At 41.1% G+C, this 144,179-nt stretch overlaps 6 protein-coding genes across 8 annotated transcripts in view; 2 read left to right on the top strand and 4 right to left on the bottom strand.

Annotated features, from left to right (window-relative positions):
• Positions 1–423: 423 nt before the first annotated feature.
• Positions 424–10,747, bottom strand: zgc:171844 (uncharacterized protein LOC100151763 homolog). The gene is made up of 6 exons (XM_038694378.1): positions 9,644–10,747; positions 6,323–6,443; positions 4,069–4,142; positions 2,948–3,062; positions 2,067–2,137; positions 424–1,352 (listed from the first exon to the last, which is right to left on the bottom strand). Exons 1-6 carry the CDS (start codon positions 9,720–9,722, stop codon positions 1,234–1,236), a joined length of 579 nt encoding a protein of 192 aa, XP_038550306.1. The 5' UTR covers positions 9,723–10,747; the 3' UTR covers positions 424–1,233.
• A 165-nt stretch (positions 10,748–10,912) lies between these two features.
• mfsd6l (major facilitator superfamily domain containing 6-like) lies at positions 10,913–14,972 on the bottom strand. The gene is made up of 2 exons (XM_038694375.1): positions 14,821–14,972; positions 10,913–13,881 (listed from the first exon to the last, which is right to left on the bottom strand). The coding sequence occupies exon 2, from the start codon at positions 13,843–13,845 to the stop codon at positions 12,034–12,036; it is 1,812 nt and encodes a 603-aa protein (XP_038550303.1). The 5' UTR covers positions 13,846–13,881; positions 14,821–14,972; the 3' UTR covers positions 10,913–12,033.
• Positions 14,973–15,263: 291 nt separating this feature from the next.
• On the bottom strand, positions 15,264–23,780 carry pik3r6b (phosphoinositide-3-kinase, regulatory subunit 6b). The gene is made up of 19 exons (XM_038694381.1): positions 23,625–23,780; positions 23,392–23,484; positions 23,018–23,130; positions 22,768–22,836; positions 22,477–22,612; positions 22,293–22,362; positions 21,973–22,156; positions 21,208–21,355; positions 21,019–21,114; positions 20,568–20,925; positions 20,389–20,479; positions 20,181–20,300; positions 19,742–19,852; positions 17,604–17,709; positions 17,342–17,415; positions 17,152–17,242; positions 17,022–17,074; positions 16,772–16,872; positions 15,264–16,676 (listed from the first exon to the last, which is right to left on the bottom strand). The coding sequence occupies exons 1-19, from the start codon at positions 23,638–23,640 to the stop codon at positions 16,532–16,534; spliced, it is 2,175 nt and encodes a 724-aa protein (XP_038550309.1). The 5' UTR covers positions 23,641–23,780; the 3' UTR covers positions 15,264–16,531.
• Positions 23,781–23,929: 149 nt separating this feature from the next.
• LOC119883648 (phosphoinositide 3-kinase regulatory subunit 5-like) lies at positions 23,930–35,000 on the bottom strand. Of its 2 annotated transcripts, XM_038694380.1 has the most exons (18): positions 34,828–35,000; positions 31,846–31,960; positions 31,176–31,276; positions 31,003–31,071; positions 30,725–30,863; positions 30,199–30,268; positions 29,895–30,072; positions 29,636–29,801; positions 29,397–29,465; positions 28,436–29,298; positions 27,769–27,894; positions 26,342–26,473; positions 26,121–26,214; positions 25,933–26,009; positions 25,731–25,824; positions 25,536–25,618; positions 25,294–25,412; positions 23,930–24,813 (listed from the first exon to the last, which is right to left on the bottom strand). In XM_038694380.1, exons 2-18 carry the CDS (start codon positions 31,952–31,954, stop codon positions 24,666–24,668), a joined length of 2,637 nt encoding a protein of 878 aa, XP_038550308.1. In that variant the 5' UTR covers positions 31,955–31,960; positions 34,828–35,000; the 3' UTR covers positions 23,930–24,665. The 2 variants fall into 2 exon arrangements, with proteins under 2 accessions (XP_038550308.1, XP_038550307.1); XM_038694379.1 differs by lacking the exon at positions 34,828–35,000 and having other exon boundaries at positions 31,846–32,331.
• A 2,093-nt stretch (positions 35,001–37,093) lies between these two features.
• ntn1b (netrin 1b) lies at positions 37,094–80,315 on the top strand. The gene is made up of 7 exons (XM_038694382.1): positions 37,094–37,353; positions 37,521–38,565; positions 62,195–62,383; positions 67,476–67,625; positions 69,601–69,654; positions 71,940–72,014; positions 77,762–80,315. The coding sequence occupies exons 2-7, from the start codon at positions 37,551–37,553 to the stop codon at positions 78,079–78,081; spliced, it is 1,803 nt and encodes a 600-aa protein (XP_038550310.1). The 5' UTR covers positions 37,094–37,353; positions 37,521–37,550; the 3' UTR covers positions 78,082–80,315.
• A 28,695-nt stretch (positions 80,316–109,010) lies between these two features.
• usp43b (ubiquitin specific peptidase 43b) overlaps positions 109,011–144,179 on the top strand; it is a 71,765-nt gene continuing 36,596 nt past the window's right edge. For both annotated transcript variants that reach the window (XM_038694384.1, XM_038694383.1), the window contains exons 1-4: positions 109,011–109,958; positions 115,932–116,072; positions 132,828–132,931; positions 142,375–142,467. In XM_038694384.1, the coding sequence (XP_038550312.1) occupies positions 109,332–109,958; positions 115,932–116,072; positions 132,828–132,931; positions 142,375–142,467 (965 nt within the window). In that variant the 5' untranslated portion in view covers positions 109,011–109,331. The remainder of the gene's footprint in view (positions 109,959–115,931; positions 116,073–132,827; positions 132,932–142,374; positions 142,468–144,179) is intronic.

Raw genomic sequence — 144,179 nt, forward strand, 5'->3', positions numbered from 1 at the left:
ACTATCACTAAATGATCACAGAATTTCCTCAGCTTATTAAGGATCAAATCAGAAGGCTGCCCCCAACTATCAACCCAGTCCAGCAAAACCATGTGGAGGTGTTAGATGGCCAAAGCCACAACACAGCCACAGCAGAGAGGACAACAGGTCAAGCAAAGAGTGTCAGATCTACCTAACTAAAAGTGACAGTAAACAGTTTAAAATGCAATATCCAAGTGTACAATGATGCATAGCCAGAAACGGGTTTTAAAATGTGTTAAAACGACAAATAAACCTTACAAATATTCAAAAAATTAAAAAAAATTATTTAATCTTATATTTATTATTACAGCAACAACAATTGACTAATTTGGCTAATAAGGCTCCTAATACCTACTAAGGGTAAAAATAAAAAATGCTAAGCACACTGAAAAAGGAAGAGCATTAAAAGTATTTATTATAGCAGCATAGTCACACAGGAACTGATTATAGACCCATTATTTTAAAACACATACTGTAAGGTATATTACATTACTGTAAGACTAATTACATCCAGTTTAGACAAAGACTTTGGTTTAAGTAGTGGACTGATAAACTGAGTAGCAATGAAACATATATTTATGCAGAAGGAAAGCCCTCTGCATACATCAGGATCCCAATGACCTACAGAACGTACAAGTTTTACATTTTACTCAAAACATTGTCACCTTACTTAATATACTGCATCGCTCTTCTGCTGTACAGCCAAAGTTAACTGGCCAAACAATGAATTGAATGATGAAAAAAGATTAATCAATACCAAAAGTAATCACTAGCTGCAGTCCTAACAATGTTATTATTATACGGCTACATTACTAAAGGAACTGGCAAAGGGAGATCAGCAAGTGTAGTTTGTTGCCTCAGGGACAGAATCTCACAGTGTCTAATACATCACGATGAATAGTCAGAGCAGCCATCATAATATCTAATTACCTTAATTGGACATAACCATTAGTATATCTATAAGCCACTCAGGCCCCCACCGAAAGACATATAAACACAATAACTAATCACATAATATATTAAAATACACATCTCTTACATCATGTGAGCATTTGAAGATTAATGAAGAAAATCTTTCTCAATAGGGCAGACATATACACATGAAAGCATGAAAGCTCACATGTGCATACACGCACACGCACACACACACACACACACACACACACACACACGTAGAGGCAGGTAGAATTCTGTGCTTTGGTCTGCACAGTGTTACATGATGGTGCAGGTGAAGCCGCAGCAGTCTTTCAGAAGCGTAAGTCCAGTTTTAGGGAGAAATGGTGCTGACGTCTGCTGGGATTTGGATGCCACCGATTGATCTTGCAAAGCACCTGATTGAAAAGGAGATGTGAAAGTGAACTCTTATTCACAACAGCATGTTCATGTGAAACCGATCGTTAGCTAGTGGGCTGTAGTAGCCAGCAGAGCAATATCAGTTTTAAATATTGCAGGGAGTAATAGGACAAGAAGGAGCAGCCATAGCAAACTGTTAGATGAAGAGCTGCAGGCTCCTCAGCAAAGCAACCAACTCTTTTTTACTGTACCCTGCTGTACAGTGCTGTGGGCTCTATGAAACCGGATCCTTTAAAATATTTTCTCACTGACTTCTTTATTAAAAAAAGAAATTGGTTTGTTTGGCTTCACTGTAAACAGATTCACCAGCTGTTGTCATAAAAGCTGCTCAGAGTGTCTCACTTGATGTTACCACCAGGAACTACAGGTGTCATCAAATCAACCAGAGAGACATAATGGATTATGATTTAAAAACATGATGCGTTCTAACTGATGCGCTCATCCATAGAGACTTAGGCCAGCCAGTGATTAAAGCTTGCAGCAGACCGGTTCAGCTCCTTGTTTGGATCAGACATCTTTGGTTGAGCCATACATCTGGTGCAAAGATAACAACTAAACTACCGACCTTCATCCTCTTGCTCACAAGTGTCATGAGAGGAGAGAAATGGTGACTGCAGGCTACTAATATTCAACCCACGATTCTTCAGCATTTTTTAATTGGAAGCTTGCACATGATGGATGGTTAGACTCACCTTTTGCAGCCAATGTCTTGGAAAATTTGGACTGTAAGAAGGCTGCCATTTCTCTGTCTTCCTCTCTTTCCCTGTGGAGGAGAATATTACCTTGTTTTTTATTTGTCATGTATGTGGTTCTAAGATTTTGCACATCTTGTTAAATGTCACTGGACTGCATTTGAGAGAAACCAAGGTTACAGGGTGGACTGACAAATCCTTAGGAGAGGATTTTAATCTCTTGTGCGTGGCTTGACTTCACTGCTGCATCGCCACACAATCCTGTCCTCAATCCATTTTCACACGTCCGTTGAATAATAAAGCAAGATGGCCTCTCACAACCCTGCAATCAAAATGTCGCTTAAAGATATTCTGTCAACTGCCTTCTTGTCAGTGGTGACAGCTAATTTAACACACAAACAAATAAACTGAGTGATCATGAACTTATTATTCAGTGTAAATATACAATATCCAAATATACAAGACAAGGGTTTATGAGAGGAGAGCTATGAAGATCAGAGAATAGCTTTTAAAAACTGGATCAAATCAAATAAGTAAATGTCAGTTTTTTTAGCAATAGGTATTGCATAAGGCACTTTCCTCAGTGGAAACATCACAAGGCAAAGTCAGATGGCAGATGTATTGAACTAAAGTGGTTTGGGAAAATCTTTAGACTGATCAATGTGCTGAAAGCTAATTATAAGGTTGAATCTTGAAAAAGTTAAATCACCATAATCTGAAAATTCAGACCTTTAGAACTGCACACATTTAATGAAACCTCTTTGCTCCCTGAAACCTATTGTCTTGTAAACAGACAGCACTGTAATATCTGCTGTGTCTGTGTGTGAGAAGAACACCACTAAGCCAAAGTCCTTTTCAATCACCGGATGTAATAACCTCACCTCAGCCTTTCAAACTCCACATCATCCACGAGGAAGTCTCTGGTCTCTACCAGCTTGTTGATCTGCTGCAGCAGCTCTTCTTCCCTCTCCCTGTCCTCCTTGGACTTGTCCTTGTCTGTTAAACAGTCACATGTCAAGCCTTACATAAAATACAACCGTCACTGAATGTTGTATATGGAAATATATATTAATTGCTGTGAATTGTTTTGGCAGTATATGCTGCTGCATTATGTTTCAGATGGCTTTATTAAAGACTTTATTTCAATTTGTTTATTGTTGTGTATATAGCCAGTAATTGTAACACTGAGTAACTGCATACAGAATAGAACAAGACTACGAGTCTACAACCGGGCTAACTGCTCTGTGAGGCTTCAGTTAGGCGCAGCTAAATGCAAACGTCAGCATGCTACAATGCCCGGTGTTTAGTAGCTATAATGTTTACCGAGTTCACAATCATGGTTTAGCAGGTCAGCATTGTCATGGTCGAGTGTCATAGGCTCACATTTCTTTTTTCTTTTGGAAGGTTGGTGAGATATCACTCAGAGATGAAGTGTGTTCTGTGGTCATTCGTATTTGGTCATAAACCACAGTTTCGAACAAATAAAAGATTTCAACTGATGCCGAGCAGAAAGTCTGGGGTCGCACAAGTTACTACAATTCTTATACTAAATACTTCTCGACTGTACTTCAGCTACTTATCTGTTTACCTGCCACAGCAACCTTCTTCTATATTAGATCTGTCATCTAAACTCAGTGAACAAAGGAATGTGAGTATCTGAATATTTACAGACAGAAACATTTAAAATTCAAGTGCAATATGGGAAAGCCTCGAGAGACACAGTGTTATTTGAAATCTTTATGTGTTTGGGTTGAAAACAGGCTAGGCCTTTTGACGTGAAAAGCTTTCTTTTACAAAGTCATGGTTTTCAATTAAAACCAGCTTATTCTGAAGATGTGTTGAGTCCAATGTTATGGCAGGTAAGTAAAAACACATTGCTACAGTTGGTTGAAGTCTTTTCAATGATTATACAGCAAATGTGGCCCATCCCAAGCAAAATGTCTGCATGTTAAATAAAATATGATACACCGCACAGTTAGACAGTGACGACTTTTTCATTCACCTGGAATTGACACAAGTTTGTGCAGCTCCGTCTTCAGCCTTGTGATTTCTTTGCAGAGCTGTATGTCATCCATCCTGAGAGGAAAAAAAACTGTGAATTGATATTTTGCAGGAATCAGCTGATGCCTGGGTAATAAAGTATAGTTAAACTATAGTTCCCCAAATCCATTTATGTAAAGAATACGTTGACTAAAAGAACTATTTTTCTCTCAAGGGTCTTTACAAACAGAGATTGGATTTTATATGATGGCAACACAGCAATATCCTTACTTTATCTGTGTAAAATAGTATGAGCTTATCAAGGAGAACAACACTGGACTCAGATTTTGGGCTCAGATGATAGTGAGGTCCGTGAGTTTATTAGCTGAAATTACACTGCCACGCTGCCCTCTCTGACTGAATCACACCTGACAGTATCATATCTCATTTCACCGTCTGACTCTGAGGCGCATTTCAAAACATCAGGGCCCACTGTTTCTGTGTGTGTGTGTATGTGTGTGTGTGTGCTGCTATTACAGTGATGGCAAAAAGAGGAAATTTTGAGCTGTTGTTTTAATAAAATAGGTTTCACTTTTGTGTACTTCAGCAGCATATATTTCAGAATGACTCATAATGCTGCCACTCTGGAGTATTTATTTAAAATGTGTTTGCATGAGAGTAGTCTTGTTGATGGCGCAGTCAGCCTAAATGATGGTGCTGCATTAACTGCCTACAGCAGGATTTCAGTAGTAAAACAAATCTAAGGGTCTACAGCCATGCTAGCTGCTCTGTAAGGCTGTACTTATTAGCATGATAACACTAAACATGACCATGCTAACATACCAATGTTTGGCAAGTATAATTTAGTTTTGTGTGTTAGCATGATAGCATTTGTTAATTGGCAGTTATTAAATGTTACTGTGTGTACCAAATTTCATGGCAATGCAACCCATAGTTCTTGAAGCATTTCTGTCTGGACTGAAGTGGTGGACCGACGGACAGACCCCAGAACACGTAAATATGACTCAAAATATTAAATACTAAATACCAATAGGAAAACACATTTGGCATTTAGGAAAATATTAATATATTCACTTTCCTGAGAGTTAGCAGCCAGTCTTAGCATATCTCTCTTATAAATGTCTGGTAAATATAGGGCTACAGCTGGCCAGTTAGCTTAGCTTAGCACAAACACTGGAAACCAGGGGAAGTAGCTAGCCTAGTTCCCTCCAAAGGTAACAAAATCCAACTATCAGCACATCTACAGCTCACTAATTAACTAAATTCCTTGTTTAATTAATGTGAACTGCCAGGCAACTTCCTTTTAAGTTAAAAAGACAAAGCCCAAAATGTTATCCTTTAATAAGCCAACCAGTTACAGATTTACAAAAGGAGGAATGTAAAAGTAATTTGTTTTCACATTATGCTGTTTTGTTCTCCCCGCAATGGCTGAGCTTCAGTTGCTGTCTGTTTTGCAGTTGATATAATTCAACACATGCATGCCTGTGGAGACAAGATGTAAAAACAATCTAGGATTGTGCACCACTTTTTACCCTCTGGATGTGGCTGAACGTGGTTGGAAGTGAAAACATGACGTGAAACTGATACGTGTCATTATGAACCACAGCACTTATCAGACAAGTCATTTTGAAGGCTAGCAGGGCGAAACAATACCCAGAGCAAAAGTCCTTATTCTCTGTTTCTCTGATTGATCACATGGCCACATTATGCATTGCTGGAAAGGAAGGTCTTGGTAGAAAACTGGTGAAATAATTCAAAGCAAGGATGAGAGGGAAAGGAGGAAAGGGCATCTATCGAGATATGATTAAAAAAAAACTAGGCCTGTGTGTGTGTGTGTATGTGCTGGTAGTCTGCGAAGACCTTACATAGCACTGCTGTTTTCTTTTCACACTTTTTGCCATCATGCACATGGCTGCTCCCAGTGTTGTTGGCTGACAGCCATGGTGCATCATCTCTCATTCCTGAGGGGCTGTTAAAAGTATCTTGGTGGATTCAGAATCATATCCCTGTGCAGCAGAGCTTCACTGTATGTGTGGGTGCAGAGGTCCAAACAGTGGAACATCCCATGATAGACGAGAGGTCCTCTTGGGTCTAATGTCTTCACTGTGTGTCGGCATCCAATCCTTTTAAACAAACCAAAATGTTGTCTGTAGAAATGACATGTATGTTCTGTCTTTGTGTCTGTGTTTGAGAAGTATTTAAATGTACTATGTATTGTATGTATTTAAAAGTCCTATTAAAGAAACAGATCTTACATGTATCTCAGCTCTGATTCTCTCCGTACCAGGATGTCTCTTATCCGCTCAATTTTGCACAGCTCTCCTTCAATGTCCTCAACTGTAATTGTGGAGTCAGCCATGGAAATGACATCCTCTGCTGAAAGACAGACAAGACCAAAACATGTTTATTTGTGTCTGATAATCGGAAGTTTCATTTACAGATTTTTCAGATTCAAAGACTTTAAATGTCCGACCGCCACCATCAAACAAACGACAAAAGCATCAAAATGATGTACCTTCTGTAAAGTTAAAATTTGACCAACTTTATTGTGAAAAGTTGAAAGAAATACTTGGTAAGCAGCATCCAAGGAAAACATCCAGATGATTTCAGATAAAACTGAGGCTGGCAACTTGTCCTATAATGTTACATTACTGTGGCTGTTTTACAAGAACCATCACTTTAACAGTGATATCAGCATGTTTTTCTGTTTCCTGTAATACTTCAAAGTAAATTTATCATAATGTTGTAATTTCTGTTGACTTTTCGATTTATGCTTTGGATTATTATTATCCTCAGAAGGGCTAAGATCTTTCTTAAAGTGTGAACAACCTTCACAAATAATTGGTGATGTCATTTGAGAAGTTACCGGGCAGAAAACATGGGCTGTGTCTATAATAAACTGTGTTATAGCAGACATTTTGATATTTAACTGCAGAAAAGGACATGTGTAACTTAACAATAGCAGTCTATTTAAGTGATCCAGTTGCAGGCTCTTGTACTGTGCCTGTTAGTATTATTTACTGGTACACTTAAATGAACCAAGCTTACACCTAGGTTTTTGCTGTAAATGTCTGCTGTGAAAAAGGTTAATTGTTTTTCAGTTCTACCAGTAGAGTCCACACGGGTTCTATGTACTTACTGGTCAGAGACTAGTGAACTGCACTTATTGATCATACAGACAGAAAACCCACAGTAGTATACAGTGATTTATTTTAAGTGGTATTATGATTTAAAGCAATACTTTACAATATGCTTATTTGCTTTCATGATGAGAAAAGTAAAGGGAACAAAAAGATTCTAAAGCTCACTAATTAAGTCATTTTATCTTGTTTGTTTGTTACCTTTGGACAAAGCCAGGCTAGTTTTTCCTTCCCGTATCTAGTCTTTATGCAAAGCTAAGCTAAACAGATTTTGGCTGCAGCTTTGTATTTAACATACAGACAAGAGAGTGGAATAAGTCTTCTCATATAACCCCTCAGCAAGAAAGAAATCCTATATCTGTATTTACCAAATTACTTCACCCATCACTTAAAAAGTGATGGGTGAAGTTTTGAAACTTGATTTAAAGCTGATTTAAACTTGATTCTGTAGTGATACTGTCCATCATTTCATTGCACCATAGGTGCAAAATTGCTTAATTTAAGTAATTAATTGCACTCATTTTGTCCAATTAGTCACCTGTCTTGGTTATCAAGGCTCTCAAGAGACTCTTGTGACACATAAAGGGACAACGAAATTGTATAATTGAACAATTTCAATTTCGAGGCAAACACAAAAAGCACATGAAATATACTCTAATCATTAAAACTGTCCTGGATCAAATTCACCATGCTGCTGATCTTATCAGAGCTCTGTGGATCCACCAGCATCCCCCCACCCCCCCACCCCCTGCCAGGAGCGATGAGTCATCTAGCAGAGCTTGGATTGGCTTTTAATTACCTGACCTTGTGTGAAAAGACATTACAATAATCATAATCACTGGAGATATCAGGGCTGCACAAACACACAATCTCCCCAAACCCACACCTGTATCTCGTGATTCTACAACTTTATACATCTGCATGTGTATTATTACATACCACATGTACACTCATACACATGAAATATGAGCGGCTAATTTGGTGTTTTAGTGTTGAAACAGCCTGCATGTGTTCTTTTCCAAGCCCTCTGACTGGCTCCAGGAATTTAGTCAACATTGTTCTTGGCTTTTAATTTCACACTGTCACTTTTCATTTTCCTTGTTATACAGCAGGTTTGTGTGGAAATACAGTTTGTATTATTTACTGGCTGTGTGTTTTACTTCTCAAGTCCTGCATGCCATTTCAGTAGATCATCTTTAAGGCACTGTTAAAGTCAACCATGTGCTGTATAATACATACATACATAATTCAATAATAAATGTGTGCCTGTATGTGTTATTGTAATAAATGGTTGCACATGTGATATTACAGAGAATGTGTTTATATAATGGGAATAACAGATAACCAAGAGCTGAGCCCTGAGGAACGCCAAAAATAAAATCTCTTAAGTTAAAGTAATCAATTTAAAGATAAAAGGTGCCTCCAGGTGACAGTTTCCTAGGATTTTTTCAGGAAAGAACTATGTAATTTGGTATTAATTATAGCTAAATGTATTAATTATTAATTTATTAATTATTAATTATAGAACATCTTTATTACTGGAATCTTTATTCTTCATATACGTTTTATGCTTGCCCCTGGAAACATTTTACACTTCTGCATGTTCAGCTGACCTGCTGTGTGCTGACAGTAAGATTCTCTAGATCTCTCCATTCACCGAAATTATAACTGAAATCATTAGCTGATTAAACGATTTGTGGTGTAAAAAAAAAAAAAAAGTGTAAGCTACTTTTCTTTGTGGCAGTAAAGTGAATATCTGTATATGTTGGACTATTGGTTGGACAAAACAAGCAATTTGATGGCATCAGTGTGAGGGAATTGTCACTATTTTTTGCCATTTTTTTGACTAAACATTTAATTCAATAATGAAAATAACATTTGATTGCAGTCCAAATTGGTTTAAACTACAATCACTGTGTGCATTTATATATAATAAAAAAAAATACATTTCAGGAAACATCTGTGAAACTGACATTAATGATTAATTCTTTATATTGTTAGAATTGTATTTTTGGCAGTGTGGAAAAAGGCTCAAACCTAGACCCTACATGTAGGGAAGGTTTAGGACAAATACACTGCTTTTAAATGAATAATTAAGTTCCCAGAAAACATATTTGTACTGTTAAATAAATTAAATATGTTTTCCTGCAGAAAAATCTTCCCCACCTCAACATAATTAGGCTACTGGGGGTTCACAAGCCTAAATCCCACCCCGACACATTGGCCCCCGACCTGTCTGCAGCCCTGCTGACAGATAACTTCAGCATGCTCACTGTGAATGTCTGCAGGGACCTGTGGCTCTCTGCTGAAAGTATAGGTGCATTGTGACACATCCCCTTCTCTCGCTGATTACTCCATACTGTACCAAAAGCCAAGCATGCATCCAGCTCAGTTTAAAGACAAAAACGTGTGCAGTGGACGCTTCTCAAAACTCACTTGATTTTTCTGTCTCTCCGTCCACCTGCGTCTTTTCCAAAGAGCCGTACTGTTTAGAGGATTTTCTCTCTTTTTCCATATTCTTCAAAAAAAAAAAAAACACTCCTTTTTTCAGACACGTTAAAAAAATATTTGTGCAGCCTGGAAATGAATACTAAAAGCTATCGACCAAGACCGTGCAGCACTGACGCGACGCGTGAGCGAATATAACGGGAGGAGAGCTGCCGACAGATGCTGAACCGAGTCCCACAGAGGCGGATCTGAGCACCGAGGAGCTGAGGCAGCTCATGTCCGCTGTGAGGCGCCACCTGCTGACAGACCCGCACTATGACACACAGCAGCAGCCCGGTGATGACTAGCCTACAGTACCTGGAAAATTTAATTTAAACAGTGGTGGAAGTGGTAGTCATATTCTTTACTATTCAAAAAGTAGCAAAACTACACTGTTTAAATACTCTAACTACAAGTAAAAGTCCTGCACAGGAGTAAAAGTATTATCAGCAACATTTCAAAAGTACTCACTGTGTAGTAAAATGGTCCCTGTCGCACTAATTTTAAATACTTTATATAGGCCTACTGTTGGGTTTAATCTATAGTTTCATGTGACAACCAACGCATCTCTAAAAAGTATCAGAAACAGCCCTGTTTTCAGCTTTGTGGCGATGCATTTTTCAGCTAACCAGATGTTTTTAAAGATAGTTAATTTAGTTTAAGAAGTAAGAAGGTTTTCTAAACCCATATACTATCCTTCTGGTTATCAGAGACATTCAAATTCAAAATCAACAAATATGGAGTTACGTGGTTCTCACTGGACAGGAAGGGGATGGAAGACTGTAATCTGAAAAGTAATGAGCAGCTAAAGCTGTCAGATAAATGTACAATACAAAGAGATAATAATGAGATTCAAAGCAGAAAACTGCATGTGAAAGTCAAGCGTAGACATCCTTCCTATACGCAATTTAATTAACAACATAAAAGACCAAAGGATTAAAATCAAACAGACATCTGCCTTTATAATGGTCTGCTGCGCTGTAACCACTACAACAGCACCATCCACAGGAGAATCGAGCTGTCATGAATTTTCCATCCCGCCTGACTGATTTCAGTTGTAAGCGACTGGGGACGACTTGATTTCATGCCGCCAGATGTTCCGGTAGTGCAGCCTATGTCTATCAGCAAAGTGTGTTTAAAGCAAAGAGACTCGTGTCTGGAGGAATTTCTCTGGAATCACATGATTCGGATCTAAAGCAAACATTTAATTCTGGCTGCTGATTTGACTTCATATGAATATTTATTTATTGCAAACACTCAAGAGGAGCTCATGCTGGAGTCACACATCAGCTGCTCCTGCTATACAGGGGGGCTGATTCTTTTAGCAGGATTAGTTTAGTCTTCACATTACTCAGGTCTGCAACAGGTTGAAGACTTGCACATCAACATAGACATATAAACTTTGATGACACCAAAACCTTTGGGACAAAATAAATCACATAAAAGAGCACTTATCTCAGTATTAATTTGACCTCACTGGATACAATTACAGCATTTGTTATCCACGTATAGCATTTCTAACTTCATACATCTTCAGACATTTGTTGAAAGGGAACGCACTGACTGAAGGGCAGACTTATTTGCCAAAAGGTCAAAATGGGCCATTTGACATGAGGTACAGGGTGGGCAAACACTTTGCAACACAGATTAAACAAACACATCTGCTCATGCGTGCATAACACGCTAATCTTACATTGCTAAAACAAAGTCTGCAGTGGCTTTAGCGCTAGATAAACAGACTGGGTTTGGTGAAACAAGTCCAGTTCAGCCTCACCTTGTGCACACGTCTTGTGTTTACACAGAGAGAGGCTTCAGTTAGAGGCGTCACTGTTTCTATTGTCATGACACCTGCGCTGCTGAGCTTCCCTTGTGTTAGTGAGTCCTTCTTCTGCCCACCCATAATCCTGCAGCCTTGTTTGCTCTATGCAAATGTTCATTTGTAAAGGCTCAGGTGGCCCAGAGATGAATCCCACCAGTACAGCAGACGCTTGCAGACTAATTAAACGGCAAGACAGATGGGATGCCGCAACACTGAATTCTGGAAAATGTTATGAGCAGTAATGAGAGTAAAAACTCAACAATTGCATAATTTCAATTGAACCTGTCAGTGTAGGAAATCAATTATCCTGTTTTGGCCTATGCTGCTTGATGATAAAGAGTGACATGAGCGTAACTGAGAGTGCAAATCTGTTGGGGACTGATAATACTTATTTCCATACTGATGGAAATAAGATGAGAAATTATTCTAATATGTTCTATGATTTTGGGAATGTAAATCCCTTCTATCTGCTGCACTATGTTTAGTGTTTTGTACGCTCACAATGTGGAGTTCAGTAGTTTCAGTGGTTTATTCTCTGTCCATAGTTGTTATTACTTCTGTCGTTTTCCAGTGCCTTATCCAGCCAGTCTCTCTCCTGTTCAGACTCAGAGTCACTGGCTTCACTTGCATCAGCCGCCAAAAGGCGAGAATAGTTAATCCTGCGCTGGCGAGGGGCTTTCCACTGGAGCAGAGGCAGACACACACACCACGACATCACACACACTGCCACCCCTCTGAACAGCCACGTCAGCCCAAACCTCTGCGCCACAAACCCTCCAGCAAAGCTCCCCAACCCGCTTCCCAGGTGTAGGGAGAGTGCACTGTAGATCCTCCACACACTCCTCTCAGCCCCCGGCGTGGCGACATCCTCACACTGGACCTTCACGGCCCACCAGAGGGCTCCACTGCTGAAACAGCTCAACAACTGAGCAGGCAGTGCAGCCCATGGTCCCCAGAGGAAGGAATAATGGAAGCACTGCAACCCGAGACTCGCAGCCCCCACAGCGAGAACCTTTCCTGGGCTGAGGAGCTTGGACACTTGGCCGGCCAGCAGAGGGAAGGCGGCCTGGGAGAGCAGGCCGAGGGCTAGAGACAGCCCCATGTGCAGCTCGCTGCTCCCGTGATCCTGCATCTGCCACAGGAGGAAGTTATCCACGGCCGAGCTGGCTACCCCGACCAGCAGGGTGGTGACTGCACAGAGCAGAGCGCGGGGGGAGCCACGCACCAGCTGCGCAGCTTTCAGGAGCCCGTTGGCCCGGTCTCGCTTCTTATTCAGGTAGAGAGGGAGGTAGGTAGCCACAGGCAGGGCCAGAGTAGCCACACCAGCATAGCAGTAGAAATGCACTGCGCTCCTAGGGGTCTGATCGGCTATGAGACATCTTATCTGACTGACCAGCAACCCCGCTCCTCCAACACCGCACGCTGCTCCGAGTAAACCCCACACCTTGATGCTGCTGTAGCGGTCCGCAGCATCCGCAAAGTCTAGATATTCATACAGGCCGTCGTCTGCCGTCCACTCCAGCGGGGCTGACACAGACTCCCACACTGACACAGTGATGAGTATCAAAAAGAAAAGCTGGTGATGAGTGTCCATCACCTTCAGGCTGCCCAGAAAGCCAAAATGGCCATCCTTCTCCTCTGTCTTTTCTCCTTCTCCTCCTGACCCTGATTGGAACATGGATCTCTTATTCCTTACCGGAGTTGCCACAGGGCTGGTGGTCTGGTGCAGGACGGTTCCACTGCTCAGTTCTGCAAGACTGTCGTTGACCACCACTGATACGTTCTCTTGTGACAGCGGAGGATGATGATCATCATCATGCTGATAAAGTGAAGGTTTGCTGGTCACAACAGGAGCAGATTTATTATCACTGACACCAGACTGAGAAACAAGAGCTGTGTTGATTATAGGGCGAGTACTAGTCGATGATGTGGTCAGTCCAACGCTGCTCATGAGCAGGTTACCACCTAGACTTTGGGTTGGACTGCTGCTCACATCAGACATGTTGCAGGTGGCGGTCTGTGGGCGCACATCTGCAGGTGGGATGATCAGCAGAACCAGAGCGACCGCTACCGAACACACAAGAGAGCTGTTTATCACCACTCGCCTCTTGTTGTAGTGTTTGGAGAGCAGGCTCGTCACGGGGCTCCAGACCAGCGCTATGAGGTGCTTAGTTCCCATGACGAAGCCTGTCATCACAGGGGTCAGACCCAGCTGTCTGAAGTACAGTGTGAGGAAGGGGAGCAGGCAGGCTCCGGCACAGGAGCACAGGAAGTTAAAGGTGCCGGCGAGAGCCAGGGCTCGCTTGACGTCAATCTGCTTGTTCCTCTTCATGACAGCGCAGCTCACGGTCTCTGTCACACAGAGCACCTGGTTGGATTCAAACAGACAGAGAGACGATAAGTTTCCCTGATAAAAGAAAAAGGATTGCCAACTCATCACTCTCCATTTTGAGTGACCGTAAAGGCTGGTGTTTCTCCACTCTTTTATTCAGGTTTCTCCCTTTGATATGTCCCCCATCTTTATATATAAATATGAATAAGATTTACAGTCAGCAGATCTCGAACCAGGTAGGTGTAAGGTAATGCTCTCCACCACCAGCACCATAAAACCAAATTATATAATATAAACATTCATCTTCAAATGTATTTAGTGACGTCTTTAATATCATGTGTCTAACTATGTTTGTTTTCTGTGGTACTCAGGTCTCTCTTGCAAAGGAGATCTTGATCTCAATTACATTACGTGATTACATAAAGGTTAGGGAATATCTTGTCTTGTTCCACAGACTTGGCAAGGAGCACTGAAGCCGTTCTGGAGGCTCATGGTGTGGTCATCTGTGTATATACAGTATATATACACACATACAATGCAGTTATTGTGGTAAAATAAATGCACATATGTCAGTGTGTGTCATGCTTCCTGTCCACTGAATTGTGTTTTGTTTGACTTGTCACCTTTATCATTCAAGTGTTTAAAAAAGTAGAATATACGCTCATGTACTTCCTTGTAAATCTCGTATGGATACGGCGTTATATAAACTTATTTGCGCAGATGATATTGGCCGAATGGCGCAGACAAATAGGCAGGCTATACAAATATCTTAACTTTAAAACGATCATCATAAGTAATAAAACCATCGTATTGTTCTGTAACAACCAGGAGCAGCAACCAGGAACAAGATGACCAGTCACACCTGTCAGGCTGAAAACACCCACCTGTCACTGCAGGATATCAGGACGTGGAGTACAAGTCCACGTCACGTCAAGTTAGTAAGATGAGAAAAAAAACACAAATTAAAACATTTACCTTTTGACATTTGCTGGCACAAAGTTCTTTAAACTTTTCTACCGCTCATTTCCCGCCTCGAAATCCTGCATTCCATCCACGATTTGGTTACTTTTGCGTTTGGAGCGGAGAACACCTGCAGCCGTCTGGCAGGTGGACCCACTCAACTGTATCTAGGTTTTACACCTGGGGAGCGATTCACACAACTACAGCGCCCTCTAACGGTGCGGATGCCTCTGTGCGTGCTGGTGCAGATCGTCGCAGTAAGAAAACCCACCCAATGAAACAGAATGAAAAATTATTTTTAAAAGTTCAGCTTCTCTCGCTTGATATGAATCGCATTATATTTTGTAAACTGAGCACAAGTCAATAATAATAAACACATGCGGTGCGCTGAAAAGAAAAGCGTCGTCCATGTCAACTTTCCTTGTTCTGATAAAAGTCTTTCACACAGGACAAACACATTCAGTTGAAGGTTAGTTTATTTTCAACACACATCATGAATTCATGTCACGTGGTTTTCATCCTTATATCTGCCCCCTCATTTCAGACATTTGTCACAATAATTAATTTAACAACTCAGCAGATTAATTTTCCTATGAGCAGCAGTACAAGAAACATTGATACAATAAAGGTGACATTATACAGGCTTAAGCATGATGCATGGCTTATGATGACTTATCTTTTGACTGCCCTTTATCTGAAAACTACCTAGTAACTATAGCTGTTAAATAAATGTAGTGGAGTGGAATTGAGTATTTCCCTTTGAATTTTGAATTGTAGTAAAGCAGAAGTATTAAGCAGCATAAAATGGAAACACTTAAGTATAAGTAACTCTACTACTTAAAAACAGCACATGAGTTAATATACTTAGTAGTAGTAAATACAACATAGTAAAAGTGGTATTTTACACTGGTAGTTAGATGCAAACATCCACATTGCAAACTGCATCAAATCATCATGCAGTGGATTAGTGTCACTGATGCAGCATGTGTTTTGTTCTTGTATTATACATAGTTAACACAATAAAAAGTATCTTAAGGGCTTAACATTACAACCACAAATTCATTTTAGAATTCAATAAAAAATGTTGGAAAACACTTTATTTTCAACCCCCTTCTTTAGCATTATAAGCAGTATATACACATTTAATACATATATTAATTATTATAACACATTAAAATGTATTTGTAAACACACCTGGGGACATTTGAAGAGTTTTAATTATTATAACTGTGTTTTACTATATTGTCATTCATTATCATTTTATACAAACATTCACTTAGGGGTGAACAGGATGAGTTAAAGTTGTTGACAAATACATTATAAACACTAACAGTATCTCACAAAAGTGAGTAAACCCCTCACTTTTTTGTAAGTAATTGATTACAACTTTTCATGTGACAACACTAAAGAAATGACACTTTGCTACAATCTAAAGTAATGAGTGTACAGCTTGTACGTATAATAGTGTAAATTCACTGTCCCCTCAAAATAACACATCACCCAGCCATTAACGTCTAAACTGCTGGAAACAAAAGTGAGGACACCCCTAAGTGAAAATGTCCAAATTGGGCCCAAATAGCCATTTACAATTATATTGTAGTGTGTGTAAATTATTTATTAAATGTTTATATGAGGTGCTTACAAATGCTTAATGAACAATGACACCAAATTTGTGATTGGCATTATTGTGTTATATGCACACATGAACTAGACAGCTCATGTCCCTTCAGAGGGTCACACCACTGAAGGTGTTGATTGGCAGTGACAGGTCTTTGTCCAGATATCTGCTCAACGGCAGCCCTCCCTCGCTGCTGACATCAAACCAGGACTGGATGCTGCATCCTGGGTCCAAGCATGGAGAAATTTCTACCCTGTAAAGGAATGACAGCACACCGTGTCACACTTTAAATTTGCTCGAGGTGAAAGAGAACATGTGAAATTGAAATGTTGCAGTGTCATTAATGACCTTCGGACATCAGTGTATGTCCTGCGAATGTCCTTGTCCAGGCACACTGAGAGTGTTCGCTGCTCTATCGTTCTGAAACTAATGTTTTGTGTTTGGATCTCCTATAATCAAAAAAGAAAAGGTTTAGAAAGCTTAACGAGGTCCAGCTACAGGACTATTACTACTGTATTATTTCAAATAATAATAGCGATTATGATGAAACATGATCAAATTTGCCTATATTCCCAAGTCGAAATAAAAAGCTTCTTACTGTGTTGAATACTGGGTTTAAACTGTTGAACCTGACAGTGAGGTAATTCTCACCTAGAAAAAGTGACAAGGATTACTCCAAATTTTTTCACCTCTGTCAACTAAACATAAATACAAATCAAAAGGCAAACCTGATGTTACTGCTGCTGGCTCAGATGTAATCACCACACCACATGTCATGGGTGCCTCTCCCTTTACAACTTCTCGTTTGCTTAGAGAGATCTGTTGAGGATGTAAAAGTTAGCCCAAATTCTGCAGTTGATGCTAATACTGAATAGAAAGTCTTACAATATTAATTAGGGCGATTAATAACGAGTGTACCTTTGTGTAACTGACTGAGATGACTGCCCCAAAGACTTCCACTGCTGAAGTCCTTCTGCGTGAAGAGGGCTTCCCTGTCAAAGACAACACCTTCACTTTATGTAGCAATAGGCTAATGTTAGCCCAGTTGTAGCAGTACCCATTCACTCTCTCTCTCACACGTGCACACACACGCACACCCACACACGCACGCACACACACGCACGCACGCACACACACACACACATACATGCACGCACACACACACAGAAAGAAAACATACTTAAGCTGCTTTCTTTTAGGTGTCTAAAATCGGGGATGTCTGCCTCTAGATGGGACACGAACACCTCTTTCACCACAGCTCTCCCATCACAGCTGGAGCAGGTCATCTAAACACATGCTGCATTTAGTTAAATCAAGAAGTACATATGCAGCATCGATATATATATATATTATTGACACTTTTGTTTTGAAACAGTTGGCAGGACTCTACTCTGCAATACACTGCATTTCAATCAGTAACGGAAAAGGTGTCTTTACTCAAAGGGGCTATATATGGTTTTTTCAATTAAAAGAATTACTTTTTTATTGCCTGTGTGTGATGGGGTTGTAATCTCACATAAAAATGATCCAATTGCTGTTTTTTTTTTACCTCTGGCCAGTGTTCCTATTCCTATGTGAAGATTCGGGATTGGATTTTCCAGGGAATCCATTGGTTGTGAGTGCATGCTCGAGCCTCTCGTCTGTTAAATCTATACCATACACACAACAACATCAAGTCCACTAAAACCATAAAATGACCGGCTCCCAGCAAAACACAGACTCCAACACAAACTCCACATAAGGATGAACCAACAACAAAGTTTTATGTGCTGGAGCCCTTCAGGCCAAATGAGAATCAGATCAACTTTGGGTGAAAACACAGTCAACATCAGAAAGCCTTGAATCACTGAGAGACCTCCGCTTTGTTTTGGAACCGACAAAACCGACACACAGTTGGTTTAAACCCATTCAATTTAGATTTATTGACAATACTCAGGTATTCACAGCTTCTCCATCTCTCAATCGCTGCGCAGCGCAGAACAACAACAAAGTGGAAGATGCATTCACTTCAGTAACCTTACTTACTGCTGTTTAACTGTTATAAAGTGTGGCAACAATCTCATTATAATATTCAGTCTAGCTCACTAACATTTACAGTAGCTGTGCTAACATTGCTGAGCCTCCGGTGAAAGATATACAAAAAGTTATTGAAAAGCAGCTGGCGAGCTAACACCGATGCATCACGTCAGCTAAATGCGGTCAATGTAACATTATCATGTTACAAGCATCGCTTTGTTCAACTTCAAGCTGATAAAAATACTACTGTAACGTTGCAGTGGGAGTTTACATGAGTTTCCAGCATGTGGAGTGTGGAGCTGTCTCCCGGTGTTTTGGTCTGGTTTGTGTGTGACCGATTTTGCTCACTCATGAGTTTGAGCACGTGGATGAGCAATGCTGTGCCATTCATCATAAACACTTACATGTAACACTTTTATTTAGTTAATGTTACACTGGCTTGAGAGTATGGGGGGTTGTTGACTTACAGTAGTTTATAAGCTGTCATTGATTGCATTGCACATTACATGGCTATGCTCTGTAAGTGAAAAACAGATTACAGTTACAGAATACCTTATAGCTAAGCAGCTTTATCAGCAGCCTGGTTTGAACGCAGCAGGTGATACAACATTCATTATACGTCTCCCACGTAAGTCTCCCACGAGAGACTTGAGACTTGACTTGGACTCTTGCTCAAACACTTGTGAGCATCTCTGACACCAGGTAGCAAAAAACTGCACCGCTAGTGGCCGCTGAAAACTATATATAGCCCCTTTAAAGCTGCATCAATTTATTTTGTTTGGCCACTAGGAGGTAGCAGAACAATCTTAAAAAGTAGTTTATGCGTTTGTCACCTTATAAAGGTCTTGTAAAGTCTTGTGTTATTGAGCAACATTAGCATTCAGTTGAAGTCATGCTTCTGTTCTAGTACAAAATATACTCTCCTTTTAACTCTGTTTTTGGTCTCCACCAAATAAAAATATAAGGATGTACAACTGTATTCACCAACTCGTCTGCCATTTGGCACAGGTCAGGTGGTGTATAGAGAATTTATCTGAGTAGAAAACAACTGTCTGATGCGACTTGAAACAAGGTTGAGTAGTGAACAGGTGTTTAAGGACATTTAATCATTTGTTATTATTAAGAATAATTGATTTGTGCCACTTTAACTAAAAGTAGCACCACAATATAGAAACACTCCATAAAGTCTTTAACAAAATGCACTGCTACTGCTGTGATAATGTGGCGTTTCTGCTGCCCTTAGTCTTCAACATTTGCATGCGTAACACATTTTAATATCTACACATGACAGCTGCACTGTACCTTAACCGAGTAGAGCGGCAGGTTAACTGGCTGTGTCCCACAGCGAAGGTAGTAACACAGGGTGTCCAGTAGGAAGAGGTTTTGCATGGATGGCTGTCTGTGATGAGAGTGCTGTGGTAGACATTACAGAAGGAAGAAGGTACCATATGAACACCCATTCTGCTGCTCTTGTGTTTTAAGCTAAGCTAATGGCGTGGCACTATGGATGGCAATATCTGTCGCTCAGTTGGCCTCAGCTTGTTTGTGTCTATTGTTAATTAGTCAGTGTTAGCAACCTAAAATGCTAAATGAAAATAGTAAACATGGCAAACATCATAACTGCCAAACATCAGCATGTTAGCATTGTCGCTGTGAGCATTTAGTGTGCTATTTAGCATTGCCGAAATGCAGCCTCACAGAGGTCCCAGCATGGGTGTAGATTGTTTAAATCTATGGTTACCGGTTCAGCCAGTTTGGGGATTGCAGCCCCCAGACCGTTGACTGTGCTGTTGTACCATGGATCCACTCTTCCCAAATAGGATGCAAGAGACAGTCTGCCATCATTCTGACATGGGCTATCCTATGAGGAATAAGGTGTTGCAGGGTCATATAGAGTCTTCGAGGTGTATACGAGTCAGTGTAGCTTTGGGTGACTCACTGAAACTCACAGGTGAACGGAGCATGGGCAACACATCAGTGACTGGGATGTAGTAGAACTGTAGGTTCAGTTTCTTGGTCATAATAAGACGTTTTGACTCTCTGTAGAGAATTACATGAAAAACATTAATGGAAAGCTGAATATAATCTTAAGTGGGCACATACACACAATGGAAATGCAGCTGCTCACCGAATAGAGTGATAAGCATTGGTAAGTATTCCCAGCACACGATCGTCCCCCATTACTGCTATCCGTGCTGTGTGACGCCTCTTGTCTTCTTCAACGGCAGGAGACTTTCTGGAAAATTCTTCTGTCCTCTTGCTCACTAGTCTCCGTCTATGTCCTGACTTTGTTGACTTTAAGGCATTTCTCCGACTGACTGCCAATGCAGAATTTCTGACTAGTTGCCTGTCTTTGTCATCAAAGCCACACTCCTTTTGATCTCTCTCAATCCCACTGTCCTCAGACCGAACTGAATCTCTTTTGTCCTCTTCATCAACACTGGAGTCTGGGTAGCATCGCCGGGCAAAGTTTATCAGCAGATTACCTTTGAGGAAAGATACAGTTAGTGTACATCTTTACTGCAGCGACTGGACATCTTATGAACAGATATATAAAATAGTTTTTCTGACTGACTCACTTAGATCCTCTTTGTCTTTCCACAAGAGGAAGTTGATCTTTGGAAAGGGCAATGCAGTGCCACGCACAGAAGGACCATCATCTACCCTGGTTATTTCTGAGAAAAAAGCGGAAAGATAACACATTAATCCTGTCTAAATGTCCTTATCTCTGTTCTTACTAATCTGTGCTACAACAGCAGAAAACACACCTTCTTTAGAGGCAGTCAAGATGTCTCTGTATATATGTTGTAGTTTGTTCAAATAGTTTGCACGACCATCTGTACCATGCTTTATACTCTGCTCCACAAGAAGAACCACTTCCTGGAAATATTTCTCTACCACTTGGTGCCCTAAAGCCTGAAATACAGAAAAGACACATGATCTACTTTTTAAAAAACTACAAGGGGAGATACTGAAGCTAAATATATTATTTATGTATTTATGTGAGAAGTGATGCGTCATTCATTAGCAAGTACAACAGTCTAAAGCCATGCAAGCAGCTCTGTGAGACTGTAGACTTTGAGCTTAATTCTAACACTAGCACGGCAGTGTGCCCCAAAACAAGTTTGCTAACCTGCTAATGTTCAGCAGACATAATGTTTACCAGGTTGACTATCTTAGTTAAGCGTGTTAGCATGCTAACATTTGCTGAAAAGTACTCTACAGCTGAAGCTGATGGGAATGTCAAAACTATTTCAATTACTTTATGTAATAATGTAAATATATATATATTAACCAGACAAAACATCAGAGGTCTCTGTCCAGAAGAGCGCAGTCCTAGGAACAGCTAAGATACCCCCTTCAAGGGGTGAGAGGGGAATTTTTGTATATATATATACGTAAAAACTTTGTGTTTTGGTCTGGACCAAAGTGTGGGACTGACCAACCGACAAACAGACATTGTTATCCGCATCCCTCTATGGCAATAAATGTCTTTGTCACTTCTTCTGAAACATCTTCACAAATGTGCCTACCTCCAGAGCCTGAGCCAGTCTGGAGCTTTGGGAGGTCGTCCCCAACCCTGTCTGCAGCATATGTAGCACCACATTTTTCTTCACAGTTGAAGCGTTCCTGAGCGTGCTGGACACCTCCAAGTGTGCTCTTACTTTTGCTTCCAGCGGAGCAGAGAACACAGCTGGGTCAGCAAGTACAAACACCCTTGAGGAAATCAACAATCAGGGAAGGAGGGGATTATGGCTGTAATAAAATAGTTTATTCATTGTTTTGCAGGATTCTGTACTCTGCATCATTTTAATACAAGCTGACAGTCATTCAAAGGACAAAGCCTACTTACTCTTCCTGTATGGTAAAATGCTCATTCTTCAAGTTCTGCTCTGCAATGATTCTCCTCTGATATAAGGAACCTGAGGAGGGGGACGGTTATTTGTGTGTTTATTTTAGAGTATCACACTGTAGCCTACTGTATTGTGTGTAGCTAAGTTCAACTTTCTGAAAATGTGTGCTCTTATGCAAAATACCTGGTGTGGCCATTTCCATCTTGATGCTCCTCAGAGTGCTTAGGGCCACAGAAGAGTAAGGCGACGGTAATATCAGCAGTTTCATCAGACTCTCATTCACCTTCTGGTAAAGGCTGGTAGGAATCATGACATCAGACTGTAAAGATAAATACAAAAATAGCAAAACAATGACAAAGTAAATACTAAATGCGTATTCAATAGAATGTTGATCTTCAGTGATAAGCTTTTTGTCTTTTTATCTATTTTCTATCTATTTACAACTATGGAGAACTCAACACAGGTGTGTCTTACCTGGATGATCACATAGTATAGTGTGTGCAGCACTGGGATGATGTGCATGTAGGACCGTGTTTTATGAATCTGTTGTGAAACAAAAAGTTACATTAAAATTTGCTTTTTAATTAGCTTGTGCAAATATCCATTGTCAACCCAAAAAAAGCATGCTGCTTTGAAAAACTCTTTCAAGCTCCCAAGCTTTTGGAAATCTACATGAAATTTGAAACTGGACTTTGAAATCTGAAAGTAGAGTTGAAGAGCAAACCGTGTCAGTCGTGTTTAGCTTCTTGTCCAACTCTTCAACCAGCACTCTGATCAATGAAACGCTGCAGGATGGATCACCCTCCAACTTCTTCTGAAGACTCCATCTAAGCATTCCTGAAATGAAATCATGATGATAATACAGAGAGATAACCTTTTTACAATGTGCTAAACTAAATTATACTTTTTTTTGTTTTATTCTCTAGACTCTTAAAGGAGCTGCTTGGCATGTTATGAAATGTAGCCTGATATTTACTGTAAAGACGTGAGAGTGGAATTGATTTTTTCTAAATAAAGATGACATGCTTTTAACAATTAACTATATTATTGTTTTCATTTAGAACATATTTGCCCTGATATTCCTTCAGTTGTAGATACCTTTCTGCGAAGCACTTCTGCTGTTCATCTCTTTGAGTAGAGCATTGACGGTGTTGTACAAGCTGGACTCCACAGCTGAGAGAGCCACATCAGCTAAAAATGAAGATCACACTTGCAATTGTTGTGACAACCTCAGTCAAGTCTGCATGCTACCACTCCAAGCTTTAACCAGCAAAACAAGTTTGTGTATTACAGAAATCTCTAACAGCCTAAGAGGAAATGAAAACACTTACCTGTAGGATCACACATTGTTTCTGCTCTTCACAATCAAACAAATGAGACACAACCTTTCTGTAAATAAAACTAAGTTAGACTGTCTGCACTAATCCAGGCTTTTACATTGTAGTTTCTGCCCCCACAACAATCAGAGAAGAAATGTGTTTCCTCTTGAGCTTTCTCCACTGCTGCTACCTTCCAGTGATGTGACAATGACACATTGCATTTCTTGTCTGAGTGAAACAAGTCTCAGCAATTTATACAAGGAAGTTCAGCAAAGGCGGTCACTGTCTTTATAGTGAGAACAAAGACTAAACAGGGCTCTCTTAAGTATGATTTTATTGCAATTGGATGACAAAGAGTAACAAAATGAAATGTATATTTTGAAAAACATGTTTTCAGCACTGTCACTTCAAAATAAATAGCTTATTTTATTACACATTTCTAAAAGGGGGTTTATTCATCATGTACCAACAGAAAGTACACAAAAGTAATCAAGTAATCAGTTTTATGCTACTGACAGCAGATATTTAACATAACAGACGAGTATCAAAGCCCTGCTGAGATGGGGAGACCCTGTAAAATCCTCCAACATCAATAAATGCACATCTTTTGCAGATTTCAGCAAAAGTTCACTGGTAAAACTCATTTTCTCCTAAATGTATTCAAGAGCTCACCGACAAGTTTTAATCTTTTTTAAAACCTTCCTAAAGCTTTATCTTTCAGCCAGAAAAACATAATCCTTTGAACAACAACCATGTGACACACCTTGACATCAGCTACAGGACAAACCTGAAATAAATGTGGGTCAATAAATTCCTATCTTATTATTTCTACGCAACCTTAGTGCACTTGGGAGAAGTTTGCCCTCAGGGAATTCTGTCAGATAGCCTTTCTGCTAGAGCATTACTACTTGGTTAAGTTTCAGCACCAAGACTACTAGGTTAGGTTTAGGAAAATAGAAAGGCAGAAAGCCTTTCTGCCAGAAAGGAATGAATGCAAACTTCTCCTGCTTACAACTTTTTAAAGTTATATATCACCTCAGTGGACTCAGTATGTTAGAGATATGAGGCAGAGAAAGAGGTGATGGGAAGGCAGAGCAGAGAGCAGTAGGACGGGTGCAGAGGCCGGACTTGGCCGGGCAACGGCTTGTAGGACCTCCAGTCTGAACTACTTCCCGGTTTACAGCACAGAGACACCTCACACCTGCAGAAACAGAAGATACAGCATCACTGTGTTTGACATTAGGAGAAACGCAGTGGTGGAAAGTTAATTTACTCAAACATAACTTTATGTTACTTTATACTTCTACACCACTACATTACAGAAGGAAGTTTTGTAATTTTTACTCCCTACTTATCTTAACAGCTGTTGTTAATATTTACTTATATAATATTAGAAGTTTACATAAAAACATATGAAAAAGGCATGGAGTCAAATTATGCAGTATTTCACAAGAAAAGCAAAACAAATTTGTTTAGCTGCATTTAGTTTTTTATTCTTTCCTCTCCGAATAATCATCTCACAACCCTTTAGATTTATATAGTTTTGACCCTATGATTGGGCCTAACCCCTAGTATGGGAACACCTGGACTAAACCATCCAACTCAAGTACATTTTGCTTATACATCATTACTTTTACTTGAATTTAATGACACGATAGTCAGTCATGACACTCTGCTGTACCTGGTGACACTTTGGATGAATTTCTTCTCATCCTGATCCAGACACACAGCAAATGTTGTCCCTTCTTCACCACTGTTCACCTGCACCTTGTCCACCTTCATCTCTGATATGGAGATGTGCTGCCAGAGGGCATGTGGAAGGAGAAGAAGAGTGAGGAGGGGGAGCGGTGTGCGTTCAATGGGATGGTGTGCATGAGCTTATGTTTAGTGTTTTTTATTTAACATGTAAAACTGCCCCTTTACCTGGTTGTAGCCCTTTTTAGACTTGGAGCATTGTCTCTTCAGGACCTCTGTCATTGTCAGCTTCAGACTTTCCATTCTTGAATCTGGACAGACAGGATTTGATTTGTTCAGACATCACACTGCAGACAAAAAAGACATCTATACTGGCACATGATAAAAAAAGACTGGGACTATCACTGTATGACTGTCACACACCTAGCTGCTCAGGGTTTCTGCAGTCTTTGTGAAGATTTATCGATGTGCAAACCATCTCGGTCTGGGTCCACTGACTCCTCCCACTGATAGCTACCTGTAATGTAGCCACAGGAAGAGATGTAAAAATATCTCAGGCTGTGATCTGTAATATGCATGGTATTTTTGTGTAGCAGGAAATCTGTGGTCAAAGCAGGAACAATACCTTGTTGTAGGCAACACTTAGTGTTAAAGGGACAGCTTCCCGTTCTTCATCAATTCCAAACCTTTTGCTGGCAGCACCTAAAAAAAGACAGCACACATAAGAATGTGTGTGTGTGTGTGTTTGTCTGTATGCTGTTGGTGCTGTTGATGCTGTGGCTGTCTGGGTGCGTCTGTCAGAGTGTGACTCACCCATGGCCTTAACGGCTCTGGTTCCAGCAGTGTGCCCGAGCTCCAGAGAGTGAATAAACACTTCCCTTCTTCTGTCTCCTCCAGCCAGGGTCAGCTGTGTGGAGGAAGGAACTCATACTCATTTTACACAGGTATTTATTGAAGTGAGAGATAGTGTGCGTGTGTGTGTGTGTGTGTGTGTGTGTGTGAGTGTGAGTGTGTGTGTGTGGTGATCCTCTCACCTCAGCCTGGTAGAGCTGCACCAGAACAGGCTGGTCTGCATGTCTACAGTAATAAAGCACCAAGTCTGCCAGCAGGGGAAGACTCTCCATGCTGCCACTGCTGACTGACACGTGGCCTTCCTTACTGGCCGTCTGGTTCATAGAAAACACACATAGGAATTTCAACATAGACAACATAGATCGTGATGAGGGCGTATTGTGTGTGCACAGCTCTTACCAAATCCACACCTGGTATGAGCTATGTGGTGTACAGAACCAGCATTTAATCTCTGAAAACATCAACCTTGTGTGGGACAAAGGCTTTTTCATAATCACTTTTAAGCGTCTTTAGTGTAATAGAATCACATGGTTGCCTGCCTCTTGTCTACAGTGGTATAATGTCAAGGATCTCCTTGTGTCATTAGTGTATTTTTAAAAAAAGTATTTTGAATTAGTAATTATTGTTTGTAAATAACTCAAAAGAAAAAAAAATTATACTTAGAGGGACTGTTTGACAATTGACCGTTGCAACGCCCCTCTTAGTTAAGTCCGACAAACTGTTGGACCTGTCGATTTATCACGGCGCTGCCAGTGTCTATAACTACACTCCCTGGAGTAATATTGTCAAATTTTGGAAAATATTACAAAAAGCGACCTCAGAAAGGAGACAAAGAGGTTTACATTATACATTTGAAGCTTGTATTCAGGCTTTCAAACTGATGTGAAACAAATAAAGACAGAAGCTAAGCCTAAGAGCCTATAGATCACAGAGTAAAAGTGAACCACAATGTCACCGGACTACAGAGACAAATGACAATGATATTAAGGATTAACAGTGTTCCTGTAAAGCTGGGTAGGCCTCTATTCACTATTACAACCATTAAAAAGCAATGTAACGTTAGCCTAAATTCAGTAGAAAGTTAAGTTAGCTAACTAACACGCTAACTAAGAAAGGTTTTTGAAAGAGAATAAATCGTACTTCTCCTTTCAACCTCTCTGGGTAGTAAATGTAATTATTACAAGTGACCCAGGAACAGTGGTTGACCATATCTTGGAAAAATACAGCAAAAAAAAGGTATAAAATGACTCCTTTTGCATTAGAGTCAATGGAGCGCAGCCATGAAAATGCCTATACTGCTCTGTGATTGGCCAGCTGTACATTCAGGGTGTGGGTTAGCAAGTACAGAAGGGTGCTGATTCTTATATATTTAATTTTATTAAAAAGACAAAATTTTATTTTATTAAAAAGAGTTGATATTGTCAGAATGAGTGCAGTCCCTAAGAAGACATTTAGGTCTGTGAAGTGAGCAGGTTTCTGTCATTACATTAATGCTGAATTTAGAAAGTCATCCTGTTACCTTTTGTTGTCTCTGACAGTGAACTAGGTGCCAAAAGACACTGTAACATAAGCTACTTTCTTGACTTAATGTTGCCAGTATGAAAGGTACCTGACAGAGGACATCAGAGGACAGGCTGAGCAGACTGAGGACATTCCGCTCGTACCAGGGGTCAATCATGCCCAACATCTGGGCTATATCAGTTGTACTGTCCTCCAATACACTGCCATTAGACTCCTGTCAGAGTCAAAGAATAACTGTGTTAATGCCTCAATCAAACACATACAGAAATTACATTTCATGTTTCCTTTTAGCAGGTCTATGAAAACAATATTACAGTGGCATGTACTACTTTCTAAAAAGGCACCATAATGGCTTTATTAAGAGGTAATGAAACATTCATTAAAGCTTAATATATAAGCTAGCAGCCTAACTTTTAGATTGCCAGGTTGTGAAGAATCTCTCTGGTTGTTGTTTATGCTCCTTAGTTCATCATTTCATTCAGATCATTTGACCTCTGACCCATTCATTAACAACTTATTAAATACTTATCATCATATTATCTTGTTAATTTATTACAAATGGCATAACCTTTGTTGTTTTGTGAGAATAATTATTTTTAATAACCTAATATCTATATTGATGGCTTACCCTGTATTTGCAACTTTATTAACGACTTATCAGCCAGACGTATTTTTCTCTTCTGGCAACCCATAAAAGGTGCTTTATTATAAAGTGTTACAGTACTGAATCAGCTGACACGTGACAGTGTTCTCACCACAGACGCAGCACCTTTACTTGAACTTCCTATATGCCCTTCGATCGGTGTGTATCCACCTCCTGGGCTTCCTAGAGTTCTCCTTTTGGTGGGAACAAAGTAAAACTGCAGTTTGCACATCTTGGTGAGTCGGGGGAATTTACTCTCTTTCTGCTGCAGGTCGCTGTACGCCCTGGCCAGCCTGCCAGCCTCTTTGTCACCTCCAAACACCACCACTTTGACCAGGGTAGGCACCTCCACCACATCGCCGTCGTCACAGCTCAAGATTGGCCTCCTGCGGATGCACACATGCTTCTGGGGGGAAAGAGGATCCAGTGCAGATGGGGACGCATGCAGAGGGTGAACTTGTCTGGACAGGGACCTGGAGTGTTTGAGCTGGGACCCAGTTCTTTGAAAGTCTTTGGTATAATCCCCATGGTAGCCCATGCTCTGGGCACGGCGGCACATGCTCGGGCTGCGGGAAGCCTTGAAAAGCATAGAGAAGCGCTCTACGCCTAAGATGGATCTGGACTTCTTTTTGGGTTTCTTTCTAAGCTTAGGTTGGCTATCTTGTCCTTCCTCCGTGTCCTCGTGTGCTGTGTCCTCACTGAAGTCACTTTCCACACCTGACGAGCCAGACAGCGTGGAGGCCACAGACCAGCTGGAGGAGAGAGAGTAGCTGGAAAACGCGGAGTCCCTTGAGGAAGCGGATGCGGTGGAGATGCAGTGGTGTTGAGACTCATGGTCCACTTTGTTCCCCTCCACTTCGTCTTCTTCATCAACACTGGTGTCATTATTTTCATACTCATCCATTTCTGTTTTAAGGAAACAGTCTGCAGGTGAGTCCAGGTTGGAGTCGCTTGCGAGAATGTCATTCAGAAAATCTGCATGAATGTAAAGAAGAAGACATCTGAGAACAGGTAAAGGTAGAACTCTACTAAATAAAGCAGGCATTTGGAGAGTTGTTAAAACTGAACAATACCAAAGTTGTCGTTTTCCCAGGAGCATGTGTGACATTTGGGGAAGGGCAGCATGAAAGTCTCAACAGCCCCTAATGAGAGGAGGTAATGATCAGATTGGGGAAGTACTACTATCGAGAACAATCTTGAAAAGCAGGTTAAACAATTAAACACCAACAGGAAACAACTGCTTTTCCTCATTACAACAATCTATCTTTCTCTGTAACGCTTCTTTTTTTACCGCTTCTTTTTTTACCGGTACCTGGGCAGCCATAAGCAGGAGTAGGAACAACCAGGCTTTCTCTGAGTCTCTCCATGCTGTGTTGCAGACCTTGTCTGGCTGTGATGAGATCTGCCGCAGAGGCTGCTTTCTCCATGCTGTCAGTCATTGCCTTTAGGAGGTGCTCCAGCTCCTCGGGCCCCTTTGTCTGGAGGAACATTAGGAAGTTTGTTTTTCCGGAAGACACTAGGAAAGAAAATACAAGAGGAATTGTGCATCTAAAAACACAGTGGTCAGTCACCTGCAGGGCAGCATGGAGTGCCTGCAGGTCATGTCTGGTGCCCAGAGAAGCCTGAAATCCGTGCAGGATGAGGACGGTGGTGGCGTCTCTGTTGGCGTGCTGGGCGCGACTCAGCTGCTTGGACACAGACTGGACCTCTGGAGGGACGTCCTCATCTGCGCTCACTAACAACACCATTCTAACAAAATAAAGACAAACGTATAAAAGTAGAGCAGTTTTTGAGGTGCCATGACAACGTTTCAGATGTATGGAAACAGCTCGCTTTAATACCATTTTTCTAGGATTAGAGTTTGAATGAACTCACATGGTTTTGGAGCAGTGAATCTCAGGAGAAATACCTTGCTCTGTCCTCACCAGTCTCTGAAAAGAAATACCTAAAACAAAACCAGGCAGACATTTAAGTATCTCTGAGCAGGTAAACACTACCCCCAAATGGTCACACTGATACATGAAGAAAGTCTCAACCTTTTATTTAAACGTACCCCACAGTCCTGTGATTGGATGTTATTTAACACTATTAAATATATAAAATTATATTGTTACAATTGTTTTTCACATACAATTGAACCATCTCTCTGTCAATGTTTAGGTTGGTTTGGTTTGCATTCGTAGTAGAGGTGGGAGTAGCCATTTGTTTTCAACTTGATCTATTTTAACCATTCATTAAATTTACCTAACTGTTTAGACTTAAGTAAGTGGATATGTATTTTTAATCAAATCAACATTTGTTTGCTTCTTTTTTTAAATTAGTTGAGCTACTCTAAAATCTGAAGAGAAGTAACCCTATTTCAGGCATATTTCATTGCAGTGCATAAGAGGTTCAGTGCTACCTGGTGCTCTGAGCTCCTGCTGGATGACTTCCAGCAGGCGTTTACTGGCAGAGCAGCAAGGCTCAGGCCAGGCCAGGAAACTATGGAACAACAGGTAGGCCTCCTGCAGCAGGCCAGAGTCTGGGGCCAGATGAGGAGCCTGCAAGAGGCAGAGAAGAAACAACCGACCAGGTTAAATAATAGAAATATTTTAATGCGCAATAAATACCCCAAACTTCTCCCTAAAAATGAAACTGGAAGTCTTGCTCCTCTTCTGATCATAAATGACACCCACTCACTTTTATGAGGGTTGAGGAGAACAGGAGAGTGAGGGGCACCACCAGTTCATACTGACACTTCTGTAGCACCTGTAAAAAAAACAAAAGAAAAAAGCCCAATCCTGAAATGAAACACGCTGTCATTCATAATATTACACTGAACAGTTTGGAAATAAGGCTTTTCAGCTCTTGACCTCATTTGTTTTCCTCAGTACTTTCTGTAGAAGGATGAGGAAGTTGTGGGGATCTCTCTTCACAAGTTCCTCCAAACACCAGCGGTTTATGCACAGCCCAGCTGGTCAAACAGACAGAAACGCAAAACCTGAACAAAACACTTATTTCTCCTTTTAGGTTTCATTCTAACGTACTATTTCCAAGATACACATGTCAACAACTAACATTCAAGCCAAAGGGCAGCAAACTGATATCGCCACTTTCAAAAGGTCTGAATGAGGTTATTTCAGTATTTCAAAACTGAAATTGCATCAACGAGCATGCTACTCCCCCATGCTGTCTGTTACTCATCACTGCCCTGTGCGTCACCGCTTTCAATTCCCATTTGTCTCTATGAGACGGACAAGATGTTCCCAGTAGGTTAGCTGGGTGTGTTTCGATGATTTAACAGGTTCAAAATCTAGTTAACGTCTTTGTCATTCAATTAATATTTCAGTGAAGTTCAACAGCAGCATGTAAGGACTTACAATACAATACAACATATATTTTAACCTATCATCTGTACTTTTTCTCATGAATCCAGGTTCACTCCAGAAATACAGGACCCAAGTTATATTATCTGAGTTCATGTTTTCATCGTTGTTTTTGTATTGTGTTAGCGTTAAAGACAGGCATGGAAATGGCTCTTACCGTTCCAGAGTTGTTTGTCAGGCGTATCAAGACCGAGGTCACAAAGGCAACGCTCTAGGACATGCTGGATACGATCCTCTGTGCACGAGCTCTGCTCCATCTTTTGCATGCTCTTCTGCAGAGGCATCACAACGTCCACAGAGTAAAACAGCAGACAAACCAACAGGAAGTCCAAAAATATCAACAAGAATCACACCCTATTATTGTGTTCCGGTAAACCAATATATTATGTCTCTTCAGTAGTCAAACTTCCTGTTATTGCACTTTATAATCATTATTGTTCTCTTCCAGAAACAAAAAAAAACATAGTCTAGATTAAAAGGTCCACTCGCACAGACAAATATGCAAGCACAAGTGTCCACAGCAAAGACACCAGGGCAGAAAATACAGCCTGCCACTTCCTATTTAAACCAGTGAGTCTGAGTGGGCCGGGGATGAGGAGATGAGCTGGTCGAAAACAGCACCCACAACTTCTACATTTTCATTGTTAAAATCAGCTGCTTACACCAGATTACATATGACTCAAAAGTGGGATGGAAATGAATCTTACAGAAGGACTACTTCCTATTCCATCCTTATGAGTCATATTACCATACAAGGATGAGTAAGAAAGTGTTTTATACTACAGATAAAATAATCACTCAACTACAATATGCTGAAGCAACAAAACCCCACTGAGTACAACAGTTAGGAACAAAAACCTGTGGTTAGGGTGCACATGCATTTGACCACCACACAGTGAAAATTTTGCTAACACATAAAACATTTCACTGGGGGTAATTACGTAAGTAGGCGGATTTTTTCAAGGCAGGGCTTGTTTCAGTGACTATTGTGATTCATTTTAAACAAAGAAATCAAATTAGACAGTCAAGAGACATCCCTCATGATGAGAAGAAACATTTTCCCTGGAAGTATATTTGGTCTCCAGGATGTGGGTGTGTATACGGAAGCTGTAATTGTGCCCAGCTGTGGCAGATGTGTCACTGTGCCCAGTGTTGAATAATATGCTGTGACACGACTGGAAAACTGGGGTCACCTGAGCCCATCAAAACAGGAAAAGGCCTACCAGGAAGCATGCAATGTAAATAAAAATAAATTCTTTGACTGCTTTTTTAAGAGGGGTCAGGGGGAGAAATTGCAATATACAATCACTGAAGAGTGTACTGTACAGAAATGGAGCAGTGGCTGGGACATTTCCCCGCAGCCCCTTCATCAACACCACGAGCCATGTACCAAATGTACAGTATGGATTTTAAACTGGACGTTTTTTGACACTGTTGACTGTATAAAGTGGATACTGTCACATTATGTGTTTCAAACATTTGAACTGTCAGTGTTTAGGTTGGTTTGGTCGAGTTTGCATTTGTTACTATCTAGCTGGCAGAAGCTAGTTGTTTCAACCATGTCTCCATTAACATTTATTCGAATTGTCTATTTCAACCATTAATCTGTACATCTGAGCTATAGTTAACTATTTCAACTGTTCAATTCCAAGTACTTGTAAATATTTCAACCATATCCATTTCTTTTAGCTTATTCACTATTTATCCATTAGCTTTCAACTGTTAGCTACTCCATTACTTTTAGTTAACTATTTATTGGTTAGCTATGAATCTGAATCATTACTGTTATCTAGTTCACCATTGATTAAATACTTTTAGCTAACTAAATCAACTGTTTAGCTAGCTAGCTATAGCAATTTCAACCATTTCATTATTTACTTTAAACTTCTCTGGTCACTTGCTAACTCATTTCCACTTGCTCTCTATCGCAACAGGTGGGTGTTTGACACAGGATGTGGATATTTTTAATTAAACCATTAGTGTTGTGGTACTTGAGAGTCTTGGTCTCGAGACCGGTCTTAAGACCACTTTTTGATGGTCTTGGTCTCGTCTCGGACTTGACTGCATTTGTACTCAGTCTTGTCTCGGTCTTGGACATTGAGGACTCAGGATTTTATTTCAACACCAGTCGGGACCATAACTTTGGGAATATCAATAAATTGCTTTTGCATTGTCTGATTTATTTGTTAACATCCTGACTTTGATTGGATGTAAAAACGTATTGCTTTAAATGCAACCAATAACCCTAATTAAAAATTGTATGTGGGTGTTTTAATGGGAATGTGGATCTTTCAAATCAATTTGAGAAGTACCTATGATCTCGTTCCACATTTTATTGTGTGTCATGTAATGTGGGGAACTGGTCTTGGTCTCAACTCGATGATATCCAGACAAGATAGCTGAACAGAAAAATTTGTTAAAATTCCTGCAAGCCCAGAAAGACTACATGCACATATTAAACCATGCAGACAAGCAAATCTGATGTGCAGTAGGGCAACACAGGCAGCTCTGTGCTCTGCTGTTGCCGGCATATCTAGCTTCTGCAAGCAAACCTATCAATTGTCCACTGAGGAAGCAGGTGCTAACCCATTGTATGCTGTCAGGCTATATTGTCCAGCCCCGCCATGCAAACGTGATTGCAACAATGCAAAAATTATGATCTCTGCTGGGGCTTTGAAAACATTCAGATTATCTAAATGCATTCATTGCTTTAATTGCACATTTTAAAGTGGAGGGAGGATGGAAAGAGAGGGGGATAAGAGGTGACACTGCTACTTGTACTGCTGTCCCCTAGACTACAAAGACACAACGCAAAAATATTCTAATGAGACTCTTTTTAGCAGCTCAATAATCTAATAAATACTACTAAAACTTTTGATGCTGTGTATTTCTGAATGCACTGAGCTTTCTGCAACTTTTAAAAGAAGGGGAACAGGAAATCTGCAGAGCTTGAATAACATTTAACAGTTAGATCTGATGGAAGTTGTGCAACAGCAGTTTGTTCCTACTAGAGAGAGAATATATGAAATAGCCTCTGGCCAACCTGAGACAGGCATTGGACATACGATAAACATACACACAACTAATATGTTGAAACATAAAAAGAGATTAAAAGTGAAGTGAGAGGCAAAGCTCTTACCTTTATGTGCAGTTATCAGTGTCCTAGATCATCCCAGATAAACCACAGCTGAGACAAACCAGTGGAGGGAAACAATGCAGAGACCACATCCTTCTGTGTTGGGGCTTTTTAAAAACAGACCCTTAACTCAGTCAGAAGAGCATGCGCTGCAAAACAGGAACCGAATGAGTCTTAATGCTGAAGTGGTTTACATAAGACAATCTGTTAACTGCTGTAGGAGGAGTCTTTCACATGACTCATTTAACAAGAGCTGTTTAGAACATTATTCCTTATCTCGATTTAATGGTACAGACTGTTAGATTCTATTTATCAAATGTTTGTATTGCCATGGATATGTTGCACAACATAGGGTATTAAAAAACAAGGTTTCCCAGTCCTTTGCAGCCAGAAAATCAATAAAAGCCAAAGTTGAACTATTGTTTTACTCATTATTTTAAGCTTAAATGATGAGTATAATTGAATTTTAAGTTTTATTACACATTTATCATCACTCATACTGCACTGCTCACAGTACTTTAACGTGCATGTTATTTGCACTGTTCATATTTTTGCACAGACTGAACCCCTACTCTGTACATATAACCAACACCGTGTACGTGGTTATATTCTGCATACATACCAAATGCATAGATATTTTTCATACTCTGCATCTAGCTATCTATCTATCACTGGCACACAAAACAGCAGGTATACTGTAGGAAAATAAACTGCTAATTTGCACACAACAGTTTATTCTTGGCAACAGTTTGTGTACAAAAATAATCTAATCTCAAAGGTCCGCTTACTAGTTTATCTGAAATGCATATCACAGTCTTCTCTGGGTAAGTCCGTTTGCTGATGAAAGGCCTAAATGCTGTTGAAAATCCCCAAAACTATTCCTCAATCGCTTTGGCTCACTCGTTGAATGACAATTGAACTTTGTCAAAATATAATACTATTTATATGAACATTGGATCAGTTGTTCACATGACTATAGTAATGCACTGAGTAAGTCTCGCCAATCAAAATAGTTGGCATTTAATTGCTAGTGAATCATATTTCTCTCAAATGCAATTATACACACGTTCATTGTGTAAGTTTCCTACATGCTAAATAGAGCAACCAGGAATCACAATAACCTGTCACTCATAAATTCTATACATAATAGTTATATGATACTGTTGTAAAAGTTGTCAGATGGATAGACTTAGGAAGTGGGGAACACTTCAGTTTCCTCACAATTTCGAGCAACCAAACGGAACTGCTGTCCAATTTACTGTAAAGTATGGTGTGTGCCATGACCGACATCAATACTGTTCAGCTGCCTCAAAGTTAGCAGTTGGACAATATTATATATAGCGGGTAACTGTCTTGGTCTAAGCAATGATAAAGGAACCTTTTGTTTTGATGACAAATATTTATTCCTTGATGATTTTATTTACATTTGAAACATGAGTTAATTCTTTTGATTGAGTAATCACCTTTTGCAGGTCACATGGAGTTGTGTTCTGAATGTACCACCTGGTGGGAGGATTGTACTTAGAGTTTTGACAATTGTTGACAAGTTTGTTTCAGTAAATGTGCTAAAATGATTAAGAAAAACTGCAAGTGGACTTTTGAACATATTTTGTCACACAAAATGCTAATTGATGTTTTCAGATTGAATTATTTAGATAATTTGAAGAAGCTCTGCTGCTTGCTGAACTGTTTGTGATGTATATGCAGTTCAGATAAAAGGTGTAGGATGTGTTTCACCAATCAATGACTACTTAGTTATAGGCCTAGTTAGTTACCAAAAATACTGATAACAGTGGAGAAACATGTGGCAGACATGAACATAACTTCCTACATATAAGACACATGACACCTCCTGTCAAGGACGGCAATTACGATCAGACACAAAATGTTTGTTTTTTTAAATACCTGTTCTGCCTTTTAAATGAAAGTTCACATGAAGGTTTGAGACCAGTTTTATGTTATAAAAAAATGACCAAACGGCTACTTCTCCCGGGAGACACAAACTGTGAAATGAAAAAGTAAAAGTCGCCTTTAAACGCCTTTTTTAATTACTTAAGTTGATTTAACTATGCTTAACATTGTATTTGCACTGTCTTTGTTCAGATGGATAGTTGGACTGAAGAGGCGTATTTTCTAACGTGTAGTGTCAATAATCTACCGGAAGATGTCGCCGCTCCCTCTCCCTCCGCAGAGACACTCAAGAGGCTCCGACTCCTCTCTGAATGAGTGGACCCCCTTTTTTCTATTATAACAGAGAGGGAATGGGACAGACAGAGATAGAGGTGGGCAGAGGTGTTGCTGAGTGGACAGACAGAAGCAGAGGGAGACTAGGAGCCAGCTGGGCTTTTGCCATTATCTTATTTTTATTTAGGGATTTCAAAGACTGGAGGACAGGGCTGAAGTACTATAGCAGTAGTTTTTCGTGCGTAAACGGGATAGGTTGTTCTCAAATTCTTAAGAGTTCCGCTATACTTTCAGACTGAGTTGTTTATTTGGAGGTAGTGTCCTGGGTGGAGTTTTCTTTGCCTCGTAAGAATATTTAATACACATTTAGTATGTTACATGCTTCGCTCCATGCTGTCCACATTTCTATCTGAGCATCATTTAATGTAATTGTTTTATGTCTTGATTTTGTCTCAATCACACTTCACTGCTGTGTTATTAATTCTGATGATTCTGCCTCCCTTACGTTTCAGCGCAAGAGTCCCTGCGGTGCACGGATTACAATGCAAAGGGTTTTGGAGGTTTGGGTCACCTTGGTGACACTTTCTGCCCTGGCCAAGGGGGTCTTTGGAGGATACGGGCTGAGCATGTTTGCTGCACAGTCTTCTCCTCCGGACCCGTGCTATGATGAGAACGGGAACCCTCGGAGATGCATCCCCGACTTCGTCAACTCCGCTTTTGGCAAGGACGTGCGCGTGTCCAGCACCTGTGGCAACCCCGCAGCCAGGTACTGTGTGGTGGCCGAGAAAGGAGAGGAGAGGACGAGGGACTGTCACACGTGCGACGCCGGGGACCCCAAGAAGTCCCATCCACCTACGTATTTAACAGACCTCAACAACCCTCACAACCTCACCTGCTGGCAGTCTGAAAACTACGTGCAGTATCCGCAGAACGTCACCCTCACTCTGTCGCTTGGAAAAAAGTTTGAGGTCACCTACGTGAGCCTGCAGTTCTGCTCACCTAGACCTGAGTCGATGGCGATCTACAAGTCCATGGACTATGGCAAGTCATGGGTGCCGTTTCAGTATTATTCTACCCAGTGCAAGAAAATGTACAACAGGCAGAACAAGGCAGCAATTACCAAGCAGAACGAGCAAGAAGCCATCTGCACGGACTCCCACACAGACATGCACCCTTTGACAGGTGGACTCATCGCCTTCAGCACCCTGGACGGCAGACCGTCGGCGCACGACTTCGACAACTCCCCGGTGCTGCAGGACTGGGTGACGGCCACCGACATCAAGGTGATCTTTAGCCGGCTTCACACTTTCGGGGACGAGAACGAGGACGACTCGGAGTTGGCCCGCGACTCCTACTTTTACGCCGTGTCGGACCTGCAGGTCGGAGGACGGTGCAAGTGCAACGGGCACGCTTCAAAATGCGTCAAGGACAGAGAAGGGAATCTGGTTTGCGAGTGCAAACACAACACGGCGGGACCTGAGTGCGACAGGTGCAAACCTTTCCACTATGACCGACCGTGGCAGCGCGCCACGGCCAGAGAAGCCAACGAGTGTGTCGGTAAGTCTCTCTCTCTCTTTGTCCTTCACTGTGGAATTATATTAGCCGAAGTTTGTTTTGTTTTGTTTTATTATATTATTCGATTCATGTAAAATGTGCCGTGACATCCAAGTAATTTATACAATCATGGTGTCCTGCAGTTATCCACAAAACTTATGCACCAACCTGATGTTTATTCGTTGATGGGAATTTTATATACACTTTTTTTCTTACTGATGTTACATATCCTACAGTAAGAATAATACAGACACAACTCGCTTGAAAAGGCAATGTTCTTGATTTTTTTCTAAATAAATGTTCGCTATAGTGGCACAGATTAATAGGCAGTGATCATACCTTAAATTAGGGTGTAATTAATTTGATTGTGGATAAATAAATCCTAGTTGAGGAAAAGAGATTGAGAAGAAGGCCTCGAGTTGAAATCCCACGTCCTAAACGTTAAAAGAACCATCCTGGTTATTAAAATCAAGAGATGTTTAGTTAAACTAAACATTTAAACTTAGTTAAATTTATTTACCTATTCGAAAATCAATCGGTCTCCTTTCTGGTCAAGGAAATCAAAGAAAACTACTGCTGACACAAATACATTCATTTACATAAAATCCATTCCCTAAATGTAAAAACATTCAATACAGGCCTAAAATAAATTGCAAATAGTTTAAATAAATTGTTGTATTCAGCAATTACATTTTATGAGAGAAATTGAAAGCATGTAAAAATCGGACTGACCCTTTTAAAGAAACTTTATTTAAAGAAATGTATGCCTATCAGACTTACAATAGATATTGTTAGTGCCATATTCCCTGTACGTCGAGATAAATCAAAACCATTTAAGTGTTGTTCCCCAAGTTTCAGAAGCTTTCAGTTCAGTAACAAATGACCTCTGATTATTATCAGCATTCAGAAGAAAAGAAAGGACAGGAAGTGATTTCAGCAAGCAAAGGGCCCCTGTCCCAACGCGTAATGCCGTTTTGACCTGTGTTTCCGACTGTAACATTGCAGCTGCAGAGATAGATTGCATGGGCGTGTTGTGTTTCTATAAGCAGGTGCTATTACAGATTGGATGGGCGATTAAGGCGGGTTTATTGACATTTTTGGCACGTAGAGTATAAACTACCACTTTAGAGCCAGAAAACTATTCAGAGAGGAGGACAAAGCGCGAGGTAATTTGAAGCCAGATCTGTGTTTTTATACTAGCAGCACCCAGCGAGTGTATTTGCTGTGATGCTTATTTTCAACAGCGCCCGGGGGATTATATCAACAGCTCAAGCCCCTGAGCTACAGCGAAACAAACCTGGAGAAGCAACAACTTCCGACAGTGCCACGGTCTGCTCAAGCAAACGGAACAAGTGAACAAGTTGTTCCCCTTGGCCTCCGCCTTTTGCCCCTGCAAAGCCAGCATCTCAGTGTATTTTACTAAAACAAAAGGTTGTCACTTGTGGCATCCATCTCGCTGTCAGTGGGAGGCCCCCTTTCACCATCTCGCTTTTTGTGTGAGCGGTGTCATCAGATAAAACCGCAGAAAAGCCAGACTGAGCATGTCTTCCAAAGAGGAAATAATAAGGGTGGCCTGACACCTATAAGCATGAAAGAAGAAGACCCAGGGGAGGGGTTGTTTCAATTGAGCAGTGGGTCCATATGGTCTGGCAGTGGGCATGCAGAGTTGTTGGTGCTAATGATCTGTCTGGGTTTCTCCTCCCTGCTGTAGGACATTCAGATACTGAGAGAAGAGTGAGAAAGGGAGGTGTAATGGGGGTGTAGTTGGTTAGGCAGTGCGGCAGGCATCAAGAAAGTAAGACAAAGTCAATTTCCCATGACTTTGCATACAGGGTTGCCATCATTTTGGCAGCAGCAGCTTTCACATTCCTATCAGCTGGAGTTACATGACTTACAGAAATGTCCAAAAAAGCAGGGCCGGGGCCAGAAGGGGGTCCAGGGGTGGCATGGTCCTCACCATGGAATATGATTGGCCATCCACCAGAGTCAGAAGGCGATAGGTAGTTGGTTTGTTAGTATAATGCAGTGTTTCACAGACACTGATTTGTTTGTTGCCATAATATCGACGCCGACCGCCACATATTGAATTCCATTTTTTTTTACTATTTAAAATGGGCAAAATCGTATTTAATTGTAGAGCTCCTCCTCTTGCTTGCTCCCTCTCTCTCTCACAAATACATTGACAATATACCTTCAGTGAGCAGCACCTCATCTTCATGTACAATCTGAATCAAAACTTGATCATGCACTGGAGGAAAGATTGTTGCCGGCTTTTCCCGGCAGGGAAGATTCTGAATCAATCCGGTGTTGAATGGTTGATATCATGAACACCGCTGCACAAATTTGTCCGAAACCAATGCATTCAAGTTAACACTGATAAGTTAGTCTCTCTGTGCTCTTAACACGACGCTTTTGATCTTGGAGACCCACCTTTAAATAAGTTACAACAAGCATGTAAGGAGCTTAGCTAATAAGGATAGCTATGTTAACGTTAGAATACAGTTGGGTTGTCGAGGTTAGCACACTGTACATAGCTGCTAGTCAACATTGACTGCTTGTACGACATGACCACAAAGACACACAAAATGACAAAGAGACAAAGAGAGACAAATACACCACAAAGACATGTAATATGAAAAAAAAAACACGCAAAAAGACCACAAAAAGACATAAAATTACCACAAAGATATGCAAAATGGCATAACACTACTTAAAATGACTTTAAAAAATAAAATAACTGCAAAAAGACACAAACACAGAGACACAAAATTAATACAGAGATACCACACGACCATAAATATACACAAAATGATCAGAAACGAGATGACTTACAAATGAGACACAAAATTAGATGCGAAACATAACTGTGTCCAGGGACCTGGCTATAGGCTAGCTGGTGTAGATATTATTTCAGATTAGTTGTTTGGATGTAATGTAACTATTAATAACATAAACTGATTTAAGTGTGGCTCTTAACATATTTTCTTTGCCCTTCAAACATTCCTAAACCCACCTCTCCATTAAACTTGCACAGGAAAAGCTCCACACTAGTTTAACACATTAATGCATGAGACTGTTTGACCGCGACCCATAATCATTTATGTAAAGTAATGTAAGGTTGAGAAACACACACGCACACACATACACACATATGGTGGCACGTCAGGCTCTCCTGTCCCAGGCAGCTGCTTCATATTCTCTCCATGTTCAGCGTAGCACTGACCCCTGACAGTCAGGCCCCCGCTCCTCTCCGGCCTGACTGATGGGCTGTGAAGGGAACTGTGGGAAACTTCTGCTTGCCAAGTGGGTTTTGAGGCAACTTGAAAATGGTGGACTTAGTCACTCATATGTGTAATTTTGCACGTTTTTGACTTTGATTTTGCTGTCACCTTGCCTTGCTATGTTTTGTTTTACAACGGCTGAGAGTCAGCTGGAGGTTCAATCAGTCTTGTTTCTGTACACTTTTGATGTGTTCCTACAGTTGGCAGGTGTTTATCTGGCTTTAGATGTATTTTATTTAAGAGAAAAAGAGACACTTCCAAGCCACCCAGCCTTGAGGGATAGAAATCTGTGATCCCAAAGTCATTTACTATCTGTCCTAGAAGAGAACATTTAGTTGTGTGCTCTGCTCAAAGTATTTTGGCATTTATTAAACCTACACACAAGTCTTTGTGAGGAAGAGCTGACATGTTTGCCACCCACGGGGTAGCTGAATTAGGATATGATTGTATCAATTGCCTACTGGCTCTGCTCCCAGTCTGTGCAGCACATACTGGTACTCTCTCCAACAGCTCTAAAAATAGAGCGCAGAATATAAATGAACATTCTCCATTTTTTTTTAAAGAACCAGCTGGTTTGATGATAAATATGATAGAAGAGATTTGAGACCACAAATGCAAGGGGTTGTTTTTAAAATCAATATTATAGCTACCTTTAAGTCGTGTATTGAGTCTGGACCAGTGGTTCCCATCCTTTCTTGTTGGACATACCCCCACAGCCCTGTCAGATGAACTCAAGTATCATCATGTTCCAAATGTGTTAATTTGAATTTTTAAAATATTTTAAATTAGATGTTTAACACTGTTAAATATATATATAGGTGTATATTGTTACAAACAGGTGTTACAGCTGATTCAATATGTGGATAAATTGTTATTTCTATTTTTTCAAATCAGTTGAGCTACTCAACAATCTTACCCCTGATTGGGAATCACTGGCCTAAACACATCCAGTCAGTCAAGACGAGAGTGCTTTGAGAAAACGGCTTACTTTTTTCTTTGAACTGCAACCCGCTTGCATGACAGCAGCTCAGAGAGAGCGAGCAAGCGAGAGACGGGCTGGAGGAAACCAGACCTCTGTGGTACAAGGACACCACATTAACCACATTCTGTTTTACAGAACCGTGCCACATCTAAGATAAGCTTTCCTGTTTGGTTTACAATTGAGCAAAGGTGATTTGAATCACAAGATGCTCTTAGGGATGCATGCTGACAGGCTCTGCGCTGGACCAGTCGTTGTCCATGTGGCTGCCTGGGACCATTGACACTGTTTCTGCTGACGGAGAATGTGCCGCCTGCCTCCCCTGGGCTGCCAGGTCTGGCTAAACCGGGCCTGCTCACCATCTGGGTCTCATTTCAGCTCCACGGCAGCAACCCATTTGATGGGAGAGAGGAATTTCTGTAAAGCACGACGTCATAGATATTCTTGTGATAGAAGTTGCACTGTCTCACTCCTGCTCCGGTTGCTCCCTCTCTCTCTGGCCCATGACTGTGTGCCAACGCCAGGGGACAGTCAGCCATTTCTATTTAATTTGTAAGTTGAGACATATTTGAGGGTTTTGATTTCTCACATGAATTTAGTCAACAATAGCCAGGGGACACGGCTATTACTGGGGTTGTTTTTGTTTTGGTGACTTCTGTTTGATGGGTCTCATGTTTGAATTTATTCCCATAATATATTTGTACAGTACATTAATGAAAACAGGCTGCGTTTGCAAAGTTAATGTGTTGGAAGCAATAGTTAAAATGTGCAATTGTTATAGTGAAGATAAGACAAGAAAGCCCTGAGCCCTGAGTCCTCATCCACTCCTCGCTCTGCTTGGCAAAGAGAAATTTCTCCTGTGGGGAAACACAAATTCATCCAGTAGTAAACATTTAAAGAAGACATTGCAGGAAATAAAACATGTCTGAAAGGAACATTTTACTAAATGAGAGAAAACACAAAAATGAAAACAAATAAATGTGATCGTGAGCATCTTGCTCTTGTTGTGGCTTGTTTGTTTGGGACCTCATTAGTGATTATAGGCGTAACAGTAATTCCCAGGGGTCCACAACAGCCCTTAACAACATCACAACCTTCAGATGTGCTGTGCAAATCGTCCAAATAAGACCTCAGCGCAGAAAAAAAAATTGCATTTCATAAAGATTGCATGGAAATCATAGTTGAAGAAATAACAAAACAACAACAAACACGTGTGGGGGAAAAAAATACATATTAGGTGAAAAAAAACACAAATTCTGGAGTGGTTAAAAGGCAACAGGTGGACGTTTTTCGTGTAACAGCAGCATGGGAGGCAAGACACGTGACGAGTCTCAGTCATCCAGAACATGTCCATGCTTGCGTACTGCTCGGGGACAGTGGGGAGGAAAGTTAATCAAATGCTTTGACCAATGGGAGTTCAGAGAAAGTAATCACAGGCAGAAGTGACCCTGGAGCAAAAACATATTAAACCAATCAGTTTCAATTTGGAAGAATCCTTAACCTTATATTGTATGTTAAAAAGGCAAGGCCTTCCCAGGAGTAACTATAATATTTTTTATATATATATTTTTTTTTGTTGTCTTACAAAATAACACAACACCATCCCCCAACATGTCAACTTCATATAATAATAAATAAGGCACTGAATTTGTTTATGTTATTTCCTCATTAACTAAAGTAGAAAAAAATATAAAGTATTTTAAATGTATTTAATGTATACCAGAACATGTTAATGCAACAACAATTTTCACAAAGCCAACAATTGTACAGTTTTTATTAGCAATTGTAAAATGTATGGAAAACTAAACAAAATGTCACATTGCGTACACTAAAGCAATAAAAACAATGCAAATCTAGAGAAAACAAAAGACCCTTTTAAATACGTAACCTTCGCTCCTAATACTTTTTCATACAGTCCAGTACACTACTCATAGCAGTGTTTAGTGATGACTCTGCCCAGACTCCTTCATCTTTGATCTTTCCGCTTGCTCTTTGCTTTCGTAGGCTTCTTCTTTTTACTTTTCAATCACTATAACCGTAACGGAGGAGTGTCTGGTGCGTGGATCATGGGAAAATCAATCTATAGTATGTTTTAGGAAAGTCTCAGCAGTGATACAAAATATACACAAGTTGCAGTAAAGTGAGGACAGAGTGCCCTGTTGACATGACATGGATTAAGTCCTTGTTTAACACTTCAACATAGAATTTGGCACAGGGCTTCTTGTTACAGATCACCCAGCTAAGTACTAATTTCCTGACACTACCTTTACATTTCAAACGATTTGCTCAACCTACACCTCACCTACATTTCTGTGATGTTGCTCTAATGGCAATAACAGCAGCAGGACATATCCTAAAACGTCCTTCAGCTCTGTCACGATTACAAAAGGAGAACAATACTTCTGAAATTGGCCCTTACTCTGTCGCCTCCAGTCTTTCTTGCAACATAAGCCTATGTGACTTTGGTAAGAGGTTTCTCTGTATACAACCAGACCATAAAACAAAGAGATGTATTTGGGGGATCTAAAAAAAAATCCATGCTCTGCTACAATTCAGTGTCCTCTGGGTAAAGGCTGCATGTTTTGAGGATTTTGTTTTGTTGAGCTCATAATTCAAGACAGACATGATAGTTTGAGCCAGAAAGGTTTCACTAAGGCTTTTAGGAGCAAAGTGAAAAATCTTGTTCTGCCATGTTGTGGACGGCGGTTGGGAGAGGTGGATGGATGTTTTGAGAAGAATATGTTAGTTTCGATTTAATGTGCATATCCTTCTAGCATGGGCTGTTGGATATCATGGCATAAATGTAGACCAGTATGGATCATGTGCAGAACACAGTGGGTTTAGTCAACACATTCAGATGATTGTGTTTAGCGTTTGACTGAAAGGCTGTAACTCTATCAGCTGGCTCTATGAAAGATTGTGTGTGCTGATGCCCTTATTGTGTCATCATTATTAATACTGTGAACAGTAGCAATGATGCATGTGTCATCACTAGGAATGTAAACGAAAACATTATTCATATATGAACAAATATAAACACCAACACAGCTCCCAGGAGCCGCTAGAAGCCAAACCAGTGAGTCTTTCGAGCACTTCCTCAGATTTGTTCAATTTGTAAACAAATCAGTCATTGCTAGAAAAAGGTATAGATAGTTTTAGGTTCAAAATTCAGATAAGGAAAGTTCACCTTAAGTCCACAAATTTTCAGCATTTGTTGTTTATTTTTATTTTACAAAATTTGTTACGCAGGGCAGAATAAACTATGCTAATCTGAGGATCTGAAGTTAGGGACCGCCTCAAAAGTGCATGCAAAATGTCCAGGAGAGCTTTTCAGATTGTTGTCAGAAGCTTTCTAATTTAACACCAACTTTATTTTCAAATGAATCTCCTCCTGATGCATGCACATAGCATTTAAAAAAAAAAAATGAAATATGAATGTGTGAGCTATGGCCATTTTGTTTTGTAAATAGCTTTCATCATATTTTAATCAAAGAAACTTTACATAAAATTTTCCTCTTTTCATTGTATATGTAAAAAAAAGAGTCAAGCAATATAGCTCAATGCAATTCTGATTTGGATTTTACCACTTAAAACCTTCCATTAATAATTTCCATCCAAATCATTAACTGTTACACAAACATTTTTGTGGAATGGGAGGGGCATGACATGCAACAACCGTCTAGAAGCTGAACCAGGGACGTTGCTGTTACATTCCTTAACCATTCAGCTACTGAGGCGCCTACACAGCTTTTACTTCAACTCACTTTAGACTGGCTTTTAAATATTTTGGGGGGTGGGATTCAAGCATTATTTGATCAACTTGTGTGCATGGTTCAAATGCTTATTTTTATAAGCAGAAAACACACAGAAAATGAAGCAATCTAGACAATTACCTCTGATATAAATCTGAAAAAGATACAAATACAGATATTTATGTGACATGAAAAGATACAGATACAGAATATACCTTTGCGTTACACCCCTAGTCATTACTGAGGGGTGACCTAAAATGCAATGCTATTATTGGGACCTCATCTGCGTGTTTGTGTGTGTGTGTGTGTGTGTGTGTGTGTTGTATGATGCAGTAAGTGGATCCTGAGTGGCTGGGACAGTTCAAATTGTTTGTTTTCTTGGCTGTTTATTTTAGTTTGTTCATGGGGCGCCTTATTGTTCACTGAGCCAAGATGAAATAGATGCACATGTTTGTGTGTATATGTGGATGTCTCTTTGTGTCCACCGTCTGTCTACATGGAGCTGACTGCTGGGGCTTCCAGGGTGGCATCAGGACCACCTAGTGCGTGCGCATCGAGCCCCTTTGAGGCACCGAAGCAGGGCAGACTGGGAATGATTAATGGGCCAGCGGAGTGACACGCTCCGCAGCTCAGCTTCAGACCCCCAGCCAGCTCCCCTGCTGCGCTGCCACCCGACACAGCCAGCTCAGTGACAGGGCTGTTTGTACGTCCACACACTACACACTTCCTCAGTGTCATTTACCCAACTTACCCCCTGTGCCACTTCCCCTTCTCCCCCCAGAAAGGGTTAAGGAACTCTGCAGTGGAGGCATAAGCTCCTTTGGCTGGTACTATCCTCCCTGCTGCGCTGTCGACACAGGGGTCTTTTCAGTGGAAGACAAAAGCAACAACTGACAACTGGATCAATTATGGTTGAATAAAGTCTTCATCCTTATTAGAATGACATGTACAGTACATCTGCAGGGGCTTTCCTGTAGATATTTAATAGTTCAGAGCCTTCAGTATTAACATGTAAAATGTTAAAAGCTTCAGGAATGTCAGCTGCTAATTACCCTGCTGCTCTTTTAATTAACCGCCACATATCTCCAGAACACTTTTAAAAAAACACAGCGTAGACATAACAAGCCCGCCTTGAAAAGGAAACGCCATGTTCCTGTTAAATATTTATTTTTCCATATAACTTCTGTGTGAGCCTGTCCAAGGGTCTCTGTTGCTCCATAATGGATTTCTACATCCTCCTGTGCTCTGCCTCCATCTCTCACATACCCCAGTGACCAATTCTTCTCTGAGAGAGAATGAGGAACCACTTATTGGATTTGAGGGGATATCCAGCAGGATAGATAGAGGAGAGGCGAATACATTGGCTAGTAGACCCCGGCCCCTACATGGCAATAAATATCCCAGGGCTCCACATCTGTTCAAAGGGGGGGAAACCTGGGGATTCATCAATTGCAATCCTCCCTCTGCACACAGTGTGTTTGTGATTGAGGCAGATCTCTTGGTTCCAGTCATCCATAACTCTTCCAGCCTGAGTGGGCATGTAGACAGAGGAGCCCGCATGCTCCATCCTCTTCTCATGTCTTGTCCAGGTCACCACAGCTACTGTGGAGCAGATGGCTCACAACTCCTTCACACGCTCACACCAAACAGTAGAAAGTCACTTCCTTCCTCTCCTGATCGGCCGAGCTCTGAGACACATCAGACGGTTTCCTCCCTTCTCTGCTTGCAGGAAAACCTCAGCCGTGGAGAGTGTGATGTAAACTTGTGGCATGCGTACATGTGTATGTGTGTGCACATGTGCCATGTGGTTTATTTGCACAGATAGTGAGGCTCAATTTCTCATGATAGTGAGTCAGAGATAACACGCTGTATCTGGTTCCCACTTAGGCAGGCAGCTGGGGAATGACCTCAGAGCAGTGAGCCCAATGACCATGTTAGATTACACAGTGATGTGCAACAACCCTGGAGTGCATGGGCTCCGTTACAGCAGGTTTTCATGTTCTGCAGTGACAGGAAAAGACATGAAAATACATAAACAATGGATCTGTCCCGCTGAGCAGAGGACAAAGATTCAGAGGTGGCTGAAGGGCACCATGGTTGATTTGACAACACCAGTGGTTACTGGTGGTAACAGCAAGTGCAGTTTTAAGACTACAGTCAACACTCCTTGAGCAGCTTCCTTGTCAGAAATAAAACAGAAGAGGAACAGCTAAGTCTGTTTATAGTGCAACCAAACAAACAAGTGGTGTAACTAGTTTTCCACACAACATCAGAGCAGTAGCAGGAGTTGGTTGTGTGTCGCCTGCAACTCTTCATCAGCTTCTACTTGTTCCATTACTCATTGCAACATTTAAAAGGGATACCCTAGCTAAAAATGCAGTTTTCTTGTTTTTATTGACGCAATTTTGATTAACTGTTGCCTCCCTATGTTTTGCAAGTTGAATGCTTAGGAGTCTATTAGCACAAACTTCATACAGCTCTGATAAGGCTAAAAGAGAGTGAGTTACGCTGGATTACATGCTGCATCATCTCCTGTCAATCCCTTCTGCATGTGAAGATGATGTGGACTCTACCACTATCCATCCATCCATCCATCCATCGTCAACCGCTTATTGTGCGTACAGGGTCGTAGGGGGGCTGGAGCCAATCCCAGCTTACATTGGGTGAAAGGCGGGGTACACCTTGAACAGGTTGCCAGTCCATCGCAGGGCACTCTACCACTAACAATAACAAAAAAAGGGGATCTGCAGTAATTTAGTATTGCACTTCCATTTACCTGGGGCTGTGAGACTTGCAAGTACCAGAATAAAAGAATTACTAAAATCGATGCAACAGAGTATGAGATATCCTGACTTTTGGTCCCTAAATTCTGGATCCAACACTGGGCCCTTAAAACAGTATATGTTATTTATCGTGAATGAAATTGAAATAAATTAGATGCAGCAGTCCAAACAGCTGAGTCACATGGGTTTGAATGACAGTGGAGGGCCTGCACATTGGATGGCTCATAGCATAGCATTTGTTTTACTCATTACTACTGCAGTTTAAGGGTCACTGGGTTCCTGTTAAGATTGCCAGCAGTTGGCGTGCTCCAGGAAGAACCAAGCCTTTTCCTCTTCAGCTCAGCACCATGTCCTGGATGCCACCTAGCAACCAGAACAAACTCTGAGATAAAAATGAACAGAGTAGTAAGAAAACCTTTACAATCACCTCTCAGCGTTTCCATAAAAACAATCATTAACCATTAATTCCCTTCCGAGACAATGTGACCACAGTGTTCAGGCTGTGCCCTGTTTCCTGAGATGAGCTGGTGTCACATTATGAATTGAACACTTGCTTTGACTTGTGTAGAGAGCACATACCATATTAGAGCAAGGACTCAGTGAACATCTCCATGAAGTGAATAAAACTAGAAAACAACTGCACTTAAAATCAATCTTTGATCAGTGAAATACAGGGTTAAATGTTTTGATGCAATCTAAAAACACACGGGAGAGATATATTTGACACGGGGATATGGCCTGTTGTAAATAGGCCTTTGGAGAAAAGGGGAGAAAAGCACAATAAACATGCCACAAGAACGATGGATTGTCACCTCAGCTTTATGATTTACAACCTAGTGGCTTCCTGCCTCCATCTCCCTTATTCCCACTGCACGGAGGGAACGCAGTGGAGAATGCACGTGCCGGAGTGTTAAAATAACCTCCCTGCTCTGTGGGGAAGATTTGGACCTCAGCCTAACACTGGCCAGCAAAGCCCCACGGCAACCTGGCCCTGTTTAGCTGTTTCGAACAGGTTTAGTCTGGAGAACGCCTCCTCTGACCACAAGCTCAATTATGCTGCATTCAGGTTTACTGTAAATACAAGTCAAGTCAGCCTCAAGTTGGTCATTATGGTGAGTATAAGTGGGTGATTTTCAGATGTCTCCCTATTGTATTAACATTTAGAGCAAAATCCCTTTTTTCCAAATTACCCATAAGAGCCAAGTAGTAAGGGTTTTAAGGTAAATTAGACAATTTGGTTCAAAGGGTAGACTAGGTACAGAAACAATATGGTGCCACTAAAGGCCACACTGCTCACAAATGTTATGCTTCATCTGTCATCTTTCAACAATCTTTCCCACCAACTGAACTTTTGAGTAAACTTGCATATGTTAAATGTTAAATGTTGAGGATCTTGGCAATGATATCTGCAGAAGAAATGTTCTCAGATAACGGGATATGAATGCATAGTAAATGCCTTATTTATTGGGTGGGATCAATGAAAGATTGCATAAAGTTGTACTTGCACCAGGGGTACTTCTGCACTCACCAGGTGGTGCGTGGATTGTGGATTGTGGAGTATGCTCAATTTGAAAACATTTTTAATTTGATTAAAGAATATACGGCACATCCACAGAGTTTTATAAATATATATATATATATATATATATTTATTTATTTATATATATTATTATTATATACTAATAGTGAGGTTAAAAAAAATGAGGCTGTGGAAACATCTGAAAATCAAAGAATGAATCATTGCATTAAAAACTTGGTTATAGCAGTGCAGTACACCCATCCACATACAGTAATGAAACATCCTTTAACAGAACAGAGAGAACAGAATTTGCTTATTGAGCTTAATGACCATGGACCTTTTCATCACCTCTCCCATAAACTTGAGGAAATAAACTTGAGGAAGGAAAGGAGCAGCACTCACAGTCAGCCTGTTTCCACACCTACACTGTGAGAGCACTCCAGTTCATCAATGAAAATATACAAGGCATCAAACACAAACACACAGATAAATCAGAAATTAATCAACTTTTATGAGATTATTACTCAAGAGGCTATTTTAACAACAGTCACAGCAGGCATGTGCAATTGCTGACGCAGTTGCATGTCTGTTTATACACACACACACACACACACACACACACACACACAAAGAGGAAGTATTCCCCAGTCAACGCCCCAAACTCTTGCCAACAAGTGACAGCAGGATGTTCCTCCATCAGCTTTATGCTTTAATTGGTCATTTTAAGTCTAGTCTTGTTTCCCGTGGTTGCTCAGGAAACAAACCTCACATTTGATAAAGTGACTCAATTCAAGATTTTGCTAAAAGTTACATTTAAACACATGACCTCTGATGTGGGGAGGATCAGGTGTAAGAGAGGCCTTGAGAACAGGCCTGGGCTTCTGAGGAAATGCTAAATATAAACAGCCGACACTAGAATACAATAGTCTTCTTTGTGTTTCTCTTTGTTCTATATGCTGCTATGTATTCTCATTTTTTCATGGCATTGCTTCTTTAATTAGCAAGTGTAGAGTATAGAAAGACAGCACAAATGGGTGATAGAAAACGGGTGACATGCAACAAAGATCCAGCAACCAGCAGTACGCCCACTCCCGCCTCCCTTGGACTGCTCCCAACCCTACAACAAAAGGATAAATGGGCTGAGATATGCTGGCCATTAAGCGTTATTATTCATAAGAGAGGGTGTGTTGCTATTGGCACCACCTAGCAGCGGCTGCTTAGAACTTGGAGTGCGTAACTCTGGTCATTACTGATTGCACAATTACAAAATGTTGCTGCTACAAAATGCCAGCTCTTTTTTCTTGTAATGTAAAAGAGGTCATGGTGACATGTTTCACAAATACAGTACATTGCAAAAGCATCTAATATGTATGCATTACAGTATAAATCTCAGAGCAGATACATATTACAGTATTTGGTATTTAGCCTATACAGTCAGTAAAGTCCATGCTTATCAGCCTGGTGTCATTAAAGCCAACTACTGTTCTTGTCAGAGTCACCACTAACAGGTCATTACTTTGACCCACACACATTATTACCAGCTAATCTTAAATTACATTGGTTAATGGTGAATTGCGTGAGCTGATGTCACATTGCATTACCTAATGAGATACAGTATACTGTACTGAAGGGGAGCCTGGAGTTCTACTTTGGCCGGGCTGCCTTGGGTGGCTGTTTATGTTGAGGCAGTGCATTCCCCGTTTGCCCGGCAACCAAACGGTTTACGAGCAGTTACTCACACAAAAGCACGGGGCGGGCTGATTGCTCAGCTAATTGATCTCCACCAAAGATCACAGAGCTGCGCTCGTAAAGAAAGTGAACGCCCTCCATGACATCACCGCTTTCTGCACGGGGAGACAAGTGGTGCAAGTCAGGAAAGAGACTTATTCCCACACTGAGGGAGGCAGTTTGCAGAAAGAGAAAGTGTCACATGGAAAACAAACAGTCACACATAGACACAAACACACACATATACGACAATTAGTCAATAGTTAGAACAAGCCATATGATCAACAGTTTAGTGCCGGCAGTAGCATCTTACGGGAACCAAACCAACCATAATGTGGACTATTCTTAATAAGTACAGGGAAATTCCTGGGAGGTCAGAGGTCAAACTTATCTACAGAAACTCCCATGGAGCTGATAGGTATTTAGTGTCTTTCTCAAGGACTCAACACGAGGGCTTGAACTCAGGTTGACAAGTTAAAGAGGTCTTGCTAAACACTATGGCACCCGATGCCCAGAATGCAGGAGACCAAACCATGTGTGGTGGAGGCATATGTGTTCTCTGCGTAGAGCACTTTCAAATACATTGTATTATATTTCAAGCCCATCTCCTAGAAATTACTTATATATTACTAAATTGTTTTTATAATCACATTGTAGCGACGACTGTCATTTCTGCCAGGATAATGTTCAGAGGCAATGTTTGTGAGTGAATGAAGTGCTAAATGTATGTGTCCACACTGTCATCTGTGGTAAAGCTCTTTGGTTAAGGTTAGGGAAAGCTTGTGGTTTTCAGTTAAATGTAAACAGGTCAATGATGTCGCTAAGTCAACCTCAACCAAGTGCTGCCAGTGCCAACAAAACCATAAAAAGTTGAATAAGGCTGTAGTCATGCGTCATGCTGCAGAAATACATTGCCAGTGAACATTTTACTCATATGTTGACCATATTTTGAGACTTCCCAGATATGTTAAGTAATAATATTTCCTCATTATATTAACAGAAAACGTACTTGCTGTTGTGCATTAGTTGTCATTAAACAATGTCATTTCTAAAGACAGGGTTGTATAATTAATTGTTCTGGTTACAGAGATTTAGAAGAATACACAAAAGTCTCTGGTAAAATGTCAGATTTTTCATTGTTTAATAACCATACCAGTAAATCAGTTTATTAATTTATTCAATTAAGAGTACAAGTATAGTAGCAAAATATTCACCTTCATTTCTGACAGGCTCTGAACAAAATAAGGCTGCAAAATGCTTCATAAACAAGACCTTTCACGTCATAAAATCCATTCAAAGCATTTTGTGTTTTTCTGACCTCCTTTACGTTTCTGCTGAGCCTGGCTCCTAGCATCTGACATATGGCTAAAACAACGATAAGATCAGTTTATACCTGCACTAAGGCTAAAACTGGACAAACAAAGTGACCAGTAGATTTTACACAGACATAGGTACATGCTCAGGCTTGGGTGAAGAAGAAGAGCAAGATGGCTTCAGATAGCCTTTCATCTCGAGGATAACTCAATTCATTAGCTCAGCTTATACCTTTTCATCTCTGATCTGCTCTCGGGGCACGATGTGCACTCATGTGTGGTTTGGCAGCTCTTCAGAGGTGAAAGGTGAGCTGAGTGACGGGTCATTATGTTTCTCTGTGTGCTGTTATGGTAGCAGAGCAGAAACAACTCCCATAGGGAACATTGGCGTTGCTGCCAAATTGGCCATGGTGGCATCATTAGATTGATAGCATCTGTCCTAATCCAGCCGGGCAGATGCAGCTAAACTGCTCTGTTAGCCTTTGCCCTTGGTACCAGTTCTGAAGTGGACGATGGTAATAGCTGTTGTCAGAAAAAATTAACGTGACGGTATCTGACAAGATGTTTCTATCCTTAATAGTTGTGGTTGTTTGTGCTTTATCTGCTCAGCTGTTCTTTCAAAAACTCAAATAGGCTGGATGACAAAATTGCTTCTATGCAATGTGCCCGAATGACATGTCAATGGGTTAACCTTGGCCCTAAACTAGCCTGAGTGCTGCAGATTCTCAAGTCTACACTCCCAATACTTCGCCAGATCTGATAAATTTGGTCCTTCAGTGCCAGAACACAGTGGCCTGGCCACCTGGGTGGGCAACGTGGTGGAGCCTGAAGACAAAAACAAATGTGAGAGACCAGTCATCAAGCATAAATGTCAAACTGAAATAAAAAAATATTATTGCTAATATAATCAGTATATAGTGGGTTAGTATATTGTTCAAAATTGGGATTACCAACAAAAAGAAAGTTTTATTTAATTTTCTGCCATGATGGCTCCCCCTATGCTAGAGGGACAGCAGAAAAAATCTTTAATCCACTGATGGGATGATGTGATATTAATACCCACAAAGCCTACAAAGCTCTGGCATCAGCCCTGTTTAGCGTGGAGGCAGGTGCACAAAGTGAACCCATTGTACTAATTTTTCAAACATCCTCTAATCGCTAATAGGTGTCTCATTAAAACCACGTCACATATACGAATTCCTCATGTTCCAGCTCTGTATGTCTTACCAATGCTATCTCATTTTTGACTTGATCAAAGAAGAAGGCCTTTAAAATCATCACACATGTTTTGATGCTGTGTTTGTTTATATCACACCAAGGTGACGGGGTTGTTATTGATGAAGCAGTCCTCAGAGGTCATTGTGCAAACCTGCTCCGTCCTGTGTGAGATAGAAATCTCCCCCGCAACCGCTCCAATTCTTTTTCTTTCACTATTTACATTTTTTGCCTCGAGTGAAATCATCAAACGCATTCCGGAAACTTGTAAAAGGATTCAATCATCTGGAGAGCGTGTTGCAGAAGTCCTTTGTTGTTGTCCTCGCCCTCATCAAAATCACAGCTGCTGCAGTGATGTGTGATCGAAATATTTATTGTGGGAAACGTGCGTCTGGGGGAGGCAGGCCTGGAAGCAGCTGAGGGTGACGGATTGTGGCACTTTCTTTTTATGTTTGTGCGTTACCGTGTCAAATGTGCTTCATCAGAGAAAGTCCACGAATGCTGTGTGACAGAAATGCTTGTTTGTTAAAAGTGTTGGCTTCAATAAAGATGAGTCTCAGTGCACCCTTTTAGAGCAGCTGACACCACTTTTCTATAAAACTCAATTTATGACAATAATTTATTGAACCTTCACAGCAGAATACGTTTATGATTTACTCCTAGCTTTCCAGTTTTATAATGATATATTTGTGCCATCTATTTTTTATGGAATATGATGTGATCAGTGACTCTCAGTGATGTCTTTATAATCCTAAAAAGGAACTACTTCCAGAGAACATAATCACTGACTTAATTATTGCCTGATCAGCAGGGCATACAGCATCCTAGTTTCAAAGCAAAAGATTTAGCCATGACTTCATCCGTCAAAGCTCCTTTACTTTTCTTTTCTTGGTAACAATTCAGATTATAACCTACAAATTACAGTCTAATTATTTAGTATATACAGAGTTTGTACCACATGCTGTCTAAATCAGGACAAATAAGAGCAAATAAATAAATTACATTCATTAATTACAGAGCACAGTAGGCCAATTCATGATTGTCACATCTGCCGGGCTGCATGGAGGTCAGCATGACGTAAATTTCGTCATCTGCCCATGTCCATGAAGGTAAGCACTACAAGCATGCAGACATTATTTGGAGTATTGTAAGTGTATCATATTCCCCATTCTTGGTCCTATTTTCGTTAGGCGTTTTTTTTTCTTCTTCAACTTTTTGTTGTTGTTGTTCAGCCAAATACAACACACAAAGGGGCAGGTCATCGTGCTGTTGTGAGGTCGACACCTTGTTACCTAGTGCGCAGACTCCAGATTGTTGTGCACATGTACAGAAGTGCGTGTGCATCCACTGTCCGAGTCTGTATAGGAGTACGATCAAGGCTTTATATAAATACAGGGTAGAAATGTGACAGTGTTGAAAACAGTGTTGATGTTGCAGTTAGTTGTGGTATAATTTCTGTGAAAACTATGACATTACAAAATATGGTATGTGAGAAATTGCAATTTTTAATTATTGTCTTTGGGGAACATTAGGCCAATCCTGGCAAGAAGTTGTAAGTCCAGGGTATGCAGGCTGTAAAATAAAGCATTAACTGTTTTTTGTTAATGCAGCAAAATAAGAAGTGCATATCCACTTCAGCCACATTAATGAACTCTTTCAGCACTTCTGCAACATCTCCCACGTATACAATACAGGTGTTACACAAGCATTGCATAATATCTATTGGCTTTGCAGTGAGATTTCAGAATCAAGTATATTTGATGGAACTTCAACAGCGTCATTGAGAGTGAGGCCTAGATGTGTAGTGGCAACCTAAAAACTAAATATGCACCCTCCTTAAAGAAACATGTGATACTGTCTAACTCATGCAGGCATTAACAGCAAGTACAGTTTGTTTCTACATGTGTATGCATCTCTGAAATATCCAACCACTAAACCAACTGTTGTCATGAAAATATGGCTCTGTAATCTGTTAAGTGCCAAGTGTTGTCTTTTCCTCAGATCACAGGCTTTAATGAACCCGTTTTGATCTGGCACATGTCATCTGATAGTAATATGAGCGAATGTACGGGATTATACACAGTGAGAGAGTAATTGGTCCTGAATAAACAACAATTGTGCTGGAATTCCATCTACCTCCATCTCTGAAGGAGCGATGCTTTTTTTCCCCAATGCAGACCACATAGAAACCCCGCCTCAAGTCTCTCTCACACGCACGCACACACGCACGCACGCACGCACTGTATAGTTAAACATCTGACACCTGTTGACAGGGTTGGAAAATTTCTGCTGCTGTGGCGCTGAGTTCTTCAAACCATCCATAACCAAATTTCATTAGAGATCATCATGTACAGACGTTTGATTGTTTCTGAAGAGTGCTCTCCTCTGTAGACGGAGCGAAAAAACGCCTCCACCAAGCTGTGGGATGCGTAATTTTCTTCCAATATGCACACCCACCACAGGCGCTTCCTTCACTACGCGTGATAGATGACACTTGAACATAAATAGATTGTAATAGCATAGCTCTAAGTAGGCCCTTGAAAACCAAATGAAAGCAGACCCAGAAAAGACACCTTGTTACTCTGGATGTCCAATGCAAAATCACACAGTAAGCAGCTGATTTGCAGTAACCACTCCTTTATAAGCTAACTTTCTATTTGGAATTTCAATTATGTTTGCCTCTACAATAGTAGAATTTAAGCATTTCTTGAATAGAATTATGTAATGATATTTGTTTTCATTGCTATTTAAACAGTGAAACAATCTGTGTGTCTTTTCTTAGATTGTCTTGTTGTTAAAGTTTCTGTCTTATGTGTCTTCTGTATTCACTTCTATCTTTGTCTATTCATTCTAAACAAGCGCCTCCTGACAAAAATGTGAAAACCCATAATTTCCTGAAGTCCAGTCTAACACTGAGTGGACACACATAGCAAAATTAAAAGCTTTCACAAGCCGGGTGTAGATTGACTTACTACTGTGTTACATTAGTTGCAAAGGGTTCATTTCTTGATATGAAAATGTCACACATTATTTGTTGTACTTTATGAATGCAATTCTGATTGGGCAGATGCAGATTTATTTCTTTGTGAAATGAAGAGCTTTTTGATTGAATTAGTGCGAGGTGAGTGATCAGTGATTTCCAACCAGCGGAACTCATACCCCAACGGCAACGCATTGTGGAATAGCTCAAGAAATTTGAAACACCCAACAAAAATGTAAATGGATTTTCTAATACATATCCATAGATCGAGACAGCTGTAACACCTGAACACTGGTTGCAATTCGAGGTGGACCAACTAGCAAGCGAGCAGAGAAGTCTGAACAGTCAGCTAAAAGTAATGGCTAAAGTGTTGAAATAGTTAGCTGAGTGATGGATGGTTGGAGAATGACTTTCCTTTGAAAGTTGCTAACAGGGTGCATATGCTGAAAAAGTCTCGGCTGGCTACCTCCCGCGTTTTGGGGCTTAATGTGACCATGCTCAGCCGCGTCCTTCTCCAGCTGAGTCAGTTGAGAGCGTATCTGAGATGTCAGCCAACTGACTTCTTGTTGACCAAAAATGTATAACATAATTTAATCATGTGGCTCTTCTAGACTTCCCAAATATTAATGGCCAGAATTAATCAAATTCTGATCATAAAAAGAGTGATTTCGGGGAGTTGTGATGCTGAGAAAAATGTATTCACCGTTTTATAGCTGCTACTTTTCCAATGATTGTGAATGGGGAAAAGGTATTTTTGGACCAGGGTGTGTAACATGTATAGACTGTATAAGGTTACATGATGAACGCGGAAGTTGCAGTACCCCGTGCTGCCACTACGCCGTTCCTGGGGGCTTGATTGCCACTAGCAGTACAAATGCAAACTTGACCAAACCAACACTGACAGTTAAGTTGTATGAAAACGTATTGTGACAATATCCACTTTTATATAGTTAACACTGTTAAATAAGCAGTTTAAATCAGTTCAAATGAAGTCATAATTGGAACATGACTGGTGGTGTTGAAAAAACATGTACTTGAGTTCTTCTGATGAGCCTGTGTCGGTCTAAAAAATTAAAAAAGACTCCAAATTCTTCACTTGAAGTGATTTCACATATGTATCTTCAGTCCGTATCTTGTCAGTACATCTATTCATTTATTTGTCTGTGTGACAGATTTTGTGAGGGGCATTTGGAACCTGTTGCTAAACACGGCTTATCAACGCTCAAGCTATTGTCACTGCTGGACAACTATTGCAGTGACTGTGAGCAGACCGGGGATGTGTGGATGAGATAGCACAGCGCTCATTAGAAGGGCCTGGGGACAGCTGTGGAGATAGAGCTTATTAATCTCATGATGCTGTCTCACACACACACACACACACACACACACACACACACACACACACAAGAAGGTTGATTTTTGCCTTTAAGATACACCGGTCTGCAAGGAGACAGATTCAGACTGAAATTCATGAATCACTGACTTCATCTATTTGTCTTTGCTGGAAAAATATATAAATTAAGTATATGTATACCCCACTTTCGTTTCTTTTTGTCTTTGGCAGTTTTTTAAAAAGTGATAATGCTGTGTACTTTGAAGTGACGGCTGCAGTGGTACAATAAACACATCTGTCTCCGAATATTTTGGAAGATTAAAGTACAGCACCAGCGGCTTGCTTCAGCACTAAGCATTCCATTTCCTATTCATGAAAAAGGCCCCGCTGCATTTTTCCTCACACTTCCCTTAAGTGGAGATAACATCTGGGATAAGAGGGCAGTAAAGAGTAAGAGGGAAAGGGAGGAAGGAGAATGTGTATGTGTGTGTGTGCGTGTGTGTGTGTGTGGGGGGGGTTTCAAAGCTTGGTGTAGTGTGTGTTGGATCATCCCTGGGGAGGGAAGAGCTGGAGATAAGCCTGTGACAGCTGCCAAACACCTCTGTGTGTATGTGTGTGTGTGTGTGTGTGTTTCTGAATCCCAACCACCTGCCAGCTCTGGTCCCTTATGGCAGGTGTGAGTTGGTTTGTACGTGATTCAGACCACTGATGAACGTGGAGCATATGTGACGGTCTTATCGCCTGCATCTCCATGTAATAACATTAAGATGGGCGCGTTGATGGAGAGATTACTGAAATGTGAGGGATGTGTGAGGACTGCTCAAACACATATTTTGCATCTGATTCAACCTAATAAAGGAAAAAAGTCACCTAAAAGGTAAAAAATCACTAGCACAAGGACGGTGACAATGGAGCCCAAATATTATCTACAAATCACATTAATCAATTATGTAACAAGCATAAATTATATTATAATTATAATTTGTGCAATAATTTTAGACATTATTAAAACTCACCTCATTATGACTTTAGTTATTTCATCCTTCATATTTAGTTTTATAGGAGATCATTTTTAATTCTAGACATTTTGCGTGTTTGTATAGCATGGGTGCCGCCACTGCCATCTCACCTTTCATGCAGTACCATGCCCCCTGCCTCTTACACTAGCAGGCTAAACAACTGCTTCCAGATTTAGCCAGTAAGCTTCTGTTAGCTAGAACAACCATAATACTGAAGTTACATCTGAATAAAATATCTAGCTCCTGGTGTTTCATCTAGTTTAGGATGCTACCCACTTCGCTGTCTAATATTAACTAGCTAGGAAGACTAGATTAATAACTTACTTTACATCAAAGTAAAGAGCCAGGGGCTAACATTTGCTGGTTACTTAAAGTTTCCTCTTCAGAATCAAGTCATTTCTGTGGTCACTTATGCCAACAGGAGCTAGCTAACAATGCTAACACTGGCTCTTCACTTTAATGCTGAATAATAATGCCCCCACCCAGATAGTTTGCTGGATAGATAGATAAGCTAAATACAGGGAGAGATATAGTTACACTAATTTCAGCAGCATGTAGTTGGTTTACTCAGAATTTCTTTAACAGCTGTTGTTGCTCTAGCTAACAGGAGCTAACTGGCTCAGTCTCATAGCCATAGGTGAGGGGCTGGTGAGAGAAACACTGTGTTAAAAAGTGACGTGTAACAGTTTTTTTAAAAAAGCATTTGGATTTAAAACTCCATTCATCCATCCATCCATCCATCCATCGTCAAACGCTACAGGGTCGCGGGGGGCTGGAGCCAATCCCAGCTGACATCGGGCGCCAATCCATTGCAGGGCCACACATAGACATACAACCATTCACACTCACACCTAGGCCGCATGTCACAGGGGGTAAACATCCCCTAGTTCAATTATATATTTTACACAATTAATTTATGTAATTATTTATTATATAATCTAATATTGAACATGGGTACGGGTTCCTTAAGCGAAATTGTGGCAGTGCATCAGTGCGTGAGCAGTATGAACTTTGGAGTCAATATTAACGAGAGAAAATAGCAATGACAATAAATCACCAGACTCAGATGTGTGGGAGAACGGAAGAAAGTTTTCCTGCCTGACATCACCAGGGTTCAGAGGTTAAATTCACAAGCAGGTGGCCGAGCGAAAGAGAGTCTGAACCGGGAAATTTCTTTTAGAGGCTCCATTATGCTCAAGACTAAAGCAGGCCAAGCCACGCCATCTGTTTCAATAACCTGTTGTGTCTTAACATGACAAACTTGATTGAGACAAGATTGAGACTTTGGGATGTCTTCCAAGTAAATGCATTTTCTCAGGATCTCAACCGACTGCATTTGGCTTTGCACTACAAATTGCAATTAGGATGGATCTGTAAACACTGTGTGCTGAGTTCATCAATGTCAGATAACAAGCTCATATTTCCAATATCAGCTTTTTCAGGAGCTAAGAAAAACAGCGCTGTTTTGCAGCTTGATGACACTGCATTTGGTTTCATGAGGTCTAAGAGTTTGGAGTTTCTCAACTGACAGGGGACTAAGTAACCATGCAACTGGAGTGAAAACATGACTATTAGCAAAACTGGAGTTACATGGATTTCACATGACAACAGTGCCACATGGGATTGTTTAAATTCGAGCGCTGAATGTATTATTTCACATTGCGACTAGCTGATCTGCAAAATGTCATGGTAGAAGATCAGCGTCTCTACCTCTCTCTCTCTTTCCTCAGCCTGCCACTGTAACCTGCATGCCCGTCGCTGCCGTTTCAACATGGAGCTGTACAAGCTGTCAGGCCGGAGAAGTGGCGGCGTCTGTCTCAACTGTCGTCACAACACAGCGGGACGCCATTGCCACTACTGCAAGGAGGGATACTACAGGGACATGACCAAGTCCATCTCTCACCGGAGAGCTTGCAAAGGTAACAGGATATGACCAAGCCTGGATGTTATAATGTTATTTGTGCACAGTCTTCAGTGTTCTTACAGTCAGTTTTGGTTAAATAAAAGAATTGGCATTAGATTCAACAGTTGGTGGTTATGTTTTAAACACTTGTTTGAACCACAAAAAGTATTGTCTAGTTGGGGCCTCTTGTTCCTCTGAGTAACCTGGTTTCTGAAGTGCATGTAAACATACTGTAAGAGACGTTTGCAATTCCACCAAAGAAAAAACAGCTTACAGAAAAGAGAAAAGTCCATAATATAAACACAAATATTGTTTTTGTTCTTCTCTCTCCCCTTAATCATCTCACGACCCCTTAGATTTATCTTGTGGCCCTTTGGAGGGGACCTGACCTGTACCACCTAAAACATCGCAGTTCAAAGTAGCTCTACCATCAGCTACTGTAGTAAAATACTACCTACACATCAATGCATTAGTATTAACTATCGAATAATAAGGTATATAATAAAAGATCAATCACTTTTTTTCTGCAACCAGATCCTTTACTTTTGTTAGATTAAGCTGATATTTCTGTACTTTCAGTTGAGGAGGAGTTTTGAACGGAGGACTTTAACTTGTAATGGATTATAAAGGAAGGATCTCTGTCCTTCTTCCAACACTGTTTGTTTCACACTTCAGGCATTAAAGGAATTCTTTAAAAAGTTTTGGAGAAAAGCGCCCACCTGTCTCGGTGTCAGTGAACTGACCCGTGCAGCTCTCAAGCTATTTAGGGTCCTCTGGGGATCCCTGACAAGGCAAACATAACAAACAGAACAGAGATGTGACCTGATCCACAGAACTGAGCAGTGGAAACAACTCGCTAATCGTCCCTCTCCCCTATTCATAATTACATGACAGTGCATAGGCACAAAAAAACAACATACACACACACACACACACTCACACACAGGTGCGAGCACATACGTCAGGTTTGAGACTGAGCGGCTCAGGATTAATGTGTGGGGGGGGACAAACGCTGAGCTCCTTCTGTCTCGCAGCACTTCGGGGAGTAAAGACAGGCTCTGACGCCCTGAGAAAACAAACTGCTGTCACTCACCAGCAAAATAACACAGATGTAAAAAATGCTGCTACATATTTGTGCCTGTGTCTGTCTATGTGAAAGTATGTTTGACTACAAAGTAGACATTAATGTGAGATGATGATGTACTTTTTGAGGGAAAGTCTGTTTATAGTCTGTTTATATGGGGAAAATTAACTACAACAGCAACAAAAAAAACATGTTTCAAATGATTACAGATTTTATGGCAGTACTTCTGCACGCTGCTTACAAAATTTGATGCTATTGTACATTCACTTTGTAATTTCTTACCACATACTAATGACAAATGAGTGAGTATGGGCAGATGCACATATTGCGGTCTTGAGAAACATCCACAGCTGAGCTATGATTGGCTGGCGTCAGGGTCTCAGGATGCCTATCCTCCGGTGCCCCTATCCTTGGTATACCGCTGGCTATTCAAACGCAGGGACAGCAACATGATATTTCCTACTGCATGCCACAACAGTCCCCCCCTTCTAATTCACGCTGACTCATTCAACTTGCATGAAACGAAAGAAAAGGCAGCAGGGCCAACAAAAGAGTTTTATTTTAGAGACGGAGATCACTCTCAAACAAAGCGCTGGGATCGATTTACTGCATGTGGCAGTGTTGTGCTGAACACAAGCTTGATAGATCATCTGTATAGCTACAAAAAAAAAAGAAGACAAATGGTTCTTTGCAGCTTTGTTTCACTCTGCCAGCATAAATATTTTCACAAGCTATATTTGGGGTGTGGTTAGGTTCAGGGGGATGGAGCTGGGAGCAGGTTAGTGTAACAGAGGTTCTCACTTTGCCTAATGATGTAGCAACATCCATAGATCTCTGCAAAGTCTTTCCAAACTGCTGGATCAGTAACTTAAAAAGTTCAAGCCCCTCTCCCCATCCCTCCATATACCCAGGCCGGTGCTCTGGGATCAAACCCAAACAGCCTGATTACTGCCTTTCTCCTCAGGTGACAGAAACAGGGTGATGTGACATCAGTTAGAAACCACTATATTTATTGTTCAAATCAGCCAACCATCCCACTCTGCTGTTGTTGGACAGGAAATACAGCACTGTGCCAACATAGCCAGGAGGAAGTCTGCTTTCATTCCCTGTTCCTTGGACCCCTCCCACCCTCCGCCAACACTCCACATCTCAACAAAATGTCCTCTCAACGATTCGCTTAATAGTTGTAGGTTTAGTGAAAAAAATGGCTCTTCTGCACTATGCAGCGCCTACATCTCCAGTGGCAGCGTGGAATGCCTCATGCTTTATTTTCCAGATTAACAACTTCACCCCTCATCAAGCGCAGTATAAACATGGCTCTTGGAGGACCATAGTCCACCCACCCCCCCAACAGTTTGTTATTTTCCCCCCATCCCCTCATACGTTTGGCAGTCTAAGACTTTAACTAGGCACAGCGAGTCCACAGAGATGAAGCTGGTACATGGTTCACTGAACTGCACTCCTCCGAACCCCTCAGCAACCATTCAGCTCCACAGGTCCCCCTCTGCAATTAATTAATGTGTCCAGTTTGTAGGACCCCCTGCTAAGGCAGTGAGGCTGTGGTTTGCATTAGGGGACTTTGAGGTACGAAAGATATCGTCAGTCTGCCTGACATTACAAATTATACAAAACTGACAGTGACATTTTATTTATTTATTATCTTTATTCAGTATGTCACATTTAATGTAAAGTAAATGGTCACAGTGTGTTAGATGAGAAGATTGACAAATATGAAGCCAGCAGCTGCTTAGCTTAGCTCAAAAACTGGAAACAGCTAGCCTGGATCTGTCCAAAGATCCGCATTCAAGCACTTCTAAAGCTCACTAATTAACACTTAATATCTTTTATATTTACAAAAATAAAATTCTAAAGACCATATCACGTTTTTACATGGGGTCATGTGCCAGACAGTATACGAAGCTAAGTGTCTCCTGGCTGTAGCCTTATAGAAAGCCAAAGTCACACAGTCACGGCTGGACTAACCTCTGTTCCTCCAGCTTCTTTCATTCTGCGATCTCTCATTCAGCATTACTTTCATCTGTTTTTCTAAAAAATTTTGTGTTTTCCTGGGGTTTAGGGTCCTGTTCTAAGACAAATTGCCATCTACTAGATCACTTGCAATAATAAGTTTGTGATTTAACAATTACTTTGTTAGCATGCAAGAAAACTACAGCCTGGCAGCACTTGTAATTAAGTCGTCATAGCTTGGTTTGCTCTATATCGATAAGTCACCAACACTCTCTTCTATTTTAATTTCCAACGTCTTAGCTGTAATGCTGTCTAAAAACATGTACACAGTTCATTACAGACATGTCTGAGCTAGCCACTAGCTGTGACATTTAACCCTCAAGGGTGTAGGGTTTTGGGGAAATGGTGTTGTTAAAGGCTGTTTAAAGGTTTTCTTACTTCTGGAGAACCTGTACGTTTTCAGTCCATTTACTAGACAGAAATGACAGTGGTATCAATTTTCCCATGTAACTCTCGGCAAGGATACAAATAAGCATGTTTCTGAATCGGTTGCTTTAAAAAATAGGCCCAGACTGCGACTTCATAATGTTGAACTTTATATTTTAAATTTTATTGTTCTGATCCCACCCTGAAATATTATTGGTAAAAGCCTTAGAAGTTGACGCCCACAGTATAAACATGACCGAGCAAACAGAGAGTTTATTTTTCAGATTTAATTTCATTTATTTTTGGTAGATAAAAACGGCAAAGTAGCAGCCAGAAGAAGATTTTGTTGGTAGAAATGGTTTGACTGACTCAAATCTTCTCCATAGCACGTCATTGCGATTTTTCTACATTGCTACTTCTTGTAATCTGCGTTATGTGATGATCATTTGATTGCATTTGTAATTTCCATTAAACATCCCTCCATCACTAACAAACTTATATTGAATTCTCAGAGGAAATTAACTGGATCCCGAAAGAATTCGCCATTTTATTTCATTTCATTTCAACAAATACACTTGGAAGAAGCTTTAACGATACAAATCAAGTAGAACAAAAACAAAGAAGTTAGAAAAAAAAATAAAATAAAAAGATTTAATAAGCATCTTGTTATGTTCATGAAGCTCCATAAATTCCAACTAAAAGCAACTCCAACCTCTACTGGACCACTTCAAGCAAATTTCAAATTACTCTGCTGGTACATATAACACATGCAGAGCTAATAGGGAGGCTGGGCTTCCACTTCAAACACTGGCTTTATAGTAAACGTTTGGCAGAGCACACACACACGCACACACACACACACACACACACACACACACACAGAACAAATTTCTCACATTTAACTTGCGATCCCCCCAACTAACAGCTTAAACAGACTTTGAAGTGCGTTCCACTCGTCCATTAATGGGAAACATTATTCAGGCAAGGGACTCTTTGCCAAAAAGCTTTACATTGGAAACTCAATCTGAAGAGCACACAATCTGTCTGATCACAACTCTGCAGAGGACACAAAGCCTGCTCTCAAGAAGCTCAAACACACATGCAGAATATATACATTTATACACGCAGTAGGGCGATACTGTGCGCAGTGAAATACTATGATTAATCAAGTTATTTACTCTTCTGCGTGCCTTCCAGAGCAGACCTAATGAAGAATCCTACGGCCATTATGGGTGGAGGGAAGCAGTGTAATTTGATTGAGGTTTTATGCTGGTGCAAGGCCCAGTTCCCCATCTGTGATGGTCTGGAAGGAAAACACAGCCTGCTCTAATATCAATGATTTCTCACTAGGGTTTAGTGCTAAGATTACTTTTTACTGTATGGAATATGTAGAGTCAGCAGCAGAGGACGGGCCTGAGACATACTGTAGTCATTTGTCTGTGAAGGTTCTCAGTCATCCAGGTCATAGTTATCCAATAGTAACTGTAGTCATTTGAAACTTGATATTTGTTTTGTAATGGCACTGTCTTTGTAAACTGCCCGTGTTCTCATTTTTCAAATCACAAGTTTACTTGTGTACAATCTAGCTTGATGTTCCTGTGCTGTTTTCCCTTCTCCTTTCCTCACACAGCATGTGATTGCCATCCAGTTGGAGCAGCAGGGAAGACCTGTAACCAGACAACAGGCCAATGCCCCTGCAAGGATGGAGTGACAGGAATCACCTGTAACCGCTGTGCCAAGGGCTACCAGCAGAGCCGCTCTCCCATCGCCCCCTGCATAAGTAAGGGTGACTTCTACCACCTTTACAGGGAATGTTAATCCTGGTCATCTGGTACACCTTTTTCATGAGGGATAGTTTATAGTTGATAAATAGTTAACTGACAGTTAATTGGTTAACAGGTCATATACATAAAATTAACTGTAGCTAAAAAGGCAGTGATAGACAAGACAACCTGATACCGACCTCTTTATAAATGATAAAATTCAGCTACTGCTGAAAGCTAGAAAGTCAAGCTGAAAAGTTATTTTAAACTTGATCAAGATCAGCTGCTCATGCTCAGATACACACTTAAGGACCAGCAAAATTATTCTGTGTGTCTTTATGAAATATTTGGTTGTAGAAGCTTGTTGGCGTAGGGATTACTCGCAGTGCTAGTTAGTGAACTAACTACTGCAGCTGGGAGCTAACTAGTTGGTCACAATCGCTCCTGGACCTTCTCTCTGTTTTTACTTTCCCTGCCTGGAATTTTGTTCACCATTATACACCATTTTCACTTTAAACTTGGTTGCTAACAGGACGATATGTTCACACAGTATTCAAAAGATGCTTCTCTGGCAAAGGAGCTTAAAAAATGTTGATAGTGACACATAAGCCGTTATGGCATCCGGCTCGCCGTTCCTCTTTTCGGCTCTGTCATGATGGCTCACTATTGGTCAACGATGGAAATCCATTGGGTCAGAGTTCATTAAAGTTCAACTTGATGAAAAAAACACTCATGCCTTTAGTCAAGTTGGTCAAGTCAAGTGTAATATCAGCAGTTACGTGGTCCAAGAACACTTTACAGAAAAACAGAGACACATAAGAAATTGAAGAGTTGGAACAGTCTGGAACACATGACAAGATACCCACATTAAAAGACAATAAAATACATAAATATTAAACAACAAGAAATAAACAAGTGGTTGGTTTAGCCCAATCAGTCTAAGCTTTGTTACCTAGACTCCATCAGCGATAACAAATCCTGATAAGTGCCTTGGGACAAGACCTGAAAAGGGCAGGACATTTGTTATGCATGAATTCATGGCTCACACTCATATTTTGGATAGATATTTGGCTGTTTAAACCAGAGCCTGGATAAACAGACCATTACAGCTCGCCTAACATGACTTTGTGTGCTTTCAACACCGTTAATGGTCCGTCTCACAATAAATCCCCAGAATCAGTCCAAGGGAATGATGGCTGATATGTTTATTGGCTGTATCTGTTGCCTGCAGATTCCAGGCCCTAGGCAATAAACGCCAACACCTCACAGAAACAGAGATGGGTCGCTAGTAGCTGCTTTAGCTACTAGCATCAAGTCGCTGGCTGGCATGAACAGATAACCTAACAGTGATGTCTGGGAGGACATGTACACACTAACAAATGTCCACTATGTTAATCAGGTTGACATTTCTGATAAAGTTGTGTGTGGAAACTGGACATTGGTCCCTGTGGACTTCAAAATAAGGGCGTTACGTTTGGCCAGAATCCACAACAATAATTTAAACCTGTGAACCTGCTGGAACAGGAATTCTTAAAATGTGTTAGAAAGGTAACACATGTAGTGTAACCGTTGGGGGAAATGGGGATTTAAAGAGCAGAATATATTTGGTTTCTCATATATTTTTTGAGATAATGTCTTTTTGGTTTTAATAGTATGATATAAAAGTTTTGTGTTATCCAACTCCCTGCCAGCTCCGACTTTAACAAGACCGTTGCCTTGGCTCTCTGTACCTACAATAGACCATAATCAGGAAGGAGCGGGACATTAATAGGAAACTCACAGTCTTTATACATTTTTCAGCACATCTGTGTGTCAGACTCAGCTTTAATTCGTGTATGTTTTGTGTTTTTTCACATGAGGTAAAATTCTGCTCATCAGAGAATAACCAGGAAATTGAGCCACATATTTTACCTCATCACATAAGTTTTATTCTGTGTGCATTGCAATACGATTACAAAGTAAAATCTGTATCTATTCCTCTCTTTGTCACAGAGATCCCAGTTGCATCTCCGACAGCAACTTACAGCAGCTACGAGGAGCCGTCAGGTGAGTAACACAGTACATATCCTGCTGATTTTAGGGCAATGAAACAAGTAAAAACTCCCTTGGATTAACGTAATTTATCTCTGATATGTTCTGTTTTCAATTCAGTGGTATTGCTCTTTTAATTAATGTGTTTTCCAATGTTATTTTATCACAGATTCTTTAACACTGTGCAATTAAACTGCTTCTTCGTACACGTAATGATGTGTGCATTTCTAGCACATGCATCCATTCACAGTCTCACTCCTCAACTAAACACAAGTCAGTGAGGTCTGACCGCCGATGATGTAAACTCCAGATATTTTGCCAGTGCTCCCTGTTGCCTTGTTGCCTGTATTCCCAGCCTGCTCAGCAGCCTCCCGAGGGTTTCAGCCCTAATCTGATTACATGCTTCATTTGCACCAGTTTGTATTTCAATCAAGGCTGGCTGCGCCGACAGTGAAGTCCTGCCTGACCCTATTGTTCATGTGCTCTGACAAGGGTCTCCATGTTGGACTGCTGACATTAGACGATGTGCAACAAAAATACTTACCTGCAGTTTTAGCCTAATTTCTGTGTCTGTCCTTTAATGGCTGGTTAGAATGACTGTTCCTAAATGTAATTAGCCAGAAGCAAACAGGCTAAACCTGTTGCCTTAGCTGTTTAGGTGTTTATTAAATTTGAGTATATAAGTAGTTTTCACCATGATACAGGTTGGGTTGAATAGGCTGAGTCACATCATCGATAAGTGTCTGATGAGAGTGGCGCCACTGACTTCGTTGAGCTTTGTTGTGAGTCCCACTTCCTACTATAGTGACTGCAGAGGCTGTGTGGAGTTTGGATTCCTGTCAGAAACTCTACAGTGTCACCACCCTCCAAATTAGGAGCAGTGTGGTCCCCAGGGACCCGGCAGAATGAACGTGGCACTGCTGCAGAGAAACACAAAGGGGGCGTTTGTCCTCGCAGCAGGAGATTGGACCTTAATGAGAGCTGTGGGTGTAATGGCCCAGTGCGGAGATTGCGCTAAGGGGCTAATGGGCAACGTCAGCTATCAAAGGGAGGTTTGATAAAGGCCCCCAGGGGCCAGCAGGAGATAAAGAGGCCCCCCCGCCCTCAGCACTTCATTTACATGGAAATCAGGCATGCTCGATATGGACTCGTCAAATTAATTTACTTTGGGATTTCCTCTTTTCTTATTTCTCCTGCCATCCCAAAAAGCAGCCAGGCATTCCACCAGAAATGCTTTCTCTACATACATGAATTCGATCCTCATCCCACATCCCAAACCGCTCTTTTTTTTTGAGAGGGAGGAGAGGGGCGTTTTTTTCTTCCTCAATCATTACCCAGGCAACCTCATTCACACAGAGTATAATGGGGAAGAAAGGGGAAGACTGGACAGAGGGCTGGAAGAAATAATGAAGTTTGTCCATATTCAGGCAAGCTGAAAGGTCCCCTCTCTCTCTCTCAACTGCCCCCTCCTTTCTCTTCAGACTGCCCAGCCCCGCTTTCCCACCCCCCCACCCCCCCAAAAAAAAGAGAGCACAAGGCTTATTGCTCTGGGAGAGGCGGAGTAGGAGGGGGGCAACACTCAGAGATGATCTGGTTCCAATTTGTGTCAGTGAGTGGAAAGTGGAGGGAACAAATGATTTCAATTTTTCAGTTTGGCCTCTGGTCCCACTACCAGCTCCCTCATTACAAAAGGTACCTGGCGCAGTGACAACGCAACAGCAGTGGCCATCGATAAAGCCCTTTGGCAAGCTAATCCAGATGCACTTACACCGGTGTGAAAGGGATACTGCCAAGACATTAATCATAAGTCTGTGAGCTTCTTTCTCTGGTGGCCACAGAACATTTAGCCTCGGCCACTGTTAGTGTATTCACTTTCTCGCCTCATGTGGCTAAGATGCTGCAACGGGTCCCTCCTAATTTTTGGTAGGTCACTAGCTAACCCCCCCCCCCCACACAATGACCTTCTTTTGTGCAGGGGTGACCTATGTTGCCCTCAAAGCTCACACAATGCATGCCAGGACACTGACGAGGGAACGGGCTGCAGTGTAAAAGTTGGAAGGGGTATAGTAGGAGTGTGTTGACAGACACAGGAGGATCTGTGTAAGCTATAATCCGTTCCACAGTGGCACTTTGAAGACGTCTTAGGGACCCTGGGGGCACAAATTTTACATTTAAAGTCCATCCAGCTGGAACCTGGCCTGATGATGACACAACTTTTATAAGAGGCTTTTTACAAATTGCTGGATGAAATTTGCTATCTAACTTTGACTCTTTCTTTCCCTCTCACCTCTTTTCCCTAGATTGTGAATCTCACTGTAAAGCTTCCAAGGGAAAGATGAAGATCACCATGAAGAAATACTGTAAAAAAGACTATGGTGAGTGAGTCCAATATGCAGGAATGTGTGCTGCCAGACGTCAGTCAGCAGTCAAGAGGTCGGATGTCTCAATTAATCAGATCCCGAGCAAAGCCAATCCTCACCCTGGTGCTGCTCTCTTGTGTCTCCGTGATGGCTTACTTACTTACGTACACAGCCTGAGGCAATGTCCGCAAATTCAGATTCATCTGAAAACACATCTTTTCTCTTTGTTGTGAGCTTCCATTTACACTTAACTGACAATTCCCACCACTGAAAATGAAGGTTTTCAAAAACCTCTTCCAGAGTGGATAATCTTTAAAGAGAAAACTGAGCTTTTCAGTACACATGACTGTCAGCCAACATTCTGTCGCTATTTTCTTACTTTGTATGCTGATACAACTCATTTGATCACTCAGTAGATTTTCATCAACACATGTCTGTTTTTCTGTTGTCAAGAGTACAAAATAGAGATTCAATTGAGGGTATTTATGCAAATATCCAGGAATTATTGTTAGCAACAGGTAGCATTTACCATCATTCAAATCACTATTAAATGCTTGTAGAATCATGGAACAATAGAAATACAATGTAAAGAGAGTCAAAACACCTGTATTTTTTGATCAGCTATTGCAGATCACAGTTCGATCACAGAAGCGACAGAAAGGAGCCCAATTCTCCTGGGACCAAACAGAGAATCATATTTTTTAAATAGTCTATAGATTTGGCCACACTCCACACACCAGATGTTCCTGGTAAGTGTGGTTGTTTGCTAATGTAAAGAAAATAAAGATTTACCCAGCACTACAGTATAATGTTTTGCAAAGTTGTGGGAAAAGTCCTGAAAATCCATGTGTGGCTAGAATGTGGTTTGTCATGTAAATAACGTCCCTATTAGTGTCGACAAGGCCTTTCTTAAAGGAATAGTTTGAAATTTTGGAAAATATGTTTATTTGCAGAGAGTTTAAATGAGAATATTGATACCTCTTATCTGTCAGGTAAACATGTAGCTTGAGTTAGAGCTAAACAATTTGAAATTGCAATATGGCCTACTGCAATTTTTGTTAAAGTCAAAGTGTGTGTCAAAATATCATATATTGTCATGGTGCAGCGATGTCCTGGCCTGCACATCATATTCTACAGACATCTGTTGTTTGGTACAGAACCTTGCAGAAATCATACCATAATCATTTAATGTATATTTTTCAATGAAAATGAAAATAATTATTTAAAATGATCATTCCCTCCAATATCGCAAATCACATCGCAATTGCAATATCAGTCAAAATAATTGCAATTAGATATTTTTTTCAAAATTGCTCAGCCATGGCTGGAGTCAGCAGCTATTTAACTTAGCTTAGCATAAAAGTGTGAAAATGTCAGTTCACTGTTTGACGTGGGGATTCATGCTATTTCTTGTTCTAGTCTTCTTCCAAGACTATTACTTAGCGCAGTGACTTGGTCTCTGCCAAGAAATAACAATAACAAGATATAAGTTGTTAACTAGTAAGCTTTAGAGGTGCTGAAAGTGTGATTTTGTTACCTTTGGACAAAGACAGGCTGACTGTTTCCCCCTGCACAAACAGGCATGTTTCCTCAAATGTTGAACAGTTCCTTCATCTGGGTACAGGGGAGTGACACCAATTGGGTTACTTTAAAAATGGTGCTGGCAACGCACACAAAATAAATATGACCAAGATGAATAGTTCCTGAAGGTAATTTTCAAAACTTACCTGAGAGTTTCCTCAGATGTGTTGCTTATCCTCTGTATCTGTATGTATTGTATTGAGTAAAAGCCTCTGCACCTCCTGGCTCTGTCCACTTCTTCAGCCCTGCGTTAACTGTCAGTGTCTGTCTATGGTAAACATATGGTAGGACCTGCACCACTGTAGACGCTCTAGAGGAGGAAGAGACCGCACAAACATGGTGGAAAAGCTTTGTCCAGCTCAGTCAGCCTGAAGCATTTGGAAAAACTTTTAGACTTTTTAGAGCAAATCCCATACTAATAAGAGAAGCCAAAACACACAGCCATCACATTATGTTGTCAGTTAATCCACAGAACAAGTGGTGCAGCTGAAATACATTTAACAATGTAGTGCCAGGCAAATAAATATCATATTACAGGGTCTGAAATTATATATTCAAAAGCTGGTATCACCAGAATACGTCAACAAATTTGTTTTCATGATTGATGAAACTTCAAACATAAACAATAGCAGATTATTATACCTGTAACAGGACACAGGAGAATATAGGAATATAACAGATGCAGCAGTAGAATATGTTTTTTGTCCTATTGTGAAGCTCGACTTTCACTCACATGGCACCGACATCCACTCCTGTCTTTAGATTTTCTGTCCCATTAGTCACTGCAATATAATGGCTTATCTGTTATCAGTAGATCCACGTCTGTAAACCACAAAGACAAAAAAAAAATCTCAAAAAAACCTTAGATGCAGATCCAATGCTGAACATGATATAGTCTCCTCTCAGTCAGGTTTTTGCAACAAGAGGTTGTTTCTGGAATTAAAATCTACACTTGTCTTTGTTACTAAGTCTGCCTTGAGCTGTATCATCAGTGAGTATCTGTCATTCAGATTTCAAAAGACTCTTAATGTAAATTTGTGCATTAACCAATTGTAGTAAATGTTCGTCACTATTAGCTCTGCTAGAACCCTTACAGCTTCCCTTGTGTTAGAGAGGACTAGCTTGTCTCCCATTCAAAATCATCATTGCTGAAACTTCATCTTTATATACTTTAAACGGCATCCAAGTGAAAATTGGCCAAATAAGATTTTCTTCCCCCTTAGAGCTGAGTAGACAGTAATTCAGGCCATTTGTTGCATTTTTCTAGGACGCCAAGTGCAGCCATTATTCATATTTCCACTGATTTAAATCTTAATCATCAGAGCTGAGACAGGCCCTGCGTCTATAAATCAGTCAGGCTGATTCAAGCAAAGCAGGCGGTTCCTGTTGGTTTTTCTCTGAACTTCCTCTGAAAAGTCTGGAAGCAGATGATTCTACTGAGGCAGTATGGCAGACATCATTGCTTAGCATGCATTCCCTCTGCCTCTAATTCATTTCTCAGGCCTGTCGCCTTGCTTTTGTGGGGCTCCTCTGTGTTCTTTGGGGGCCACAACCCCCATGTGTGAGTGGTGATGCAGGCCCCCGGGGGGTCACGGGAAGGGGCCCTCTGTTTAAACACAGTTGTGCGCTCTGCCGGCGCCGAGCATTCCTTAGGGCACAAACAGGTGGTAAATTAGGCAGACGGTGACGGATTGCCACCCCGGGAGAGAAAGAAATATGTTTTGTTTATTCAATTTTTGTTTTTCATCACTGCCGTAGCTACGGAGACAGCGGACACAAAGGGATTATATTCTTGCCTGACACCCTCCTCTGCACACACGCACCCTCCCTCTCCCTGCCACCAGGAGGACAATAAATCAAAGGGCCGCGTGTTTACAGACGCTCCGGGATAGTGCTCAAAGGCAGGGCCCCCCAGCCTCCCTGGGCACCCCTCTGTGCTCACCCAAGGGTAACAGGTCCCTGATCATTCACTCAGCTGATAACCAGAGGGGACTGGGGCCTCAGTGCGGTAATTAAGCGAGCTCTAATTTCATTAGCCCTTGCTTGTTGGTGGCATGCAGTGTCAAGCCGCAACACACTGACCACAGAAGATAAACCCAGTTGGACGTCCGGCTGTGAGAGAGGCTCGGTTGGCAGCAGTTGTGCGAGTGCACTATCATCTCACACTTATCTCCTCTCTCTCACCATCTGTCTCACCAAACAGTGTCAGCATGCACTATTTGGTAATAGATTGTTTGACCCTGTGCTCTCAGTCTCTCTCTGGTGTCTATTTAGCTCAGACCAAGTGGCAGAAGGTGTGTGCGTGTGGATTTGTGTGTGTTTAAGTATACTGCACAATCTGAGAACATACTTGAGAAAGAAAGAAAAGGAGGCAGACACTGACTGAGAGCCTGAGCCTGGATGCTGTAACCGAGTCTCCTCGGCCTGGAGAGGAGAGCGCTATCTCCGCTGGATTCTCACGCTGTGAAGTTGGATGGGGCTCTGGGAGCAGAACCTGGATAGCTCATGAGGTCGGAAACACATCCCGATTCTCCTGGAACTTTTTCTGTGGCTGGGAAGACAAATAGTGGCCCCTCCTCCCTCCCCCCCTCACACACCCTTTATGTGTCTGGATGAAGGAGAGGGCTGCAATGAATGGCAGGGCTGTGAGAGCTCGCTCTACTCAGCCCAACAAACCTTCTTTCTTCTGAAATTGTGTGCAATTTGCTCACACCATGCATTGACACACATACTCAAACACCCCACTCTTCCGGTTCTCTTCATTCTTGGCAGCGATAGGGGATGGCTGATGAACACAGAAAGTGATCATGTTCAGCCAGAAAGGCAAAGAAAGGGCTAACTCACCTAGCTATTTGAATAAAATAAGAAGGAAATACATTTTGGATTTTGAAATTACTGAGGTAATTTTCTAACTTGCGAGTGTCCCATACCACCATGATGTATGTGTGCACAACAAGTATCATGGTAATTGTTTAAGCATTCAATAAGTTATGGACAGAATGTAAATAGATAAATATAAGATTTGTTCTATGCATATCCAACTGAGTGCATCTTGAGTCTTTCCCATCATCTCTTCCAATCTTCTCCAGATTCGATTAATTCTTACAATTGTTAGCGAACCCACACATACCCACCCACACACTTAAACACTATTAGCACATTCCTAGCCAAACCCACGGAGCATTCACTTCAAGCACAGATTAGCTCCAGCGCTGTTGAGCTGTTTGCCTCTTGTTGCAATCAGAGTGATGAAGTAATAGTTGCTTCGTCTGACGGAGAATCCGTGCAGGGGAGCTTCTGCAAAGGGAGCTTTACTCATTCCCTGGTATGAAAATAACTGTTTCAAGTAGTGTTCCAATAGTTACCAGGTTTAGCTTGATTTAGCCTGCGGTGGTCCAGCTTAACACCTGATAGACCAATTGGAAAGGATTTGTTTCAGAGGTTATATGGTTAGCAGATGTGCTAACCATATAACAACATGATTACTATTAAAAATCTCTCTTTTGGCCATTTATTTTTGCCCCCCTAAAAAGAACCCAATATCCACCTCTTGCTCCTCAAACTCAGCTTGGCCACATGAAGAAAAAGTATTTATTTGCCCCTCACAGGGGAGTGTGTGTTCACATATTCTCCAGGGATCTTTGTGTTCGCACGGGGAGTGCTATGGCAACAGTTGCTGTAATAGGGAGTATGCTCAGGAGCACAACAAGGAAAGCTCACCGATCAGACATGAAAGGAGGGACCAGTGACACGCTGCAAAGTCAGCCATTTCAGGGTCACCTTTAAACAGCAGGTTTTTCTGGACCTTTATACAATGTTGTATAAAAGTGTTGGCAGAAGACAGATGCCAACACACACACACAAAGGTGTTATAGTTTTTCAGTATGTCAGTGGTTCCCAAACTTTTGTATTTGGCGGATGCACTCCACAGCCCCGTTAGATGATCTGAAGGACCCCTTCATCAGCGTCATGTTCCAAATGCATTCAGATCACGTGATTTTAAAATGAATGTTATTTAACACAGCAGCATGTGGTGTTTAGGTGTTAAGAGCTGATTCAATATGTGGATTTATTTACCCAGGAGTACATATGTACGGTGTACTCAAAAATCACTAGTTTATGATAGGAATACTTGTTCATGTAGGTGATTTAACCCCAGCTTTCCTCTTCTCCTCCACCAGCTGTCCAAGCGCACGTTTTAAAAGGAGACAAGGCAGGCGAGTGGTGGAAGTTCACCGTCAACATCATTTCTGTCTACAAACAAGGTGAGCACCGCATCCGCCGTGGGGACCAGCTGCTGTGGGTGCGCGCCAAGGACGTGGCCTGCAAATGCCCAAAGATCAAGCCTGGGAGGAAATACCTGCTCCTGGGTACAGACGACGATTCCCCCGGGCAGAGTGGCGTGGTGGCAGACAAGGGAAGCCTGCTCATCCCTTGGAAGGACCTGTGGGGCCGCCGGCTGAGGAAGTTCCAACAGCGTGAAAAGAGGGGAAAGTGCTAAAAGTTGCTGGAGAGGAGAGAGAGAGGTTGAGGGAGAGGTGGAAGGAAAATAACATCTCCACTGAGATGAATGCAAGGACGAGGAGGAGAGGATGAATGAAAAAAACAAACTGGAAGAGTATAAGATAGATGGGGGACTGAGTGCTGCTGCTCTGAGTTGGAGCGAAGAGTTTAGTGTTTTCTAGGGACTTTTGTGAAGGAGCTCATTCTACAGTTGTTCTGTTTGTCTTTCAAGGTTTGTTTTGTTGTGTAATTGCAGAGTTTGCACCTAATGTTACAGATATGTCACATCCTGACTATGTTACCCATGATGCCGCTGGTTTTTTTTCCACAGTCCCTTGTTCAGTTGTTTTAAAGAGCAATGCATCTACTGTATCACCATTGTGTATTTTAAGAGGATCTATTTCCACTGTGCTGCGTAAAGCATTATTTAGTTAATCGAATAGACACCGCATGGCACTGAGGGACTCCAGTTATGTATGATAAGTTGCTTTTGTAACCTGCCAAACTTTAGATAAACTTTTTCAACAGCTTAAAGTGAAAACTTGTGAAATTATTCATATCTGTGGAAAATATAATAGGTGCCATTTTGCCCGAGAGCTCCCTGCTCATATGCGAGTGTTACCTCAGCGAAACAACTGGTGTTGTGGGAACAAAATGCCATAATGATCCTCTGCTCATTTTTTGTAATGATTTCACATTACAAGCAAGTCTTTGCTCAGCGCTTATTAACCTATCAACAGTATGTTGTGGCTGTGACCTCTGCAATGTAAAGTAACCATATGTGCATACATAGACATTATTTTAAATAGATGGTGCCATAGCATCAACTAGATGTAGAGTAGACATGTCAATCATGCACTTATTTTTACTAGTCAAACGTTTTAGAACATATGAAATATGTTCACATTTTTAGAGTGGCATCCAAAAAAGAATTTAAAAAACATACTGTACCATATGATGCAAAAAAACCCCTTGTATAGTTCAAACCCTGCTTGCCTCACTGATGACTGTTCTGCATGGACTTATGTTTCTGGCTGACATCAACAACCCTGTTCAACTTTGTCACAACTGCAGATAAGTCAGACTTTAGTGTTTATATTCTAATAAAGGACTAAATGTATGTTGGATGTCCCAAACATTTGCAAGTGAGGGAACTGATGAAGTGAACCCTCTCACTTCATTAAAAAAAAAAAAGAGAGCACCTATCAAGCAATCCTCATACCACTGACATAATGCATGCTCACTATTTACTGTAGGTGACTGATAGCTAACAATGATTGTGAATTATGTACACATTTAATTTGTAAACAGTATTCAGTGTTGTGGGAAAATAACCTGTGGAGTGATAAAATATCACTGATGTGTATTGTACAGTGCGTTCAGCACGCTGTGTCAAAAGTTTGTCACCTCAAAGCGACTTTTTGAGGACTGGATTCCATTATCAAGACTTGGTACTCAACAAAAAGGCATGACCGATTGTCTACATGTTACAAAGCTGTATAATATTACTTTTTTTTTTATTGTTTGTTAAACATTAACTAGATCTATTTCCATGTGAACTTAACCAGAGTTTTAAATACTAGAGGCTTAATAAATGAAAAGACAAATAAATGAATGTCAGAGAAATGTCTCATGTTTACGTGAGCACCCGGAGGATCACACACTCTCTCACACAAAATCATGCAGTACATTAACACATTCACGTGCACACACATACACACGCACACACGCACACACACACACACACACACACATAATTACAAGTGGACACCTCAGTACTCTGTGCATCATACTGTATGTCTTCTACTACAACGCACTTATAAAGCCTCTGCCAACACATCTGTACCGACACACTTTGACTTGTTTTGCAGGCATTTGCAGAAAGGTACTCCCTAAAAGACTTCTGCTCTCCATAAATATGATATCGGAATAATTATCAGCTCGTGTTTATACATTGGCTTGTAAATGTTGTTTAGCAGTGTCCATTGCAAATGGTTGTGTACTGTCTTGTAATACTAATATATTATGTTTATCACAAATGAATATATTTAATGACACATGAAACAATGTGGCTTTTGTGGTTTTTATTTTTGACCTTTTATTTTTTACTTTTTGCATTGAACTGTAGGTGGCTGTAATGAAAAGTATTGATACGTGTTTGGCTATTGAACAGCCTGATAGAACTGAAAATTAATTCATCTGAAATAAAGCTGTGTAAAAATACAAAACTGAGAATGATCCCAGATTATGTGAAATTGTTAATTATTTTCTACTCCATGATCAAAAGTGTCATTATTTTCTGACTGACTTTTTTATTGCACACCACCACACGCAGACATCTAAACTACTGGGACAGCATTTAATCAAACAATGTGCTCCAATACAATTTTGAGGCATTGGTACTTTTTACTTTACACATTTTGTTAGTTGTAATTACTAGCTACTTTGTAAATCTGCTTGCAAAACATTAGAAGTCAACTGTATATCAAATAGTATTAATAACTCAAATACAATAAAACATTTACCAACAGGAAAGCCCATAAATTTATATTGAAGGACATCTTTAGCAACACTTTAGATTACAGCCCACAAATTACAGTTTGATGAATATGTATATAAAGGGTATTCAAGGTTCATAGTTTAAGGTACATTTGTCATTCTACATCACAGGGCTGCACAATAAAAAGGAAAGTTAGAGCCTCTTTCACGCTACACACAGAACACGAATAGAAATATTTAAAATTAGAATAGAATAAAATAAAAACAATTTATGGTTATTTATATACAGTATATTATTCAAGGTTGTGTGGTATAGTAATGTGCAAGACCAGCATAACAGAAAGTTCCATGTTATTTATTTATGACGGATGAGGTGGAGGTCAGGTGGTATGACAGCGGGTGTTTCTGCAGGCAGGATGAACAGGCTGTGGCTGGGTGGTTAGTGTCTTTTATTATCCTTTGGGCTCTCTGCAGGCACCTCACATCACCAATATCACTGATGCCTAATGAAATTAATAAGGGCTCAGATTAGGGGTGTGACCACACACTTAGCTCATGAGATGTTACAATGCACAATATTGGGGTTCACAAGAACAAGACGAGAAGATATTTTAATACTATTATGAATAAATATTTAATGGTCATAGAGCGTGGGATATGGGAAAGTTTTGAGCATTAACTACTTAATTTCCTGCATTCTGGAGAAATCTTCTGCATTGCTTTATAGTGGAAATGTCTTTATTGATGTAAAAGGAAACACAAAATTCTGGTGGCAGGTGACATTTTTAAAATATAAAAATGTAATGGAATATAATACAGGAATCAGTAGCTTTTTTGTAGCTTAGGACAATGCACATTTGTTTCTTCTATATTTGCACGGCAGTTCATGTTTTCTTATTGAGCAAATAAAGCTCTCTTAAAGCATTTTTATTTGTTATTTAACATTTCTTGTTGCAAGCTATTTTTGAGAACAATTTTAACAAATGCTTTCAAAAAAGTGTCCCCAGTTTAAATGACACCTATGTTTCCAGTCAGGAAAGGAATTGGGCTGCGCTTCGACGATGATTTCACACCCAGTCTGCCTGGTCAGAGACAGGGAAGGCAGGAGACAACAAAAGTAGTGGCAGGGGAGGAACAAGAGGTCAGGGACTGAGAGCAACTCGTGCAGGACATAGACTGTGTAAAAGAACTGGACGTAGTCAACATGAGATCACCCATTGGTATGTGGACTACTGTTATGAAGCCTTGAGTTTGGCATTTTGGCCATCGCCATCTAGTTTTTTGGGAACTAGACATGACCAGACGTGACGATATTTGGAGGAGACGGTGGTGCTAGCTAGCTTGGTTACCAGGGTGCATCCAAAATTCCCGTTAACTGTGATATTAACCAGGATGCTAACTTTGGTTGGCTATAAACAGGCTTAAAACACTCCTAATAAGCTTTTTCAGAGCAGCGGATAAGAGTCGCCTCTATCCATAACCTTTAGCTATGTTTTATTTACTTTTTTTTAAAGTATGCATTAGGAAGTACAGCCAAGATGGACATGACTTTTTAATGAGAGTACACTACAATCAACATCAAGCATCAAAAAATGTGTGAGAAAGCCCCTTTATCACAGTGTAAGTCTTAATAATAAAGCTGCATTCCTTGTACCTATACGGACCCACTAAGAATTTTCTTGATACTCCACATATTTTAAAAAATTACAGTGTAATTTATGAGCTAAAGTTTTAAAACATTTTATCAAATGCAAGGTGCAGTAGTGTAAACGGGCTCAATGAGCACTTATACTCGCAATTCAACAATAATGCAAAGAAGGAATCTTTACAAGAACCTTTATAACTTACATGTCTTTTGTGAATGACACTCCGCTTTTACTTTTAACAACTTATTATTCTATTGTAATGTTGATATTTACTTAAGGGAAGGATTTGAGAACTTTTTCAACCTCAGACAATATGTGAATTCTCCAAAGGTAAGTTGTCACTGTCACAAAATGTGAAGCCAACAGTTGAACATTAGAAGTAAATGAATTAAAACATTAGCTGCTGCCAAAGAACTTCAACCATGTCCTGCAGCGCAGACTATCATTTGTGTTGGACACTCTGCGTCTATAAACTTCACAAACAATAAGGACTGGCTGTGAAATTGCTATAATGCAGGCATATTACTAAAAGGGTGATATCACCAACGTGTCTAATCCAAACCGCAGATGTTATTGTTGTAGCTGGGAGGTTTTGGCATCAGTGGAGACCCTTAACTTATTCCTATGGGAGTTTTACACAAAAACACAGAATTCTGAACCTGCTCCAAATGAGAGTCCATCTGTCTTGGCTTGAGGACAGAGTATTGACATACTGCTCCCGCAATGCCCAGTGCAAAATACTCCAAAGGAGCCAACCAATTATATTGTCACTGCAGAAAGTTTAAGCTGTGTTAATTAATATAAAGGCCACCAGGATTTGTATCCGTAAAACCGCTCCAAGTGTTGGTTGATTGAGGAGAGAAACCGAGGGGATCAAGAGGCCAGTAGATGGGAGCGTGATGGAGGTCTTGCTGTTATAGGTATGTTCAACGTGCCTGTTCAGGTTCCCTGGCTTCTCTGACAATGAGATCACGGTGTCACTCAGAGCCTGCGAAACATGAACAGTTTCCCTCCAGCTTGCTAGGGCCGACTGTTGCACAATCTCATCATGGGACTGTGATTTCTCCCATGATTTGGGCGGGATGGGAGAGCTGAAAAGAGATCTGGATGTGTGTGAACTTCCCTCCCAGTATGTGCAAAGATAAAACTGGAACAACAAACACACGGACGCAATGTGACCAAAGATTTTGGCATTCTGAATGCAGGGGTCGGGTTTCCATCAGCAGCACCGACTTGGAACTTTCCACACGGAAGAATCCCCACAGTCACACCGCTGCCTGTCTCCCTGTTAACAGTGAGAGTACTCCTCGGAAAACAAAGTCAGGCAGGGCGGCGCTGGTGATGCGACACGCTGAGGCTGAGGTGGCAGGGTGGCCCGGTGGCCCTCTGCCCTTTGATTGTTTGCTGTGCTGACATCTGCCAGGATATGGAAACAGCAAGTGGTTGAGTGAATTGGCTTAAACTCCCATGACATATATTCTACATGTCCACTGATGAGGACAGGGTGGAAAAGGCCCTGATTTCTTTGTCAGACTGTGGCCATAAAAACATTTGGAGGATTTTAATTTATTGCCTTTTCCTTATTGTTCCTTACCCCCGTGTTTTTCCCCATGAAGGTGAGCGGTAAGTGTTACGAGACCACTGCGGCTGTCTGTAATGTTGAAACAACATCACATCTGGGATTATGTGACTTCCACGCGTCTAGCTATGTTTTATGACTCTGTGGGGACACTTACAGTATGCTCCAAGGCCCTTAGACCCAAACGGCCCCAAATTGGGAAGAAAAAGTTCAACAGGACTGCTTTACAAACGTTCTGTGCTCTGCAAGAGTCTAGCGTGAAGGATTATTTGTAGAAATTCCTTCTCGCTGGAATTTAAAAACATTTATTTTCTTACAGCACAAGTTTTGTCTAAAACCATAAATACAGAATTCCACGGACAAATCGAAAGCTCGTAAAAATCTATTGAGACAAATGGCCACCATGGTGGGACAGGAAGTGTTACAGACATCCTAATCCCATTCACATACCCCATCAACAGGCCCAGTACAGCTTTCAGCAGGAAAGGGAAAGAGAAAAAGGGGGGTGATCAGATTGTCCAAAAACAATCTAATTAGTAGGTAATTACAGTGTACTGACAAGATATTCATTAACTTCAGGGTAGATGAACAATGTTTTAATGACAATGATTGGTGTTTTATTACACAGAGAGGGAGAAAACTAATTACTGAGGTCCACCCAAATGAGTGTGGGTAGAGCACTGAGAGGTCTGTAATACTTAAATGGATTAGTTGTTTGGGAAGAAGGAGGAACACCGGAGGGGATCACAGAGACTGATTTGCATTACCCAGCAGCCATGGAACTTTAGCGCCGCCATTCCTAATCTCTATTCACAGACGAGCCCTGCACCTCAGGGGAAGTGACTGTCACAGGAGGACTTCATTTACTTCACTGATGCCACCACATTTCATTTTAGTCAGCGAGGTTCAATCATTGCAATCAGTTCCTGTCAGATTTAAGTCAAATTTTATACATGAGATCTCTACTACCACCACTTTGAGCTGGAAAACTATATGCAATCACGGTCTTTTGTTTTTCCTGAAACCCACTTGGTCTCCTGCTCCTTTCGTCTTAACCCTTCGTAAAACTAAATCTGCACCAAGGATGCTGTTTTGTTCTAACAAAACTACATTTACATTTATTCATTTAGCTGATGCTTTTTATCCAAAGCGACTTACAATTGCTATACATGTCAGAGGTCGCACGCCTCTGGAGCAACTAGGGGTTAAGTGTCTTGCTCAGGGATACAATGGTGGATGGGTCACAGTAGGGAAACTAAACAATTTAACACTGATTTCTCAGCTGACTAAATGTATTTGAAGATTGGAAAACAATCATAGACTTTACACATGCAGAGCACAATCCAATTCATGCAAATGTGCATGAAGATTGTCAGAACATATCAAACAACCAATACTATCAAAATAAACCACAGGAATTTGGCAAGACTGGTGTCTTTGAGGAAAAAAATTGACATAATGTGAGACACCAACACGCTTCCTTCCTTCCCTGCTAAATGTTTTTCATGTGTCACCCATTTGACTGCAATCTATATACACTGCCAGGTGGTGTGCTGCATTTTCCACTCTTCTTTTAGCGCTCTTCCATCCGTCGATGGCCACTCTTTTGCTTCCCAGCCTTCATTCACGGTCTGTCAGAATGGGGGAAATGGGGCTCCATGCAACAAAGAGTGAAGCACCTTTGGAGATGGAAGGAGGGCTTAAAGAGGTACTTGATACCAGCCCACTGTGTGACCGCCGCATACACACATATATAGGCGCACACAGGCAAAAAACACGCTCCGAAAAACATATATGTGCACACACACGCACACAATCTCAGACTACAAATGTTTTACACCCTCTGCTTTGACACTAGCTCCTTAGGAGCCCTCCCAACCCCCCACCCCTTCACTTACTCATTCCCTCTCTCTTGCAATGCACATGGTTCAAAAGCTGTATTTTTGGCTTACTAGATTGTAGCACAAAGCCTCTTCTTATGCATCCTGGAGAAGCCCCACTAGAGAGGCCTCGATCCCATCCTGGATAGGAGAGTGCACACAGACAGAGTTGGTCCTCTTTTTTTCTCATTACCATTTCCATGCAGGATTAAGCCACTTGGCTTTTGGATGCTGTGTACTATATTTTTTACCCATCCCACCCCCAAACTGCATTCTCAAAGTCCGAGTTAAACGATCTGTAAGACAATCATAAACTAGCTCTTTTTAATGTCTATTTCTGCACTCTGCCGGGTCCAGAGGATGGATCTCACTGGAGTCTGCGCCATGAGGAGAGTCCTTCAGTTGCCTCACAGTAGCACCCTGTTTTCGCTCTCCAGGCTTTAACACTGAATAAAGTTTAATAGACACTAAAAGCAATATGACATTTTATATGCTGATTAAATGTGACTTCAAAGTTACTCTTAATCTTCGTTAAATAACCTTAACACATTTTTGTGACAATATTTTTGCTCTGCATTTTATCTGCAATGGTCATAAAATCTATTTTCAGTTATGATCTTGATTATCTGTCAAATTGCCTACTTAGCATGACGAATTCACAGTATCAAAGCGGTACTGTGCCATTTTGTCACACATACTATCAATCAGAACTAGACAGGTTAATCAGCCAATATCAGCGTATTGCAGATATGTCGGTATTATCGTATGTGTAACCTTATTTTCTGTACACATTATAGATTTGGGATACTTACGTTCATGATAGTAATTTATGTTGCTTCTAAGACAGAGCTTATGAGTACAGTATACTGTGGTAGGATTTGTGTTTCAGTAGGAGCAATCCCATAATATTTGGTAAAGATGGACTTGCAGAACTAGTTTTATTACATACAGTAATTAATCTATTATCATAGTAGCATTTACCTGTTATATTATTAATTAATTTATGTGTTTAACATTCAAGTTGCTATTTCAGTCCCCCTTGGGACTATTTTGGTTCCTACCTGCCGTGTTTCTGGGGGGGAGACAGCAGTCTGAGGAGAGTGAGAACATGCTATGAAGTTGTGTGTGTGTACTGTCATGCATCTTGGTGTTTATTAAAGAAGACTATTCAAAAAGAAATTGTCGCCCCACAGGCCTGAAGGACAGGAGATCGCTACCAATCCAGAAAGTACAGTTACATATATGTTGGGTAACAAGAAATTGTAGTAAGAAATGCCAAACTAGGTTTGATTTAATTTAGGAACATATAAGGGATTTGTATAAAGATTGTTGGTTTATATTATGTGGTTATGTTTTTAAAAAAAATTACTATCTGCTGATAAATTCTTTAGACTCCCAAAAATTTATTTCACTATCGGCCTATGCAGAACAGAACGGGCTATAATATCAATGAAACCTTAGATGTAACATTTTCATTACGACAGAAGAAATGAGACAAAATATGGACAAGAGACAAAGAGACATGTAGATATCTGGAACTTTCCTCCTCACTGCCTGGCTGCATCCCCCTCTCCTTTCTGTCCTCCACTCTCCCTTCTTTCTCATCCGAATAAATTAATATCTGAAAGTGTTGGCTCAGACCAAAAATACTCATGGACTAAACAAAGTGCAGAGTGACTTCAGGGTCTGGGATCTTCAAATAAACCCTGCCTGGGTGTCATGGGGACCAGGAAGTGGAATTAACTGCTATATTAGCTGACCTTCATCTTGTTGTTTGTCCCAACCTGCCTGGCTGGGCCCCGGACTGGCCCGTAACCACGGTCTCCGGGCCCAACAATGCCGGCATTTCCCTCAACGAAAAAACACAGGCCTCGGGGGTTTGCTGAGTAAACAAGATGAGCTCTGCCAAACACTCTTCGCTCCCACATTTCTCAATCACTTCTTCTATCGCCATTTTTCCCTCTTTGCTCTTGCCCATCCACAGAGCTCTGAGACGCTACCAGACAGTTCTGGGTCGAGTGTGGGACAGAAATGTAGGAAAACAGAGCGCTGACCTATGTTGAGATTTAGGGGTAGACCTGAAAGTCTCACGCTTTAGTTTCCGGTGTCTCTCATAAAGTTTCCCCCTTTACAACCTGTGTTTATATTTGACTTACTGCTCACAGCATCAGGAAATCCTGATCAGTCTTCATATTTTGGGTGAAATTTCCAGAATGTGATCAACCATATATCCTGTAAATACTATGAAGAATTTTTCTAAGGGATAAAGATTTCCCAAAAGTAAAAACAAATCTGATATTTGCATAATGGCTTGCTGAGACTTAGATGAGAAAATCGATACCACTCAAGTCTTTCTGACAAATATAAAGCTACAGCCAGTTAGGTTAGCTTAGCATAAAGCCTGGAAACAGGGGGAAACTGTTAGGCCTGGCTCTGTCCCATTGGGGACTGCCAGCTATTTGATCCTATTTCCAGGGGAAAATGCCTAAAATAACATACCCAAAATGAATCAGGAATAACTCCTCAACCATTTGGCCTAGATGCATAATTCTGGTCTCCTTTGAAAGGTCAGAAGCTAAGGAATATAAATCCATTGTAAATTAACATATTTATTATATTACCATTACAGACTAAATGGAGATGCAATAAAGAAAAATATGACATTTCCATCCTCACCTGGTAAAAAAGCTATATTTTTAATGCAATAAACCATCAGAAAAATCATCAGATAGATTATAATGCAACTGAATATCTTCTAATACACCTGCAATACAACTGTAACTAGTTTATTTAAAACTGTAGTTTTAAATAAACTAAATTACAACAGTTTTCATACAGTTTAAACAAACAGTTACTCTTTAAATGTTGACTTTTATTGAGAGTTATCTTTAAAACAGTATTTATGCCCATACAACCACATTCAAAATAATAACATTGAAATATTAATAAAAACAGCGAATATTCATCAACATTCCTGTGACCAAAAGCACTCCCATGCTTTACAGGGAGCATCCCACGGTGATGGGGGGGATGTCTTTGTAGCTCCTACGAGTCGGCTACCAGACCGTGTGTTCCAAAGCTGCACTTCTCCTCTCTGCAGAAAAAGGCAAGAAAAGTCAGGCACACAGCTCCTAGGTATTGCACAATAATCAAGATGGCACCCAAGAAATGTTTGAGAAACAAATCAGCTGATTTTTGGACTGAAAACAGCGAGAATGGCAAAAGTAAGTCAGCGGTTGTAAAAATCGCGTGCCGCCCCCGGTACCAGGGGCATCGGTGCTCAGGAGGATATTAAGGTAAAAACATCAACCTCTAAACAGTGAAAAAATGGCCCGTAGTGGTTTTACAGGGGGTTGTGTGACACACAATTTTTTGGCCAAGCACAGTTACGTCTTGGATTATCCACTGGTAGCATGCCAACTGCTAGTTGCTTTTACACTTAGATTTTTGTACAGATTAAACAAAAAAAGCTATAACTTGGAAAAGAGCTATAAATTATTTTGTTACCTTGGGCAGAGCCAGGTTAGCTACCTGTTTCCAGTCTTTGTGCTAAGCTAAGCTAACCGGCTGATGGCTGCAGCTTGATATTGATAAAAAAGTGGGATCAATCTTCTCACCACGCTGTCCGCCAGAAAACACATATTTCCCGAAATGTTCCCAAAACTTTTGCTCTAACAATAAATCATATTCATGAAAATGTCTTAATGTACTGTGACCAGAAACTGTTGAATTTCATTTCAACAAGCTGTTTTAGAGGTTTGGGTCTGCTTTCGCCATTAGTCAGTATGTTGATCCATCCTACAGAACTTGACATAAAAGCAGAGTAAAAGTAAAGTGGTCCTACGTTGCTAGTAAATCAGGCTCCTCGCTTGCTCGGATTAATACAGGAAGACATCAAACGCTCAGGAAACAGAACTGTTGTATAATAACACCAGTGGAGAGCTACAGGAGAAAACTTCATTTTACAGCAGGGCCATGACTTTTCTGTATTTCCTGTGAGAAAAAAAAACACATCAGTTGGGCTCAGAGGAAATAAAAAAAAGTTGACTGGAATAAAAAAGAACAAAACTAGATAATAAAATATAAATATAATAAAATATAATATTTCTGAGGTTTGAGGGTTATAGCCCAAATCCTTCCTCACGGGGTATTAAAGAGTGCATGCAGAATGTCAGAAATACAACAAATATCAATGCTTAGGATCAAAGAGAGGGGGATGAAATAGCACCTCCTGTTTAGATACACGGTCTGATGGTGCTATTTGGTCAACTGTGTGTCTGTGTGTCACAGAGGGCGGTTGGATTCAATCTTGTCGTGGCATCAAAGTGGGGTGGCCATCAAAAGCCCAGCATCAGCACAGGGATCAAACACATCTCAGTCACAGCAATCATCCACAGGGTCACAGGAAGAGGACCAGGGTCAGACCACCAGCCAGGAGGAAATGTATTTACACATACTGCAATCAGATACACACAAAGGTTCACCTTCAGCATGGTGACCTTGGGCCTTTTGCTGGATTATTATAATATTTTTGCTGGATATTTTCAAAGAATGATGAAGCTCAAATCAACCAGGAAATGTTTAGTTGTCATCAATTTGTACTGTAAACCAAGTGTGGCTTTTTTAACAAGCACTTTACTTATATACTTCGTAAACATATTCAAATGTCTGTGTATTGACTTGTTTTTGCACAAACTTAACGCATAGTGAAGAGTAATTAAGTTGGTTGGAAATACATTGATACCGTGCTGAATGATGCATATCTATGTATAGCTTATTCATCACAATATCAATGAATGAACCATCTGGTTACAGTAGATGTCGTAGGCTCGGCCGTCATTTTCACACACTGCATTTTGTTAGTGTGAACTCACTTCAAAATTGTAAGTTTAACAGCAGCATGCTAAAATGCACACAAACAAGAGCATATTTGTTCCTAGAGTTGTTCCCCAACTCAACTTTATCTTAATATGACACATTAAGGAGACCTTCCAAAGAGTTCTATGTTCTCATAATTTGAAACTCTATGATAAAGTCGTCGTTATTAGGGTTAATCCCTTTCCCTTATTGTGTTATATATCTTTTTTGTGCATGTAATAGGTTTGCAAAGTGAAAAAGCCCAAAGTCCAGCCCAAAGGGAGTTCCCATCAAACATTAAATACCAGTGCCGTATGAAGATCAATTTGTTACAAATGAATAACTTACCACTCTGAAACGTCTGGTTCAGGTGGTCCTGCCTGTGTTTCGGGATCATGCACAGCTGAACAGAAGCCGTGGTTACCGGCTGAAGCGGCTTTGTTTTGGATCCCACTATCTTGCTTGTCAGCTCCCGGCCTACTACGCTTCTGATTGGCTAGTAGTCCTTACCTAGGTGTGCAACTCCCAACAAAAATCTAATAGAATTGAGAAGCCTCACCCGGTGGCTAAAAAGAGCCTTCAACACACAGGGTGAAAAGAGGAGCTGCAGCAATGTGCAGTATGACAAAATATATGGTGTTTTTTGAAAATGAAACCATGTAAACCTGTTCTGGTACAACCCCTAAATAAGATTTTGAACCTGAAAATTAGCATAAAATGGCATCTTTAAGGGATTACCAAAGGGATTATAATTCATCCTGAGAGAAACATTAAATTTCATAGTAATTCATCCCATAGTTGTTGAGATATTTCAGTGAGGACTAAATTTGAGCACACACAGACTGACAGACCAACATTGCCATTCAAAAATCCATGGCTAAAGATTTTACCAAATACTAAGATACAACTTTTCTAACCATCTGTTCAGTTGTCTCAGCTCAACAACCACAAAACTCTGGTGTCATCAGGTGGACTGTTTCATTCAGCCTAGTCAGGCCTCTCCTGATCCCCAATAAAGACTTGATGTAGGAGCGGGTACACTTGTTACACTGTGCACAGCATTAAATGTACAACAAGGGATCTTTCAACATAAGTATAAAAAAATTCCTCTGGGCCCATCCAGGGGAATGGACTGTGATCCCCACTGTGAGCAACCGACCAGAGGGACAGACCGTCCAGGCTTTGGCATTACACTCGTCCTCCGCGGCCAGGAAAGGAAAACAGCTCAGTGCTCCTGACTCACATTCTCTGTTCATCCAATCATGTTTAAGATTCCTGAGTGATGTGTGCTGTCTGCTCCCATCTGGACAACAGCTCCTTTTTCCATGATGAAAGAGAGGTCAGAAAAAAACCTGCATGTGAAATTGATGTCTTTATTGTTTTGTTTTTTAAACAAAAAAGATACCAGGACTGTGAAGTACTACAGCATTGGGAAGTCATGTCTAATGCAAGACTTGCCACACAAGCTGGTACATGCACACACACAAGCTAACTAGCCATGCCTGTGAATCAACAGGTCCCAAATTTGTTTTGCTTGGGAAAACAAGCATTCTGCGTTTAGACCAATTTAACAACTAAGCTGTCCTCATGCAGTTGAGGGAAACATTGATAAACCGAGTACTTATGACACGAACTCATTACCAGGGTGTGTTAGTGCATCTCAAACATGAATATCCCACAGAGGGAGGTGTTAATCTTTTAGCACCTTAATGAGCAGTGTCGAGACGCATGTGTCGAGCAAATTACCCACAATTAATGAATTATTTCTCTGCAAATAAAAACTTTCAATTATATAATTGAAACAAGGCAAGTACAGTGTGTAATACAGATACAATACATTTGAAACAACTAATATAAACTCTTGAAAGTAAATATTTATCTTCTCAGACAAAACTGCAAGGTGACACAAAATGACCACAAAAAGAGACAAAATGCCCACAGACAAACATATCTATAAGAGACACAAAATTACTGTTAATGTAACTATTATAAATTTTTCAATTGTGACCCAGTTTGACTTCAAGCATTGAAAGGTTTCTAAACCCAATTCGCTGGAAGGTCTAACGTTTGTATTGCAAACAATGGTTCAGGATTTCACATTCTATGTCCTGTTCTCATTTTCTGACTCATTCTCACCTCTGTCTTTGTTATTAAGCAATCATTACAGAGGCCTTGCTGACCTCTTCCTTCACCAATGCTTGTTTTTCCACCATGCAGAGCGCCTCCACCACTTTCGGCAGCCAACCTTTTTCTCTCAGGCGCAGAGGAGTCGCTCTCACAAATCCCCAGATACTCGCTCTGTGGGCTTTACTGAGGATGTGTGCGATCCGTCTCTGCTTTGATCCAGACAGACCTCGAGGATGTTAGACACATGCAAGGAAGAGGGTGGTGGCGCATTATCTGTGCTCTCTGGACTGCGCCAGTCTTCCGGTTTGGACTGGATGGGGCGGCGTGGGGACTCGTGACAGACACATTCCCCTTCAATTTCACATGGAGTTTTCTCACAACATCACCGCATAAGACTGCAGAGTGTGTATCAGGATAAGATATTTTCATTAGATGGCCTGTCACAATATCTTGTTTTTTTTAACCTTATTTTTCATCTTTTATTGTGTCTGTAGGCATTTGACAGCATCAGTCCTTGTGGAGTTATTGAGTGTTGCTCATTTTGTTTTTTACAAGGTGGCTATTAACACTTGCCTGGGTCTATTCTATGCTCCATATTTATATTGTTGTAGCCGATTTGTTGTTGATGTTCAGCCGATGAGCTAATGACTGACCGCTCTGGGTCAACTTGGAAGAAGAGATGAGCTCAAAACTATGTCCAGACCTTGACATCCACAGAAACAATTCTTCTGATGGAGCGTGGGGGTGGGGGTGGGGTTGGGGGGGATTACCGGTGTGACATCTGAAACACATTGAAAGATGGTAATCATTAACCACTTTGAATAAGACGTCAGATCGGAGAGGTCAACCCTGCATCAATAACACGTCGAACCACAGGCACCAGAGTCTGTACGTGACTTTTACTGGGGCAGGCAGATCATATGGAATAGATAGATGTGAGCCCCGAATCCCTTTTATTAGACTATTTCACCTTGCGTGCTGTATCAATGAGAGGGAGAGTGGAAACAGTCTCTGTGTAGACTCAACAAACTAAAGGTGTGTGTGTGTGTGTGTGTGTGCGTAAAAGAGCATTCCTGACTGTACAAAACCAAATGAACATGGTATGTGTATCTGTATACGCTGATTTCTATGTCATGCATGCGTGTGAAGGCTGACTGGGTTCCCCTCTCTTCTCTCCAGGGGAGGTGTTGTGAAAAACTCGATGGACGTCTCTCTTCCCAGCATCTGGCTCTTAGAAGTGTCTGCGAACACATGGGCCCATTAGTTCCACCTCCGGGTGGACTCCTGCCCGATCCACACTGATGTGATCTCACAGGGGCCCGGGCCAGCCCTCTCTGGGGATCCATAACCACCCAGGCACCAGAACAAATAGCTCAGCGCTTACGCACACTTCTTTATGGCAGGTGATTCCTTGCCCTGTTTCCAGAGCATGCAGGAACTTCAAAGTCTCACACTCAGACCGTTGTTCTCACCCTTGGCTTCCTCATCTCTAATCTGCCACGTAGTTGGATTCAGGGCCGGAGTCAGTGAGGCATTCACAGGATGAGGTCACTGAGGTGGGTGTGCTTTGATGCTAGAGAGGAATTGAGTCTGTTCATATCCAATGGCGGCATTTTTTAACCTGTAATGCCATCAAAATAATGTAGATACTCTTTGGATTTGGCACTAGTTCCTATTAGTAGCCAGGCATGCTAACTATTGCAGCTTACATTAGAAGCAGAAAACAGTGTTTAATCCATTCTTTACACTTTTGCATTTAAAGAATAAGGGCTAGATGGCTCATCTGGTAGATAGCGGTAAAGTCATTGCTGCAGCAGCCCAGGTTCGAGTCTGGCCAGGGCAGAAACAAAATCTTAATAATCTTACACAGCACCCTCCTTCAGTTCAATACAGAGTATCGCTCGTACTATAGCCCCTTGCACACCTTTTCAAAAAGAAAGCTTAGCAGGCCTGTTGTGTGTGGTTACGGCTGCTAAGGGTACAATTGGATAACCGCTGTTCGGAGGAGGGGTTTAGCAAACGGTCTTGAGAAGCTAAAATGATTGATAGCTCAGAATACATTTTTCTTTCCTGTCCATCACATTTAATTTAGTTTGACTTTAGCTCACAGCAAAGACTGTGTGCCACAGTCAGTCATGTTGATTGTCCACTGAAGTGCTGAAAGATGGGCCAGTCGGAGTCAGAGTGGAGGAAATGGATGGCAGAGGGAGAGATGCGTGAGGAGTGGCGGTTGTCCACCATCTGAGGAAACACAACAGCTGGCATGTCCAAGCTTTTTGTGGTGAAAATCAGCTCGGGGCCAATGAAAATGTTTGTGTAGAAAAGTCTAAAACATCCACAAAGGAAATAAGAAGACTACTCTTCATTAACAGGAAACACACACACAGACGCAGCAAAGGACAAATTCCTCCTGACACCGTGGGTAGGACTTAGTTGTAAATGTGCTGTACTCCCAGTGTCACAGTGGTGTGGTTGTAACTGTTGAAACCATAACACATTGCAGTGCACTGATTGAAGAACCAGATACAATCATGTAAGCAAATAAGAAAATGTCGGCATGCCAACACGTTCACAGTGACGATGCTCATTAGGATTCATCCTTTGGGGAATGTGAATGTCAGTACACATACAATTTGAAGATATTGAAATATTTCAGTCTGGACTTAGATGATGTCTGACCAACAATGCCATCCATAGTGCTGCTAGCATGATTAAACTTACTCTTTGGCACTTCTTGCCAATGTGGGCCTGATGATCACAAATCATCCATTTCTTCCAGTAAACCGCTTCAGTCCAAGTCTCTGGTCTCAATTCAACCTGCTATTAGCCACCATCTTTGCCAGGAGACAGAAAGGCATGTCATTTTATCGGTTGGGCTAATAAACATGTCAGATCCAAAATTCCTCAGTGGCAATAGAGGGGAGGCATTACTGCTAATGGAATTACAGAAACATGTCACAGAGAAGCTGTGAAGTTTGTATTTACTTTAAAGCCTTGTAAGGCCTGAACTGGACACCAAACAAGGGAAAATGTGTCTCAGGGTAGAAACCACAAGAGATTCAGGTCTATGGAACCTTCACATATAATGGAGGTGAAACAAGCAGAAACTGTGGACCTGGAGGTGACATCACCACCCAAAGCTCTGCTGCCAGACGGTCAATGTAGAGAATATCTTTTTTTCCACTTGGCAAGGGAAACATGTACACTCCAATCCCCTTTTATTGCTATTTACCTCTTTGCCAAGCTTTGTTGAAAGCGCATAGTTTCACAAGACAAATGTGAAACTGAAAAAAGACCCTACAGTTCAACTTCTACCACCAGGTTTCTGCTCTGCATATTATCTGTGTGACTCTAGTTGTCCTGAGCCCAAGCATTTTAGTGTTGATTCTTCCCACCTATAAAAAGGATTCCTGAAGGGACGTGCGCTCAGTTTTCAGTGTTGTATCTCATTAAGCAGGCAGAGAGGTGCAGCAGCATCATAACAGATAGCTCAGGTGATCTGACCCACAACAGAACAGCACTCAGCCACCCCACACTTTTTCTAAATATGTACACAAGTGCACAGGAGAGAGCCAGTGAGCCCAGAGGAGACCGTGCTGGCGCTTGCTGCTACACCCGCGGATCATAAATCCACCATCGGACAGGCAGTCTGAGCCGGAACGTTTAGACACCGTGGGCCAGGTGATTTATGGATCGATGTAACCTCTGGAGTTTAAAAATAACAAGAGCAAATCTCGCCTGGGATGGAATACCTCTGCACTGATACTGTAAAACCACTTTAAAGACATTTCATCCACTCAACAGGAAAGCATGAGTTAGAAAAATTGTATGAGTTATGTGATGGAGAGGGTTATATATTATAAAAGACCCCCAGCCCTTATATTTTAATAAAAGGCTGCAATGGTGTAATGCAGGGAGCTTATAGCTTCTTTTAGCAGCCGAAAACAGAGGGAGTTTAATGAGAAGTCGTTAATGGAAATATTATTGGAGCATACTGTTAACAGCCTCTTTCCTCACAGCTCAGGCCAAAGCCATTTCCTTCTGACTTCTTTGTACATGCTGTTTAGATGGAACATCACTCAATCCCTACAAGAGCCCCCTCCGACGACCTCCGCCAGCTCCCACCGGCTCCCCGCTACACAAACCAGCACCTGCAGGACAGTGGAGAGTGCCAGTAACTCACACTGTGGCAGATCCCAGCTTCGGCCTTTCTGGGTGAAGGCCTTCCTGCACATCGAGGATTTACTCTGATGACAGAACCCGCCACAGCCTCGTTGGGCCTCTCATTTAATGGAGTGCAAAATTCCCTTTAATATTTCTACAGGTGTCAGGGACAAGGATACTGTAGCACAGGGGTCTTCTTTTAATGAAAAGCGTTGTAAAATTTCCCATAAAAGCCCCTTTTTAAGCGGACAAGAGATATAAAATATAGAGCAAAGGAAGATTATAAGAGCATACCTTTTTGTAAGATGGTGTAAAACCAAGGGCAAACTATGAATTTAGAGAATTTCTGTAGGTTTGTTTAAAGAATTTGTTACTCAGCTGTTCATCATCTAGTTTAGAGCTCCATGTGGTGTTTTACTCATACTCTTGGAGTAGCCTGCTGTTTTTCCTTCCGAAAAAAGTAAACTAAGAAAACATTACTGTAACACTGATTTGTGTTGTGTACATTAAATATTAGTCATACAGTGCTTGGCGAAGATACCCTCCTCTCACACCCCCTCTCATCACTCCACACGACAACACAATTTGTCTTTATTTGCCGCCAAAATCATGTACCCTTTGATACCAAAGACCGCAAATTCAACTTAATAATGAGGGAATGCAGACAGATCACTGTTCTTCTGCTAACGCTTATTTCTGCATCTCACACTCTGGTAGGTGTTGTTATGTTTAAAAGGCACCGAGGAACAATCTAGGGCTGCTTCCCCAACCACATACAGCTGTCATCATCCCCATTCACAGGGCCTAGATGAACAGGAAAACACTAATCATGTCATCACTGTTCCGCATAGGAGCGGGAGCCCTATTTAGCGAGATAGCAGCTTGTAATTACGCTGTCCTCCAGGGTCTGTGGCATTGCGGTGGGCCTGTCCAATGCCAAGAAAAGCAGCAGAGGAGCTGATTAACTTGGATTTACATGTTGCATTCTTTTGCCATGCCTTGCTGCACCTAGCTGTTGGTGCGCCCTAAACGATCGTCTCTAATGGTGTTCATTAATGACAAGTTTATGTTCCCAAAATACCTCAAAGACCTCCGCGCACACATGACGTAAACACACAAATGGAAACATGGTGCCACACATACATTTTGATGTCTGCAGCTTGCTTGCACATATCCTAACACACAAACAAAGACAAAGGCACACAGTCACTCATATACACACACACACACACACACACACACACACGTACACATACTGCAGCACTTAAAACATAAAAAATATGTTAACAAAATTAAGAGTCTACAGCCACGCCAAAGGTTCTATGAGGTTGTAATTAGGCACAGCGGTATTAGGTACAGCAGTGTTTTGAGCTAAATGCTAAAGTCAGCATACCAACATGATGATGTTTAGCAGGTATAATCATCACCACTCCAATAGTTGTTAAGTTGGACTAAAGTTATGGAGACACAGACAGACTTAGAATGTGTTTTTCTCCTCCTTACTGTTTCCTCATAGATGGATTACGGTGGTTTTAAAGCACCAAACCTACATGTATTATTGCTCAAAGTCTTATGCAGTGACTTGTTGTGGAGGGGTACAGCACAGAGCTCCTGAAGACAGATCTGCCTCTTCATTCACCATTTAGAAAAACCCTTTAGATATTTTTGGGCTGCACCATAGACTTACCGTGAGCATATTGCCAGTCTACATTTGGAAGTGCACATACAAGACAATGATCAGCTATCACTAGGGCCACCTAGTCTTATTGTTTTTGGAAGACAAGACATGTAGACTGTTTATTGCCTGGTTTGGTCTTCAACAAGCTCGCTCGGCCTCTGCTGTAACTCAGTCTCAACCAGCTTCAGACTTGGTGAAATTTACTTGGACTTGCTTCAAGTGGACTTCCTCACACACGAGGATACAAGGACATCTCCAGCAAATAGGGGACATGGAAAAGAGACCACCACCCTTCCATATTGGGAATGTCTCGCAAGGATATCCTGGTACAAGCTGTTAGCACAGCATGCCTGGCCAGCATACTTTTGTGTGTAATTTATATATATATGTTTTAAAATATATATCACGTTTGCAGATATCACATGCACCGAGCAATAACAAACAGAATATTTTAAGAGTAGGAGTACGAATCATGTAATAATAACAAAACCACCTCTGAGAACACACTGTAGACACGCAAACACAGTTATGGATCACAGTGTTTTACATGCATGGATTTCACTGCATAAACATCTCTGTGTTTTGTCAGTGATGGCTGGTGAATGTTCACCTAAGAGCAGAGCTCAGCCAATGAGGTGAAATGAGGAAAATCTTATTTTGTGGTTTTGCAGCAACATAGCTGTGCGCCGCTACTACATCATGTGAAATTCTTTGTAAACAGACGTGTTACAAGTTTTCAACACACACAGTATCTGCTTTATGTCCTGCCACAGCAACATTAAATACTTTAATCCAATAGGGAGGGTGGGGAGGGGGGACAAAGAATACAACATACTTTGATGATTTTGGAAACCTCCACAAGCCACCTGCTTTTTGCACAACCTGTTTGTTGAAATGAGAAGTGTGTTAAAAACAACAACAGCTCAATTTACAGTGTTTTCTTTGATATTTAAAACCTATGATTGAATTAAACAATTAAACATCTAACAGTTTTACCTGGGGGTATCTAGGAGCCAGCAGCGTAGCGATGGTGTGGAGATTAGAAGCTTATCCAATTAGCCTTGTGCTAAGACCGGCTGAGCCAATCAGGCACATCTAAAGGCCATGGCCACACTGAAGTGCTGCCTGGCCGTCACAGATCAGTAGAGCCACAGAAAAAAAGTGAGAGGCCTAGACACTGGAATAATCGGGTGTCGTCTGTTTTTCACAAACCAATATTCAATTAAAAGCCCTCCTTCTCAAATTCGTTTTGAACTCAAGTATTCTAAAAGGGGAAAGCTTAGATAATTCAAGCGTGAATAATATTATTACTGTTTGATGAGACCCCACACTGTGTCTTTTAGCTTTCTCATTGTTCTGACTTGAGGGGAAAAAAAGATTGATCCAATAGGTGCAGGTTGAGAGAATTAATGTTTTGATTAAATTACTATGTTGTAATGTTTTTGAATTTGTATAGAATCTCAGGTTTTAATGAAACTCAACCCCCAAACAAGACTCAAACTAAGAGGGGTCTTGCACTCTTATTGTCGTATTTTCACTTATAGTAGAGACGGATGAAACTTGTTGGTCAATAAAACAAATCATGACACACCACCGTGTTGGACTGACTTTGACGCGCTAGCAGCACAAATTACAACAATTTACCTGATGTCATTCATAATTAGAGGATCAGCTGTGCCAAAGCCTACAACATGATGATTCCAGGTTACCTCTGTGTTTTTCACTCATGGATCCAACACTGAGCTCCCAGTAACATTTCCAAAGAGTTTCCACGGGTGGCCTCACTCTGCCGTGATTCTCTTCTAAACACTGCCCTCTGCAGGGCAGACGTGGGCTGGATCTATCGGTGGGAACAGTCTACTTTTGAATTGGTGTGTATAAAGGGACACAGTGTATTTTGGTCATGCTTCCTACTCAAAAGATTAATGTTACATACAAGGCGCTTTAAAGGCATTTTGAATTGGAGGTTTGTGCCTTTCATGTTTGGCATAATTCACCCTGCTAAGATGCCACCCTGAGAGGTCAGCTGCAGAGTGTAACTGAAGACTCTTTCAGCCAAGGTGCCACAGGTCATTTATGTCTGAGAGAATTATGACTATTTTTTCCTCATTTGTCTTCATTGAAAAGGGCGGGGTACATTGTCATGAATGTCTCTCCACCCACACAGCTGGGTGGTCTGCCAAGCTGAATGTGACCCCAATAAAGACCTTTGTGCTGCTCGGCTCTGAGCAGCGCCTGCTCTAGCATGAACCTCACTTTTGTCAAAGTGTCAAGGGGCACTGATTCACGACACATTATGCAAAACACAAAGGATTAAATAGAGGGCCTGTTTGCCGGTGAAATGTATCCCAGCTGACTTTTATCATATGAAATGAAATGTCACCTATTGTGATCTTATTGTCCTGGAATGAAGATGGAAATTTTCTTCACTTTTTGTGCCATGTTAAAACGGTTGGGTTGCAAATTTCTGACTTCTTAAAAACAATAAAGTGCATTATATGATATACAAAAGTGTTTTTCTTCAGAGTTACAGATAGCTGAAGTGGCAAGTGAAGGAAACCGATTCCAGTTGATAAATCAATAATCTACCTGGCAGTGTTGACACAGCAGTATCAGAAAACTGTGATTATTTACACATTAATGTCTTGACAGTGTAGCACTTTCCTCCCCACATCACTTCTGATTCTAAACATCAACTCACCCTCGTCTTGTCAACTAGTGAGTCTTCTAGGCCTGTTTAAAGTGGAAGGGGATCCAACACCATCCTACAAACAAAAATATAACAAATATAATGAATTTATTGATTTTATTTATTTACTGTATCAATCAAAATGAACTAAAACTGTTCAGAAAGAGTATCTGTACTTGCACAGATTTAGATAAACACATTTTTACATGCCCTTGCCCAACAAGCACATGCATATTCAAAATACTATCAGGTAAATTCCATTGAATGCAGAAATACAATATTTGTTTGTTTTACTTTTACAAAATTATACATGCATTACGAAATACAATATATTACTTGAATCACGCATTTATTAACTGCTATATCCCAGCATGCATTGAGTGAGAATGGGGTAGGCCTACTGTAGGCCTACTCTTTGGACAGTTCACCTTTTAATCACAGCTAAATACACAGAGCCGCCAATTCAGTGTAAGTATGAAATGTATTCTCCCTAGCTAGCTCTCTTCCTAATAATTGTATTGTAATCTTGTGCTTTTTGAAAGGAAGATATTGTATATTGTAAATGAAAGCACTGATTTTTAAGTGAAGCAGACTCCTGGAAGTCAATAGTCATTGGTCTTATTAGGTATCAAATAGCCTGCATGTCAGTCAGCTAAATTAACCTAATATGTTAATTTGAAAGTTTAGAAGTAGCCCTACTTATGACATGGTACTGTCTAAATGGTTCACACTACACCAACCCTGCAGCCCCTGAGACTGTGTAGACAGGAGGGATCGTTTAATGTGTGAACCATCATTTTATGAATTCAGGAGATAAGGACAGCAATGGCATCCCTGCTGACTCATCGGCCAAACCACTGAGGCTGGAAAACACGAACGCACAAATACAATACATATTGTTTCTTTACATTGTCTGTGTACATCATTGACATGTAGACGTTGCCTTGCTGAGCAGACCAACAGTGGTGTCTTCCTGGGTTGGAAGAGGTTCATAATTCTGGGGATGAAGTGTCAGGGGAAGTCTTGAAAACAAGACTTTGGTAGACATTTATAAAATGCAACTTTTTATAAAGGGTTTTAGTGCAATACCTTCCAAGTACAAAACATACTCCATTTGAGAGTTAAGTTGAGTTGAGTTTTTGCTTGTGCTATTCAGGCTTGCTGTTTTGTAAATAATATAAAATATTAGGTGACGAAGTGAATTTGCAGTTGGAAGCGTCCCATGTTTTTCTGGGAAGAGTTTGAATTGTCCTGGCTCCCCTCCTGGCTTTCCTCCTCACACATTAGCTCATGTTCTGCCAAGTTGGATAGGGAGTATCTTAGCAGATATCATCGTCATCCAATAAATCTTTTATAGGATTCAGTGCAGGCAGTGGTTGTGCTGCTCAGTGACTCCTACAATCTTGTTCTGAAGCCACTTCAGTGTTGATTTAACTGACTGTTGAAAGGGCCGCTGACCTGTTGGGAAACTCAATTTAGGATCTTGAAGTAGGTCCTCTAAGGAATATTACCATAACACCCACATAACGAAGACATTTTATCGAGATTCTTGCATAAGACATAAGTCATTGGATCACAGACACAGTTTTAAAGGGTAAACACTGAATTATTTAGGGCCCAAAATGCTGCTTTACTGCTCTGTATTGACAGCACAAGCTGACTCAGGTGTAGAGAGGCAACTTGACCTTTTTTTTTTTTTTTTTCAGAAAGAGTCCTGGTTACAGTTGTGAGTGACACATGCATAGACCAGAGCCATTATTAAAGTTAATAGTATCGCCTGTGCTTTGCCTACTGGGACAGATCAAAATGTCTGCTGTGAGAACGGCCCATAAAGAGCTCTGTCCTATACGGTATTAACAGTAATTATGTTATTGATAGAAAATGAAATAGCCTTTTTTTGGATACTGTTGCATCTATGAGCTAAATATTTAAAAGTTTGGTTGTATATCAAATGCAAATGCCTTAGTCCTTCTCCCATGACTCTTCTCTTACAGTGTGACGTTGTGTGAGATTAGTAGCACAAATCCAGATTTACAGAACGTAGTAGTTTGCATTTTGTTGTTGCTGCGGAGTGCGACCGACAAAGTGCATTTTTGTAGAGACTGCTCCACTGCAGGAGCAGATACAAGGTCAGATTTCCAGGTGGTGGTGGGTAGACATACTGACTTAGCAGAAATCTCCACCTGCACATACTGTAGATATATGCTGTAGATATATATGTAGATATACTGTATTTTTAAGAGACAAATTCATCCCAACCAGCCAGAACAGAGTCGAGAACAATGCGGCCTGTCATGTAACTGATGCTCATGTACTGTGACAGTCCTGATACTGTGATTGATGGCATGTTGTCAGTTTTATTATTGGTGTCACCATCATCTATTAAATAGTCCTTTGTTGCTTTATCCCATTTGACTACTTTCCACAGCTCCTTTCTTTAAAATGAAAAAAGTGACACGTCAATTTCTAAACTTACCAGTAGAGGGAGCCATAACACAAGTAATTTGAAGTTGAAGTAAACAAACTGAAGTACTATACATTTTTTTATTTATGATAGCTTGTCAACCTATGTGTAGGGCAAACTCTTTAAACTAGAAAAGCTAATGTTCCTAAATTATAAATGTAATATAGTTAGATATTGACGTTTTTGTCTTTTGTGGTGTTTTGCAGTTTACTTGCAGACTTTCTCATCATTAATCAGCAGCTTTCGTTCTAACAGGAGTATGAACCCTCTGAATCTTTTTGCAGGTTCACCCATAACCTCTTCATTTAGTGTGCCGATGCTGACTCGTATATTGCCTTGCACCTAATTACAACAACGTCCCCAAAACAATCTCCATCTATTCTTATGCGCATACAAACAGCAATTTAGAATGATGGAAATTGTGCGTGTTCACTGCTGGAACGGGATGGGGGATGCTTCCTGTTCACTCAAGCCACAGTTTGGCCACCACTTGAGATAGCAGGACAATAATGAGGGAGGGGAGGAGAGATAAACCCACCAGGGGAGTTTAACAAAAACAGAATAATAATATTCATGATTAAACTACAGGCTCGTGAGAGATTTTTTTTTTTCTGCTGCTGTGTTACGTGTGCACTAGTTTAGTTTCTTGTGTGTGTTTAGTTTCCTTCTGTAACTGATAACAGTTCAGCAGCAGAAAGTAGGACTGGTTGGATGAAATAGGGCATGAATAGAAATAGCTCTGTAGCCTGGGCTCCAACAGTCTCTGGAGGGAGCGCTGTGTCAGTTGCCTCATGTGTGCTGTTAAGCCGATGGCTGTCTATTCTCCATCCAGGTGCGTGTGTGTGTGTGTGTGTGTGTGTGTGTGTGTGTGTGTTTGCTAGTGTGTGGGAGATCCTGCCCAGGACTCACAAGCTCCTGGAGTCCATGAGAAAGCATAAGGCCTCTGCCAAATGCATTAAGATTAAAGGCATTGACAAGGAATGTGTTATTGCCAGCTCAGATGGGCCCTGCATAATCTGGGACCCGGTGGAAGCCAGAACTCGCCCACTCAACCCCTTCTGTTTCTTTTCTGCTGAAACTAATTCACATCACAGGAACTGTTAAATCAATTTAGTTCTGATGAAGGTGATCGTCTTGTTAAACATGCAAAAAGTTTGTCAGCGCTGTGAAAAATACATGAAGCTGAGCACTGATTGGTCAGGTGGTCCTGGATAACACTGATCTGCACTGTCCGGGAAATCTCCCAGATGAAAAGCATGCCATTATTAGTGAAAGGACTTTCATTGTGCTGGTGTACATGTAAGTTGTTCAAAACCTACAAAACATGTGTGATGTGCGTACTGTGTGCTCTTGCCTCTGGTCATATTTTACTGTAGCAAGGCAGCCATAACAGGCCAGTGTGACAGTCATTGTTCTTTTTGTTATGGGAGTGTTTGTTCTCAGAGCAGACGGCACATATGACTCAGGCGACCAGATGGTCTCTGTTGCCTTCTTCATCTTTGGGGTTGACATTTCCTTCTTTGCAGAGACGAGCGTCACAGCCAAATTACCTCTCCATTTATAGGCAGAACATGACTTAACTATTACGCTACGACGCACTGGTCTAATTAAGAGTGCTGCAGCGCTCTGAGAAAAATACACCTTGCTGTCTCTTTTGTTTATATTAGCATAATTTAGAATTGGCACCACATTAATGTTGAAAGGCTTGTGTACATCAAAGACAATAAAAATAAAGGCCACGGATAGAGACATGTACTGTATGTCTTTACGATGGCACACCTCCCTTTTCATAGTGAGGGAAGGACTTACATGGGAGGCATGGGAGAAATCATCTTTGCAAGAGAAATATTAAAAGGCACCTGACTTTGGAAAAGAAAATGCAAAATTGCTCTAAAAATAACATCAAATAACAATTGTTAGAGGAGGTGTCAAGGAAGGAGACAACTGTCAAACCCAGAGGTTATTATTGCATAGCCACAAGCTCTCAAACATGCACACAGTACACATGCACAGCACTACTGTATATGTTAGATGGCAGCAGCTCAGAGGTGTCCCTGGGTCATTTTTGCAAAAGTTAAAATGTTGCATTTAGTCCCTTGGAGATGAATGATGGAAACAGTCCAGTCCATGGCTTTTTGGTAGTTTCAACACATCTCCATATAAAATGACTGAACCCCTTACCATAGGTATAGAGATTCATATGGTCTGGGATTGTTGTGGCTGAGAAATGTGGATTTAAGCAAGATAAGGAGGATTAATCCAAGGAGGCGACCCAACATATGTCAGGGGGAGTATGACTACGTAGTTCTTCCAGGCAGAATCGGGTGGGGTCATTGCTATTGTATGAGAGTGAGGTCGTCTTTGTCCATTGCTGGAGGTATATACATGCTATTATAGCTCCCATATAGTGTAGATATTACAATGGCTTAAAGCAGGTAACACTTGCTGATCCCCATTGACACAATTGGCGAAATGTGAAACCTATGAAATGGAAGTTAGATTTATTTGCGTCTGCAGTGTTGCTTCACATGAACAGGTGGCATGTTGGGTGCATGGTGCAAGAAGAAAGATTATTATTTGCCTCCTCCTGTTGGAGGCAGATGATGTTGGGAAATGAGGCCTTTGCCGAGGCTTTGCTTGTTTGTATACAGGCCTTCAAAGTTCTGAGCACTGGCCCTTCTGCTGTATGCACTCGTAGCTGTTTCTATCTCTCAGCTTAAAGTATTTCATGAGTATTCTTGAGTTTCCTCTCTCTTGAAATTGAGCCTGCTGGTGGGTTTATTGCTTCCAAACCACAACAGGTAGTCCACACCACCAGCGCAACTCTAAAGGGAAGCGGAGTAGGAGGCTCCCCTTCTGAGCAAAGACTTGGCTCATGCTCACTCTTCAGGTTGCATAAGCAGTGAGGAGGAGAGTCAGTCAGAATGCTTTTGCTCACTGCTACAATAAATCTGCAGTTTTATGGTGTTAGTAAGACAGCCCTGTGTGATTAAACATATCTAGTGAGCAAAGGAGATAAGCGGTGCTGCTCTCCTATACTTCATGGCCTAGGAATGATGGCAATGATCCAGGCAAGGGTGTCACTGTGTTGAAAAGGCTTGGATTAGGGGCGTTACAACAAAAGATATTTTAACACTATTTTGAAGAAATACTGAAATATGCCATTAATCAATTTACGGTAGAAATTTCTTTATTTATATAAAGGGAAATAAAACAAAACATTCAACAGGCAGGTGACAATTCATAAATAAAATGAATAAGTAAAATGCTCTAATCAGAAGCTTGTTTGTTTTTGGCTTAAGTTACTTTTTTGGACAACGCACATTTGTTTAATTTTTTCGTTTGTTAGTTAACATTTTTTGGTGCAAGGCATTTTTAACAAATGCTTTCAAATTGTGGTGGGGACATGTCCCCAGCGTCCCCAGAGTAAATGACACCTATGGATCCAGGACAGTGTAACCTGTGAGAAATGCCTTTCAAGGCTTAGCTAATGAATTTAGTAGTCTGCTAGGGTCGCATACGATATGCTCTCTTCTTACCTTCTCAATTCTGAATTGGTAGAAATCAGCACATTAGTAGTACCAGGGGTACCTACCTGTGCCCCAGGGGGTACCTCTGCAGTTACCAGAGGGTGAGTGGAACAATTGTGTGTAGAAAGCAAGTCTACTGCTAGCTGTACTGTTACTGTTACTAATCAGGCCAAACTTACATGCATAACCAGCACCTCTGACAGAATAACTGGTCTTCCCACAGCCAACCTAGCAGAATTAAACATTAAGGCCATTGCATGCATTGCAACCTCAATAGCACAGGACATCACACATCCACTCCATCACCATCTCACCCTCCTACCCTCTGAGGTGAAGGAAAAGCCTAATCCCCTCAACCATAGCCACTTTAAATAAAAGGCTGAACTTGCCTGAGAGTGTACAGTTATCTGTCATTGTATGTTGTTACTGTGTGCTTCTGTTGTCTGATGTGTGCTGTGATAAATAAAGTCTAAAGTCTATGAAGTCTTTAATTAACAAAAAGTAATCGATAAACGGTTTAAAATCTAGCTTCTGCCACTAGTACAAATGCAAACTTGACCAAACCAAAAACTGAGAGTTGAATTGTATGAATAAATGATTGTGACAATATGCACTTTTTAATTAATTAGACAGCTGACTCCATTAGCTCCAACATCTCTATGGAAGAACAATAAGACACACTTTTATTCCCTGGCCATTAGAGAAGTGACTGACAACAGGTGTCAGTGTGGAGCACCTTGACACTGCAGGTAGTATAAATAGTTTGATTTCAGCTTGATTTAATTCACATAGGAAATTGCTTGTTCTGTCAAATGTATGACAGCATGATGGATTTAGAGGTTGGCTGAAGGTAACAGGAGAAGTAATGGGAATCCCCATAAAGCTGATGGACGATGGAAGCACAACCTTACAAACAGAAAATCCCTTTAGTGTCTATTAGTATAGGCTATTGAAGACATGTGGTGCTCTAACGTGAAATGGCAGTGACTTCTTGTTAGGCCTAAATATCCTAAAAGCTTTATTTTCCATGATACAGTTAGTGAGTATATCACGATCTGTAGAAAGCAGTGGTGAAACTAAGTAGCCTATTTATTAATTTTTTTTTGCTATACTTCTACTCCACTACATTTCAGAGGGAAATATTATACTTATAATATATACTAAAAATAAAAATACAATGTATTTCAGATAACCCTGAGTTGTTTGCAGTTCCAATAAAGATGTATTTCCTTTGGTTTCATTTAAAGAAATTGTTGAAAATAAAGAAGGAAAATAATCCAATATTTCACAAAAAAAAATTGAATTACAGAGCAAAAAACTTTCATTTCCTTTGGAGAAATTATGCTATTCTTTGTTTCTCTTTCATTACTTACAAACCCTCAGATTTATCTTGGAGGACCCCTAACTTGGGTAGCATATATAAAGCTACAAAAACTGATTTGATACAACATTATAAACAGTATAATGTCCTAAAATAATGTCAGTCTTAGGGTCTATTTTAGTGCAGATTGAGTAATTTCACTGTACTACTACTTCTGTTTGTGTACTTGTACTTCAATAAAGCACTTTAGCTTGGATACAGTATTTCACTATGATATGGGTACTTTTGCTTAAGTTAAGGATCTGAGTAGGCTACTTCTTCCACCTCTGATCGAAAGTGAAATAAGAACATTTCTGTGTCAGATTATTTTCCAACGCTGACCACATGAATCCAGACCGTTCACTGCGCTCTTCTCTCCTCCATGTGCTGGAAAGTGGGAGGGGCAGTCACACAATCACAAGCTTTTTCTAGGCGAAGTTGGGAGCGATGGGAGGGGAGTGCTCAGTGCTGCAGCTGGACGGCGGAGCGGCTCGTGTTGTGCTGGGCATGACGAGATGCTGCTTGTGACAGCGGGCTCGGAGCAATAATGAACGCCTTCAGTAAGTGCTGGGATGGATGAGGAAGGTTCACTGTCAGCGCGGGGTGGAATAACAGTGTGCTGTTGTGCCTCCTGGCTCCGCGATGGTGTCACATCTGTGCGCTTTTCCCTCTGCTACCCGGACAGGGGACACTGGCGGAGAAGTGACACACCGGCATCGGAATTTACACAATTATCAGTCTCAGAATAGACGCGCGAGGGAGTAGAGGCGCTGTCATGGAGAAACAGAGCAGAGTCAAGGAGGAAATGCCGATATCTAAGGAGGAGAAGCGCAAAGAGAAAAAACCGAAATCCGGGAAGCTTTTCCGAAAGAAATCGTTGAAGTCTGTGGGGAGTTTTATGAACAGAATCATCAAAACTTTGGGCACTTTCACCCACTTTGGAGACGCTGACGCGCACGACGCTGAGGACGACGATGGGGGGTTTCGGAATGGCGCACCTTGCACCCTCAGCGCCAGCTCGGGAATTATCAAAGAGGACGTACAGGTGGCTTGGGATCGCGTGGTGAAAAACACTTCGAGCACCTCTTCTTCTCTGTGCACCGGCAGAGAAAAACTCCTCTACCAATACGGAGACAAAATCCCTGGTGTTCTGGGGCTGAAAAACCACGGGAACACCTGTTTCATGAACGCCGCGGTCCAGTGTTTGAGCAACACCGACCTGCTCGCAGAGTACCTCGGGTTGGAGCGATATAAGCTGGACCTGAGTCAAAGCAGAATAAACGGGGTGGTGAGAAGTGATGAGACGCGGCTTGCCAAGGGAGAAGTCACGGAGCAGTTGGCATCACTTGTCAGGGCTCTGTGGACTCTGGAGTACACCCCACAGCTGTCTGTGGACTTCAAGGTACCCAAAGTGCACCATGTCAGCCAAAAAAAAAAAACAGGCTACAGGTGGATATGAGCTCAGTATATTTAATAGTACAGAGTGGGTTCAGGTAATATTAAAAAGGCACAGCTTCAGTGGTTGTCATTAACTAAACACACGCTTACATTAAAGAACAGAGCTTTTTGTTTAGTTGTACATAGGGGGCTATGCTATAAACACCACTATGAAGTAGCTCTCATGTTGTTAAGCGTCCTTGGGTTTGTGAAAGGCGCTATATAAATCAAAGTTATTATTATTATTATTATTATGTAATGTTCAGATAAAGGGGGGCATCGCAAGTCTTACATCATTTACTATAATTTACAGTAGTATAGCAACCATTCTCTTCCCACTAACAAGCAGACAGCGCTTTGCCCTGTGACTTCAGTGTTTTCCTGCCAGGTGATAATGAGGCTGCTGCTCTGTGCCGCTGCAGTCTGAGGGTGCAGGGTCAGCAGGTGCCTGACTCAACTGCAGGGCTGGACTTTTTTTCTTGCCAGAAGGCCCTTTATTACAACACTAAAAACTTTTATGATACTAATAAGGTTCATCACCGCTGGCACAGTTTTATGAACAAACCCCAGTAGGCCTATCATCAATTCTTAGTTGCAGCTCTGTGCAGCAGTAACTATGTGTGTGTGTTTTATTTCCTCTCACAGCATGGCGAGTGAAGTAAGGTTGAGGTGACTGCTTATCTGTACGTTACAGTGTTTATTTAAATGTGTTGCTGTTGTGATGCAAAGTATGTTGGCACAGGAAGGAGGTGATTTACTGTAACACTTTCTACTTAAGAATCTTCCTTCCCTGAGGATCAGGGGCGGTGGCGCAGTCCTATCAGGAGACCCTCAGGCTTTACTCTGCCCATACTGAAGATGGGGAGGGGGTGCACTTTATCTGCCTGCAGCTCTTTGCTCTGTATTTCTCTGAGCCATAGTTGAAGGCACGAAGTAGATAATATGGAGCAGTGAACAAAGAAACTTCACAATGGATCTATTCTTGGAAATGCTAATTACTCTATAAGAAAAGGGGAATGGCTACTGGAATATCTTGACCACTACAGTACAGTATATGTCTGTCCTCACACTTTAATGTACTGTAATGAGGAAGCAAAGGTTTACCAGACAGCCAACAGTGTTTGGGTTTTTGCTGCATATAAAATGCAGCATTGACAAGTCAATCAATTTTAACATTGATTCTTTATTTCACTTTTGCTGTATTCCTTTTGTCAACCAAAATCCTTACTGCCAATAATTCCCAAATTCCACTCTTTCATTCCCCTCTTATTTTGAGGGACTCAGATATCAGATATTTTCAGGACAAGAATCAGAGAGAACAGCATGGAAACATCTTGCCAAGATTAAACAATAGATTAAAAGAAACCCCCTAAACACTCCCCTTACATGTGATGAGATGTTTCCTGTGTTAAAGCACACACACAGACAGCACACACATTGCTGCGCCTCTTGGCTGTGGTAGGAGGTCTAGAGTTCATGCAGCTTAGGCCTCCTGAAATTGCCTCTTGAGTAATACCACAGCTGCCTGGAGGGAGGCATTATAAAATAATCAGATAGCTCCAAGGCTTGTGTCTAAGAGGCAAAAGTAGCTCCCAGTTGTGGGAACTCTAGACAGCACAAACCACTCATAAACAATCCTCCAAAAGAGATTTGTCTTTTTTAAAATGCTCAATTAATCTGTCGTTGCAGGCCTCTGAAAGTCAGGTATTTTATCAGACAGGTATTGGAAAAGTTTGGCTAAAGCAGCCAGGGCCCATAGAACCCATCTTCATGTCACAGGAATTTTGTTAAGAAATGAGAAAAGGCCAAGTGTTGAAAGGGATCTCTTTATTTTACCAGATTGACTTTCAATATAACGTACATTGTGTTGCACTTTTCATTTAAATGATTCATGCTGTTCATGTACACCTCCTCTGTAAATGTAGAATCATCGTCATTTGATCTTCAAAGTTATGGGATCAGCAGTGGCCTCGCCACAGGTCAGTTGGCTGCAGAGTCCCAGTCAGGAGAAAAACAAAACAACCAAGTCCTGCCGAATACCCGGAGCTCTGCTGCATTCCACTACCACCTGGCTGGTAGGACAAGAGAGGTGGACGAGGGGCGGCAGCTTTTGTAAATGTTCACTATAGTTATTTTACATCGGCAATGTGTCCCGAGATTCCACTCTCAGTGATGGGTCTCTGACGCTGAAGGGTTGAGTTTCTTCAACCTGGGAGCAGATGTGTGCTTTTGATCTGGACAGTGCTTGAGCATTTTCTGCATACCCCCTGGCAGGATGGTGTGTTTGCACAGAGGGGCCTGCACAGGGACAAAGCCTAAAACTCAAACAGTTACTCGACAGCCATTTTATCAGCTTCCATAACATGAGTAGCCTAAAAGAGAAGGGATTTAGGGTGAGCAGGCTTGATGACTGAACAGGAGTGTCATTCTCCCCACGGTGTATATTGATGGGCCTATTTAGGAAGCTAAATATATGTTGTGACAGAAGCAGGTCTTGCTCACAGGTATGTGTCAATATTTGCCGTCTCCATGTTGATCTTTAATAATTATCAACTCTGCTGGTTGCAGTAATTCAGATGGCTCACTGAAGATCTACAGTAGAACAGTGATTACTAACCAGGGCTACAGGTACTCCAGGGGAGTTTTACAGTTCAGTACAGAAAAGATAAGGTGACCAGATTTCTGAAATGAAAACTGGACACATTTTTGGTTTGGTCGTCAGTTTGTCATTAAAAAATATAATGTTATTATATATGAAATAAAATAGGGGGACAATTTCAGTTTTATAATCTGTCAAATACAACTCTTCTGAATGAAATCAAGTCATTTTGAGGCAGAAACTACCTTTTAGTCAATATTTAGAGGCTGCAATCACTTTCTGGCAAGTAGAATACTGCATTTACAACAAGGTTCAACAGCTAAAAAGTAGGCTACTGGATTGGTTGGTACAAAGCAATAGTCATAAATCATAAGGATAATTTATTTCATATGTAACTCAGCAGTAAGTCATGTTAATAATTATAGACAAGGATATTAGACATAGGCCTACCAAACACATCTTCCATCGTCAACAACAGGCTTCTATTATTGTCTATTATCACGTAAATGTCATGCCTGGTTATGCTATAAACTGCAAACACCTATTTGGCCACAATTGTGATTATTCCGTTAAAAGAAACGTTAAAGTATCACATAGACATAGACTTACACAGACCTTTGCTATTACCACGGACATAAAGTGATGTTTATTTGCACATTATGTCTGTTTGATCTAGATAAAAGCAGATGTAGTTGTAAAGAGCAATCACTTTTCGGCATGACACCTGTATGCTCTGCTGTCCAGTCTTTCTGGCCACGTAAAATCTGATTTCAGGTCTGTTAACACCTTATACAGTCTATGATTAACACACAGTTCAAAACGGGGACATTTCCGGGGACAGCTCCCCTATGGGGACAGGGGACTGGAGACTGTCCCGGGAAAATGGGGACGTCTGGTCACCCTAAGAAAAGAACCCACAGAAATTTTCATTTGATCAAAAGATATATATCCACACATTGGTCAGCTGTAGCAGCTGAATGCAAAGTGTTGAGAATGACGGAGTAGACCCAATGAAAGCAAACAAATCAAGAAAAATGTGACGAGTGAGAAGCTAGTAGGTAGCTTGTATAGTAGTTTGCATTAGCAAACACTGTGTAAATGAATAACCAGGACAAAACAGCACTTTTTGATTGTATCTGTAATCCTGGAGGCTAGACACGAAAAGAGGGATCCTAGAAAGTACAATAATGATCTTCTCCACAGCAGGAAAAGACTTAACTCCTTAAGTATAAAAGTTGCCCTTCCACTTTTTGCATCGCAGGTCATTCCAGAGTTGCCGGGAATCCCACAATGCCTTGCGAACCAACTCACTTGCGTCCCATAGAAAATGAATGGGGCCCAACTCTGCAAGCAGAGACATCTAACCAGTTAGCTAGCTAAAAGTAATAGATAAACAGTTGAAATAGTTAATTTTAGCTAAGGTAAAAGAAATAGATGAAATATAATAAAAAAAACTGTAAAAAACAGTAATGAATAAAAAGTTGAAATAGCTAAAAACATAAACAATGAAAGAATGGTTGAAATAGATAACATTGGCTAAATGTTTGGAGTGTTTTCTTATTTGGCCTTTATCCTTTAGTGAGATGATTACACACATTACAGACTGGCCAGTGGCCATTATGCCACAGAGAACAATAAAAAACACGACATTTTCCACAACCTCAATTATAACTGAGACAATTGCCACCTTCAAAAGGCTGATTGTAATTACTGTTATTACTTTGCTGCAAAACAGCTTTAGGCTTGTACGTGTCCATGGTTCTCGTGGTGAATGTCAAAGCAACCCTGAAAGTTATACTGTATAGTACTGTATGCGTTTGAAAATACCTCCACAACATCCAGAGAAAACACATGTTTAAGGGTGTAAATATCTTATTCTAAAATTCAGAGCAAACCTAAGACTTCCCAAAATCAGCAGTGTGTCATCTATAGGAGCAAAACATGCAGTTTAAAGAAGTATCTCGAAGCCTCTCTGGCTCTTAGTTCGCACGCTCTTGATGTAATAAAAACATTGCTCAACAGAGACACGCGTCAAGTTGTTTTGACCAAAACAGTAGCACTTCGTAATTTGTAACCAACCTATGTGACCAGTCTTAGAATGATTTTAAGGATCCAGTGTTGGATGACAACACTCGACTAGAAAACAAGATCTATAAGTCAAAGGAAGCTTGATATTCACTTTCAAGATAAGATCAGAAGAGATGATTAGAGAACCTTATTGCTCTGCCATCTCTCCACCAGTGTTTTTTCTCTGTTTATGAATTTTTATGTTCACTTTTTGCACTTGTCAGTAACCACGTCTCAGTAACTACTTTGAAGATGCAGCCCTGGCTCTACTTCCAATGAGTTAATACTCCTAACAAATCTGCTCTGTTTTGTGATGTTTTGAAAAAATAGTTGACTCAAGAATAAATTATTTTTACTCTGGTCTGTTCTATCTTCCTACTCAAACAACTACACCTGTTCACCCCAGGGAGTTGCTGCACAACTGCAGCTTCTTATTGTGTGGCACAGAGATGCTGCACTGGAGAAATATTCAGCTACATGCTTTGCCCCAGGACACTTCAGTGCTGAGTGTTAAAGGAGCAAAGATTGTGTTTTAATTCAGCATCTGTTTTCTTTTTGAACACTGAACTAGCAGCTCTTCAGTGACAGGCCTCCAACTTCATCGTCAGACATCCTACATGATGTTATGGTGTAATGGCTATAAGAGGCATATCACACATTAGTGGATTATGAAGCAATGATTACAGTATGCTGTTCCCTCTGCTATAATCACTGCCTTTGCTTCTCCGGGCTGCCAGCTGTGGTTCATGCAGCTAATTCCTGCTTAATTGACTCGGGTGCCATTCACATCTGAAGTCACATTATACCGTGTGCGAGCTTAAGTAGTCTTCAACCTACTTTTAAGAAGAATGTTATTCACACCTTTTTTTGATGTCAAAAATCTTGAAATGTAACTGTTGGCAATATTTTTGACAGTAAAACCTTTTTCAACAAGTCTGCGTTTTAAGTCTTAGACAAAGCCATATTTTGCAAATCCAAAATCTGAAATAACTTCATCAGTCAAAGCATGGTTCAGGTGGAGGCGAGGGGAATTGAACCACCACTGTGTTTGTTTTTCAGTGAAGTCATGTTTGGCGATAGGATAAATATATTCATGGATATTTTCAGAAGGTTTCTTTGTGAAGTGGCTGCATCATCATAACTTAACATCAGTACTGTAACAGCACATTTGCCTTGCGTTTACAGTGAAATACACATAATCAACCAAACTGTCTTAATTATGCAGCTGTAGAAAAATTCCACTTTCATCAAGTGCGCTTTCCCCCTCTCCAGACTATAGTGTCCAAGTATGGATCTCAGTTCCGTGGTAATTCCCAACACGATGCTCTGGAGTTCCTCCTGTGGCTGCTGGACCGCGTCCATGAAGACGTCAATCTGGCCTCCCACAATAACAACAACAAAACTCCCAGGAAGGTAAGAATCAAGCAGTCTGTTGGTTCATGTGGCAGCAGTGGACACGATAATTCTGCTTCTAACCAAGAAAAGTTCCTCATATGCTCCCCTTATAGTAACAATTGTGATAAAGCTTCAAACCGCATACTTAATTGGTGCATAACTAATACATGAATCATAATGATTAAATAAATTAATTAATGCTTTATATATCCAGAAGTTGTTAGTTCATGTGATTCGATGACATTGTCATTTTATGAACTCACACACACACATTAATTATGATAAAATCTGATTATTTATGAACAGGTTAGTGTCTCAGACCGGTGCATTTGATCACTTTTTCTTGCTGTTGTTGCATGAAGCTTGCTATAAGAATTGTGTTGTTTCTGGATTTGTCCATGAATTTACAGATGGCACATTCTCAAGGCCAAAAGTTCTTGCATGAACCAAGACAATATGCTTTGCATGCAACATTGTAGCTCATAATAGTTGTTCATTCAACATGCACAGTACACACTCTGGCACAATCTGTCTTCAGATGTGTTTCCACCAGTGGTTCCTATTACTAATGCGCATGTTTGTGTTGTTTATTATCAAGCTAGCAAGTCTAAACTCACTGATGTACAGAAGTTTAGAATCATCATAGTTAACTCTCCAGAGGTTACCTCCTGGTCTCAAAATTTGTTCTGCAGTGCAGTTTTCATGCCACCAGAACCAGTGCGACAATCTAAGCTGTGCAACCTTGCTCTGTGTCTAATGCATTGCCTGTGGACAAGTAGAGTACAAGTGTGGCGATTTGGTGTTTGATTTTCTCTCAGCACGTCTTCTCCTCGAGGTATGCCTGTGGGCGCGGTGCATCCTGATACTCCTTGAATGGAACTTTGAACTGCTCTGCAGTGAGCCATTAAGGCAGAATTTTCATGTATTATTAAATACATGTTTTTACCTTTGAAATAGACATCCCTGTTTTTTGTAGTTTTATCGGGGTGATAACAGTGGCATAATTTATGGGAAGTGCTGTTGGTGAGTCATTGCAAATAAATCTACTCAAACTCAGTGCTCTTTGTTTCCTGAGGAGCTAACTGCACTGATTTATTTCGTTGTTTCATCATTGTGGGATCTGGAGATATCGAGATCAGGATGTCTCCCAAGGCCATACATTAGATGATTTAAGATATAATATCCCTTTTTCTATGACCGACATGCAACCTTCTCTTGCATTGATTACTTGGATCAATTAAAAAGAAGAAAGGGTTATTTTTTTCTGAAACAGGAACAGGAGTGCACAGTCAGCAGAGCATATCATTGTAAATTTCAAGGTCATATTGAAAGTTTTGGCCAGCTTCTTTTCTCTGGCTTCAGTGTAGCGTTTGCTCATCTTTTCAACTGCAGCTGATACTCAGTCCTTCCAATAGCGTGTGAGTGATTCAAATGAGGCACTGAGACAAATTTAGAGATAGTGCTCTCTCTGACTAACAGAGAGATTATGGACCACAGTTCACTTTCATCCTCTGTGGGTGTCCAGCTCCCCTTCATCAGTGACAACTCCCCCAAGTTTCTTATGTTTCTGTTGTTCAATCAGAATACACCGATATCACATGAACTAAGCTTCCACATCCTTGTGATCTGAGTTACCCTTCAATTCAGGATGAGAGTGAACCATGGGGTGAGGTTTGGAGGGATAGGGGTGAGTCTGGACTGTGTCTCTCCGTGTGCATAGCTCTGCAGAGGGCATGACAGGAGGTCAGGACTGGAGAGCTGCTGATAAGGTCTGTCATGATGAGTCTGCAGCACCCCGAGGAAAATGTCACCGCACCTTGTTAACACCCAAGGAGCCGTGAGGTATGGAGTACATGAACCTTTAAAAAAAAAGTTGACTTAATCCTGGATCCAACTGTATGATGGCGTCAGCATCATGACTCAATTGACTGAAGGAGCACAGGTCTCTCTCTCTCTCAGCGTTTAGCCTTCTGTCACATGGCATATAGAGACAATACATTTTAACGTGTCTGTCTAATTTCCTGTGCCTGATTGGATTAAAGTCGACATGGTGAATACGTGAGATATCCAGAGACCAGTAACGGAGTGAACACACAAGTGGAGATACCATCAGCTGGTTACTTGGCTAGTTCCATTTCAAAAAATCATGCAATGATCATTTTAAGTACCAGTGGAGGCAGGTGGGACTGTGGAGGGAGAGTGTTGCATATTTCAGAAACAGATGATCAAACCAGAGTGAAATACAAGCAAAACAAAAGCAAAAGGTAATTTCATAAACAAGCAAATCAATCGCTGTATTAACTCTGGCAGGGTATACAGATAGCATTGAAAATTTGTACAGACGTTCACGGTCTACACAGCATGAATCCTGCTGACTTAAGTGGTCCCCTAATGTTTTGTCTAGCTCTGCCATGAGGTTGGCTTTTTTTTTGTGAAATGTCTCAGAAACTATTGGCTTGATTGCCATAATATGTGGTACATATATCCATGTAGCCCAGGGGATGAATGCTAATGACTCTGGTGTTTTCACCTATGCAGTGAAATATATCAACATCTTATAGATGGATTGTCACAACATATTGTACCAAGGATGAACCCAGATGACTTTAGTGAAACCATAACCTTTCCTTTAATTTTCACCCTGATGTGCACTAAAATCTGAGTGTAATGCTACGCGGATGGTGATTGCTACTTCTAAGAATGAGAACATACATTTGAGTTCTGTCTCTGGAGCAAAAGTCAGATGAAAAGTGGAAAGAATTGACCGTTGCTTACATGCATTGGCTGCAGTAATGGAGAATGCTGAACTGAATAAAGCAAATCTCTCAACTGATGATGGACCCTCGTTGCGGTCGTAAGCTTTGGGAAGTAACCAAAAGAATGAGATTGCAGAAACAAGCAGTTGGGATGAGATGACACACACTGTGTTGACTAAGTTATGCGTGGTGCACTGATGCAACATGTATCTTTGTATGTGTCAACTGACGCCTGTAATAAGCTGTAGGTCTTTAGTTGCGGGAGGTAGTAGCGTTGTATGAAAAATTCAACTGCAGCGTTAGCCTCCTTTTACAGTCTATGATTAGTCCATTCCCTTGTTAATCTTTGTGTCATATTATGGGACTGTGAAAACCTCTGATGTGTTTAATTAGTGATCATTTCAGAAGAATACAGTGTCGTAACAGAATATTCTGCATATGAATAAATATCCCTTGCAGTGAGTGAGAGAGTGTGAAGGGGAGAGCTGCATCGTGGCCTCTGTCCAGAGCAGAAAATCTCTTGTGACAGTTGTCTCTTATGTTTGTCCAGGCCTTCTGCCATCAGCCAGTGTGGGCTCTTTGCAGACACCAAGGTTGTCATGGATTTCGGTTTTATCAGTGAGGAAACATGCAGTCAGATAGGCTTCTGCTCAGTATCAGGAACGGGAGGGAAATTATTTGAGTAATTCTCTCTCCCCATGAATCAGACTCTACTCCTTGCCTTGTTCCCTGCTTCCACCCTTTCGTAGCCCTTACATACTGTACCTCTGCAGGAATGTACAGTAAAGCTGTGGTATGCAGTCTGCTATCACTGCTCCACCCACAAAGGAGCTTTGTGAGGGGCAGAGAGGGCCTCGCTGAGGGCAGGAAAGGGGCAGCTGCAAGACAAGTGTCTAAACCACACTCCTGTAAAACCTTCAGCATCATGTTTGGTCCATGTTGGTTTCTTTGCTTACTTGTTTGCCTCTTGGTTCTGTGTTAATCGCCTCTGCTGCCACCCTGCTGAGGCTCTGGTGGTGCTGGCAGAGTCATCCAGGGTCACAGCCAGGCTCATGGGAGGCGCTGGCATCCGTTTACCAGTCCACGCACGTTCCCACTCACAGCCAAGGAGTCGGCAAGCTCCATCCTCTTCTGCTGCTAATTGAGGGGCCTGTGGGCCTATGCTAATTGTGTTTAAGCATGTGTTGTTAGACACCACTTAGCACAGGAGAGCCAAAGAAAAAGTTGGGAAGAGGGACCCCCCCCCCCCTTTCACTCCCCCTCTCCGTCCACAGTCTTCTTGGGCTGGCTATGTAGTTGAGCAGTTGTAGATTAAGTATTTTGAATCTGTAATGAAGGGTGACAATTCACAGTCCTGCACACACACAAGCAGACGTACACTACACACATTTTAACATTTACCGTTGGCTCCCCATGGCTTTGACTCAGTGGCGCACAATCTCTCTTGGTTTGTTGATCATCACTTAGGCAACACAGTGCAAGTGAGGTTCATACGCTCGCTCTCTCTCTCTCTCTCTCTCTCTCTCTCTCTCTCTCAGCTCTATGAATGTGGCTCTTTGTGAGTCACAGGAAGAAAGAGACACTTGTTGTGCAGCCCTAGTACACAGAAAGGAGAGGTGAGACTGAGTTCCCTGCAATAGTGTGGCAATGGGTGGGGGAACAGTAAGCAGTAGTGACAGCCAGAGTGATGGGGGAGCAGAAAGGGAAATTACTTCTTTGATTCTACATGACAAAACTTGATGTAGAAACAGTAGAATGTGGATGTTTCATATTTACAAATGTGTCTGGTCAAGCGTTGTTTCTGTAACACGGCCAGGCACTCCATGGACAGGAGATTACCAAAAGACTGCATTGCACTTAATTTATCATCATCACAACAGCAGGAGAAGTGCATGCGAAAGTAGTTTCCTGGGCTTTGTGTGAGTGGATATACCTTAACAAGTCTCACAGTACCACGACAGTAGAAGATACTGTATGTTGAGAGTAGGGATGCAAATGTCAGGAATTTTCTTAATGAATTATTAAACGGCTCAAAATTGGTTCAAAACAGTGTGTGGCCTATAATCTCTGCAAAGTAGATTTGGTATTTGAGCAATAAATTAAATAAACATAATGTAAGTTATAATAACTATAACTAATATAAATTGCGGTGCTCCAATTCCCTTCCGTTGCCATTCAACAAATGGCCAGACAAGATTAAGATACTACTGTATTGCTACTTTCAGGCTTTATTGGAGGCCATAAATTAGATGAGACTGAACATGCTGGGCATCTCCAGCACCTAATATTCTAACGTCATTTATCTCGTATCAACAAAAAGGGCTGTAACTTTAAATAGGTTACACCAGTCTCAGACATTAGTTTTACAGTTTTTCTTTTTAAAGTAATTAAATATAATCCGCATGTGAGCTGTTTGTACACTGTTTCTAAAGGTAGGCCAGCTACTGAAAACCCCTGCTCAGACTGGACAGACAGACAGACATGTCTCGGAAACGTCCCTAAATATTTGGCCTCCGCCTTTTTAATTGGATTTGCACCCATAGAAGGGAGAACGTCGCTTAGAAAGTGTGTGACTTTTGTTTTGAGCACTGCTTGTCCCCAACACCAGCATTATAACATGTTCCACTGTCTGACTTGCCGCTACAGGGCCTGCAGTGATTGAGCATCTGTTAGCTTGTTCTGTTAAAGCTGCTAATTTGGCATTCCTATGAGCCTCTGGATAGCTAACTACCCCGGAGAGCTGTCAGATAACAACCTGGTTGGATATCCACAGTGTTACTTTATGTTGAAGGAGTCACGACGCATACTGACTGTTGACTCAGTCCGGGGAGTCATCTAGCTCTCTGGGCTGAAACAATGGGCACAGGGCGGCGTGACACCTAAACCGCAATGCATTTTCTGACAGTTTACACTGCAACTCCCTCATCTTCTATGTTGTCAGTTATAATACCTTATTTATTTATTAATCCCGGTTACCAGATAATCGATTAATCATTGACCTCCCTGGAAAGTTGAACTCGACATGAAGACAATAGAACAAAGATTATTTGTGTAGAAGTGAAGAGCAACTGTACAGTAGCTCTCAGTAGACCCTCCTACACATTAACAGCACAACAATCACAATGTGGCCCCTCTTTAGTTATTTGTTGTGCTGTCCTTCCCTTCCTCTGTCTGGAGATTTGATTTGCACGATGTGGGCGGTTGTGTGACTGAAATTAGACATTACATCCAGACAGGGTCCCAGACATTGTACCAAGGTTTCCAACTTCTTTTCACTTATTCTAGCAGTACGTGCCCATAAATGCACCTCTAAACCCACAGCTGAGCAGTGCATTTGCCTGTGTGTGGTCAGTGCTGCTTCCCTCTCGTGTCTGGGCTGGATGCGAGCGTTTCTCTTGTGATTCTCGTGTGTATTCTGCTGTGTGTGTGTGTGTGTGTGTGTGTGTGTGTGTGTGTGTGTGAGTGTCAGTGTGTGTGTGTGTGTGTGTTTCCTCTCCACTCTGCCTTTGATTCTGTCTGCCCTGCCAAGCTGAAATGGCTTCCTGTGGCTCAGAGCCACCCAGCTGGAAAAGCAGCTCGGAGGGAAGGGTTCGAATATGACCATTCTGTGTTTGAGCTCCTCACTCACCTCCGACCCATATCAGTGTTGATTGGCTAAGGGCCTTAAGCCCCCAACAGATGCTAAGATGAGAGTTGTCTGTGTGTAGATACGAGTCTAAAATGAACTTAATGTGCGCATCTAATTATAGACAGCATCTCTCTGTCAGTCACAGAGGTTTGGATGTTCGCTTCCTTTAAAAAAAGGCAGCTGGTTTTGTTGGCTGGGGTTGCTCACTGTGGCACAGACACAATTAAGCTGCAACAGTCTGACTGTTCCAGACAACACAGCGCATCACCACGGACATTTCTTTAAACTGCACTCATGCTCTGCAGGGAGCCCAGCCCAGAAAACGTTTTCTCATTAAGTTGTGGAGAGCTAAAAAATAAAAGGAAACAAAATTACCATTTGCTTTTGTGGGATTTTGACTTCACAGAGCTACATGGGTCTAATTATTTAAAAAGTTAAATATTCGTCAGTCAAAAGTTTAAATGGGCAGCACGCAAAGCTTTAAGAGTCATTGTTTGAACTCTCATAGATTTGTCTTCAAACGTGCTTTGCCTGAGGAGAACAATGAAGCTCTTCATCTTGTTTTGCAGAGAAATGTAGTTAAATCAACAGACTGATTCTTTATTTAATATAAAGAAATTCCCTCGCACACAAATTATTCCCAACCCGTCTGGGCCTGATTGGCAGACGGCACCGACCCCAACAATTTAAGTGATTCAGATTTGCTGAGTGGAGGCTTTCCAGAGAGTGTGTCAGTTCAATTGCCTGAAACCAGGCTGACTGGAATGATTTTAACAGTTGTTGATAAAAATAATTTAAGCAGGGAGGCGTGCCCGTCACACCAAGTCCTGTTTTAATGCGTTCTCTTGAGTGCAATTGAATCTGCCTGTGAAGATGAATGGATTTCTTAAAAAGCAATAATTAGCAATCCGGTCTCACCCACAAATGTCAGTTTAGAGAAAGAGCTTAAATCAAATACCTGTAGCAAAGTTTGTATTTGTACAGTATTATACCGTCATCCTGAACGTATTGATTGCTGTTTGTGATGGCCACTTAAACTCGACCGAACTAGCAGGTACCAGATGCTCCTGTGTGTCTGTGTTGATTGATGCGTGTAGCCATTTTATTCTCATCTGTGCCACCGCATCTCCGTCATCAGCGGCAGCCACAGAAGCAGGAGGGTAATAATCAACCTCATCAGCCCAGGAGGCCGACCTACCTTCATTAGAATTAATTTCCCCCTCAGCCTCTCCTGCTGCTCTCTTAAAGGTGGGATAAATCTTCTTAAGAGACAGCTCACAAAGTCATATCCACCAGTAACATTTCTAGTGAATTTCTCCCAAGTTTATCCTTAGATTTGAATAGAAGGCTGTTTAAATAGTCTGTGTCTGTTGTCCTCTTTCTCTTTGAGGTGAGGAACGCAGTCGAGGGACAGATAAACATGGCATCAGTGAGCAGCAACTGGCTCCACTGGACCTACTGGGCTCATATGTTTGTTAAATGTGATTGATGTGTAACACACCACCATTGTCTGTAGTAAAACAAAAGTGAAATATTGATTGCTGGTTCATCATGGTTTGATTGTTGCTCATATCCAAATAGAAAAATGATTCACTATTTAGTTTTGTCTGGCGGCATTCATTGTCCTACAAAGTTATGAACCCTCATCACTCGGGATGCACTCCCTTAACTTTTTCTCCTTGATGCTTATACTGAGGGTATTTTGTGTCTGTGTGGCTCTGTCTGTAAGGAGTAAACTATACTGTTAGATAACCCCAAAAGTATTGCAGGTCGCTTTACATACATTAGCTTACTAATCCAAATGAACAGAGTGGAACAGAAAACTGTATTAATTGTGGATGGTGACTTTTGGCAACCCACTTAAAGGAATAGTTACACAATTTGGCAAATATGCTCATTCGCCTTCTTGCTGCATGTTTCATTAGTAGATTCTTACCTCTCTCTCGTGTCTGTATGGTATTCACTCCTGGGTCAAATGACTCTGCAGTAGCCACTGGTATTTATCGTGTCCAGCTCCAATCGGCAGTGCTGTAAACATGTCACCTGGGTGGACACGCTAATTTTCCTTTTCTGGAGTGACTCTTTTATCTCTTTCCATCTGTGTATGTCTATAAGTGTTTCATCTATATGTTATTATTGGCATACCTGGCAACAGTCCATCATCTGCGACTTTATATCTGTGCTGTGATGTCTTTCAGAGCACACAAACACTGTGAACACACCACAGCTACATTTAATTTTTACACAGTCTATAGGCTGCACACAGAAACCACCGTAGCATTGTTTTCCAAAATGTCCAACTATTCCATTAATAAAGTCCGTATTGGCCCTTGTGCATCCCTGCTCATCACCATAACTTATCTTTGGGAAAATCCTACAGCTGGGGCCTCTCCCAGTGTGCACTGGACAAAGACAAACCAGTCTTCTTCACGTTTTTACACATTCATACCTGTGAGTGATTTAGAGTCTCCAGTCCATTTTTTGGATTGTGATAACAGTAGAAACCAGCGGGGCACGTAAACTCAGACAGAGAAAAGACAGTGGCAGTTAAAACAGTCGGGGTCATTCTTACCGTGAGTAACCAACCGCTGAGAACAAACAGTTTTCAGAAAAATGAAAAGGTGAGGATGAAAAAAGCGTAGAGAAACCAGCTGCCAAGACTCATCATGTTGTTCTCATGGATGAAGTTAGTGCTTTCATTGTATTTACTCAAACTCTGTTTTTTGCCATCTTAGTCAGCGTCCTCTATGTATGACTCAGCCTTAGGTCAGATTATTTGGGTGGTTAGCAAAGGGCTTTGGTCAAATCAATGTCATATTCAGTTATCACACAACACTCGGCTCATGTCCTGCTTTTGAAACGTGACTCATTCACATCACACCCAAAACAAAGAAATATTGTTCGTTTACTTGTTACACTGCAAACTGTCAATCAGAAAGTGTGTTGACAGTACATCACGACTTTTTACCACAAGAATAGAGCCTCCCTCCTGGCCAGCTTCTCATCTTGGCTTCCTCTTGCCTTTGTTTCTGTCAGCATGTCTGTCTGATCCATCAAATTTTTTTTTATCTCTGTCTCATTTCATTTCTCTTGTTGAAAGCCCTTTCATTTCCATCTGGTGATGATGAAATTCACTTTGATGCTCTCAGCCTAGCAGAGACAGCATACAGTACACATTCCACAATGGCTTCACCCTTAGAGAGTGGGATTTACAGCCTAACATGATGCAGGGTACCTGCCAATATCGAACCGTCAAAACCGTCACACTTAACTTTCATTTTTGACTGACACTTTTGACAGTCTGATTATTCCGTTAAAAGCGTTTTGGGGGAAGATTTTCCTCATCTGTAATGAGAGTCTAGGGACAGAGTGTGTTGGATGGTGTAACGATTGTAAAGCTCCTTGAGGCACATTTTTGTGATACTGGTCTATATAAATAAAATTAACTTCACTTTGAAATCTTCTGGTCACATTTTTAGAATTGGTTCCACACTCCTGAGGGTGTTAAATGCAAAGATGCAGAGCATATGTGAACAGTTCATTCAAGAAGAAATTACTGGAACGTATCAGTAACTTGTTTCAAAACTGCGGCTGTACCTCAGGTGCTAGAACGGATTGTCATTGTTGTGTTGGTGGCGCAGCTCCTCCTTACCACATGTTGAAGTGACTTTGAGCAAGACACTGGGCCTCGAGTTGCTCCCAAAGAGTTTGTATGTTGATTAATAAAATGCTTTGGGCAAAATTTGCTTGCGCTTCTGTGAAGCTGTACATCAGCATACTAATATGCTCACAAAGACAATGCCAACATGCTGCAGGTAACATTCACCATCTTAGTTTAGGGTGTTAGCATGCGAACATTTGCTAACTAGCAGTAAACACAAAGTAGACACTCTGCTAGCTTGGCTAAAATGGCCCAGTAATGATGTGCTTTACACCAAAACTAAAGGGCCATGTCACATGTTTAGGGTTTGTTTGAGGCAGCTTTTGCACCTTTTCAAACATTTGAAGGGTGAGTGATTTGAAACAGCCTCAACTGCTTGGCAACTCACCTTTGCTCTGTAAGCAAACTTGTAGTCACAAGTTTGTGACATTATTGATCACTTTGGGAGACATTAATTGGATTGTTTGTACCTTGGCACAGGGAGGTAAAAGCAGAGAATAGGATCCATGAAGAAAGCTGGTTGGTTTGGATGCATCTTGGTTGCTATGGATGGCAACGTAATGCCAAAGTAATACTTCATACTGTGGTGGAAATAAAAGGCAAAGTGAAGTCCTGACAGCATTATAGATGCATTACAGATGCAGTGTTAATATAGATAGATATATATATTCTCAGTCTTATAAAGATAACAGGCGTCATCTGTATGACACCCATGACCTTACTGGTAGCTGTGGTATAGATAGGTGTACTGATATGCTTCAGAGCCTGTCTGCCCTTCGTCCTGTCTTGTCAGTCAAAACTAGAACAGACTGAGCCCAGCATACTGTATAGCTGCTGTACACACAGCAGTCAGTCGGTTGCAACCCTGAGGTCAGTTTGAGTGCATGCACCGATGTCTGGGCACTTAGCATGTCCATGCAAACACACCCCACCTAGAGCGATCGGCTACGGGGAATAATGGGCCGGAGGGTCAGAGAGAAAAGCTTTCATCGTCTGTGTCATTGGGACTATTTATAGAGAGATACGCAGTGTTGAAAGAGACCGTCCATTATTTATCAACGCTGTATGTCAGCTGTGTGTACTACTTTGACTTTCTAAGTCATTCAGTTACTCAATAACACTCTACTTTCCCTCGCTCTATTTCCATCCGTCTGTATCGATACACACACACACATACACACACACACACACGTGTGCGGTGTCTTTACGCCTGCCCACATCTCTCTGTCTCTCACCCTGTGTCTCTCTCTGTTACGATCACCGCGGGGAGTTAGGTGCTGTTGGGTCTTGTTCTCAGTCACTCCACTATAGTGAGTTCTCCAGCAGAAGCACATGTCCATCCCAATGTGTTTCCACGGCTTCTTTAAATTATTCACATCAGGGCCATTACTGGGACCACTCGAGGGGGGAGGGGGGTGGATAGTAAAGGGGGGGGGGGGGGGGGCTTTACTATACACCCCCCTCCCCCCACATCAGGATGAGGCGTGTGGTCTGTGAGGATGGGGGGTCACATTTCCTGGATTTTTACCACAGTGGATTGAGAGTGCCTGAGTTCCTTTACAGTGGCTCTGCTCACAGGGATGAATCACTCCCAGCAACATTTTTGGGGTGAATTATTGAAAGCCTCCCTGATGCGACAGAATGCACCGTTAATCTCTGCGATTTCAGGCTTTCATGCTGAAGTACAGATGACCAGGAGTCAACGGTCTTTGATTTCACAGAGACCAGGTGCGTTTGCGTAAGTGCAGTGCTGTTTCCAAGGCTGCAAAATCTCTTTTTAATAACATTGATCTCACTGTGGGGAAAAAAAGGCCTAAGGAGTGATTTACTAGCATGAGCACTCTTATTTAGTCAATGTTGTACTTATGTTCAAAATAATAGGAAAAAATAATAATCTTTATGTTTTAGAGAAGAGCCATCTTTGTTTGTCAGTATGAATAACTATCTCGAAAGTATGATTCCCCAGATTGTGAGTATATTTCCCAATGGTATTCCTATTAAAATACACTCATATCAGCTGGGATAGTTTTACGAAAATGACACTTTTTCAGGCAGGTCTCTGATCTTCAGCCAGCTGCACAACAATGTGCCTATCAAGTCTAACTCTGACCCCTCCCTCTTCATCTTTTAGTCAGCTCTAAAAATCATAGTCTGTGAACTCTGTCCTCCTGCTGACAGTGCTGAGCCAGCGGCCAGGCTCCAGCCCACCACTCAGTTGCACGCTGTATCTTTGTCATTTATCTAAATCCCAGAAATCAATTACAGCACGCTAAGGTGCCAGGGTGAAGGATTTGATTTTTAATTTTCTCCTTGCTCCTCGGGCACTGGCACATGCCCCTCTCCTGGCATTGAGGCTTATGGATTAAGCAGAAGTAGACAATTCTCTGGCTTTACATATCTTGGATATTAGCAGTTGCACATTTTTGTATTTATATTTCTTCGTGTTATCTTTTCAGATATGAGTTTCTATGGTGAGACCACAAAATAGTGCAGATCTATTTCTTTGTGGGCTATTTACTTTGCTCAGCCATTAACTCCTGAGTTACAACTTGCCACTGTTCCATAAATTTAGATATTCCAGAAACTTCATTACAGCAAACTGTAATGCCTGTTAAAGAAAAGTTGTAAAGTTTTAATGTGTATTCTTACAGACCTCCCCCTCAGCTTGTAGTGTTTAACATATCATTATTAAGGATTGTTAGCTTAATGTGGACGCACCTGATGTGGTGCAGTTAAACTGGATTTCGCTTCTCGTTCATTAACTTTAGGAACGAGGTGACACACATTCGTTGGGAGCCATGAATCGATGTTTTACCCAGCAAACATTGTGAAATGTCATGACAGGAAAAGCACAGGTGTAACTTCTGACATTAACGATGGCTCTGCTCTATTAAGTGTCCCAGGAAGCACGCACAATACCAAATCCTGGAACCGGCTCAGCTAAACGGAATACAGTACATAGTTAATTTTATTAATTACACCTGTGCTTTTACTGCTTTGACATATATTGCTACCAATGTCCAGACAGTTGGAGAGAATATTGCTTGTCTCTTTTTGTTCTGGTTTTATAGCAGCAGGAAAGGAGGGACTGTTTGTGCTACTTGCTGTCGTGAATGCAAGTACAGGGACAGTGATTAATGACAGTAAAGAGTTTGATGAGAATTTGTGCAGCCATAGTTAGCTGGGTCCGACAATTCCAAAACCATCAATCTGTCTTTCACGCCCACCTCACACGGTGGTTGGCCAGGTGTGAGAAAATCTCTCTCAAGCTTTCATCCAGAAAACACTGAAAATGTGTGCCATTTTCCCCATATTTAAACAATTATTCCTCTTTTCACTCTGCTTTCATGTGTGGCCGTTCAGAACAGCTATAAACACTTTGGCCTGCCAACACGTTAAACAAGTTTTCAAGTGTAACATGGCCCTTGGTTACCAGGCCTATGTAAGCTAGGCCTCCTCTCGGATTCCCCCACATTCTCAGGATCCACGTTTCCTGGTTTTTGGTCATTTTACAATTTGCAACATCTTTTAAAAAATATTTATCTTTGTTTATTTCAAATAAAACACATTTACTGGGACTTTAACGTGGCTTGTCTTCCCTCATTGATACATACTTTGAGCCAGCTGCACTGACAAGTGAGGCACCAGTGAAGTGAGAAAAAAAAGCAACAAGGAAGCTGGCAACCTTCTCACAGACCTACCCATTTTTACTGTTGTTAGGTCACCAAAAGTCCCATAGAGAAACCCTCTGCTAAAACATACCCATGCCCAAACTGACCCAAAAACACACCAGGTAAGGCCAAATGGAGACCAAATGCCGCCCTCTCCAACAAACTACCCTGAAGGGAAGTAACTGGCACAAACAGAAGAACCAAACACTTTCACCTCCTGAAATAGTTGGTGAATAGCTCAAAAATTGCTATGCCAAAAACAACAAACCAATCTACATTTTCACTCTTCCAAGCCAAGTAGCCACTATGTCTGCCACAGGAGCTTGCAACACTCAGGCTCATTTACTTCTAAATTCTGAAATATTTTTTTCCTGGAAGAGCCCCAACTTACTCAAACCGGCTCAAAGTATGTGATAATAAGGGTACACAACCCAGGTGCCAACAGGCTGCTCATTTCATAGTAATTACAAGAAATGTTTAAGCTATAAGAAAGTAACACTGATGCTAAAGGAAATGGTAGAAGTGCAATTAACACAGAACAAAAAATGAGGATGCATGAGGCATGGGGGTCAGCTGCGTCAGTACTGTAGGAGATTTATGGCTTTGGGAGAAATGTGTGTGTATGCACTGTAGGCTGCAACCTGACAAACCAAACCAAAGAAACATCCACGTTTTAGCGTGTGTGCAGTGTTGTACAGAAGAAGAATACAGGTATGTAAATGAAGTCTCACACCCTGTTCCCCCCACCTTTTGGTAGTCGTCTACAGGTCAGACCTGACTCTAAACATAGCTTTTCAAATGTTTCCCCCCTCTGTTACCTTCCCGTTTAGTTGCATTTTTATCAGCTTGAAGTTGGCATATTTTTCTGACAGCCAATTTCAAAGATAGAATCTCAATTTCAGGCCGTTGCATGGCACCTCTTGAGAGGGACCCCTGTTCTGTCGGGGTCACTTAACAACCTATAAAAACAATTTCTTCGGCCAGCAGGAGTCACAGCTTACTCCATGGGATTTACTATCTGGCCATGATCATTTAGAAGACTGAGGTCTTATCAGAACCACATGTCAGTGGGCATGTAACCTGTCCCGCATTCTCGCTGTGCTTAAATGTCCACATCCTCAGCAGCTTCTGTTAACACACAGCCGACACCTTGCAGTCTTTAAACATAGCAGAGCAGGGCACGAATTCCAGAGAAGTGATAAGACCAACTGTGTCTGCACTCTGTGGCCTCAATGTTGCTATGGTTATCTCTACATAAAGATAGCAATGGAATCCATTACCTAGTATGGGAGTTGGGGGAAGGGGTACAGAGCCTGATGTCAGTGCATTTGATTAGAAAATAAAAAGTCTGAAGGGTGGCACTTGCGCTATTGCATGTTTTACCGGAACAAGTAACAAGAAGATCAGCTGGGTCGAACCTCCCCTTTTGGCACTACTGACATTTTGTGGGAGAATATGACTAACCAATAACAAAAGCCTGACATCCATGCAAAGAGGAAAGAGTGAGAGGAGGTAGAGATTTGTCATTGTACTTGCTTGTTGAAGCACAGTGCAGCAGGAAGGTCAGGTTTCAGTGTTGCGCTCGGCCTTTGCAAAGCACAAATGCTCTTCGAAGAATAGACTCGGGTTTTAAAATGGTGGTGAACTGTAAAGGACTCGCCTGTCTCTGTCTAACACTGATTTCTCAGACGCGCACACACACACACGCATGCCCTCCACTTCCCTCTCCCCTTTAGAAATTCTAAACCTCCTTTCAGCTCTGTTTGTGAGCAGAGGTCATGGTCGAGCTGCCAGCCTGGGAACAGTGGCAACCAGTATGGGACCAAGAGCAAGAAATCAGCGGAATAGTAAACAGAGACAAGAGCGTGTGTCAACAGAAAAGGCTCGGAGTGAAAGCACAGCTGAAATGATATGATGACTTAATGTATTCTCAAGTACCTGACTTTTACACATGCTATTGTGGGACTGATAGCATGCAAGCAGAGAAATGCTAACAAGGTACTTGTATGCAGGCAGGAATGGCCTTTTAAGCAGAACACTTGGTAACTGAAAGAATGTTTTTCGGGACATTCTCCCCGGCTGGTAAGGTGTGAGATGGAGTTGATACTGAACAGAGATGTTGCAGTATGAGTGCTGGTTATAATTTTCTAGCACTTTTGGATTTTACTCCTCTGCGCAACCATTTCACACATGAATGAGATAAGATTGACAGTAATTGACATTTTGGGAAGTATGCTTCCTCACTTTCTTGCCTAGTTAGATGAGATCGATACCACTTTGATGTCTGTGTCTAAAATTTGAAGCTACTATGAGCGGTTAATTAGCATAGCTAACTAGCTAACATAGGACACTAGCCTGGCTCTCTCCAAAAGTAACATAATCTGCCTACTAGCACCTCTAAAACTCACAAGTTAATGTTATATCATCAACTGATCAATCTTCTCATTTGACTAATTTTACATACTGCATTGTCTTTGCGAGTCAGAGGACATGATACAAAATTACTTATTAAACAAGATTTGTACACCATTATTACCAAGTGTAGCAAATACAAAACATGTTCATTGTAATGTAAAACTGATGTAGAAGGTTATTCAGTTCTGTGTCATTAACGCACAGCGGTGTTTCTGAGAAGCTCCGTGTGTGTCCCATCCCACACGTTTGTTTTTGTGACCTTGCAAGTCTTTCAGTGATCAGTTTTTTATCTTTTTTTTCTGCTCCTCTTTTATCTTCATCCAAGGCCAGCTTTATCTCCGTTGTGGGTGAGTGGATGAAAGACAAGGGCTTCCCTGGGGGTTGTGTTTAGATCAGTGCTTTCCACAACTTTTGAATATCACTTTATTTCCAAGGAAAAGCAAGAATGTGCCAAAGCTGCATTCTACCTGACCCTCTGTCAGACTTACAACTTTATTGTTGCGCTACCATTATATACAGTATGAGTTTCCTCTCACAATGATGACTCCTGTTAACCTCTGCAACGGCAATGTATGATGGATCTCTGAAGAATCTGAGAGTGTGACAGCGTTGTGTTTATGGGTGGCCTCTTCTGTGCTGCAGGGCCCTGGTGGAGCTGACGAGGTGCCGTCTCCTGACCCGTCCCATTCCCAGCAGCCCAAAGTCCAGCACAGCTTTGTCCAGGAACATTTCCAGGCACAGTACAAGTGAGTCTCCTTTCCTAACATACCACACTTGCACCTGCCAGACACTAAATCCACAAATATATCAACAAATTATCAACAGGTCTCTTAGGTTGGAAGATGGAGTTTACTACTACCATGTGAAGATGTCATGGCGTAATAACTGACTATTCACTAAACCCCTTCCCTGAACTGTGACTGTCAAATCATAACTTTGCAACAGTAATCACAGCAGGTCTGTCGAACAATTTCTCCACATGTTTAAGCTATATGCATGGGTCTATAATAAAAGTGATACTCTTTTAGCGTTACATTTGGCAAACACATTGGTTTGAACATACTGTTTAAAAATACACATCTAACCTTATAATTGTCCATGTATGAGCAATGTGGCTAAACAGGTTTATGTTAGAAAGAAATAACTGACCTTGCATTTTCCGTAATGCTCTAAACCACAATTCAAGCACAATGCTGACTTTATTTCAATGTTTTCCACATGAATCATCAACTGGTGAGGATGCTGCATTTTTGCCTGGGACATTCTTTTATCATGCATGTAGACATCAAGTGCATATTTTAGACTCATTAGGGTTCTAATTTTTAAACGAGTCAGCTTGAAACATTGAAAAATCAGCCAGCATTAGTTCATATGGTTCGACAAAATTAATAGTTACCAGCTAGAAATGGTGAGCCTGCTGTTGTCTACCAGTGTCTGAAATCAAGAGCCCATTTTTTAAAAAATGGCAAGAATATTTCCGCCATTATCATATAAACCACATACATGTATTCTGTGAGAACGGAAAACTGTAGCAAACAGTAACTAAGGGGGGTCAGGGCTGGCAAACCATCTAATCATCTAATACCATGGGAACCTTTTAAGTTTTGCCTCTATTATAAATATGATACCATATATTAATAGCTTTATGGCCGCAATGGAATGTGAAATGATTTCTGCTATTTTCTCCTAATGTAGTTTTTCCAGTGCAAAACAGAAGAGATATTTGTGTGTCGTAAATGCTTGTTTTTTTTAATAATTTATAGTTTCTCCCATTTTCTGTTATTTAACATATAACAATTGGATTTTTTTCTGCTTTTGCACCATAAACAATTTGCTGAGAGAGTTTACTAGATGAATGTTTCCAATGATGGAAGAAGTATTCAGATATTTTACTTACATACAACAGGATAAGCATCAACATATATTTAAAGGGGCTATATGTAGTTTTTTAATAATATCACTTGTTAATAAATCACTTTTTTACTGCTTATTTGTCAAAGGGCTGTAACCTCACATAGAAACAAACCACACGCCTGTTTTTTCTGTTGCTTGGAAGAGCCACTATTCTGCTTCTTATGTGAAGGAATCGGGTCAGATTCTCTGCATGCATGCTCCCGAGCCTCTTGCCCACTAAAGCAACAACACCACATTTAACAAAATGGACTAACTAATGAACTAATGAACTAACACAACAAAACGACCGGCTCCCTCCAACAGAAACTCTGGATGAGGAAAACAACAACAAAGTTTTATGTACTGTAGCCCTTCAGGCCAAACAAGAATCACTGTCACCATCAGAAACATATTGTGATCTTGTGCTTTAGCTGGCTAAAGTTAGATAACGTAAGCTCGCCAGCGGACCCTGAACAGCGTTAGCAGTGCTAACATTATCCAGCGCAAAATACTGTAGTTGTATGGCTTTCCACATTACTTCACCAGCTAATGCAATACATATTACTTTCCTGTGTACCACCGGTATTATGTCAAAGTGTTGATTTTAGCCTGCAAGGCATAATTTCTTGCAGGCTAAAACACTTTGACATAGTACCAAAGGTAAACAGGATAGTAATATGGAAAGGCATACACCCGTAACCCGTAAGTATTTTGCACCAGATAACGTAAGCAACTGGTCGGCGTTAGCCAGCAAGGTAACGTTATCTAACCTGAGCCAACTAAAGCACAAACTCACAATATGTTTCACATGCTTTGCAGTAATGTTAGTTTACCTGTCCAATAGGATGAAATTCAACTCTGTTTCAAAACAAAGCAGAGGTCTTTCAGTGTCTCAAGACTTTCTGATGTCACCGGAAGTCAATCAGATTCTCATTTGGCCTGACGGGCTTCAGCACATAAAACTTTATTGTTGTTTTTTATCCTTACATGGAGTCTGTATTTGGCTGGGAGCCTGTTGTTTTTTGGTTTCAGTGGATTTGGATTACTGGAACCATGTCCTGTGGTCCGATGAGACCAAGATAAACTGATTTGGTTCAGATGGTGTCAAGCGTGTGTGGTGGCAACCAGGTGAGGAGTACAAAGACAAGTGTGTCTTGCCTACAGTCAAGCATGGTGGGGGGAGTGTCATGGTCTGGGGCTGCATGAGTGCTGCCGGTGTTCTGTCGATTTATGCTACCTTTCAAGATGTGCTACTATGCTGTTCTGCGCATGCATATGACCCACGCCCATAAATCTGTGCAACCTTGCTGTTGGGCATGACGTCGAGACAGTGGCTGATCGTCAGCAATATCTAAACAAAAAATCATTATTATACTATCAGAATACGCTACCCTGATATCTTAAATAAAGATGGCATAATATAGTATTTCAACATGCTCCCCATCTCCTTACAGTGCACATGGAGTGAGTAGTGGTGCAATAAAGAATTAGCAGAGCATGATCCCCTCCCTTCGGAGCAAGCCGTTGTCGGCAGCACGGCATGCACGCAAAACTCTTCACAAGACCGGTGAATGGCAGGGGAGAGAGAGAGAGAAAAATGGTCAACAATAAGCCTCAGTTTAGCTTCGGCTCGCAATCGCTGTGCACAAAAACACACATGATTCAACTATCAGTTGACTACAGGCATGACTTGACGATTCTGATTCGACTATGTAAATTCTTAGTCGGGGACAGCCCTAGTGGCCACACAAAATATTGACACTTTGGGCCCAATTTGGACATTTTCACTTAGGGGTGTACTCACCTTTGTTGCCAGCAGCTATTTTAGATTGTAGCAAAGTGTCACTTCTTCAGTGTTGTCACATGAAAAGATATAATCATATATTTACAAAAATGTGAGGGGTGTACTCACTTTTGTGAGATAATGTATGTGTATGCAAAACACGGTAATTATTTGTATCGGTCAATCTCTGCAGCATTTGCATATAAAGAATCAAATCACCCCCCGCAAAAAAATGCTTACAGTCTGTGCACCTATGGAGGAAATCATTCTATACCGTATGAAAGCCACAGCCACTGCAAACACAACTGTCTAAGAACAGTCCTGTGTTTTGTCCAAGGAAGATGTTGTACCCACACATTGTTGCTCTGGATAAGTAAAATATAATTGTATAACACCTTCATGGAATAAGGTCTTCATCACACAGCCCACCTATGCTTACATTATACTTATGCTTCATTGATCTTGCTGGATACTGCGGATGTAATGGAGCTGTCATCATTTCTTTTACACAGAGTTCCTCAGAGACTCAAATGCCTGGCTAGAGGAACAGTAAATCTACACAGCCCCTCCAGTATTTGCCAAGCAGATAAGAGCAGTAAAACTGAAAAGCTCTGATGAAAAACTGCCCTGGTATCCTAACCTCTGTGTCTCTTAGGGGAAAAGAAATCCCTTTAGCACAAGTACTTGGAATTCTTACCTTTTGTGCTAGGTGAAATACAGTAATTGGGTTGTTAGCTGTGCCAGTGGTCAAGTATTCTCACCATTGTAATGCCTTGGGAAATTGTCTGGTGTGTTCTGGATCAACAAGAGATTTTTTTCTTTCCTAAACTGGTTACTGTTGCTCTGTGGTGATGTACAGAAAAGCCCCTCCCCAAAATAGGCTTTCCACCCCACAATCTAATGCAGCTGGGTGTCATCATGACTCCCATCAATCAGTCATCCAGAAGTTAAATAGACTTTTTATTTTTTACACAATATATGCATCTGTCAGCTGTGGTCTACTGGGAGAAGAGCATCATTCAGATGTTGAGTTTATCTGGCTAACTCATCTATGCGCCATTTTCAGGTTTTTGATTTGTTGTGGTCACGGTGTGAAAAGACATTTACACCGTGGTCAGTTACTCGCAGCTTTCTATAGTGATGTTTTGAGGACTGCACACATTTAGACCCCCTCTTGGGGTGCATCATCCTATAAGTTAGACTATGCTTTACAATCTTTCTTTCTTACCTATGTAAGTGCCACTCTCTAATCAGTTCTTACTTCATTTACACAGGTCAGCTGTATCTTCTGTATCCAGCTCCTGATGCTGATGCAAAAGCCATCAGGACTCATTCCATAAATGATGGCGCACACTGACTGATTATTGAGGTCTTAAATTCAGCCACAAAATTGTATCTATATGCTTAATTAATAAAATTTCCCAAGTAGTTCCTCCAGACTGAACTGCTCATTTCTTGTTTGTCGGCACCATCCAAATCCTTGGAAAACTGGCAGCTCTGTGTGACTGCCAGTAATAACATCTGTCACAGCGCATCTCTTAATTGCTACCCTCACTGTCAAATGTTTCAGCTGTGACACCTTGGGTGTGTCTAGACAGGAAGCAGCAGCCTTAGCAGCCTGGCATGCAAAATGTGTTCCTCTCACCCACTCAAATACTGTGCTATCCAGGGAAAGTGGGTGAGATGGTACAGAGGGAATATATACTTGACTGGTTTGGCTAAGCACAAACTTTACTAAGGGACTGTAACATACACAGTGTGTATAGTCTGAATCTATTTTATTAATGCAAAAAAAAAACACGCATCACAAGGCTGTGAGGTTTTAAATTGAGATGAATGCATTTCTAATGTATTATCACTGCTGTTATTGGACTGAACAAGTATTTCTTGACTCCTGCCCCTCTCTTTTCCTCTGAGTCCTGACTCCCCACCACTGCCTGTGTAACTTCGCAGAGCAGTGTCCAATGTGATACAGCATCACGGGTTGACAGACCGGAGAATCATCCTTGTAATAGCCCCGTTTGTCACTATGCAATCATCACGGCCATTATACATGTTCAAACAAGTTCAATCCAAGCCAACCAAGCCAAGCGTTATTTGATCTTAATTTATGTTATCTGTCATCGCATGCTGGAGCTGATCAGAATCTCAGCTAAACTTTAGGTCATTGTGCATTCAAGCTTCATTTTGTGATGAATTTATTGTAATTTTCATTGCAGTAGCAAGCAAGCTCTTACCTCTGTATCAAAAGATCTGAATTCATTCTATCATCACTGATTTATACATCTATTGCTCTTTACCCCCTTTGATCAAGTAAGAAAATCTTAAATTAGATCAAAGACTGTGATCTTTGTCTATATGTGGGTGAGTCACGGGCTGTAGTCGGTGGCGGCTGCAATGAAAATGTCTGTCTGTCAAGCATTGTTCATTACAGTGAAGCCAAGTGACGGGCAGCCGAGCGTTTCAGATTACAAACGTGGTGCAATTTCAGTAGGAGCGCGGCTCGTCTTACTGCCATGCCGCTTTCTCTGAGAGACCCTCACGTCTTATCTCTGAATCAGTCGGACTGTGTGGCCGTTGTTTTGATAATTTCTCCTGATTTATTTGTTATGATTTGAAAGGAAGAATTGGGTAACCGGTACTTTGGAGTTTACAGGCCCAGTAATGGGTCTGTTTATTATGTGTATATTGTAATTTCAATTATGAGGCACACATTAAGCTTAATGCCTTTTCCATTTCAGAGCATTAGATGGTGAATAAACTACTGTTCATCCCCCCCAAACAGAGAATCGCTGCCAGGCTGAGTCAGAAGAATTAGCTGCTAATCTATTAGACGTGAACCTATTGAGACTTTTTGTTTTTTTAATTGTCTCCTGTAGGAAAGAAAATCAATCAGAAAAAGATACCTGGGTGATGTGTTACTGCTACTAAATTCAAAGCTCCAGGAGTGTGTGGTTGTGCAAAGCATAAAGCTCAGATTCTCTTCAGCATGGCTGCATCCCAGACGGGGGGATACATACCTCTCAACCTTTGCACGCTTCCTCCATTAGAGCGTCACCAGAATATCACCTCTTTCTTTGCTTCTTTTCTCTTTTTAAGTGTTCTAGAGCAGTGTGGGCAGCATCTATGTTTTAGTGGAGCTGGAGTGTGATTTGTATGCATGGAGTGCAGTTACCCTCACTGTTTCCTGGCGAGAATAAGACATCCGTAGGGCAGCCATTCTGCTCTGCCAAGAGGGAGAGATCCACTAAGAGCCTGTGTCAGCTAGGCTTGCTTGAACAGAGCTTTATTCACTCCCCCCTCTCCTGCCCCACTTGGTCTGTCAGGTGCCTTCCTATAAGGAAAACACATTTTCAGTTCATCTGTAGCTTAATTTCCCATGGTAGGATGGCGAGTGAAGGTCGTAAAGGTTCAACACACATAAGCTTGGGGAGTTAAAGTGTTTCTTAAAATGAAAAAAGACTTGAGAATTAGTAAGAGAATGGGGAGTGTTTTGGGGGCATGGTTCATGGCACCAGAAGGGAATTTGGCATTTGAAATTATTCAATTAATTTTCTCAGTTTAATCTAAATATGGTTCTTATACAGTATGTTCATCATGATGTAGAAAACATGATTTTTCTTTATGTGAGATTTAAGGCTCCCAAAGTACTCACACTCAGTATACTTTATTGCTGATGGGTTACTCTTCACGCAAGACTTTTATCAAATTATTTGCAGCAAGGTGCTTTCCAAACTGTTACAAGGTACAAGGTTATTTATTTGTCAAGGGTGTATAACGAAACGAAATTTGTAGTCCCTTCATGATACAAGTGTAAGTGTATATTAAAACATAGTAACATATAAAATAAAACGATACAGTTATTTATATACATATACAGTATACACACGTATACAACCAGAACATTCCGTAGTGCATTTTTTGAATTTGCGTCTGGTAGTATGTAAACAGCAGCAACAAGATAAGTCACGAAAAAAAGTCACAATAAAAAGTCTGACAGGAAACACAGTCCATATTAACTGTATTTGAGCACCAAGCATCATCTATGTAAAACGAGTCCATCTCCTCTCATCTTGCCAGAGCTCGGTCCGATGACCACCTGCCGAGTGCTTGACCTGGGACGTTGATGTGGCAGGTCTCTGTAAAGATGTGGGCACAACAGCCTCTGATTACTGATTACTTATTTTTACAGTGGCAGTGGTGAAGCACGTGTAATCTTTTAATGATAAGTTTGAGTTGCACTTTCAACTGGCGTGTCTTTTTTAGAAGAATATTTTTCGTTCCCTGGCCAATCCTTTTTTATCCCTTTCTTAAGTAAAACTTTTGGTAACACTTTCTATGAAGGTCATCGCTATTATGCATATGTTTATAACACGATATAATGCGTCCATAAGACATTATAACAGTTGTTATAATCACTTACAAACATGCATTAGGCGCTATAACAAAGTTCATAAGTATTATGACCTTTTTATTTAATGTTTTATAACGAATAGTAACACCAGTTTATATCAATGTGCGGCAAGAATCTCCTGTTCCATAACACATTATAACCACCGACTGTGCCTCGTTATGAATACACTTTAGTCACCATTTACAATTAGTGATATAAAATAATAGCTTATAATGTTTAAAGTTATATAGCATGTCTTTGTTTGCTTTAAGTAAAGTGTTAAAATATATATCCCTGTATAATATATTACAGATGGACATAATACCATATGAACTAATATAAGACCTTATAACACGTAATTGTTTGCTTTAAGTAAAGTGACACATTTTGCACAGGAAAACAACTTTTATTTATGTTTCTTCACTTTATGAACAATCAGTATGAATTTTGAACATTTTGCAGTTTAGCACAAAAACACAACATAATTACATCAAGGACACTCATTGTCAGGGTGATGAAAGATCGCTCAAGAGAAGACCTCTTGCCGACCAACATCATGTAAGAAGAGGCTCAGATGTTATCACAGATGAATGGCGAGCCTATGGACAGGCCCTAAAGCTGATGATACACGGGGCAACTTTTTGAGCAATGTTGCTGGGCAATCTTGCTAGTGGCAAGTCCGACTATGTTTTGAACGGATAGCGGTGGTGCGGGGCGAGCGGCGGAGTGGTGGGGGAAGGGGATTATGGTAGTAATCTTTACTCATTACCGATGATGACATGTTGTAAGTGATTATAACAATTGTTATAATGTCTTATGGACGCATTATATCGTGTTATAAATATATGCATAAGTTATTATAGCGATGACCTTCATAGAAAGTGTTACCAATCTTTTTTCTCCAGCTAGGTTGGAAATGTAACATTGAAGCTTTCATGCACAAGTTTGCCTCACAAACTCTGAGCTTCCAGTATGGCTTCAAGAAACCAGAATCTAGATGTTTCAACCATTTATCATTTTTACCATTATTTAAAGCAACTTTTAACTAACTATTTCAACCATTTATCTATTTCTTTTGGCTGTTCAGACTTCCCTTCTCACTTGCTAATGGGTTTTCATGCATTCTTAATCTCAACACATAGCTAGTGTTCAAGTGTTACAGCTGATTCAATATGTGGATATATGTTTTTCAAAGTCGTCAAACACTCCACAATCTTTCCAGGTACCTCCTGGCACTATATGTATCCCTGTTTGGCAATCAATGGTTCAGATGAAGATGTCACATGCTTTAAAACTATATTTGGTTTCATCTGTCTGACTGGTTGATGTCAGATCTCCATGGGTACAAAGTAATTTTGGTCTACACCCACTGGTCCTAATTAATTTAATCAAAGTAGTTGATAGCATGTATTGGAGACTCACTTAATTATTTTGTATTTACAGAAGGTCTTATCCAGGAAATCCTGCACAGATTATCTCTAAATACTGGATCACTTCCAGCAATCAGTCCATTTACTTCAGAGGGCTCTCTGACTCATTGTTCAGACAATTAGAGTGGGATTCTTTGAAAGAAGTGTAATCATAAACAAAAGAGACTGAACGGAAAACTGAGGGAATAGAAACTCACTGCTGTACACATCGAAAAATTTCCTTTCTCAGTGATCGGTGTCCTCTCCATTCAGATGCAGAGGAAGGAGGGACGTCGCTTAAAGCTCCCTACTTTTCTCTGCTCGGGGTCCTGTAATGGCATCACATGAGCATTAGCAGCTGGTGAGAGTGATGCAACAAGATGGAAACAGCTTCTGCTGGTTCCCATTTATAGCCCCAATCACCCTAGAGGGCTTCTTCTACGACTTACCACACCCTCACGCCCCAACCCCTTCTCTCTCATTCACACCAGTTACATCACTCATCTTTTCCGTTTCTCACAATCAGATCAAGGGGTTCTGTATGGAACACTGCGTTCATTTTGACTGTTGTTCCCTTGTGTAACAAAATTAAGCTACTTCCATTCCTGCCAGACTTAATCAAGAGAAGAGATTAATTTAGATTATTTCTGTGTCAAGTCAGCACAGCTGGTTCTTCACTACTAATGTAACTGTTTGCTTTCTTTCCCCCAGATCTTCATTGACGTGCCCCCACTGTCTGAAACAGAGCAACACTTTTGACCCTTTCCTCTGCATCTCACTCCCTATTCCTCTTCGCCAGACCAGGTGAGCACTGCTCTTTTTAATACAGGTCTATCATCTGAAATCATGGTTCTTCTCAGGTAGACAACTGGAAACTGGTCCAAATTGCATCTATTTTAGACAGTAGACCTATGTCTGGTCTCCAAAACAATGTTAACATACAGTATAATGTCAGTGCTTTCTGTTCACGGTCCACTAGGTAATAAGGTCATGATGTTAAACTACTGAAAGTGGGCCATAGGCTCAATCACCATCACTCACCACCACCAACATGTGTTACCTCATTCAGCAATAAATAGTAAGTTAACAGACATTTATTTCAATAAATATCCTTGAGTTTAATACTTTAAGGAATAGTCATTTTATTCCCTTTCTTGCCCGGAGTTAGATGACAAGATTGATACCACACTCATATCTGTCCATTAAATATAATTAATATTATAGCTAGGGAACGGTTAGCTTAGCTTAGCACAAAGACTGGAAACCATGGGGAAAGCAGCTAGCCATCATTCACTGCATTCTGCCCAAAAATATAATTTCCTGTAAAATGACAAAACCATTTGTATCCCACTGCTTATGCACAAATTAAATAACACATATTGTGTTAAGTTGTGAGTTTTAGATATATTCCCAGTGTTTCTAGTTTTATTTTATTTTAAGTTAACCGCCTACTGGCTGCAGCTTCATATATACCGTGCAGACATTGATCAGTATCATCTCACTAGAAGAAAGGAAAATGTCAAACTTCTTTGTTAAGCTTAAAGCATTAAAAAAAGAAGGGTTACAAACCAGCTGGACAACACCCAGCTTTGTTCATGCACTACATACTGTAGGAACACAAGTAATAGTGAAGCTGGAGGGCTGATACCAAAAAGGAAAAGCTGGTGGAAATCCCTCTCAGCAGCGGGGAACAATGTCTCATTCAACTTTACATCACAACATCCACTCAGCCTCCATGTCAGGCTAATGGAGGTCAGGAAATCCTGACATTTTCAAAGAGGGAGACCCCATTCACTCTCTTTTTTTCCAGCCAGTACCTCTCTCACTTTAATTATGTGGTAGTCTCTTTCTGAACACACACATAAAAAATTCACACGCAAACTTTTGCCTTTTGCTTAAAAGTCTTAAAACTGGCTTTCACTTAAATACACATAACATGCTTACAGTACTTGTTTCTTTGCTGGGGTCCTGCTCATGTTGTGGAAACTAAATGACACATTTCGTCTCCCACAACTTGCCTCTTCTCCTGTCCTGTCCTGTCCTGTCCCGTGGAGGCAGGGCTGTTTGAAGTTGAAAAGGTGGAGCTCTTGCTCAGTTGCAGTGTCATTCCCAGACCAACACAAACATACACACCTCCTCCACAACACACACCTGCTTATGTGATTAGTTGCCTGACATTAGCATCTGTTATTAGCTTTCAGGTTTCTGCTCTTTTATCCATCTAAGGCATTTCTCAAGCTGAGTTTGACCTCTCTGGCTAGGTGCAAGTTGACTGAGTTTAAACCAAGACTTAATTCTAACATGAACCATAACTAATTTTTAACTATGTATCCTCTTTAAAATCACTGTGGAGGCTGGAGCCTGCCACTGTATACACTGCAAGAGTTTGGTACATACCATAGGGGTCAACTTAATGTTAAAGGAATGTTTTGATATTTTTGAGAAGTATGCATTTCGCTTTCTGGGGGACAGCTAGGGGAGAAGAGCGTTACCACTCTCATATCTGTATGTTCAAA

Source organism: Micropterus salmoides, unplaced genomic scaffold, assembly GCF_014851395.1.
Source record: "Micropterus salmoides isolate LMB-PRFRI ecotype aquatic unplaced genomic scaffold, ASM1485139v1 Ms_hic_scaffold_10, whole genome shotgun sequence".
Taxonomy (NCBI): Eukaryota; Metazoa; Chordata; class Actinopteri; order Centrarchiformes; family Centrarchidae; genus Micropterus; species Micropterus salmoides.

Excerpts from the sequence above, each read along its gene's own strand:
- mfsd6l (XM_038694375.1), bottom strand. The coding sequence starts at position 13,845 with ATGAAGAGGAACAAGCAGATTGACGTCAAGCGAGCCCTGGCTCTCGCC.
- ntn1b (XM_038694382.1), top strand. The coding sequence starts at position 37,551 with ATGCAAAGGGTTTTGGAGGTTTGGGTCACCTTGGTGACACTTTCTGCC. Across the intron at positions 69,655-71,939 it reads CAGCTACGAGGAGCCGTCAG|ATTGTGAATCTCACTGTAAA; the intron begins GTGAGTAACACA and ends TCTTTTCCCTAG. Across the intron at positions 72,015-77,761 it reads ATACTGTAAAAAAGACTATG|CTGTCCAAGCGCACGTTTTA; the intron begins GTGAGTGAGTCC and ends CTCCTCCACCAG.
- zgc:171844 (XM_038694378.1), bottom strand. The coding sequence starts at position 9,722 with ATGGAAAAAGAGAGAAAATCCTCTAAACAGTACGGCTCTTTGGAAAAG. Across the intron at positions 6,444-9,643 it reads CGGAGAGACAGAAAAATCAA|CAGAGGATGTCATTTCCATG; the intron begins GTGAGTTTTGAG and ends TCTGTCTTTCAG. Across the intron at positions 3,063-4,068 it reads CAAACTTGTGTCAATTCCAG|ACAAGGACAAGTCCAAGGAG; the intron begins GTGAATGAAAAA and ends ACTGTTTAACAG.
- LOC119883648 (XM_038694379.1), bottom strand. The coding sequence starts at position 31,972 with ATGCCTCTGCAGAAGAGCATGCAAAAGATGGAGCAGAGCTCGTGCACA. Across the intron at positions 26,215-26,341 it reads TGCAGCTCTACCAGGCTGAG|CTGACCCTGGCTGGAGGAGA; the intron begins GTGAGAGGATCA and ends TCCTCCACACAG. Across the intron at positions 25,413-25,535 it reads CTAAAAAGGGCTACAACCAG|CACATCTCCATATCAGAGAT; the intron begins GTAAAGGGGCAG and ends GCCCTCTGGCAG.
- pik3r6b (XM_038694381.1), bottom strand. Across the intron at positions 17,243-17,341 it reads TCTCAGTCAGTTACACAAAG|ATCTCTCTAAGCAAACGAGA; the intron begins GTACACTCGTTA and ends CATCCTCAACAG. Across the intron at positions 16,873-17,021 it reads TAAACCCAGTATTCAACACA|GAGATCCAAACACAAAACAT; the intron begins GTAAGAAGCTTT and ends TTTTGATTATAG.